Below are 144,179 nucleotides of genomic sequence, written 5' to 3'. Positions count from 1 at the left end.
ATATTCTTTTCCATTATGGTTTATTACAGGGTATTGAATACAGTTCCCTGTGCTGTACAGTAAGACCTTGTCTATCCATCCTATATATAGTAATTTGCATCTACTAATCCCAAAGTCCCAATCCATCCCTCTCCCCTGTCTTCCCCTTGACAACCACAAGTCTGTTTTCTATATTTGTGAGTCTGTTTTTGTTCTGTAGATAGGTTCATTTAGGTCTCATTTTATAAGCCACATATAAGAGATATCATATGGTATTTGTCATTCTCTGTCTGACTTACTTCACTTTGTATGATAATCTCTAGGTCCATCCATGTAGCTGAAAATGGCATTATTTCATTCTGTTTTATGGCTGAGTAATATTCCATTGCATATATGTACCACATCTTCTATATCCACTCATCTGTTGAGGGACATTCAGGTTGCTTCCATGTCTTGGCTATTGTAAATAGTGCTGCTGTGAATGCTGGGGTGCACGTATCTCTTTGAATTATAGTTTTGTCTGGATATGTGCCCAGGAGTGGGATTGCTGGATCATATGGTAGCTCTATTTTTAGTTTTTGAGGAACCTCCATACTGTTTTCCATAGCGGCTGCATCAATTTACATTCCCACCAGTAGTGTAGGAGGGTTTCCTTTTCTCCACACCCCTTCCAGCATTTATTTGTGGACATTTTAATGATGGGCATTCTGACCACTATGAGGTGATAACTCACTGTAGTTTTGGTTTGCATTCCCTAATAATTAGCGATGTGGAGCATCTTTTCATGTGCCTATTGGCCATCTGTATGTCTTCTTTGGAGAAATGTCTATTTAGACCTTCTGCCTATTTTTTGATTTTTTTTCCTTTTTTTGAGTTGTATGAGCTATTTGTATATTTTAGAATTAAGCCCTTGTTGGTCGCATCATTTGCAGGTATTTTCTCCCACACAGTTAGCACATGTTCTGGAAAAACTGGATACCCACATGCAGAAGAATAAAGCTGGACCCTTACCTCCCCCCACCCCATATACAAAATCAACACAAAATGGACCGAAGGCATAGATACAAGAACCAAAATTATAAAACTCGTAGAAGAAAACATGTGAGTAAATCTTCATGACCTTGGATTTGACACTGGTCATCCTCAGCACCCTCAAGGAGTGAATGCTGGATGGTTTTGAGCCCAGATGCACTCCCATTACTGCCCTCAAAGGCTGAAGCCTTCAGCATGCCTCCAGAAGGACACAGAGTATTTGCAAGTCTTTGAGAACCAAGAGAACAATCTTCACTTTTCTGAAAAGGGCATCTTATTATTTCACAGCATGACCATTTTCAATCTGGCTCTCAGGGGTGCCCTCCCACCTTCTTGGTTTCTCTGAGAGTGGCCATGGAGGTCTGGCTGTCCCCAATCCCCAGACTAGGTGACAAGGCCAGCGGGGTCAGCTCCTGGGGGTCCTTAGCTTCGTTGGAGACTAACCCAGACTCTCAGCCTGCGATTGAACGTGGATGCCCCTGCTTGTCCCCATCACCGATTCTCATCTCCTCCTCTATCTTTCTTCCTCTTGCTTTTCAGTCTCAGATTTACCTGATGGTCACCACTTACAGTTCCCGCAGAGCCCAGAGATTTCTCCTTGAAAGAAAGGTTCTGGAAAATCAGAGGGATAAATAAAGAATGCAGCTGATTCCCACCTTGTGCTGACGCCCAAGAGGGTGAGGAAAGTGAATGTTTTCTCATTAGAATTTTAAATCCTCCAAGTAATAGATCATTGTGGGGGGGCATCCAGTGTCTTCCTACTCATTCTAATGATGTCATTCCTGAATTTTAATGTGGTAAATAATTTGAATTGTAAATATGCTGAGGGGGATATCCATTTAAAAAATGTTAGAGGTAACACCAAGGGATTTACAACAAACAAGGACACAGAAGCCTGTGTCCAGACACTGGCTGAGAGATTCCTACCCTAAGTCGCAGTCCCCTGGAGGGTGGAGTGGCCATGACTCTCCTCCCACAGGTGAGCCTAAACAGGCACATCCCACGTGGGACCACTGCATCGCAGAATCTTAGAATGGCCAATGACAGGCAGCTGGCTAGAGATGCGGACAAGAGAAAATGGCCCAGCAGCCTGGGACAACCCCGGGGTGAGGCCTTAGGAAGGGCCAGTGTCACAGCCTCAGAGGTAACTTGAAGAGACAGTTCAGGCTGTTAAGGACATCATCAGAGATGTACTTAGGGACATATTTAGGGCCTTAGTTATGGACAGGATCAGGGCATTATTTAGTGACAGCTTAGACTATAAGGGACAGCGTCAGGGACTAAGTTAGGGACAGTGTCAGTGCTTCAGTTAGAAATAACGTGAGAGCCTTAGTTAGACACAGTTCAGGCTGTTACTTAGGGATATCTTCAGGGCCTTAGAGCCAGCATCATGGCCATAATTAGAACCAGTGTCAGGGTGTTAGTTAGGGCCAAAACTAGGGTGTTAGTTAGGGAAAGAGTCGGGTCATTAGTTACAGACAGTGTCAGGGTTTTAGGTAGGGACAGCAGCAAGTCCTTAGTTAAGAAGAGTGTCAGGGCCTCACTTAGGGGCAGTGTCAGGATATTAGTTAGGGAGAGTCAGGACGTTCAAATGTCAGATTCTGAGGTAGAGACAGCATCAGGGTCTTAGTTGGGGACAGTATCAGGGTGATACTGAGGAACACCTAAGGGTATTAGGGACATCTTCAGCGCCTCAATTAGGGATAGCATCAGGGTGTTAGTCAGGGAAAGAGTCAGGCCATTATTATAGACAGTGTCAGTGCCTCGGGTAGAGACATCATCATAGCCTTAGTTAGGAAGAGGGTCAGGGCCTTGGTTAGGGACCGGGTCAGGCCCACAGTGAGGGACATCTAAGCTATTAGGGACATCATCAAGGCCTTAGATTGAGCCAGCATCAGGGCTGTAGTGTCGACCAGTGTCAGGGCATTAATGAGGGACAAAATTAGGGTGTTTGTTAGGGAAAGAGGCAGGTCATTAGTTACAGACAGTTCTTGGGCGTCAGGCAGAATCGGCATCAAGACCTTAGTTAGGAAGAGCATCAGGGCCTCAGTTAGGTTCAGCATCAGGACGTTAGTTAGGGCCAGCAACAGGGCCTTAGTTAGGGACAGTGTTGTCAGGCCCTCAGAGATAACTTGAGGGACTTAGTAAGAAACAGTTTAGGCCATTAGTTAGGGACACTTCAGAGACTTTCTTAAGGATATATTCAGGGCCTTAGTAATAGAATCAGGGTATTTTGTGACCACTTAGGCACTAAGGGACAGCATCAAAGACTAAGTTAGGGAGGGTGTCAGCGTCTTGGGGATAGTGTTAGGTACTTTGTAAGTTATAGCTTAGGCCATTAGATAGGGACAGTGTCAGGGGCTTATTAAGGGCAGTGTCAGAGACTTAATGAGGAACATCTTCAGGGCCTTAGTTATGGACAGGATCAGGTCCATACTTGGGACCAGTGTCAGGCCGTTATTTAGGGTCAGTATCAGGGCCTTCTGTAGAGAAAGCTTCAAGGCCTTTAGTTAGGAAGAGGGTCAGTGCCTTAGAACAGGGTCAGAGACTTACTTAGGCACATATTCAGGGCCTTAGTAATGTACAGGATCAGGATCACAGTGAGGGACATCTAAGTCTATTAGGGACATCGTCAGGACCTTAGATAGGGTCAGCATCAGGACCGTAGTTAGGACCAGAGTCAAGGCATTATTTAGAGACAAAATTAGGATGTTAGTTAAGGAAAAAGTCAGTAAATTAGTTACAGACGGTGTCAGCTTCTCAGGTAGAGACTTCAAGGTCTTAGTGACAGCATCAGTGTCTCAGGTAGGAACTGCATTAGGCCATTACTTAAAGACAGTGTCAAGGCCTTAATTGGGGAGAGTGTCAGGGACTCAGCAAAAACTTGAGGACCTTAGTAAGAGACACTTCAGGCTGTTCATTAGGGACATCATCAGGGCATTAGTTATGTACAGGGTCAGGGTATTAGTGAAAGACAGCACAGGCAATTAGGCACACCGTCAGGGCCTTGGTTAGGGGCAGCATCAGGGAGTAGTTGGGGAAAGAGTGAGGCCGTTAGTTAAAGATAGACTCAGGGCCTTAGTTAGAGACAGTGTCAAGTTCTTTGTTAGGGACACGGCCATGGCCTCAGTTAAACATAACTTGAGGGTCTTAGTTAGAGATAGTGTCAGGGACTTAGTTATGGACATCTTCAGGGCCTCAGTTAGAGGTAATTTGAGGGCCTTAGTAAGAGACATTCTGGGTCATTAGTGACATAGTCAGGACCTTAATGCCATCTTCAGTACATCATTTATGGGCTGCATCAGGGCATTATTGAGGGACAGCTCATGGTATTAAGGACCATGTCAGGGCCTTAGTTAGGGACTGTGTCACGGCCTTCGGACTAAATTAAGGGCCTGAGGTAGGCACACCACAAGGTCTTCAGTAAGCATAAGATGCAGGACATTAGCTAGGGACAGGGATAGGGTGAAGTGTAGGGGTTGTGTCAGGAAATGACCTAGGGATAGTGTCAAGACCTTAGTTACATAGAGAATCAGGGCCTAATTTAGGACCTGTGTCAGGACTTCGGGTAGGGACAGCATCAGAGCCTGGCTTAGGGCGAGTGACGGGGCCTGAGTGAGGCCTAGCATCAGTCCGTTAGCTGGGGACACTGTCAGGGCATGACACAGGACCAGCATCAGTGCCTTTGTTGGATCAGCATTATGGTCTTCCTTAGAGACTTGATCAGGCCCTCTCTTAGGGACAGTGTCAGGGCTTTCTTAGGGACGTTTTCAGGACCTTGGTAAGAGATGGGTTAGTAAATTAGCTCAGGATAGTGTCAGGACTTTAGATATTGTCGGCATCAGGGCCTTAGATAGGGACAGTGTCAGGCCTTAGGACGAACATCCAGGCTTTAGTTAGGGACAGTGTCACGGTGTTGGGACTAAATTCAGGTCCTGACATAGGCACAGCATAAGGGCTTCAGTTAGCATAAGAGGCAGGACATTAGCTAGGGACAGGGTTAGGGTAAAGTCTAGGGATCGTGTCAGGAAATGTCCTAGGGATAGTGTCAAGACCTTAGTTACTGAGAACCTCAGGGCCTTATTTAGGACCAGCACAAGGGCCGGACTTAGGCGAGCAACAGGGCCTGAGTGAGGCCCAGCGTCAGGCCCCTAGCTGAAGACACTGTCAGAGCATGACGTAGGAGCAGCATCAGGGCCTTTGTTGGGTCAGCATTCGGGTCATAGTGAAAGACATGAGCAGGGCCTGAGTTCATCACAGAACTCAGTTAGGGAAAGCTTCAGGGTCTGAGTTAGGCAGAGCCTCGGGTCTTCACTTAAGGACAGTGACAGGGATAGTGTCAGGACTTTGGATAGAAATGTGTCAGGATATTAGCTCAGGATACTGTCCGGATTATAGTTATTGATTGCAGCAGGGCCCATGTTAGGGACAGATTCCGGGCCTTAGTGAGAGACAGTGTCAAGGCCTTAGTTAGGATTAGTCAGGGCCTTAGTTAGGGAGAGTATTAGGGTTTCATTTAGGATAAGATGCAGGACATTAGCCTGGGACAGAGTCAGGTTTCAGGCCAGGGATAGTGTCAGAAAATGACCTAGGGTTGGTGTCAAGACCTTAGTTACTTAGAGAATCAGGGCCTAATTTAGGACCTGTGTCAGGACTTCGGGTAGGGACAGCGTCAGAGCCTGACTTAGGGAGAACCTCAGGGCCTGAGTGAGGCCTAGCGTCAGCCCCCTAGCTGTAGACAGTGTCAAGGCATGACTTAGGAGCAGCCTCTGGGCCTTTGTTTGGTCAGCATTCAGGTCACATTGAAAGATGAGCAGGGTTTGAGTTTGTCACAGAATCAGGGCACTGTCAGGGCATGACGTAGGAGTAGCATCAGGGCTTTTGTTGGTTCAGCATTCGGGTCATAGTTAAAGACATGAGCAGGGCCTGAGTTAATCACAGAATCAAGTCCTCAGGGAAAGGTTCAGGGCCTGAGTTAGGCACAGCCTCAGGTCTTCACTTAAGGACAGCGACAGGGCTTTCTTTGGGACAGTGTCAGGGCCTTGGATAGAAATGTGTCAGGATATTAGCTCAGGATAGTGTCCGGATTATAGTTATTGATTGCAGCAGGGCCCACATTAGGGACAGATTCTGGGCCTTAGTGAGAGATAGTGTCAAGAGCTTAGTTACTGAGAGCATCACGGCCTTAGTTAGGACCAGCATCAGGGCCTAAATCAGGACCACTGCCAGGGCTTTATATGCAGGCAGCGTCAGAGCCTAAGGTACAGACAAAAGGCCTAAGTGAGGCCTATGTTTAGGGTCTGAGTTAGAGTCAGTGTCAGGGCATGACTTAGGGCCTCTGTGGGATCAACGTTAGGGTCTTAATTAAAGACATTATCAGGGCCTCTGTTAGGGAGAGCCTCAGGGTCTCATTTACAGACAGCATCAAGGTTTACTTTGGGTCAGTTTCAGGACCTTGGTAAGACCTGGGTCAGGATATTAACTCAGGATAGTATCAGGACTTTAGATATTGGCGGCAGCTGGGCCTTAGTTAGGACTAGCATTATAGCCTTTGTTAGGTACAGTGTCAGGGAGTGAGCTAGGAGTAGTGTCAGGGCCTGAATTAGGTGTAGTGTCAGGGCCTTTGTTAGGGACCGTGTCAGGGCCTGAGTTAGGCCAAGCCTCCAGGCCTCAGTTAGAGACAGGTTCACAGCCTCGGGACTAATTTCAGGGCCTTATTTAGGGACAACATCAGGGACTTAGTTAGTATAAGAGGAGCCATTCCTACAAGCACCCTGAAGGCCAATACAGGTGAATGCAGAAGTGAACCATGCACGCTGCCATGAAGGAATATTCCACAGCAGTTGAGTACATTTTGTTTAATGTTAGTAACAATTTAACAATTATTTTTTTTAAGAAAACTATATTCACAAGATGAAAGAATTTCATCCTAAAGAATCTCTTAGCTAAACTTGACATTAGCTAAAGAAAAGGTTAGGTTAAGTTCTAGGGCTAGTGTCAGGTAATGACCTAGGGTTGGTGTCAAAACCTTAGTTACTTAGAGAATCAGGGCCTAATTTAGGACCTGTTTCAGGGCTTCGGGTAGGGACAGCATCAGAGCCTGACTTAGAACATCAGGGCCCGAGAGCGACCTAGCGTCAGCCTCCTAGCTGGAGACACTCTCCGGGCATGACGTAGGAGCAGCATCAGGGCCTTTGTTGGATCAGCATTCGGGTCATAGTTAAAGACATGAGCAGGGCCTGAGTTAGTCACAGAATCAAGGCCTCAGTTAGGGAAAGTTTCAGGGCCTGAGTTAGGCACAGCCTCAGGCCTTCACTTAAGGACAGCAAGAGGGCTTTCTCTGGGACAGTGTCAGGACATTGGATAAAAATGTATCAGAATAGTAACTCAGGATAATGTTCGGATTTTAGTTATTGATTGCAGCAGAGTCCATGTTAGGGAGATTCCAGGCCTTAGTGAGAGATAGTGTGAAGGCCTTAGTTACTGAGTGCATCAGGGCCTTCTTTAGAACCAATGTCAGGGCTCCAGTTAGGGACAGCATCAGGGCCTGGTTTAGGGCAAGTGGCAGGGCCTGAGTGAGGCCTAGCATCAGTCCGTTAGCCGGGGAGACTGTCAGGGCATGACACAGGACCAGCATCAGGGCCTTTGTTGGATCAGCAGTATGGTCTTCGTTTAAGACAGGATCAGGCCCTCTCTTTTGACAGCAACAGGGCTTACTTAGGGACAGTTGCAGGAAGTTGGTAAGAGATGGTTCAGTAGATTAGCTCAGCATAGTGTTAGGACTTTAGATATTGACAGCATCAGGGCCTTAGTTTGGGAGAGGGTCAACCCCTGATGTTGGATGAACATCGAGGCTTTACTTCGGGACAGTGTCAGTGACTGAGTTAGGAGTAGTGTCAGGGCTTTAGTTAGAGACAGTGCCTGGGCCCCATTTAGCATGAGCATCTAGGCCTCCATTTGGGACAGTGTCATGGCCTTCGGACTAAATTATGGGCCTGCCTTAGGCACAGAATAAGGGCTTAAGTTAGCAAGAGTCAAGACCTTTGCTAGAGGAGGTTTAGGGTAAAGTCTAGGGGTCGTGTCAGAAATTTACCTAGGAATTATGGTGAGAGGGTTAGGGGTTAGGGTTAGAGATTTGGGGTTAGGGTTAGGTTTAGGGCACGGGTTAGCATTAGGGTATGACTATGGGTTAGTGTACGGGTTAGGGAACTCGTTACTGTTGGGATATGGATTTCGATTAGGGTATGATTTAGGGTTAGGGTTAATGGTTAGGGAACAGGTTAGGATTAGGGTATAGTTGAGGATATGGCTATGTGTTAGGGTTAGTGTACACAGTAGAGAACGGGTTACTGTTAGGGTATGGGTTAGGATTAGGGTACAGGTGAGGGTTAGGGCACAGGTTAGGATTAGGGTAAAGATTTGGATATGGCTATGGGTTAGGGTTAGTGTACGTTTTAGGGAATGGTTTACTGTTATGGTTATGGTTAGGGCACGGGTTATGATTAGGGTATGGCTACTGGTTAGGAATAGTGTATGGGTTAGGGAACGGGTTACTTTTAGGGTATGGTTTAGGCCTAGGGTTAGGGCATGGGTTAGGATTAGGGTATAGTTTAGGGTATGACTACGGGTTAGAGTTAGTGTACGTGTTAGGCTTAGGGTACAGGTTAGGGTTAGGTTTAGGGTATGCTTTAGGGTTAGGGTATTTATTAAACCTCTCCCACTCTCCCGATGTCACTTAGCAGGTAAAGTAATATTTCAGCTCCAGGAATGGAGAAGAATAAAGACTCTAGGATAAGACAAATAACACACACATTGTAAATAAATCTCATTAGGATTTTGTTTGTAACCGGTACATTAAAACACTAGTGCTTAGGAAATCTATTGGAGGCAGAAGCAGTAAAGGGTAGTTTTATGGGAATAACATCACAGATTTTCTGTAGAATACACAGATTTTGACTGGTTAGCAAGTCAAGGAGGCATGCTTTTGTTCTGAACATATAAACCCTCTTCTAAATTGATCTGTTATTAGAAGTTAGAAATTTTCTCTTGCTGTTGTATTGCTTTGTGTTTTCATGATTATTCTGCTTGCATCTCCCTTGTTAAACGTTTGATCTGGGGAAAGGTGCCATTACTGGAAAGAGTTTACAGAATTTTTCTCAAACAGAAGGAAATGGTTCTCACCGAAATATTAAGAAATAATCTCTATACTGGTGTACTAACAGAATTATGATTCAGGGATAATAATTCTATGAAATGTAATTAAACACAGAATATATATATTTTTTCTTTTAAATTTCCATTGTTACTTTTTTAAAACTACAATTAAAAAATTCAAGTCTTTGTAAAAAGTGAAATTTTAAAAGATTAAAGGAAAATATTTTACCACTTGCCGTCCTTTCCCACTCCCTGAAACGACTAGCATAATGTGTAGCATTCTCATTTTATCCAGGTGTTCCTTACATCTGTAAGGAATGTAAGAATTAGGGTATGGGGATTAATGGACCAGTACTAATACATATGAAATATATAATCACAAAATACCTAAGGAATACCAAGAGAGGTCTACTCAACACTGTAATAACCTACACGGAAAAGGATCCAAAGATGAATAGATCAATACATACATATAATGAACCAGATTCTGTACACATAGAACACACATTTTTATCAAATTTGCTCTTATAATAAATAACAATTAAATTTACAAAACAAAGAAGAAGTAAGGAGATATAAGCTCTCGGGGATTTGCCCTGGCACATTCCACTCTAATTTGCAGCCTACTAACACGATTTCCAGGAAGGCTCTGTTGCCCAAAAAACCAGAGTTGGAAATGGAGAAATGCTTCCGCCTTGTGGCCGTTTCCTGCAACAGCGGTTTTAAACGCACAGCTAATGGACAATTAACATTCACAAGGACTCAGGGCTGTAAAAGACACCTGCCCTCAAAAAATGTCCTGAGCTAGGGAATGGCCAAAAAAATTCAAAACAGGCAAATGTTTCAAGGAGATAGTATGAAGAGGTAAGTTTTACTCACTCTTTTTCAAAAAAAAGGAAAATGGATAAAAGCTCAACATCAGGAATTATTAGACTCATCTAATCTACAAAAAGGTTTCAACACACACAAGTCAACTACCATCAGCAAAAATTCTACAAAGAATAAATGCTGAAGGGCATTTAGAGAACTCTGTACCCTCTAGCTGCTGCTGGGGGGTAACCTGGTAGCAGCCAGAAGTGAGAACAGAATGGAGGTGCGCTTAAGGTAAACAGTGAACTACCATGTGATCGGGTAGTTTCACTGATGGGCCTATCATCTGAGTAGACCAAAATCAAAAAGACACAGGCTGGCCATCCTGCACTGCAGCAACATGTACTATAGGCAAGACTTGGAAGAAACCAAAATGTCAATCAACAGAACAATGCACCAAAAAGAAGTGGTCCATGTACACAATGGAATATTAGCCATGGAAGAGCATGGAACAGTGCAGTTGAAACCACTGTAGAAGGATCTAGAGATAATCACCCAACTTGAAGTACGAAAGAAACTGAAAGACAGATATCCTATGACATCACTTATAGTTGTAACCTAAAAATTGATACCCATGAAATCATTTCCAAGAGAAGGACACGCATAGATTTAGAAATCCAAATTATGTTTAACCAAATGGAAAGGTGTAAGGAATGTATGAATTAGGATATGGGGGTTAACAGACATGTACTGATACATATGAAATATATAATCACAAAATACCTAAAGAATACCAAGAGAGGTCGACTCAACACTCTGTAATAACCTACACGGGAAAGAATCCAAAGATGAATAGATCGATACATAGATATAATGAACCAGATTCTGTACACCTACACCACACAAAACATTTTTATCAAATTTGCTCTGATAATAAATAATAATTAACTTTAAAAAACAAACAAGAAGAAAGGAGGTATAAGCTCTTGGGGGTTTACCCTGGCACATTGCACTCTAATTTGCAGCCTACTAACACAATTTCCAGGAAGGCTCTGTTGCAGAAAAACCCAGTTGGAAATGGAGAAATGCTGCCGCCTTGTGGCCGTTTCCGGCAAGAGCGGCTTTAAACGCATAGCTATGCGTCACTTAACATTCACAAGGACTCGGGGCTCTAAAAGACATCTGCCCTCAAAAAATGTCCTGGCAAAAAAAATTCAAAGCAGGCAAATATTTCAAAGAGATATCATGAAGGGGTAAGTTTTACTCTTTTTCTTAAAAAATGAAAATGGATAAAAGCTCAACATCAGGAATTATTAGACTCATCTAACCTACAAAAGGGTTCACCTCACAAAAAGGATTCCACTCACACAAGTCAACTCACATCAGAAAAGTCTACAAACAATAAATGCTAAAGGAGTTTTAGAGAACTCTACCCTCTACCTGCTGGTGAGATGTAAAGTGGTAACAGCCAATAATTAGAACCGAAAGGAGTTGTGTTTAAAAGTGAAAACTGAGCCACCATTCCATCCAGTGGCACACTGCTGAGCCTCTCACCTGAGCAGACCAAAGTCGAGAAGACACAGGCTGCAACAGCGGCACTCCACAAATTTTCACAGTAGCCAAGACACCGAAGCTACCAAAATGTCCATCAACAGATGAATGGATAAGAAGAACTGTTCAATGTACACAGTGGAATATTAGCCATGGAAAACAATGAAACACTGCTCTTTGAGGCACCATAGATGAGCCTACAGATAGTTACAGAACATGAGGTAAGTCGGAAAGCAAAAGTCATATCGTATGACATCACTTATAGGCGTTATCTAACAATTGACACAAATAAACATATTTCCACATAGAAAGACACTCACAGACTTAGAAAACAAACTAAGCCTATCTAAAATGAAAGGTGGGGGGAATGGATAAATTAAGATTAGGGTTACCATATGTGTACAAATACATATTAAATACATATATCAAAAAGACCGACCATATAGCAAGGGAGGTCACAGGAACCCTCTGCAATAATTTACATGGGAAGAGGATCTGTATATGAATATATATATATATATATATATATATATATATATATATAAAACACACAAATGAACCAGATTGTGTACACCTAGGACAAACAATATTCTAATCATTACCCCGATTACAAAAAATTAAAACAACGAACAAGAAGTAACGTGACAATCTTCTGGGTTTTTTCCTGGCACATTCCATTCTAATTTACAACCTGGGAACACTACTTCCAGAGAGGCTCTGCTGCCCTAGTAACCAGATGTGGGAATGTAGCAATGCTGATGCCTTGTGGCCATTTCCCACAACAGCAGCTTTAAACTCAGTGCTAATGGTCACTAAATATTCACACACATTGCAGGCCTGTAAATGACACCTGCCCTCCAAAAAAAATCCTGGGGTTGAAAATCGACCAAAAAATTCAAAAGACAATTCAAGAAGACAATTTCAAGAGGTTTGTTGTACTCACAGTTTTTTCTGTTTTTGTTTAACAGAATAAAAAAAGCCCTGGAAAAATGCTGAACATTAGGAATTATTAAAGACATGCAAATACAAATTACAAAAACCTATCAGATCACACCACTCAGAATGGCCATCAGCAAAAATTCTGCAAACAATAAATGCTGAAGAGGTGGTGAAGAAATGCATACACTGGGTTCTAAGTGGGATGTGGTAAGAGCCACTAATGAAAACACAATGGAGTTGCCTGGAAAGAATAAACATTGAGCTACTGTTCAGTCAAGCATACCCACTGCTGGGCCTGTCACCTGAGAGGATAAGAATCAAAAAGACACAGGCTGGGGGCTTCCCTGGTGGCGCAGTGGTTGAGAGTCCGCCTGCCGATGCAGGGGACACGGGTTCGTGTCCTGATCTGGGAAGATCCCACATGCCGCGGAGCGGCTGGGCCCGTGAGCCATGGCCGCTGAGCCTGCGCGTCTGGAGCCTGCGCTCCGCAACGGGAGAGGCCACAACAGTGAGAGGCCCACGTACCACCAAAAAAAAAAAAAAAAGACACAGGCTGGCAATGCTGCACTCCAGCAATATTTACTATAGCCAACACTTGGAAGCAATGAAAATGTCCTTCAACAGAGGAATGTAGAAAGAAGAAGTGGTCCATGTACACAACGGAATACTACTCCAATGAAAAATATAAATTTAATTTTAAAAACAAATATAAGTAATGAGACACCAGCTTTGGGGGATTTATCCAGACACATTCCACTCTAATTTGTAACTGAGGAACACCACTGGCAGGAAGGTCTGTTTCACTAGTTACCAGAGTGCGGAATGCAGAAATGCTGCCACCCTCTGGACGTTACCTGCAACAGCAGCTTTACAACCTGTGCTAATGGTCACTTCATATGCACAAGTACTGCAGGTCCGTAAATGAAACCTGTCCTCCAAATGTCCTGAGGGAGGTAACGGCCAAAATATTTCAAAATGTGGCACATACTTCAAGAGAAGAATTTGAAGAGGTAAGCTGTACTCACAGTTTAAAGAACAAAAGGACATGCCTGAAAGCTCAATTTCAAGGGGTTATGAGATGCATGCAAATCCAACTAGAAAGATCACACCAGTCAGAAGAACCACCAGCCACAATACTACAAACAATAAATGCTGAAGCGGTTGTGGAGAAGTGCATACCCTCAACTTTAAGTGGGACTTAACCTGGTAAGAGCCACTCATGGGAACAGAATGGATGTGCCATTACACGGTAAACACTGAGCTACGGTATGATCCAGTAGGCCCACTCCTGGGCCTATAACCGAAGAAGACAGAATTGGAAAGACACAGGCAGGCAAATCTGCATTGCAGCAGTATTACAATAGCCAAGACATGGAAGCAACCAAAAATACCATCAACAGATGAGTGGACTAAGAAGAACTGGTACATGTACAGATGCGATATTAGCCAAGGAGAAAAATGGCACAATGCCATTTGCAGCACCATAGATGAGTCTAGAGGTAATCACACAATTTGTAGTAAGTCAGAAAGCAAAAGACACATATCCTATGATATCACTTATAGGTGTTACCTAAAAATTGATACCAGTGAAGATATTTCCACAGAGAAAGGCAATGAGAGATTCATTAAACAAACTTATGGTTCACCAATAGAAAGGTGCATGGATTGTATACATTAGGATATTGGGTTTAACAGAGTTATACAAATCACAGGTGAAATATATAATCAACAGAGACCTACAGAATAACAAGAGAAGACTACTCAACATTGTCATAAGCTACATGGGAAAAGGATCCAAAGAAGAGTAGATATATGTATATGTGTAAAAGAACCACATCTTGCACACCTAGAACAAGCAAAACATTGTAATCCAACTTGCTGTAATAAAAAATAAAAATTAAATTAAAAAACGAACAAGAAGTAGTGAGACATAAACTTAAGGGGCTTTTTTCTGGCACATCCCATTCTAATTTACAGCCTAGAACACGACTTCCATTGAGGCTCTGTTGCCCTAGTAACCAGATTTGGTAAAGGAGAACTGCTGCCTCCTTGTGGCCGTTTCTCAAAACAGCAGCTGTAAACCCAGCGCTAATGGTCACTTGATATTCAAAATAATGGCAGGCCTGTAAATGACACCTGCCCTCAAAACAAATCCTCGGGTCGTACATGGAGCAGAAAACTCAAAAGACGTGCACATTTCCAAATGACAATTTCAAGAGGCCTATTTTACGCACATTTTGTCTTCTCTTCCTTTTTGCTTTTATTTTTTTCTTTCAAAAAAGGGCATGGAAAAATGCTCAACATCAGGAATTAATAAAGCCATGCAAATCCAGTCTACGAAAACGTTCACCTCACAGCCGTCAGAATGATCATTAGCAAAAAAGTCTACAAAGAATCAGTGCTGAAGGGGTTTTAGAGAACTGCATACCCTCTAGCTGCTGCTGGGATGGAACCTGGCAAGAGCCAGTAGTGAGAACACAATGGAGGAGCGTTTAAAGGTACAAATTGAGCTACCATGTGATCTGGTCGGCCCACTGATGGGCCTATCTCCTGAGTAGACCAGAATCAAAAAGACACAGGCTGGCAATCCTGCACTGCAGCAACATGTACCATAGCCAAATATGAAAGAAACCAAAATGTCCATCAACAGAACAATGCACCAAGAAGAAGGGGTCCATGTGCACAATGGAATATTAGCCATGGAAAAGCATGGAACAGTGCCAATGGCACCACCATAGAAGGATCTAGAGATAATCACCCAACTGGAAGTACAAAAGATACGGAAAGACAGATATCCTATGATATCACTTATAGGTGTTACCTAAAAATTGATACCTATGAAATAATTTCCAAGAGAAGGACACGCATAGATTCAGAAAATCAAATTATGTTTAACCAAATGGAAATGTATAAGGAATGTATGAATTAGGATATGGGGGTTAACAGACATGTACTGACACATATGAAATATATAATCACAAAATACCTAAGGAATACCAAGAGAGGTCGACTCAACACTCTGTAATAACCTACACGGGAAAGGATCCTAAGATGAATAGCTTGATACATAGATATAAGGAATCAGATTCTGTACACCTAGAACACACACAACATTTTTATCAAATTTGCTCTGATAATAAATCACAATTAAATTTAAAAACAAACAAGAAGTCAGGAGATATAAAAGCTCTTGGGGGTTTGCCCTGGCACAACTCACTCTAATTTGCAGCCTACTAACACGATTTCCAGGAAGGCTCTGCTGCTCCAAAACCCAGAGTTGGAAATGGAGAAATGCTGCCGCCTTGTGGCCGTTTCCGGCAAGAGCGGCTTTAAACCCACAGCTAACGGTCACTTAACATTCACAAGGACTCAGGGCTGTAAAAGACACCTGCCCTCAAAAAATGTCCTGAGCTAGGGAATGACCAAAAAAAATTCAAAACAGGCAAATGTTTCAAGGAGATAGTATGAAGAGGTAAGTTTTATTCACTCTTTTTCAAAAAAAGGAGAATGGATAAAAGCTCAACATCAGGAATTATTAGACTCATCTAATCTACAAAAAGTTTCAACTCACACAAGTCAACTACCATCAGCAAAAAGTCTAAAAACAATAAATGCTGAAGGGGTTTTAGAGAACTCTGTTCCCTCTAGCTGCTGGTGAGATGTAAAGTTGTAACAGCCAATAATGAGAACAGAAAGGAGCTGCGTTTAAAAGTAAAAATTGAGCCACCATTCCATCCAGCGGGCCCACCGCTGAGCCTCTCACCTGAGAAGACCAGAGTCGAGAAGACACAGGCTGCAACAGCTGCACTGCACGAATTTTCACAACAGCCAAGACACGGAAGCAACCAAAATGTCCATCAACCGAGGAATGCACCAAGAAGAACTGGTCCTTCTACAAAATGGAATATTAGCCATGGAAGAGCATGAAACAGTGCTGTTTACACCACCATAGTAGGACCTAGATATAATCACACAACATAAAGTAAGAAAGAAACCGAAAGAAAGATATCCTATGATATCACTTATAGGTGTTAACTAAAAAATGATACCCATGGACTTATTTCCAAGAAAAGGCCACACCTGGATTACGAATCCAAAATTACATTTAACCAAATGGAAAGCTGTGAGGAATGGATAAATTAGGATATGGGGGTGACAGACCTATACTAATACGTATGAAATATATAATCACCGAAGACCTATGGAATACCATGAGAGGTCTATTCAACACTCTGTAATAATGAACATGGGACAGGATCCAAAGACGAATAGACAGATACATAGATATACTGAGCCAGATTCTGTACAACTAGAAGATACACAACATTTTTATCAAATGTATTCTGAGAACAAATAAAAACTAAATTTAAAAACAAAGAAGAAGTAAGGAGATATAAGCTGTTGGTGGTTTGCCTTGGCTCTTTCCACTCTAGTTTACAGCCTACTAACACGATTTCCAGGAAGGCTCTGTTGCCCAAGTACCCTGAGCTGTAAATGTAGGAATTTTGCTGGCTTGTGGCCGTTTCCCGCAAGAGCAGCTTTAAATCTCGGCTAATGGTCACTTAATATTCACAAGGACTCAGGGCTGTAAAGGACACCTGCCCTCAAAGAAATGTTCTGAGGTAGGGAGTGGTCAAAAAAACTCAAATGAGAGCTACTTTTTCAAGAAGATTGTATGACAGGTAAGTTTTACAGAATCTTTTAAAAAAGGCAAAATGGATAAAAGGTCAACATGAGGAATTATTAGACTCATGCAAATCTAATCTACAAAAACGTTTCAACACACACCAGTTGAATGACCATCAGCAAAAAGTCTACAAATAATAAATACTGAAGAGGTTTTAGAGAACTGTGTACCCTCTAGCTGCTGGTGAGCTGTAATGTGGTAGGAGCCAATAATGAGAACAGAAATGAACTGTGTTTCAATGTAAAAACTGAGGTACCATTCAATCCAGCAGGCCCACCACTGGGCCTTTCACCTGAGAAGACCTGAGTCGAGAAGACACAGGCTGGCAAAGGTGCACTGCAGCAATATTCACAAAAGTCAAGACATGGAAGCTACCAAAATGTCCATCAACAGATGAATGAACAATGAAGAAATGGTCCATGTACACAATGGAATATTAGCCATGGAAAACAATGAAACAGTGCTCTTTGCAGCACCATAGATGATTCAGGAGATAATCACAGAACATAAGGTTAGTCAGAAAGCAAAAGACAAATATCTTATGATATCACTTAAAGGTGTTATCTAACTACTGACACAAATCAACTTATTTCCACAGAGAAAGACACTCACAGACTTAGAAAACAAACTATGGTTATCTAAAAGTAAAGGTGGGAGAAATGGATAAGATTAGGGTTACCATACGTATACCAATACATATTAAATACATATATATAAAAGACAGACTGTATACCAAGGGAGGTCTACTGAACACTCTGTATTAATTTACATGGGAAGAGGATCTGTACATGAATAGATATATATAATGTACAAATGAACCAGATAGTGTACGAATAGTATTAGTACACAGTATAGAACGAATAGTATTCTAATCATTACCCTGATTATATTAATTAAATTAAAACAACGAAGAAGATGTACTGAGATATGAACTTATGGGAGTTTTCCTGGCACATTCCATTCTAATTGACAATCTAGGAACACGACTTCCAGGAAAGCTCTGCTACCCTAGTAATGAGATTTGGGAATAGAGAAACGCTGCTGCCGTGTGACCCTTTCCCACAATAGCAGCTTTCAACCCAGTGCTTATGGTCACTAAATATTAACAACAATTGTAAGCCTGTAAGTGACAGGCGCCCTCAAAAAAATCCTGGGGTCAAAAATCGACCAAACCATTAAAAAGAGGGCACGGTTTTAGAAGACAATTTCAAGGATATATTTTACTCGCAATTTTTTTTAAAAAACCAACAAAATGGCATGGAAAAATGCTCATCATTAGGAATTATTAAAGACATGCAAATCCAATCTACAAAACCGTATCAGCTCACACTGGTGAGAATGACCATCAGCAAAACTTCTGCAAAAAATAAATGCTGAAGAAGCTGTGGAGAAATGCGTACCCTCAGCTCTAAGTGGTACTAAACTGGTAAGAGCCACTAATGAATACTGAATGGACGTGCTTTTGAAAGGTACACAATGAGGTACCATAGGATCCAGCAGGCCCACTCCTGCGACTATGACCTAAGAAGACAGAATTAGAAAGACACAGGCAGGCAAAACTACACTGCAGCACTTGTACAACAGCCAAGACAGGGAAGCTACCAAAAAGTGCATCAACAGATGAATGGAAAAGAAGAACTGGTACATGTACAGGTGGAATATTAGGCGAGGAAAAAAATGCAACAATGCCGTTTGCAGCACCATAGATGAGTCGAGAGGTAATCACCACTTGAAGTAAGTCAGAAAGCAAAGGACACATATCCTATTATATCACTTATTGGTGTTACCTAAAAATGGATACCAATGAAGATTTTTCCACATAGAAAGGCAATCAAAGATTCAGTCAACAAACATATGGTTAACCAAATGCAAAGGTCTGAGGATTGGATAAATTAGGATATTGTGGTAAACAGAGATATACCAACACATGTGAAATATATACGCACCAAAGACCTACAGAATAACAAGAGAAGACTACTCAACATTGTTTCATAACCCACATGGGAAATGGATCCGAAGATGAATATATGTGTGTGTGTGTGTGTGTGTGTGTGTGTGTGTGTGTAAAAGAACCATATCTTGTACACCTAGAACAAAGAAAACATTGTAATCAAATTTGCTGTGATAACAAATAAAAATTAAATTAAGAAAACCAACAAGAACTAATGAGACATAAACATATGGGGGTTTTTCCTAGCACATTCCATTCTAATTTACAAGTTGGAACATTACACCCAGGAATGCCCTTTTGCCCTAGTAACCAGATGTGGGAATGTAGAAATTCCACAGTCTTGTGACCGTTTCCTGCAAAAGCAGCTTTAAGCACACTGCTAAGGGTTACTTAATAGTCACAAGAATTGCAGCACTGTAAATGACACCTGCCCTCAAAACAAACCCTGGGTTCGAATATCGATGAAAAAATTCAAAAGAGGGCAACCTTTCAAGAAGACAATTTCAAGAGGCATATTTAACTTACATTGTTCCTTTTCTTTCTTTTTTTTTGGTTTAACAATAAAGGCCATGGAAATAGCTCAATATCAGGAATTAATAAAGACATGCAAATCCAATCTATAAAAAAGTTTCACCTCACAACACTCAGAGTGATCATCTGCAAAACAGTCCATAACCAATACATGCTGAAGGGGTTTTAGAGAACTGTGGACCCTCTAGCTGCTGGTGGGATGTCAAATGGTAACAGCCCGTAGTGAGAACAGAAAGGAAGTGCATTTAAAGGTAAAAGTTGAGCTACCATATGATCTGGTAGGCCCACTACTGGCCCTATCCCCTGAGAAGACCAGAATCCAAAAGACACAGGATGACAATCCTACACTGCAGAACTATTTACCCTAGCCAAGACTTGCAACAACCAAAATGTGCATCAATGGATGAATCTGAAAAGAACAAGTTGTCCATGTACACAAAGGAGTATTACTCCGATAAAAAATATAAATTAAATATAAAAAACAGACAAGAGTAGGAGACATAAGCTTTGGGGGTGTATCCACACACAATCCACTCTAATGTACAACCAAGGAACACTCCTGACAGGGAGGTACTGTTTCCCTTGTAACCAGAGTGGGGAATGTAGAAATGCTGCCGCCCTGTGGCCGTTTGCCACAACAGCAGCTTTAAAACCTGTGCTAAGGTCACTTCATATTCACAAGGACTGAAGGGCTATAAATGACACCTGCCAACAAAATGTGCTGAGGGAGGTAATGGCCAAAAAAATTGAAAACATGGCACATACTCCAAGAAACCATTTGAATAGGTAAGCTGTACTCACTCTTAAAAAAACAAAAAAAAAGTACATGGCTATAAGCTCAATATAAGGAATTATGAGACATGCAAATCCAACCACAAAAAGTTATCAGCTTACAGTGGTCACAATAACCATTAGCAAAAAAAACCAAACAAACAATAAATGCTGAATATGTTTTGAAGAAATGCATACCCTTAACTTTAAGTGGCTCCCAAACTGGTAAGTGCCACTAATGAAAACACAATGGAGTTGCCTTTAAAAGGTAAACATTGAGATACCATATGATCCTACAGGCCCGGTCTTTGGCCTGTAACCTAGGAAGACAGAAATGGAAAGACACAGGCAGGCAAAACTGTACTGCAGCAGTATTACAATAGCCAAGACAAGGAAACAACCAAAAAGTCCATCAAGACACGAATGGATAGAGAAGAACTGGTACGTGTACAGATAGAATATTAGCCATGGGAAAAAAAATGAAACAATGCAGGTTGCGGAACCATAGATGACTCTGGAGGTAATCACAAAACCTGAAGTAAGTCAGAAAGCGAAAGACACATACCCTATGATATCATTTAAAGGTGTTACCTACAAATTAATACCAATGAAGATATTTCCACAGAGAAAGGCAGTCACAGATTTATTAAACAAACTGATGGTTAACCAACTAGAAAGTTGTGAAGATTGGATACATTAGGATATTGGGGTTAACAGAGATATACAAACACATGTGAAATATGTAATCACCAAAGACCTTTGGAAATCCAAGAGAAGACTACTCAACACTGTGTCATAACCTATATTGCTGATGGATCCAAAGGTGAATACATATATGTATAGGTGTAAAAGAAATACATCTTGCACACCTAGAACAAACAAAACATTATAATCAAATTTTCTGTGATAAAAATAAAAATTATATTAAAGAAATGAACAAGAAGAAATGAGGCATAAAATTATGGGGCTCGTTCCATTCTAACTTTAAATACATGCAAATCCAATGTATAAAAACGTTCACCTCACAACATTCAGAATGATGATCAGCAAAACAGTCCACAACCAATATATGCTGAAGGGGTTTTAGAGAACTGTGGACCCTCTAGCTGCTGGTGGGATGTCAACTGGTAACAGCCAGTAGTGAGAACAGAATGAACGTGCGTTTCAAGGTAAAAATTGAGCTACCATATGATCTGGTAGGCCCACGTCTGGGCCTATCACATGAGAAGACCAGAATCAAAAAGACACAGCATGGCAATCCTACACTGCAGTAATATTTACCTCAGCCAAGACTTAGAAGCAAGCAAAATGTCCATCAACAGAGGAATGCACCAAGAAGAACTGGTCCATCTACACAATGGAATATTAGCCATGGAAAAACATGAAATGGTGCTGTTTACACCACCATAGAAGGACCTAGATATAATCACACCACTTAAGTAAGAAAGAAACCGAAAGAAAGATATCCTGTGATATCACTTATAGGTGTTACCTAAAAAATGATACCCATGGACTTATTTCCAAGAAAAGGCCACTCCTGGATTATGAATCCAAAATTACATTTAACCAAATGGAAAGGTGTGAGGAATGGATAAATTAGGATATGGGGGTGACAGACCTATACTAATAGGTATGAAACATATAATCACCAAAGACCCATGGAATACCAAGAGAGGTCTATTCAACACTCTGTAATAACGTACATGGGAAAGGATCCAAAGATGAATAGATACATAGATATACTGAGCCAGATTCTGTACAACTAGAAGATACACAACATTTTTATCAAATTTGCTCTGATAAAAAATAAAAATTAAATTGAAAAATGAAGAAGTAAGAATATATAAGCTGTTGGGGGTTTGCCTTGGCACATTCCACTCTAATTTACAACCTACTAACACGATTTCCAGGAAGGCTCTGTTGCCCAAGTACCCTGAGTTGTAAATGTAGAAATTTTGCCGCCTTGTGGCCGTTTCCTGCAAGAGCGGCTTTAAACCATGGCTAGTGGTCACTTAATATTCACAAGGACTCAGGGCTGTAAAGGACACCTGCCCTCAAAAAAGTGTTCTGAGGTAGGGAATGGCCAAAAAAACTCAAATGAGAGCTTTTGCAAGAAGATCATATGAGAGGTAAGTTTTAAACACTCTTTAAAAAAAGGGGAAATGGCTAAAAGGTCAACATGAGGAATTATTAGACTCATGCAAATCTAATCTACAAAAAGGTTTCAACACACACCAGTCGAATGACCATCAGCAAAAAGTCTACAGACAATAAGTGCTGAAGAGGTTTTAGAGAACTGTGTACCCTCTAGCTGCTGGTGAGATGTAAAGTGGTACGAGCCAATAATGAGAACAGAAAGGAACTGCATTTCAAAGTAAAAACTGAGGTACCTTTCAATCCAGCAGGCCCACCGCTGGGCCTTTCACCTGAGAAGACTAGAGTCGAGAAGACACAGGCTGGCAAAGGTGCACTGCAGCAATATTTAAAAATGCCAAGACATGGAAGCAACCAAAATGTCCATCAACAGATGAATGGGCAATGAAGAAGTGGTCCATGTACACAGTGGAATATTAGCCATGGAAAACAATGAAACATTGCTCTTTCCAGCACCATAGATGATCCAAGAGATAATCACAGAACATAAGGTTAGTCGGGAAGCAAACGACAAATATCTTATGATATCACTTATAGGTGTTATCTAACAACTGACACAAATCAACTTATTTCCACAGAGAAACACACTCACAGACTTAGAAAACAAACTATGGTTATCTAAAAGGAAAGGTGGGAGAAATGCATAAATTAAGATTAGGGTTGCCATACATATATCAAAAAGACCGACCGTATACCAAGGGAGGTGTACTGAACACTCTGTATTAATTTACTTGGGAAGGGGATCTGCAAATGAATAGATATATATATTGTACAAATGAACCAGACTGTGTACACCTAGAACGAGTAGTATTCTAATCACTACCCTGATTAAAATAATTAAATTAAAACAACGGGGGGGAGCGAGAAGATGGCGGAAGAGTAAGACGCGGGGATCACTCTTCCTCCTCACAGATACATCAGAAATACATCTACACGTGGAACTTCTCCTATAGAACACCCACCGAACGCTGGCAGAAGACCTCAGACCTCAGGCAAGAAACCCCCCCACGTACCTTGTTAGGGCAAAAGGAAAAAAAAGAATAAACAGAGACAAAAGAATAGGGACGGGACCTGCACCAGTGGGAGGGAGCCGAGAGGGAGGAAAGGTTCCCGCACACTAGAAGCCCCTTCGCGGGCGGAGACTGCGGGTGGCGGAGTGGGGAGCTTCAGAGCCGCGGAGGAGACCACAGCCAACAGAGTGTGGAGGGCAAAGCGGAGAGATTCCCGCACGGAGGATCGGTGCCGATCAGCACTCACCAGCCCAAGAGGCTTGTCTGCTCATCCGCCGCGGCGGGCGGGGCTGGGAACTGAGCCTCGGGCGGATCCCAGGGAAAGGTCTGGAGTTGGCAGAGCGAAAACAGCCTGAAGGGGTTAGCGCACCACGGCGGGCCGGGAGGGAGTTCGGGAGAAGTCTGGAGCTGCCGAAGAGGCAAGAGACCTTTTCTTCCCTCTTTACCTCCTGCTGCGCGAGGAGAGGGATTTAAGCGCGCCGCTTAAAGGAGCTCCAGAAACGGGCGCGGAGCTGCCTAAGAGACAAGAGACTTTTTCTTGCCTCTTCGCTTCCTGGGGCGCGAGGAAAGGGAATTAAGGGCACCACATAAAGGAGCCCCAGAAACGGGCGCGAGCTGCGGCTGTCGGCGCGGACAACAGAGACGGGTGTGGGGCGCTACGGTTGCTGCTGCCGCCACCAAGAGGCCTGTGTGCGAGCGCAGGTCACTCTCCACACCGCCCCTCCCGGGAGCCTGTGCAGCCCGCCAGCGCCGGGGTCCCGGGATCCTGGGACAGCTTCCCCGGGAAAACGCGCGGCGTGCCTCGGGCCGGTGCAGCGTTACGCCGGCCTCTGCCGCCGCGGACTCGCCCCACATCCGTGCCCCCCCACCCACCGCCTGAGTGAGCCAGAGCCCCCAATCAACTGCTCCGTTAACGCTGCTCCTTTGACCCCGCCCTCTCTGAGCGAAGGGCAGACGCCCTCGGACGACCTGCGCACAGAGGCGGGGCCAGGTCCAGGGCTGAGCCCCAGGAGCTGTGCGAACAAAGAGAGGGGGTGGTCCCTCCCAGCAGCCTCAGAAACAGCAGGTTAAAGCTCCACAGTCAGTTTGAAGTGCCCTGCATCTGTGGAAAACCTGAATAGACAGCGAAATATCCCAGGTTGAGGAAGTGGACTTTGGGAGCAAGATATACTATTATTTTCCCCTTTTTTCTTTTTGTGAGTGTGTATGTGGGTGCTGCTGTGTGAGATTTTGTCTGTGTAGCTTTGTTTTCACCATTTGTCCTGGGGTTAGACCGACCTTTTTTTTTTTTTTTTTTTCTTTAATAGAAATTTTTCTTCTTAATAATTATTTTGTTATTTTAATAACTGTATTTTACCCTACGTTATTTTGTCTTCTCCCCTTTCTTTCTTCCTTTCTTCCCTCCTTTTCCTATTTCCCTCCTTCCTTCCTTCCTCCCTTCCTTCCTCCCTTCCTTCCTTTATTCCCTCCTTCCTTCCTCCCTTCCTTTCTTTATTCCCTCCTTCCTTCCTCCCTTCCTTTCTTCCTCCCTCCCTTCCTTCCTTTATTCCCTCCTTCCTTCCTCCCTTCCTTTCTTCCTCCCTCCCTTCCTTCCTTTATTCCCTCCTTCCTTCCTCCCTTCCTTTCTTCCTCCCTCCCTTCCTTTCTTCCTTCCTTCCCTCCCTTCCTCCTTTCTTCCTTCCTTTCTTGACTTTCTACTTTTTTCTCCCTTTTGTTTTGAGCCGTGTGGATTAAAGGCTCTTGGCACTCCAGCCAGGTGTCAAGGCTGTGTCTCTGAGGTGGGAGAACTAACCTCAGGACACTGGTCCACAAGAGACCTCTCAGCTCCACGTAATATCAAACGGCGAAAATCTCCCAGAGATCTCCATCTCAACACCAAGACCCAGATTCACTCAAGGACCAGCAACAAACAGTGCTGGACACCCTATCCCCAACAAAGAGCGAGACAGGTCTACAGCCCCATCCATTAGCAGAGAGGCGGCCTAGAATCACAGTAAGGCTACCGACATCCCCATACACGCCCCCAGACGTGGACCTACCCACCAGGGAGACGGGATCCAGCCTCATCCACCAGAACAGGGGAACTGGTCCCCCCAACCAGGAAACCTGCTCAACCCACTGAACCAACCTCAGCCACTGGGGACAGCCACCAAAAATAGATAGAAATTCGAACCTGCAGCCTGCAAAAGGGAGACCCCAAACATAGTAAGATAAGCAAAATGAGAAGACAGAAAAACACACAGCAGATGAAGGAACAAGATAAAAACACACCAGACCTAACAGATGAAGAGGTAATAGCCAATCTACCTGAAAGAGAATTTAGAATAATGATGGTGAAGATGATGCAAAATCTTGGAAATAGAATAGACAAATTGCAAGAATCAGTTAACAAGGACCTAGAAGAAATAAAGAGGAAGCAAGTAACGATGAGCAACACAATAAATGAAATGAAAAATACTCTAGACGGGATCAGTAGCAGAATAACTGAGGCAGAAGGACGGATAAGCGACCTGGAAGATAAAATAGTGGAAATAACTACTGCAGAGCAGAAGAAAGAAAAAAGAATGAAAAGAACTGAGGACAGTCTCAGAGATCTCTGGGACAACATTAAACGCACCAACATTCGAATCATAGGGGTCCCAGAAGAAGAAGAGAAAAAGAAAGGGACTGAGAAAATATTTGAAGAGATTATAGTTGAAAACTTCCCTAATATAGGAAAGGAAATAGTCAACCAAGTCCAGGAAGCACAGAGAGTCCCATACAGGATAAACCCAAGGATAAACACGCCGAGACACATAATAATCAAACTGTCAAAAATTAAATACAAAGAAAACATATTAAAAGCAGCAAGGGAAAAACAACAAATAACACACAAGGGAATCCCCATAAGGCTAACATCTGATCTTTCAGCAGAAACTCTGCAAGCCAGAAGGGAGTGGCAGGACATATTTAAAGTGATGAAGGAAAAAAACCTACAACCAAGACTACTCTACCCAGCAAGGATCTCATTCAGATTTGATGGAGAAATTAAAACCTTTACAGACAAGCAAAAGCTGAGAGAGTACAGCACCACCAAACCAGCTTTACAACAAATGCTAAAGGAACTTCTCTAAGCAAGAAACATAGGAGAAGGAAAAGACCTACAAGAACAACCTGAAACAATTAAGTAAATGGTAATAGGAACGCACATATCAATAATTACCTTAAATGTAAATGGATTAAATGCTCCCACCAAAAGACACAGACTGGCTGAATGGATACAAAAACAGGACCCATATATATGCTGTCTACAAGAGACCCACTTCAGACCTAGGGACACTTACAGGCTGAAAGTGAGGGGATGGAAAAAGATATTCCATGCAAATGGAAATCAGAAGAAAGCTGGAGTAGCAATTCTCATATCAGACAAAATAGACTTTAAAATAAAAACTATTACAAGAGACAAAGAAGGACACTATATAATGATCAAGGGATCGATCCATGAAGAAGATATAACAATTGTAAATATTTATGCACCCAACATAGGCGCACCTCAATACATAAGGCAAATACTAACAGCCATAAAAGGGGAAATCGACAGTAACACAATCATAGTAGGGGACTTTAACACCCCACTTTCACCAATGGACAGATCATCCAAAATGAAAATAAATAAAGAAACACAAGCTTTAAATGATACATTATACAAGATGGATTTACTTGATATTTATAGGACATTCCATCCAAAAACAACAGAATACACATTTTTCTCAAGTGCCCATGGAACATTCTCCAGGATAGATCATATCTTGGGTCACAAATCTAGCCTTGGCAAATTTAAGAAAATTGAAATCGTATCAAGTATCTTTTCTGACCACAACGCTATGAGACTAGATATCAATTACAGGAAAAGATCTGTAAAAAATACAAGCACATGGAGGCTAAACAATACACTACTTAATAACGAAATGATCACTGAAGAAATCAAAGAGGAAATCAAAAAGTACTTAGAAACAAATGACAATGGAGACACGACGACCCAAAACCTATGGGATACAGCAAAAGCAGTTCTAAGAGGGAAGTTTATAGCAATACAATCATACCTTAAGAAACAGGAAGCAACTCGAATAAACAACTTAACTTTGCACCTAAAGCAATTAGAGAAGGAAGAACAAAAAAACCCCAAATTTAGCAGAAGGAAAGAAATCATAAAGATCAGATCAGAAATAAATGAAAAAGAAATGAAGGAAACAATAGCAAAGATCAATAAAAGTAAAAGCTGGTTCTTTGAGAAGATAAATAAAATTGATAAACCATTAGCCAGACTCATCAAGAAAAAAAGGGAGAAGACTCAAATCAATAGAATTAGAAATGAAAAAGGAGATGTAACAACTGACTCTGCAGAAATACAAAAGATTATTAGAGATTACTACAAGCAACTCTATGGCAATAAAATGGACAACCTGGAAGAAATGGACAAATTCTTAGAAATGCACAACCTGCCAAGACTGAACCAGGAAGAAATAGAAAACATGAACAGACCAATCACAAGCACTGAAATTGAAACTGTGATTAAAAATCTTCCAACAAACAAAAGCCCAGGACCAGATGGCTTCACAGGCGAATTCTATCAAACATTTAGAGAAGAGCTAACACCTATCCTTCTCAAACTCTTCCAAAAGATAGCAGAGGTAGGAACACTCCCAAACTCATTCTACGAGGCCACCAACACCCTGATACCAAAACCAGACAAAGACGTCACAAAGAAAGAAAACTATAGGCCAATATCACTGATGAACATAGATGCAAAAATCCTCAACAAAATACTAGCAAACAGAATCCAACAGCACATTAAAAGGATCATACACCATGATCAAGTGGGGTTTATTCCAGGAATGCAAGGATTCTTCAATATACGCAAATCAATCAACGTGATACACCATATCAACAAACTGAAGGAGAAAAACCATATGATCATCTCAATAGATGCAGAGAAAGCTTTTGACAAAATTCAACACCCATTTATGATAAAAACCCTGCAGAAAGTAGGCATAGAGGGAACTTTCCTCAATATAATAAAGGCAATATATGACAAACCCACAGCCAGCATTGTTCTCAATGGTGAAAAACTGAAACCATTTCCACTAAGATCAGGAACAAGACAAGGTTGCCCACTCTCACCACTCTTATTCAACATAGTTTTGGAAGTTCTAGCCACAGCAATTAGAGAAAATAAAGAAATAAAAGGAATCCAAATAGGAAAAGAAGAAGTAAAGCTGTCACTGTTTGCAGATGACATGATACTATATATAGAGAATACTAAGGATGCTACCAGAAAACTACTAGAACTAATCAATGAATTTGGTAAAGTAGCAGGATACAAAGTTAATGCACAGAAATCTCTGGCATTCTTATACACTAATGATGAAAAATCTGAGAATGAAATTAAGAAAACACTCCCATTTACCATTGCAACAAAAAGAATAAAATATCTAGGAATAAACCTACCTAAGGAGACAAAAGACTTGTATGCAGAAAACTATAAGACACTGATGAAAGAAATTAAAGATGATACAAATAGGTGGAGAAATATACCATGTTCTTGGATTGGAAGAATCAACATAGTGAAAATGACTGTATTACCCAAAGCAATATACAGATTCAATGCAATCCCTATCAAATTGCCACTGGCATTTTTTACAGAACTAGAAAAAAGAATTTCACAATTTGTATGGAAACACAAAAGACCCCGAATAGCCAAAGCAATCTTGAGAACGAAAAATGGAGCTGGAGGAATCAGGCTCCCTGACTTCAGACTATACTACAAGGCCACAGTAATCAAGACAGTATGGTACTGGCACAAAAACAGAAATATAGATCAGTGGAACAGGATAGAAAGCCCAGAGATAAACCCACACACATATGGTCACCTTATCTTTGATAAAGGAGGCAAGAATATACATTGGAGAAAAGACAGCCTCTTCAATAAGTGGTGCTGGGAAAACTGGACAGCTACCTGTAGAAGTATGAAATTAGAACACTCCCTAACACCATACACAAAAATAAACTCAAAATGGGTTAAAGACCTAAATGTAAGGCCAGACACTATCAAACTCTTAGAGGAAAACATAGGCAGAACACTCTATGACATCAATCACAGCAAGATCCTTTTTGACCCATCTCCTAGAGAAATGGAAATAAAAACAAAAATAAACAAATGGGATCTAATGAAACTTAAAAGCTTTTGCACAGCAAAGGATACCATAAACAAGACCAAAAGACAACCCTCAGAATGGGAGAAAATATTTGCAAATGAAGCAACTGACAAAGGATTAATATCCAAAATTTATAAGCAACTCATGCAGCTCAATAACAAAAAAACAAACAGCCCAATCCAAAAATGGGCAGAAGAACTAAATAGACATTTCTCCAAAGAAGATATACAGATAGCCAACAAACACATGAAAGAATGCTCAACATCATTAATCATTAGAGAAATGCAAATCAAAACTACAATGAGATATCATCTCACACCGGCCAGATTGGCCATCATCAAAAACTCTAGAAACAATAAATGCTGGAGAGGGTGTGGAGAAAAGGGAACACTCTTGCACTGCTGGTGGGAATGTAAAATGATACAGCCACTATGGAGAACAGTATGGAGGTTCCTTAAAAAACTACAAATAGAACTACCATATGACCCAGCAATCCCACTACTGGGCATATACCCTGAGAAAACCATAATTCAAAAAGAGTCATGTACCAAAATGTTTATTGCAGCTCTATTTACGATAGCCAGGACATGGAAGCAACCTAAGTGTCCATCAACAGATGAATGGATAAGGAAGATGTGGCACATATATACAATGGAATATTACTCAGCCATAAAAAGAAATGAAACTGAGTTATTTGTAATGAGGTGGATAGACCTGGAATCTGTCATACAGAGTGAAGTAAGTCAGAAGGACAAAAACAAATACCGTATGCTAACACATATATATGGAATCTAAAAAAAAAATGTCATGAAGAGATTAGTGGTAGGAGGGAATAAAACACAGACCTACTAGAGCATGGACTTGAGGATATGGGGAGGGGGAAGGGTAAGCTGTGACGATGTGAGAGAGTGGCAGGGACATATACACACTACCAAATGTAAATTAGATAGCTAGTGGGAAGCTACAGCATAGCACAGGGAGTTCACCTCTGTACTTAGTGACCACCTAGAGGGGTGGGATGGGGAGGGTGGGAGGGAGGGTGACAAAAGAGGGAAGAGTTATGGGAACATATGTATATGTATAACTGATTCACTTTGTTGTAAAGGAGAAACTAACCCACTATTGTAAAACAGTTATACTCAAATAAAGATGTAAAAAAAATAAATAAATAAAAAAAAAAAAAAAAAAAAAGTAACAGAAATAGGAGTCAGGGCTTCCCTGGTGGCGCAGTGGTTGAGAGTCCGCCTGCCGATGCAGGGGACACGTGTTCGTGCCCCGGTCCGGGAAGATCCCACATGCCGCGGAGCGGCTGGGCTCGTGAGCCATGGCCGCTGGGCCTGAGCGTCCGGAGCCTGTGCTCCGCAACGGGAGAGGCCACGGCAGTGAGAGGCCTGCGTACCACACACGCACACACACACACACACACACACACAGAAAAAAAAGAAAAAGAAAAAAAAAAGAAAAAAAAAAAAAAAAAAAAAAAAAACAACGAAGAAGAGGTACTGAGATATAAACGTATGGGGGTTTTCCTGGCACAATCCATTCTAATTGGCAACCTAGGAACACGACTTCCAGGAAAGCTATGCTGCCCTAGTAACCAGATTTGGGAATGGAGAAACGCTGCACCCGTGTGGACATTTCCCACAACAGCAGCTTTCAACCCAGTGCTAATGGTCACTAAATATTAACAATTGCAAGCCTGTAAGTGACAGGCACCCTCAAAAAATATCCTGGGGTCAAAAATCGACCAAACAATTCAAAGAGGGCAAGGTTTTAAGAAGGCAATTTCAAAAGGTATATTTTTCTCGCACTTTTTTTAAACAACAACAAAACGGCGAGCAAGGATGCTCATCATTAGGAATTATTAATGACATGCAAATCCAATCTACGAAAACGTATCAGCTCACACCGGTGAGAATGACCATCAGCAAAACTTCTGCAAACAATAAATGCTAAAGAAGCTGTGGAGAAATGCCTACCCTCAGCTCTAAGTGGTACTAAACTGGTAAGAGCCACTAATGAATACTGAATGGACGTGCTTTTAAAAGGTACACATTGAGCTACCATGGGATTCAGCAGGCCCACTCCTGCGATTATGACCTAAGAAGACAGAATTAGAAAGACACAGGCAGGCAAAACTACACTGCAGCACTTGTACAACAGCCAAGACAGGGAAGCTACCAAAAAGTGCATCAACAGATGAATGGAAAAGAAGAACTGGTACATGTACAGGTGGAATATTAGGCGAGGAAAAAAATGCAACAATGCCGTTTGCAGCACCATAGATGAGTCGAGAGGTAATCACCACTTGAAGTAAGTCAGAAAGCAAAGGACACATATCCTATGATATCACTTATTGGTGTTACCTAAAAATGGATACCAATGAAGATTTTTCCACATAGAAAGGCAATCAAAGATTCAGTCAACAAACATATGGTTAACCAAATGCAAAGGTCTGAGGATTGGATAAATTAGGATATTGGGGTAAACAGAGATATACCAACACATGTGAAATATATACGCACCAAAGACCTACAGAATAACAAGAGAAGACTACTCAACATTGTTTCATAACCCACATGGGAAATGGATCCGAAGATGGATAGATATATGTATATATGTAAAAGAACCATATCTTGTACACCTAGAACAAGCAAAACATTGTAATCAAATTTGCTGTGATAACAAATAAAAATTAAATTAAGAAAACCAACAAGAACTAATGAGACATAAACATATGGGGGTTTTTCCTGGGACATTCCATTCTAATTTACAAGGTGGAACATTACACCCAGGAAGTCTCTTTTGCCCTAGTAACCAAATGTAGGAATGGAGAAATGCCACAGCCTTGTGGCTGTTTCCTGCAAAAGCAGCTTTTAACACACTGCTATGGGGCACTTAATAGTCACAAGAATTGTAGCACTGTAAATGACACCTGCCCTCAAAACAAACCCTGGGTTTGAATATCGATGAAAAAATTCAAAAGAGGGCAACCTTTCAAGAAGACAATTTCAAGAGGCATATTTAACTTACATTGTTCCTTTTCTTTCTTTCTTTTTTTTTTGGTTGAACAATAAAGGCCATGGAAAAAACTCAACATCAGGAATTAACAAAGACACGCAAATCCAATCTACGTAAACTTTTACCTGACAGGTCAGAATGATCATAAGCAAAAATCTGTAAACAATAAGTGCTTAAGGGGTTTTAGAGAACTGTGTACCCTCTAGCTGTTGGTGGGAGGTCAACTGGTAACAGCCAGTAGTGAGAACAGAAAGGAAGTGCGTTTAAAGGTAAAAATTGAGCTACCATATGATCTGATAGGCTCACTACTGGCCCTATAACCTGAGAAGACCAGAATCAAAAAGACACAGGCTGACAATTCTACACTGCAGCACTATTTACCCTACCCAAGACTTGGAACAACCAAAATGTCCATCAACAGATGAATCCACAAAAAAGAAGTGGTCCATGTACACAAAGGAATATTACTCCGATAAAAAAATATAAATTAAATACAAAAAACAACCATAAGTAAGGAGACATAAGCTTTGTGGTTGTATCCGGGCACAATCCACTCTAATTTACAGCCAAGGAACACTCCTGACAGGGAGGTACTGTGTCCCTAGTAACCAGAATGGGGAATGTAGAAATGCTGCCCCCCGGTGGCCGTTTGCCGCAACAGCAGCTTTAAAACCTGTGCTACACGTCACTTCATATTCACAAGGACTGAAGGGCTATAAATGACACTTGTCAAGAAAATGGGTTAAGGGAGGTAATGGTCAAAAAAATTCAAAATATGGCACATACTTCAAGAAGCCATTTGAATCGGTAAGCTATACTCACCCTGTTTTTAAAAAAAGGACATGGCTCAATATAACAAATTATTAGACTTATGCAAATCCAACCACAAGAAGTATCAGATCACAGTGGTCAGAATGACCATCAGCAAAAAAATACAAACAATAAATCCTGAAGGGGTTGTGGAGAAATGCATACCCTCAACTTTAAATGGCTCGTAAAGTGGTAAGTGCCACTAATGAAAACAGAATGGAGCTGTTTTTAAAAGGTAAACATTGAGATACCATATGATCCCACAGGCCCACTCCTTGGCCTATAACCTAAGAAGACAGAAATACAAAGACACAGGCAGGCAAAACTGCACTGCAGCAGTACTACAATAGCCAAAACATGGAAAAATCCAAAAAATCCGTCAAGAGATGAATGGACAGAGAAGAACTGGTACGGGTACACATGGAATATTAGCCATGGAAAAAAATGAAACAATGCAATTTGCGGAACCATAGATGAGTCTGGAGGTAATCACACAACGTGAAGTAAGTCAGAAGGTGAAAGACACATATCCTATGATATCAATTTTAGGTGTTATCTAAAAATTGATACCAATGAAGATAATTCCACAGAGAAAGGCTGTCACAGATTCATTAAACAAACTTATCGTTCACCAAATGGAAAGTTGTGAAGATTGGATATATTAGGATATTGGGGTTAAGAGAGATATACAAACACATGTGAAATATGTAATCACCAAAGACCTACAGAATTCCAAGAGAAGACTACTCAACACTGTGTCATAACCTACATGGCAAATGGATGCCAAAATGAATAGATATATGTACAGGTGTAAAACAAACACAGTTTACACACCTAGACAAACAAAACATAATCAAATTTGTTGTGATAAAAATAAAAATTAAAGAAATGAACAAGAAGTAATGAGGCATAAAATTATGGGGGTTCTTCCTGGCTCATTCCATTCTAACTTATAAGCTTGGAACACAGCTTCCAGGAAGGCTCTGTTGACCTAGTAACCAGATTTGAGAATGGAGAAATCCGGTAGCATTTTGGCCTTCTTGCAATAGCAGTTTTAAACCCAGTGCTAATGGTCAGTTAAAATTCCCCTCAGGTGGCGAAGAGAGAGGCACAGTGAGCAGGGGCTCCTGGCTGCTGGTTGGGATTGAGAAGTGGCAAGGGAAAGGTGATCGTGGACTGCCTGCCGGAGATCTCAGGCCATCGAATTTACTTCTCATTTCATGAAAGCAAGATCTTATATCTCGGCCGGCTACCACACCCTCCTTCTGCACTTTTGCTTTGTGGCTGGGCGATGGGGGGACTAGAGCTGCGGCCGCAGGGATCAGAAAGGAAGAGTTGCCGCAGACAGACTGAAAGCCGAGCCCACCTAACGCTACCGGCAGCGAGGGAGAGCTGGGTCACGTGCCGTGCAGGTCATCTTGGGCTTGTGAGACGCAGACCGGGAAAGAACTGTCAGCTCTGCTAGACTTTTCTAAAACCAGAATGTGGTTTTAGCCCCGAAGAGTGTTTTTGAGTCCGCCAAGTGCTGCCTTAATCCCTTTGACATCCCTTCCCCAAGAGTCCCCCTGAGGGACAAGGAACTGGGGACTCAGACCAAGACAAGAACTGCTGGGGACCAGAGAAGATGGCGGAAGAGTAAGACGCGGATATCACCTTCCTCCTCACAGATACATCAGAAATACACCTACACGTGGAACTGCTCCTATAGAACACCCACCAAACGCTGGCAGAAGACCTCAGACCTCCTAAAAGGGAAGAAACTCCCCACGTACCTGGGTAGGGCAAAAGAAAATGAATAAACAGAGACAAAGAATAGGGACGGGACCTGCGCCAGTGGGAGGGAGCCGTAAAGGAGGAAAGGTTCCCACACACTAGAAGCCCCTTCGCGGGCGGAGACTGCGGGTGGCGGAGGGGGAAGCTCCGGAGCCGCGGAGGAGAGCGCAGCAACAGGGTGCGGAGGGCAAAGCGGAGAGATTCCCGCAGAGGATTGGTGTTGACCGGCACTCACCAGCCCGAGAGGCTTGTCTGCTCACCTGCCGGGGCGGTCGGGGGACTGGGGCTGAGGCTCGGGCTTCAGTCGGAAGCTGGGAGAGAACTGGTGTTGGTGGCGTGAACACAGCGTGAAGGGTAGTGCGCCACTGCTGGCCGGGAGGGAGTCCGGTTGAAGTCTGGAGCTGCCGAAGAGGCAAGAGACCTTTTCTTCCCTCTTTGCTTCCTGGTGTGCGAGGAGAGGGGATTAAGCGCGCCTCTTAAAGGAGCTCCAGAGACGGGCGTGGAGCTGCTGAAGAAACAGGAGACTTTTTCTTGCCTCTTTGTTTCCTGGGGCATGAGCAGAGGGGATTAAGCGCACCGCGTAAAGGAACTCCAGAAACGGGCACGAGCTGTGGCTGTCGGCGTGGACACCAGAGACAGGTGTGGGACGCTCGGGTTGCTGCTGCCGCCACCAAGAGGCCTGTGTGTGAGCACAGGTCACTCTCCACACCTCCCACACCTCCCCTCCTGGGAGACTGTGCAGCCCGCCACTGGTGGGGTCCCGGGATCCAGGGACAGCTTCCCTGGGAGAACGCGTGGCACACCTCAGGCTGGTGCAGCGTCACGCTGGCCTCTGCTGCCGCAGGCTCGCCCCACATCCGTGCCCCTCCCTCCCTCCCTCGGCCTGAGTGAGCCAGAGCCCCCGAATCAGCTGCTCCTTTAACCCCATCCTGTCTGAGCAAAGAACAGACGCCTTCGGATGACCTACGCGCAGAGACGGGGCCAAGTCCAAAGCTGAACCCCAGGAGTTGTGCGAACAAAGAGGAGAGGGGGAGGTCTCTCCCAGCAGCCTCAGAAGCAGCGGATTAAAGCTCCACAATCAACTTGAAGTGCCTTGCATCTGTGGAAAACCTGAATAGACAGCGAAATATCCCAAGTTGAGGAGGTGGACTTTGGGAGCAAGATATATTACTATTTTCCCCCTTTTTTCTTTTTGTGAGTGGGTATGTGTGTGCTGCTGTGTGGATTTTGTCTGTATAGCCTTGCTTTCACCATTTGTCCTAGGGTTCTGACCGACCCGTATTTTTAAAAAATTTTTCTTCTTAATAATTATTTTTATTTTAATAACTATATTTTATCCTACTTCATTTTGTCTTCTTCCTTTCTTTCTTTCTTTCTTCCTTTATTTCTTCCCTCCTTCCTTCCTTTCTCCCTTCCTTCCTTCCTTTCTTCCTCCCTTCCTTCCTTCCTTTCTTGCTTTCTTCCTTCCTTCCTTTCTTCCTTCCTTCCTTCCTCCCTTCCTTCCTTTCTTCCTTCCTCCATTCCTTTCTTCCTCCCTTCCTCCCTCCCTTTCTTCCTCTCTTCCTTCCTTCCTTCTTTCCTTCATTTCTTCCTGCCTTTCTTCGTCCCTTCCTCCCTCCCTTCCTTCCTTCCTTCCTTTCTATTTTTTCTCCCTTTTATTTTGAGCTGTGTGGATTAAAGGCTCTTGGTGCTCCAATCAGGCATCAGAGCTGTGTCTCTGAGGTGGGAGAACCAACCTCAGGACACAGGTCCACAAGAGACATCCCAGCTCCATGCAACATCAAATGGCAAAAATCTCCCAAAGATCTCCATCTCAATTCCAAGACCTAGCTTCACTCAAGGACCAGCAACGTACAGTGCTGGACACCCTATGCCCAACAAATAGCAAGACAGGACTACAGCCCCAGCCATTAGCAGAGAGGCTGCCTAAAATCATAATAAGGCTACCAACATCCCCAAACACACCACCAGACGTGGACCTGCCCACCAGAAAGACAAGATCCAGCCTCATCCACCAGAACAGAGACACTAGTCCCCCCAACCAGGAAACCTACTCAGCCCACTGAACCAACCTTAGCCACTGGGGACAGTCACCAAAAACAACGGGAACTACGAACCTGCAGCCTGAAAAAAGGAGACCCCAAACACAGTAAGATAAGCAAAATGAGAAGACAAAAAAACACACAGCAGATGAAGGAGCAATATAAAAAAAACACCAGACCTAACAAATGAAGAGGAAATAGGAAGTCTACCTGAAAAAGAATTCAGAATAATGATAGTAAAGATGATCCAAAATCTTGGAAATAGAATAGACAAATTGCAAGAAACAGTTAACAAGGACCTAGAAGAAATAAAGAGGAAGCAAGCAATGATGAGCAACACAATAAATGAAATGAAAAATACTCTAGATGGGATCAATAGCAGAATAACTGAGGCAGAAGAATGGATAAGTGACCTGGAAGATAAAATAGTGGAAATAAGTATTTCCAGAGCAGAGCAGAATAAAGAAAAAAGAATGAAAAGAATTGAGGACAGTCTCAGAGACCTCTGGGACAACATTAAACACACCAACATTCGAATTATAGGGGTCCCAGAAGAAGAAGAGAAAAAGAAAGGGACTGAGAAAGTATTTGAAGAGATTATAGTTGAAAACTTCCCTAATATAGGAAAGGAAATAATCAATCAAATCCAGGAAGCACAGAGAGACCCATACAGGATAAATCCAAGGAGAAACATGCCAAGACACATAATAATCAAACTGTCAAAAATTAAATAGAAACAAAACATATTAAAAGCAGCAAGGGAAAAACAACAAATAACACACAAAGGAATCCCCATAAGGTTAACAGGTGATCTTTCATCAGAAACTCTACAAGCCAGAAGAGAGTGGCAGAACATATTTAAAGTGATGAAGGAAAGAAACCTACAACCAAGATTACTCTACCCAGCAAGGATCTCATTCAGATTTGATGGAGAAATAAAACCTTTACAGACAAGCAAAAGCTGAGAGAGTTCAGCACCACCAAACCAGCTTTACAACAAACGCTAAAGGAACTTCTCTAAGCAAGAAACACAAGAGAAGGAAAAGACCTACAAGAAAAAACTCAAAACAATTAAGTAAATGGTAATAGGAACATACATATCGATAATTACCTTAAATGTAAATGGATTAAATGCTCCTACCAAAAGACACAGACTGGCTGAATGGATACAGAAACAAGACCCATATATATGCTGTCTACAAGAGACACTTCAAACCTAGATACACATACAGACCGAAAGTGAGGGGATGGAAAAAGACATTCCATGCAAATGGAAATCAGAAGAAAGCTGGAGTAGCTATTCTCATATCAGACAAAATAGACTTTAAAATAAAAACTATTACAAGAGAAAAAGAAGGACACTACACAATGATCAAGGGATCGATCCATGAAGAAGATATAACAATTGTAAATATTTATGCCCCTAACAAAAGAGCAACTCAATACATAAGGCAAATACTAACAGCCATAAGAGGGGAAATCAACAGTAACACAGTCATAGTAGGGGACTTTAAAACCCCACTTTCACCAATGGACAGATCACCAAAATGAAAATAAATAAGGAAACACAAGCTTTAAATGATATATTACACAAGATGGACTTAATTGATATTTATAGGACATTCCATCCAAAAACAACAGAATACACATTTTTCTCAAGTGCTCATGGAACATTCTCCAGGATAGATCATATCTTGGGTCATAAATCTAGCCTTGGTAAATTTAAGAAAATTGAAATCATATCAAGTATCTTTTTCGACCACAACGTTATGAGACTAGATACCAATTACAGGAAAAGATCTGTAAAAAAATACAAACACATGGAGGCTAAACAATACACTACTTAATAACGAAGTGATCACTGAAGAAATCAAAGAGGAAATCAAAAAATACTTAGAAACAAATGACAATGGAGACACGACGACCCAAAACCTATGGGATACAGCAAAAGCAGTTCTAAGAGGGAAGTTTATAGCAATACAATCATACCTTAAGAAACAGGAAGCAACTCGAATAAACAACTTAACTTTGCACCTAAAGCAATTAGAGAAGGAAGAACAAAAAAACCCCAAATTTAGCAGAAGGAAAGAAATCATAAAGATCAGATCAGAAATAAATGAAAAAGAAATGAAGGAAACAATAGCAAAAATCAATAAAAGTAAAAGCTGGTTCTTTGAGAAGATAAATAAAATTGATAAACCATTAGCCAGACTCATCAAGAAAAAAAGGGAGAAGACTCAAATCAATAGAATTAGAAATGAAAAAGGAGATGTAACAACTGACTCTGCAGAAATACAAAAGATTATTAGAGATTACTACAAGCAACTCTATGGCAATAAAATGGACAACCTGGAAGAAATGGACAAATTCTTAGAAATGCACAACGTGCTGAGACGGAACCAGGAAGAAATAGAAAAAATGAACAGACCAATCACAGGCACTGAAATTGAAACTGTGATTCAAAATCTTCCAACAAACAAAAGCCCAGGACCAGATGGCTTCACAGGCGAATTCTATCAAACATTTAGAGAAGAGGTAACACCTATCCTTCTCAAACTCTTCCAAAAGATAGCAGAGGGAGGAACACTCCCAAACTCGTTCTATGAGGCCACCATAACGCTGATACCAAAACCAGGCAAAGACGTCACAAAGAAAGAAAACTACAGGCCAATATCAGTGATGAACATAGATGCAAAAATCCTCAACAAAATACTAGCAAACAGAATCCAACAGCACATTAAAAGGATCATACAGCATGATCAAGTGGGGTTTATTCCAGGAATGCAAGGATTCTTCAATATATGCAAATCAATCAACGTGATACACCATATCAACAAACTGAAGAAGAAAAACCATATGATCATCTCAATAGATGCAGAGAAAGCTTTTGACAAAATTCAACACCCATTTATGATAAAAACCCTGCAGAAAGTAGGCATAGAGGGAACTTTCCTCAACATAATAAAGGTCATATATGACAAACCCACAGCCAGCATCATTCTCAATGGTGAAAAACTGAAACCACTTCCACTAAGATCAGGAACAAGACAAGGTTGCCCACTCTCACCACTCTTATTCAACATAGTTTTGGAAGTTCTAGCCACAGCAATCAGAGAAGAAAAAGAAATACAAGGAATCCAAATAGGAAAAGAAGAAGTAAAGCTGTCACTGTTTGCAGATGACATGATACTATACATAGAGAATCCTAAGGATGCTACCAGAAAACTACTAGAGCTAATCAATGAATTTGGTAAAGTAGCAGGATACAAAATTAATGTACAGAAATCTCTGGCATTCTTATACACTAATGATGGAAAATCTGAGAGTGAAATTAAGAAAACACTCCCATTTACCACTGCAACAAAAAGAATAAAATATCTAGGAATAAACCTACCTAAGGAGACAAAAGACCTGTATGCAGATAATTATAAGACACTGATGAAACAAATTAAAGATGACACAAATAGGTGGAGAAATATACCATGTTCTTGGATTGGAATAATTAACATTGTGAAAATGACTCTACTACCCAAAGCAATCTACATATTCAATGCAATCCCTATCAAACTACCACTGGCATTTTTTACAGAACTAGAACAAAAAATTTCACAATTTGTAGGGAAACACAAAAGACCCCAAATAGCCAAAGCAATCTTGAGAACGAAAATTGGAGCTGGACAAATCAGGCTCCCTGACTTCAGACTATACTACAAAACTACAGTAATCAAGACAATAAGGTACTGGCACAAAAATAGAAATATAGATCAATGGAGCAGGATGGAAAGCCCAGAGATAAACCCACACACATATGGTCACCTTATCTTTGATAAAGGAGGGAAGGATATACAGTGGAGAAAAGACAGCCTCTTCAATAAGTGGTGCTGGGAAAACTGGACAGCTACCTGTAGAAGTATGAAATTAGAACACTCCCTAACACCATACACAAAAATAAACTCAAAATGGGTTAAAGACCTAAATGTAAGGCCAGACACTATCAAACTCTTAGAGGAAAACATAGTCAGAACACTCTATGACATAAATGACAGCAAGATCCTTTCTGACCCACCTCCTAGAGAAATGGAAATAAAAACAAAAATAAACAAATGGGACCTAATGAAACTTAAAAGCTTTTGCACAGCAAAGGATACCATAAACAAGACCAAAAGACAACCCTCAGAATGGGAGAAAATATTTGCAAATGAAGCAACTGACAAAGGATTAATATCCAAAATTTATAAGCAACTCATGCAGCTCAATAACAAAAAACCAAAAAACCCAATCCAAAAATGTGCAGAAGAACTAAATAGACATTTCTCCAAAGAAGATATCCAGATTGCCAACAACCACAGGAAAGAATGCTCTACATCATTAATCATTAGAGAAATGCAAACCAAAACTACAATGAGATATCATCTCACACTGGTCAGAATGGCCATCATAAAAAGTCTAGAAACAATAAATGCTGGAGAGGGCTGGAGAAAAGGGAACACTCTTGCACTGCTGGTGGGAATGTAAACTGATACAGCCACTATGGAGAACAGTATGGAGGTTCCTTAAAAAACTACAAATAGAGCTACCATACGACCCCGCAATCCCACTACTGGGCATATACCCTGAGAAAACCATAATTCAAAAAGAGTCATGTACCAAAATGTTCATTGCAGCTCTATTTACAATAGCCAGGACATGGAAGCAACCTAAGTGTCCATCAACAGATCAATGGATAAAGAAGATGTGGCACATATATACAATGGAATATTACTCAGCCATAAAAAGAAATGAAACTGAGTTATTTGTAATGAGGTGGATAGACCTGGAGACTGCCATACAGAGTGAAGTAAGCCAGAAGGAGAAAAACAAATACTGAATGCTAACACATATATATGTAATCTAAGAAAAAAAATATCATGAAGAGATTAGTGGTAGGACGGGAATAAAACAGACCTACTAGAGCATGGACCTGAGGATATGGGAAGGGAGAAGGGTAAGCTGTGACAAAGTGAGAGAGTGGCGTGGACATATATACACTACCAAATGTAAAATAGATAGCTAGAGGGAAGCAGCCGCATAGCACAGGGAGATCAGGTCTGTGCTTTGTGACCACCTAGAGGGGTGGGAAAGAGAGGGTGGGAGGGAGGGAGACACAAGAGGGAAGAGATATGGAAACATATGTATATGTATAACTGATTCACTTTGTTGTAAAGCAGAAACTAACACACCATTGTAAAACAGTTATACTCCAATAAAGATGTTAAAAAAATTTCACCTCATGTGCAGGCTTGTAAATGACACCTGCCCTCAAAAGAATTTCTGGGGTCGAAAAGCGACCAAAAAATTCAAAAGAGGGCAAAGTTTCAAGAAGAGAATTTCAAGAGGCATATTTTACACACATTTTCTCTTTTCTTTCTTTTTTTCTTTTTCTTTAACCTAAAAAAGGGCATGGAAAAATGCTCAACAACAGAAATTAATAAAGATATGCAATTCCGTTGTATAAAAATGTTTACCTCACAACATTCAGAATGATTATCAGCAAAACAGTCCACAAACAATACATGTTGAAGGGATTTTAGAGAACTGTGGACCCTCTAGCTGCTGGTGGGATGTCAACTGGTAACAGCCAGTAGTGAGAACAGAATGAACGTGCGTTTCAAGGTAAAAATTGAGCTACCATATGATCTGGTAGGCCCACGTCTGGGCCTATCAACTAAGAAGACAAGAATCAAAAAGACACAGAATGGCAATCCTACACTGCAGTAATATTTACCTCAGCCAAGCTTTGGAAGCAACGAAAATGTCCATCAAACGAGGAATGCACCAAGAAGAACTGGTCCATCTACACAGTGGAATATTAGCCATGGTAAAGCATGAAACGGTGCTGTTTACACCATCATAGAAGGACTAGATATAATCACACCACTTATAGTAAGAAAGAAACTGAAAGAAATATATCCTATGATATCACTTATAGGTGTTACCTAAAAAATGATACCCATGGACTTATTTCCAAGAAAAGGCCACTCCTGGATTATGAATCCAAAATTACATTTAACCAAATGGAAAGGTGTGAGGAATGGATAAATTAGGATATGGGGGTGACAGACCTATACTAATAGGTATGAAACATATAATCACCAAAGACCCATGGAATACCAAGAGAGGTCTATTCAACACTCTGTAATAACGTACATGGGAAAGGATCCAAAGATGAATAGATACATAGATATACTGAGCCAGATTCTGTACAACTAGAAGATACACAACATTTTTATCAAATTTGCTCTGATAAAAAATAAAAATTAAATTGAAAAATGAAGAAGTAAGAATATATAAGCTGTTGGGGGTTTGCCTTGGCACATTCCACTCTAATTTACAACCTACTAACACGATTTCCAGGAAGGCTCTGTTGCCCAAGTACCCTGAGTTGTAAATGTAGAAATATTGCCGCCTTGTGGCCGTTTCCTGCAAGAGCGGCTTTAAACCATGGCTAGTGGTCACTTAATATTCACAAGGACTCAGGGCTGTAAAGGACACCTGCCCTCAAAAAAGTGTTCTGAGGTAGGGAATGGCCAAAAAAACTCAAATGAGAGCTTTTGCAAGAAGATCATATGAGAGGTAAGTTTTAAACACTCTTTAAAAAAAGGGGAAATGGCTAAAAGGTCAACATGAGGAATTATTAGACTCATGCAAATCTAATCTACAAAAAGGTTTCAACACACACCAGTCGAATGACCATCAGCAAAAAGTCTACAGACAATAAGTGCTGAAGAGGTTTTAGAGAACTGTGTACCCTCTAGCTGCTGGTGAGATGTAAAGTGGTACGAGCCAATAATGAGAACAGAAAGGAACTGCGTTTCAAAGTAAAAACTGAGGTACCTTTCAATCCAGCAGGCCCACCGCTGGGCTTTTCACCTGAGAAGACCAGAGTCGAGAAGACACAGGCTGGCAAAGGTGCACTGCAGCAATATTTACAAAAGCCAAGACATGGAAGCAACCAAAATGTCTATCAACAGATGAATGGGCAATGAAGAAGTGGTCCATGTACACAGTGGAATATTAGCCATGGAAAACAATGAAACACTGCTCTTTCCAGCACCATAGATGATCCAAGAGATAATCACAGAACATAAGGTTAGTTGGGAAGCAAACAACAAATATCTTATGATATCACTTATGGGTGTTATCTAACAACTGACACAAATCAACTTATTTCCACAGAGAAACACACTCACAGACTTAGAAAACAAACTATGGTTATCTAAAAGGAAAGGTGGGAGAAATGCATAAATTAAGATTAGTGTTCCCGTACATATACCAATACATATTAAATACATATATCAAAAAGACCGACCTACACCAAGGGAGGTCTACTGAACACTCTATTAATTTACATGGGAAGAGGATCTGTACATGAATAGATATATATAATGTACAAATGAACCAGACTGTGTACACCTAGAATGAATACATTCTAATCACTCCCCTTATTAAAATAATTAAATTGAAACAATGAAGAAGAAGTACTGAGATATAAACTTATGGGGGTTTTCCTGGCACATTCCATTCTAATTGACAACATAGGAACATGACTTCCCGGAAAGGTATGCTGCCCTAGTAACCAGATTTGGGAATGGAGAAACGCTGCCGCCATGTGATCATTTCCCACAACAGCAGCTTTCAACCCATTGCTAATGGTCACTAAATACTGACAACAATTGCAAGCGTGTAAGTGACATGTGCCCTCAAAATAAATCCTGGGGTCAAAAATCAACCAAACAATTCAAAAGAGGGCAAGGTTTTAAGAAGACAGTTTGAAGAGGTATATTTTACTCGTACTTCTTTTTTCACAACAACAAAAAGGCATGGAAAAATGCTCATCATAAGGAATTACTAAAGACATGCAAATCGAATCTACAAACACGTATCAGCTGACACCAGTGAGAATGACCATCAGCAAAACTTTTGCAAACAGTAAATGCTGAGGGGGCTGTGGAGAAATGCATACCCTCAGCTCTAAGTGGGATTAAACTGATAAGAGCCACTAATGAATACTGAATGGACGTGCTTTTAAAAGGTACACATTGAGCTACCATGTGATCCAGCAGGCCCACTCCTGGGACTATGACCTAAGAAGACAGAATTAGAAAGACACAGGCAGGCAAAACTACACTGTAGCACTTTTAAAATAGCCAAGACAGGGAAGCTACCAAAAAGTGCATCAACAGATGAATGGAAAAGAACTGGTACATGTACAGGTGGAATATTAGCTGAGGAAAAAAAATACAACAATGCCGTTTGCAGCACCATAGATGAGTCGAGAGGTAATCACCACTTGAAGTAAGTCAGAAAACGAAGGACACATATCCTATGATATCACTTATTGGTGTTACCTAAAAATGGATACCAATGAAGATTTTTCCACAGAGAAAGGCAATCAAAGATTCACTCAACAAACATATGGTCAACTAAGTGCAAAGGTCTGAGGATTGGATAAATTAGGATATTGGGGTAAACAGAGATATACCAACACATGTGAAATATATAAGCACCAACAACCTCCGGAATACCAAGAGAAGACTACTCAACATTGTGTTATAACCCACAAGGGAAATGGATCCAAATACGAAATGATACATATATATTTGTAAAATAACCACATCTTGCACACCTAGAAGAAACAAAACATTGTAATCAAACTTTCTGTGATAACAAATAAAAATTAAATTAAGAAAGCCAACAAGAAGTAATGAGACGTAAACTTATGGGGGTTTTACCTGGCACATTCCATTCTAATATACAGGTTGGAACACTACACCCAGGAAGGCTCTTTTGTCCTAGTAAACAGATGTGGGAATGCATGTATTGAGACATAAACTTATGGGGTTTTGGGGGGTAAGCTGGGATGAAGTGAGAGAGTGGCAAGGACATATATACACTACCAAGTGTAAAACAGAGAGCTAGTGGGAAGCAGCCGCATAGCACAGGGAGATCAGCTCAGTGTTTTGTGACCACCTAGAAGGGGGGTGATAGAGACACAAGAGGGAGAAGATATGGGGATATATGTGTATGTACAGTGATTCACTGTGTTATACAGCACAAACTAACACACCATTCTAAAGCAATTATACTCCAATAAAGATGTTTTAAAAATATATAAAAACTGCCAACATACAACAGTCTAGGACCAGATTGCTTCACAGGCAAATTCTATCAAACTTTTAGAGAAGATCCACCAGACTGCAGACATCAGAAGCAAGCAGAACTACACTCTTGCAGCCTGTGGAACAAAAACCACATTCACAGAAAGGTAGACAAGATGAAAAGGCAAAGGGCTATATACCAGATGAAGGAACAAGATAAAACCCCAGAAAAACAACTAAATGAAGTGGAGATAGGCAACCTTCCAGAAAAAGAATTCAGAATAATGATAGTGAAGATGATCCAGGGCCTCGGGAAAAGAATGGAGGCAGAGATCGAGAAGATGTAAGAAATTTTTAACAAACACCTAGGAGAACTAAAGTACAAACAAACAGAGATGAACAATACAGTAACTGAAATGAAAACTGCACTAGAAGGAATCAATAGCAGAATAACTGAGGCAGAAGAACGGATAAGTGACCTGGAAGACAGAATGGTGGAATTCACTGCTGCAGAACAGAATATAGAAAAAGGAATGAAAAGAAATGAAGAAAGCCTAAGAGACCTCTGGGGCAACATTAAACACAACAACTTTCGCATTATAAGGGTCCCAGAGGAGAAGAGAGAGAGAAAGGACCCGAGAAAATATTTGAAGAGATTACAGTCGGAAACTTCCCTAACATGGAAAAGGAAATAGCCACCCAAGTCTAGGAAGCGCAGAGAGTCCCATACAGGATAAACCCAAGGAGAAACATGCCGAGACACACAGTAATCAAACTGGCAAAAACTGAAGACAAAGAAAAATTATTGAAAGCAGCAAGGGGAAAATGACAAATAACATACAAGGGAACTCCCATAAGGTTAACAGCTGATTTCTTAGCCCAAACTCTACAAGACAGAAGGCAGTGGCATGATACACTTAAAGTGTTGAAAAGGAAGAAACTACAACCAAGATTACTCTACCAGGCAAGGATCTGATTCAGATTCGATGGAGAAATCAAAAGCTTTCCAGACAAGCATAAACTGAGGATTCAGCACCACCAAACCAGCTCTACAACAAATGCTAAAGGAACTTCTCTAAGTGGGAAGCACAAGAGAAGAAAAGGACCTACAAAAACAAACCAAAACAATTAAGAAAATGTTCATAGGAACATACATATCCATAATTACCTTAAATGTGAATGGATTAAATGCTCCAACCAAAAGACACAGGCTTGCTGAATGGATACAAAAACAAGACCCATCTATATGCTCTCTACAAGAGACCCACTTCAGACCTAGGGACACATAAAGACTGAAAGTGAGGGGATGGAAAAAGATATTCCATGCAAATGTAAATCAAAAGAAAGCTGGATTATCAATACTCATATCAGATAAAATAGACTTTAAAATAAGAATGTTACCAGAGAAAAGGAAGGACACTAAATAATGATCTAGGGATCAATCCAAGAAGAAGATATAACAATTATAAATATATATGCACCCAACATAGGAGCACCTCAATACATAAGGCAACTGCTAACAGCTACAAAAGAGGAAATTGACAGTAACACAATAAGAGTGGGGGACTTTAGCAACTCACTTACACCAATGGACAGATCATCCAAAATTAAAATAAATAAGGAAACAGAAGCTTTAAATGACACAATAAACCACATAGATTTAATTGATATTTATAGGACATTCTATCCAGAAACAGCAGATTACACTTTCTCCTCAACTGCGCAAGGAACATTCTCCAGGATAGATCGCATCTTGGGTCACAAATCAAGCCACAGTAAATTTAAGAAAAAAGAAATCATATCAAGCATCTTTTCTGACCACAACGCTATGAGATTAGAAATGAAGTACAGGGGGAAAAAACGTAAAAAACACAAACACATGGAGGCTAAACACGAAGTTACTAAATAACCGAGAGATCACTGAAGAAATCAAAGGGGAAATCAAAAAATACCTAGAGACAAATGACAATGAAAACACGATGATCCCAAACCTATGGGATGCAGCAAAAGCAATTCTAAGAGGGAAGTTTATAGCTATACAAGCCTACTTCAAGAAACAAGAAACATTTCAAATAAAATATCTAACCTTACACCTAAAGGAACTAGAGAAAGAAGAACAAAAAAACCCAAAGTTAGCAGAAGGAAAGAAATCATATAGATCAGAGCAGAAATAAATGAAATAGAAACAAAGGAAACAATAGCAAGGATCAATATAACAAAAAGCTGGTTCTTTGAGAAGATAAACAAAATTGATAAACCATTAGCCAGACTCATCAAGAAAAAGAGGAAGAGGACTCAATTCAATAAAATTAGAAATGAAAAAGAAGTTACAAGAGACACCACAGAAATACAAAGCATCCTAAGAGACTACTATAAGCAACTCTATGCCAATAAAATGGAAAACCTGGAAGAAATGCACAAATTCTTAGAAAGGTATAACCTTCCAAGACTGAATGAGGAAGAAATAGAAAATATGAACAGACCAATCACAAGTAATGAAATTGCAACTGTGAATACAAATCTTCCAACAAACAAAAGTCCAGGACCAGATGGCTTCACAGGTGAATTCTATCAAACATTTAGAGAAGAGCTAACACCCATCCTGCTCAAACTCTTCCAAAAAAATGCAGAGGAAGGAACACTCCCAAACTCATTCTATGAGGCCACCATCACCCTGATACCAAAACCAGACAAAGATACTACAAAAAAAGAAAATTAAATTACAGACCAATATCACTGATGAATATAGATGCAAAAATCCTCAATCCAAAAACACATTAAAAGGATCATACACCATGATCAAGTGGGATTTATCCCAGGGATGCAAGGATTCTTCAATATACATAAATCAATCAGAGTGATAAGCCATATTGACAAATTAAAGAATAAAAACCATATGATCATCTCAATAGATGCAGAAAAAGCTTTTGACAAAATTCAACACCGATTTATGATAAAAAGTCTCCAGAAAGTGGGCATAGAGGGAAGCTACCTCAACATAATAAAGGCCATATACGACAAACCCACAGTAAACATCATTCTCAATGTTGAAAAACTGAAAGAATTTCCTCTAAGATCAGGAACATGACAAGGATGTCCACTCTCACCACTCTTATTCAACATAGTTTTGGAAGTCCTAGCCACAGCAATCAGAGAAGAAAAAGAAATAAAGGGAATACAAATTGGAAAAGAAATAAAACTGTCACTGTTTGCAGATGACATGATACTATATGTAGAGAATCCTAAAGATACCACCAGAAAACTATGAGAGCTAATCAATTTGGTAAAGTTGCAGGACACAAAATTAATGCACATCAATCTCTTGCATTCCTATACACTAATGATGAAAAATCTGAAAGAGAAATTAAGGAAACACTCCCATTTAGCACTGCAACCAAAAGAGTAAAATACATAGGAATAAACCTACCTAAGGAGACAAAAGACCTGTATGCAGAAAACTATAAGACACTGATGAAAGAAGTTAAAGATGATACCAACAGATGGATAGATATACCGTGTTCTTGTATTGGAAGAATCAATATTGTGAAAATGACTATACTACCCAAAGCAATCTACATATTCAATGCAATCCCTATCAAATTATCAATGGCATTTTTTACAGAACTAGAATAAAAAAATCTTAAAAGTTGTATGGAGACACAAAAGACCCCGAATAGCCAAAGCAGTCTTGAGGGAAAGAAACAGAGCTGGAGGAATCAGACTCCCTGACTTCAGACTATACTACAAAACTACAGTAATCAAGACAATAAGGTACTGGCACAAAAACGGAAACATAGATCAATGGAACAAGATAGAAAGCCCAGAGATAAACCTATGCACCTGTGATCAAGTAATCTGTGACAAAGGAGGCAAGGATATACAATGGAGAAAAGACAGTCTCTTCAATAAGCTGTGCTGGGAAAACTGGACAGCTACATGTAAAGAATCAAATTAGAACATTCCCTAACACCATACACAAAAATAAACTCAAAATGGATTTGAGACCTAAATGTAAGAGCGGACAGTATAAAACTCTTAGAGGAAAACATAGGAAGAACACTCTTTGACATAAATCACAGCAAGATCCTTTTTTACCCACCTCCTAGAGAAATGGAAATAAAAACAAAAATAAACAAATGGGACCTAATGAAACTTAAAAGCTTTTGCACAGCAAAGGAAGCCATAAACAAGATGAAAAGAGAAGCCTCAGAATGGGAGAAAATATTTGCAAATGAATCAACAGACAAAGGATTAATCTCTAAAATATATAAACAGATCATGCAGCTCAATATTAGAAAAACAAACAACACAATCCAAAAAAGGGCAGAAGACCTAAATAGACATTTCTCCAAAGAAGACATACAGATGGCCAAGAAGCACATGAAAAGCTGCTCAATATCACTAATTATTAGAGAAATGCAAGTCACAACTACAACGAGGTATCACCTCACACCAGTTAGAATGGGCATCATCAGAAAACGTACAAACAGCAAATGCTGGAGAGGGTATGGAGAAAAGGGAACCCTCTTGCACTGTTGGTGGGAATGTAAATTGATACAGCCACTATGGAGAACAGTATGGAGGTTCCTTAAAAAACTAAAAAGAGAATTACCATATGATCCAGCAATCCCACTACTTGGCATATACCCAGAGAAAACCATAATTCAAAAAGACACATGTACCCCAAAGTTCATTGCAGCACTATTTACAACAGCCAGGTCATGGAAGCAACCTGAACACCCATCGACAGATGAATGGATAAAGAAGGTGTGGTACATATATACAATGGAATATTACTCAGCCATGAAAAGGTACAAAATTGGGTCATTTGTAGAGACGTGGATGGATCTAGAGACTGTCATACAGAGTGAAGTAAGTCAGAAGGAGAAAAACAAATATTGTATATTAATGCATATATGTGGAACCTAGAAAAATGCTACAGATGAACTGGTTTGCAGGGCAGAAATTGAGACACAGATGTAGGGAACAAATGTATGGACACCAAGGGAGGAAAGCGGGGTGGGGGTGGGATGAATTGGGCAATTGGGATTGACATGTATACACTGATGTGTATAAAACTGATGACTAATAAGGACTTGCTGTATAAAAAATAAAATTAAAAAATTAAAAATAATTTAGAGAAGAGCTAACACCTGTCTGTCTGAAACTATTCCAAAAAATTGCAGAGGAAGGAACACTCCTAAACTCATTCTATGAGGCCACCAACACCCTGAAACAAAAACCAGACATAGATTCCTCAAAAAAAAGGAAATTACCAGCCAATATCACTGATGAACATAGATACTAAAACCCACAGCAAAATAGTAGGAAACTGAATCCAATAATACATTTAAAGGATCATACACCATGATTAAGTTGGATTTATCCTAGTCATGCAAGTATTTTTCAATATCTGCAAATCACTCAGCATGATTCACCACAACAACAAACTGAAGAATAAAAACCATGTGATCATCTCAATAGATGCAGAAAAAGCTTTTGACCAAATTCAACACCCATTTATGATAAAAACTCTCCTGAAAGTGGGCATAGAAGGAACCTACCTCATCATAATAAAGGTCATGTATGACAAACCCACAGCTCACATCATTCTCAAAAACTGAAAGCATTTCCTCTAAGATCAGGAACAAGATATAGATGTGCACTCTTTCCACTGTTATGCAACATATTTTTGGAAACCGTATCCTTGGCAATCAGATAACAAAAAGAGATAAAAGGAATCCAAATCTGAAAAGAAAAAGAAAAACTGTCACTGTTTGCAGATGACATGATACTATACAGAGAAAATCCTAAAGATGCTACCAGAAAACTGCTAGAGCTCATCAATGCATTCGGCAAAGTTGCAGGATACAAAATAAATACAGAGATCTGTTGCTTTTCTATACACTAACAATGAAAGATCAGGAAGAGAAATTAAAGAAACAATGCGATTTACCATTGCATCAAAAATAATAAAATACCTAGGAATAAACCTATCTAAGGAGGCAAAAACCTGTACTCCAAAAACTATAAGACACTGATGAAAGAAATAAAAGATGACACAAACAGATGGAAAGATATACTATGTTCTTGGACTGGAAGAATCAATATTGTCAAAATGACTACATCACCCAAGGCAATGTACAGATTCAATGCAATCCCTATCAAATTACCAATGACATTGTTCACAGAACTAGAACAAAAATTTTTAAATTTTGTATGGAAACACGAAAGACTGTGAAGAGCGAAAGCAATCATGAGAAAGAAAAACAGAGCTAGACGAATCAGGCTCCCTGACTTCCAACTATACTACAAAATTACAGTAATCAAGAGAGTATGGTACTGGCAGAAAAACAGAAATGTAGATCAATGGAACAGGATAGAAAGCCCAGAGATAAACCCATGCACATATGGTCACCTTATCTTTGATAAAGGAGGCAAGAATATACAATGGAGAAAAGACAGCCTCTTCAATAAGTGGTGCTGGGAAAACTGGACAGCTACATGTAAAAGAATGAAATTAGAGCACTCCTTAACACCATACACAAAAATAAACTCAAAATGGATTAAAGACCTAAATGTAAGACCAGATATTGTAAAAACTCTTAGAGTATTATAGGCTGAACACACTTCGATGTAAATCTCAGCAGTATCTTTTTTGATCTGTCTTCTAGAGTAGTGGAAATAAAAACAAAAATAAACAAAAGGGACCTAATTAAACTCAAAAGCTTTTGCAGAGGAAAAGAAACCATACACAAAATGAAAAGATAACCCACAAAATGAAAGAAAATATTTGCAAACAATGAGACCTAGATTAATTTCCAAAATTTCCACACAGCTCATGCAGCTCAGTATCAAAAAACAAACAATTGAAAAATGGGCAGAAGACCTAAATAAATATTTCTCCAAAGACATACAGGTGACCAAGAGGTACATGAAAAATGCTCAATATTGCTAATTATTAGAGAAATGCAGATCAAAACTACAATGAGATTCAACCTCACACTGGTCAGAATGGCCATCATCAAAAGGTCTACAAACAATAAATGCTGGAGAGGGTGTGGAGAAAAGGGAACCTTCTTACATTGTTGGTGGGAATGTAAACTGGTATAGCCACTATGGAGAACAGTATGTAAGTTCCTTAAGAAAATAAAAATAGAGCTACTCTATGATCCAGCAATCCTACTCCTGGGCATATATCTGGAGAAAAACATGGTTCGAAAGGATACATCCACCCCAATGTTCATTGCAGTGCTGTTTACAACAGCCAAGACACAGAAGCAACCTAAATGTCCATCGACAGATATATATATAAAGTTGTGGTACATATATACAATGGAATATTACTCAGGCATAAAAAATGAAATAATGCTATTTACAGTAACGTGGATGGAACTGGAGATTATCATACTAAGTTAAGTCAGTCAGACAGAGAAAGACAAATATCATATGATATCATTTATATGTATAATTTAAAAAATTATACAAATGAATCTATTTACAAAACAGAAACAGACTCAAAGACTTAGAGAATGAACTTATGTTTATCCGGGGGAATTGTTGGGGGGAGGGATAGACTGGGAGTTTGGGATTGACATGCACACACACTGATATATTTAAAATAGAAAATGAACAAGGACCTACTGTATAGCACAGGGAACTCTGTTCAATATGCTGTAATAACCTAAATGGGAAAATGATTTGAAAATGAATAGATACATGTATATGTGTAACTGAATCACTTTGCTGTACACCTGAAACTAACACTGTTAGTTTAACAAGACTGTTAATCAACTATGCTCCAATATAAAATAAAAATTTAAAACAAGAAATTGAAGGTACAAATAAATTCTATGTTCATGGATTAGAAGAATCAATATTGTTAAAATGTCTGCTCTACACAAAGCAACCTACTGATTCATTGCAATTCCTATAAAAATTCCAAGGACATTTTTTCACAGAAATAGAACAAATAATCCTAAAATTTATATAGAACCACTGAAGACCCCTAACAGCCAAAGCAATCCTGAGAAAGAGGAACAACACTGGAGGCATCACACTTGTCAAACTATATTACAGAGCTATAGTAATAAAAACAGTATGGTATTGGCATAAAAATGGACACATAGGTTAATGGAGAGATAAGTTAATAGGTTAACAGAATGGAGATCCCAGAAGTAAACCCAACCACATATGGTTAACTAATTTATGACAGAGGAGCCAAGAATAGGCAGTGGGAAAAAGGCAGTCTCTTCAATAAATGATTTCAGAAAAACTGGCCAGCAACATGCAAAAGAATGAAATTAGACTACTATCTTACACTATACACAAAAATCAACTCAAAATGGATTAAAGACTTGAATATAAGCCCTGAAATCATAAAACTCCTAGAAGAAAACATAGGTGGTAAGTTCCTTGATATAGGTCTTGCCAATGATTTTTTGGATTTGACACTAAAAGCAAAGGCAACAAAAGCAAAAACAAACAAGTGGGACTACATCAAACTGAAAAACTTCTATACAGCAAAAGAAACCATTAACAAAATGAAAAGGCAACCTACTGAATGGGAGAAAATATTTCAAATTGTACATCTGATAAGGGATTAATATCCAAAATAAATAAAGAGCAAACTCAATAGCAAAAAAAAAAAAAACTGATTAAAAATGGGCAGAAGATCTGAGTAGATATTTTTTCAAAGAAGACATACAGATGGCCAATAGGTACAGGAAAATATGTTGAACATCATTAATCATCAGGTAAATGCAAATTAAAACCATGATGAGATATCACCTCACACTTCTCAGAATGGCTATTTTCAAAAAGACAAGAGATAACAAGTGTTTGTGAGGATGTGGAGCAGGAACCCTCTTGCACTGTTGGTGGGAATGTAAAGTTGTGCAGCCACTATGGAAAACAGTATGAGGGTTCCTCAAAAAATTAAAAATAGAACTACCATATGATCCAGCAATTCTACTTCTGGGTGTTTAGCTGAGAAAATGAAAACACTAACTCAAAAAGATATATACACCCCTATATTCATTACAGCCTTATTTACAACAGCCAAGATATGGAAGCCACCTAAGTGTCTACTGTTAGATGAATGGATAAGGAAAATGTGATATACATACAATGGAATATTATTTAGCCATAAAAAGAATGAAAGCTTACCAATTTTGACAACATGGATGGACCTCACCGACATTATGCTAAGTGAAATAAGTCAGACAGAAATACAAGTACCATATGATCTCTTAAAAGCGGAAAATATAAATCCCAAGCTCATAGATACAGAGAACTGACTGGTGGTTGCCAGAGGAGGGGGTTGTTTGTGGTACGGGAACAGAAGAAGGTGTTGAAAAGATACAAACTTCCATTTATATAATAAGTCCTGAGGATGTAATGTACAACATGCTGAGTATAGGTAGTAATACTGTATTACATATTTGTAAGCTGCTAAGAGAGTAGATCTTACAACTTTTCATCACAAGGAAAAAAAAAGTTTTAACTATGTGAGGTGCTGGATGTTAACTAAACTTACTGTGATAATCATTTTGCATTATATATAAATATACATACATTTATCAAATCATTATGTTGTACACCTAGAACTAATGCTATATGTCAATTATATCTCAATAAAACTGAAGGGAAAAAACCAACCAGACAACTGATTGCCTGTTCCCCCAAAATGTGAAATAAAGACTTAAATGTGCAAAAGGTCAATGTCACCAGCAGACCTGTACAACAAGAAATGTGAAAGGAATGTAAAGGCAGTCAGTCTTTGAAGCCAAAAGAAAATGATACCAGATGGAGGTTTGGATCTATACAAAAGAGTGAAGAGCACCAGTAGCGGTAACTATATTGATAAATTATATAAAGACTTTTACCTCACTATTTATATCTCTTTAAAAGACAATTGAATATATACACTATTATGTATAAAATAGATAACAAATGAAAACCGACTGTATAGCGCAGAGAACTCTGCTCAATGCTATGTGGTGACCTAAATGGGAAGGAAATCCAAGGAACAGGGGATATACATATACGTGTGGCTGATTCACTGCTGTACAGCAGAAACTAACACAACACTGTAAAACAACTATACTCCAATAAAAAAAAGACGATTGCTTGAAGCAAAAATAATAAAAATATACTTCTGGTTTTATAACCTATATACTGGTGAGATACATGACGAAAATATCACAAAGACTAAGAGAGAAGAATGGAAGTATATTATCAAAAAGTTCTTACACTATGTGTAAAATTGTGTATTGCTTGAAGATACACTGTGATAAACAGTATAAAGTAAAATAACACAAAATAAGGTAACTAATAAGCGAAGGAAGTAAGGTGAAATTATAAAAAAGTTTTCATTAGTCCACAAGATAGAAGAAAGAGAGAAAAAAAGGACCAAAGGACAGATGAGACCATAGCAAGATGGTAGATTAAAAGCAACCATATCAACAATTACATCATACGTAAATGCTGTAAACCACAGATGAGCAAAAATTTTCTTAAAGGCCATATAGTACATATTTTACCTTTGCAAGTTATAAAGTCTCTGTTGTCACTACCTAACTCTGCTGTTGTAGCACAAAAGCAGCCACAGTCAATACATAAAGAAGTGGATGTGGCTGTGTTCCAATAAAACATTTACAAAAACAGGCAGCATAGCAGGCCATAGTTTACTAGTCTCTTGTTTACCTCAATTCAAAGGCAGAAATAGATTGGGGAAAAAAGCAAGACCTAAATATATGCTGCCTACAAAAAAATATTTTAATATGATACCCACCGATTAAAAGTAAAAGGATGGAAAAAGATATACCATGATAATATGAATCAAAAGAAAGCTGGAGGGCCTATGTTAATATGAGCCAGAGTACATCTAGAGAGCAAAAGGAGGGATAGGGTGCAAAGAGAGTCAGCAAGCAGAAAGATGGCTACATCTTCTGCCAAATGGATCAGGTTGCCAATACGTATTTCATTGCCAGACTCCTAGGAACGAGGCCAACTAAATAAGACAGAAAAGGACTTGTCGAACCTCCTTCATGCGGGTGTGCCTTTAGCCCTTGCTACTGTACTAGAAGGGTTGAAGGAGCTAGAAAAACTGGAGGAATCCTAAGCTACTTTCTGAGAGGCAGGAAAGAATAGTTACTAACAGTGTGGGCTCTTATGTCAGACTTTCTGAATTTCAATCTTAATTTTACCATTTACAAACCGAGTGAGAGTGAGTTTCTTAATCTCTTTTAATCTGGAAAATGGGAATAAGATTTGTACCTTATGGGCTTCCCATGAGAATTACATGAGCTAATACATGTGAAGCATTTAGTACAGCACCTGGCACATAGTCAGTACTTAATAAATGTGAACTATGATGATGACATTGATGTTGCCAACCACTGTGGTAGTCTTTTGGAGAAGATGAAGCATAGTACCCTGTTTGTGCAACAATCTTTAAGTTGACACAATGACCCCCATCCTCTAGGAGCAAAATGTTGTTAAATGTAAGTACCATTTGGAAAATAGATAACTAATAAGGGCCTACTATATAGCACAGAGAACTCTACTCAATACTCTGGAATGAACTGTATGGGAAAAGAATCTAAAAAAAGAGTGGATATATGTATATGTAAAACAATGTACCATTTGGGGTGGCATGACTTAACCCAGGTGAATACGGAAAAACTCAGTTTTCCACCTTTCCCCTCTACTCTCACACTCCTACAACACACAATACTTCTGACACCATATGTGTGGGAGTTTTCTCCCACTATGAAATTCTTGGATACTGGTTGGTGTCTTAAAATTCAACTCAATTCTGACATTATCTACCTGGAGATAGCATGAGAGCCCACAGGATAAAGGTTGAGTCCTACAAGGTTGCCCCTGCTTCAGATGCCAATTGCAAGTCCACGTTGTTACCTATGCTTCTGACTAACCGGCTATAGATCAGAAGTTCCAATGACTTCCTCCTTGGTTTTGATTAATTTGCTACAGCATCTCACAGAATTCAGAGAAACATTTTCCTTACTAGATCACCAGTTTATTATAAAATGATAAAACTCAGGAATAGCCAGTTGGAGGAGAAGCATAGGGCAAGGTATGGAAAAAGGACTTGGAGCTTTCATGCCCTCTCTGAGGGCACCATTCTCCCCAAATCTCCACATGTTCACCAACCCAGAAGTTCTCGAAACCCTGTCTTTTTGGTTTTCTTATGAAGACTTCATTATACAGACATGACAGATTAAATTATGCCTACATAATTAAATCATTGGTGATCGATTCAACCTCCAGCCCCTCTCCCCTCCCCAGGGGTTGGTGTGGGACTGAGAGTTCCAACCCTCTAATCATGGTTGGCTATAATGGCAACATGCCCCTACACTATGTTACCTGGGGGCTTTCCAAAAGTCACTTCATTAACAACAAAAAACACCTTTATGGCTCTCATCACAGGAAATTCTGAGGTCTAGGAGCTCTGTGCCAGAAAGGAGACAAAGACCAATATATATTTCTTATTATAAATCACAAGATCACACCAGGTTTCAGCAACTTGAAACCAGGTGTAGGTGAAATCCGGCCCACACCTTCTTTGTGCAGTCTGCAAGCTAAGAATGCTTTTTACATTTTTAAATAGTTAAAACCATTTTGTGACACATGAAAGTGATAACATTCAAATTTCAGTGTCCGTAAGTTGTATTGCAATCAGCCATGCTCACTCATTGGCGTATTGTCTGTGAGTGTTTTCAGCCACAACAGCAGAGTTCAGGAGTTGCAACAGTTCAGAGACCGCGTGCCCCACAAAGCCTAATATATTTATTATCAGACCTTTTACAGAAAAAACTTTGCCAACAAGCTTGATTTAATGCATCCTTGAACTTCCCCTTTGTTTCTAAATGACCACAAACACTCCACAAACTGCAACTTGGAAACTGCTGACCCAGATATCTCCATCCCAAATGGCAGAGTCCCAATCTTTCTCTGGCCATGTCCTCACCTGGGTATAGTGACTTTCTTCTGTTGGGAGTTTAATTTTCTTTGGAGCTTGGCAAAAAGCTTCTTTGGAGCTGATCTTCAAGTCCGGGGTCTGGTCCTCAGCTTTTTCTGCCCTTCTACTGCAGAAGACAAGAGCCTCTTTGTGAGCTGCTAAGGAGGTCCTGGGCTTTCCCACATAGCTTTCAGTTGGCAGTTAATTGATCTCAGCTTTTTATTATCTTTTTCCTTTTAGAGGGTCAATCAAGCTTAGCAATAGCCACCTGATTTCATTATCCTTTTAGTCCCTATTTCTCCATGATCTCAAACACCTGATATAAAACATAAGCTGATGTATTCCTTTCCACTGCTATACCATGCCAGCTTCCCACCAAAGAAGGTTCTAACGATTGGACCACCACATTGTTCTAGAGTGCTCAATCTACTGTCAGCCATGAGGTCCTTATTGCAAACAGGGTGGTGAAGCACTCAGCTCCAAAGCCCCATCAGTGGCTTCATTCTGGGACCACATATGGTTAGGGTTCCCAGATTTGGTAAATATAAATACAGGACTCTCAGTTAAGTAAGAATTTCAGAAAAACAAAATTTTTAGTGTAAGTATATCCCATGCCTTATCTGGGACATATTTATACTAAAAAAATTGTTGTTCTTTACCTGAAGTTAAAATTTAGCTGGGCATCCTGTATTTCACCTGGTAACTCTACAACAGATTGAGTTCCTCAGGAAGCAAACTCTGAGATGGAGTTTAGCTAGTAGGATGTCATTAAAGAGTGTCCTTGTTATCAATACCTTTGGAAGGATTGGAGGAGAAGGAAGCAAGAGGACAGAAGGAAAAGTCAGTCTGTGATGCAGGTCCAGTGACAGATTTGGCTGAGCCCTGGGGATCTCTAGCACTAGAAAGGCCCTTTAGAGTAGTTCCAAGTTGGGCTGAGTTGCCCAGGCCCTTATACTCACACTGATCTGTCATTGGATGAGGGAGTGCTTTCTGGGTGGAGGGGATCTCTGCAGACGAGGCAATTCCTGAAGGGGCTGACGGCTGAAGGCTATATGCCAACAGCACTCCCAGCACCAGGGGCAGAAAGTCTTTTCTGAAGTGGAATCCATGTAGTGAGTGCATCACAGTGTCTGCTATGCTTGGAGAGAGGATTAAAACATTGAGCAGAGAGAACAGATGATATTTAAGGACTTTTCCACTTGAGCATCTATGATTAAGTGAAATAATGTGTTCAGATTGCCTAGAAGAGACCATGGCCCATAGCTGGTAATCACCAGGCAGTAGTTGTGTTGATGTCTCTAAAACTTTGGACAGGAAGGGTTGACCAGTGGTGGGGCAGTTTTTAGAGTAACACGTGGCACTGCTTCAGCATGCTTATCTACCAATAGTCAGAAGGTGATGACTGCTGAGAAATTCTTTGGTGAGGAGTATTCTCTGCCTGACTAGGCTTGATTTGACATTTTCCTCTAGATAGAGCTTTTCAAAAAGGAATGCCTTTTGAAAAAATCTTCAAAGTTAATTATTTTCTCTTTCCTGTTACAGAGACCAGGTCCTTCCTTTGCAAGTGGCAGAGTGAGGTGGAAAACATGATCATAAAATCAGGAAACAGTGTCTCATGTTTACCTTGGCATTTAAGCTGTGATGTTAGGTGAATCTTCTCTGACCTCACCTTTTCTAGGCTTTTAAATGAGAGGGTTGGAGTGGGTATTCTGTGAAGGTTCTATCTAGTGTTGACCATTTGTAATCCCGTGATTGTGTAGGTGGCCTCTTGGCAAATGAGTTTGGGACACTGACCATGCCAGATTGCTAGACACAAGACTTTAGCAATTTTAAAATTAATTTTTTAGATTTTAGAAAGTAGTTTAACCACCACTTTTCAAGTAGTTTAGTTTTTGAGACGGATCATGGCAAATTGCTTGGAGGGAAAGGTAGGAAGACAAGTTAATTTCTTTATTATTTTAAATCTTAGAGTGAACAGCTATAAGATTGAATATGTTAACATCCCATGCAAGGTCTGAATGGTTCAATTAAAGGGGCAAGGCTATGTTCTTCATGAACTTTTATTTCTTTTTTGTTTTGTATTATTTTAAAGACAAAAGTCATCAGTAGTGCATGCCTGGGCCTCCCAGTAACAGAGACACTTCTAGAGAAGGTTATAAACAAGCTCTGCAGATCAAGGCAGCAGGTCCTTGAATTGTTTTTTCATTATTTGAGGGCATTTTTATTGTAAATTTGTTGTGTGACTAAGGGACCATTTTTTGGTGACATGAAGTGTTAACTACCTCGTCAAACAGACCAATAGATAGAAACTGTTGATGCTGTGCCCCTCACTCATCTCTGCAGCCCTTGAATAAGGCTGTAAGAATAACAGGGTCACTCTGGTTCCCTGTAGGGATGAACTATAAAAGTTGCATTTATAATTTATTAAGAATCATATAATTTTTAAAGCATTTCTCATTTCACATAGAAAAATCAAAGGAGGTAAGTAGTACTATTATCCACATTTTACATATGAAACAGAGGCTCTGAGGGATTGAGAGACTTGCCCAAATTCACACAAATCCAATTTTAAAAATTTCTTCTTTTTTATTTTTAGCCTAAAAAGTCATACCCTTTGTAGTTGCCTCACCTAAGCCAATAAGTTAGCAAATATTCATTGCATTTATGTCTGTAAGTATCTATCTAGTTTTAGTAACTAGTTGTACCTTTTTCATGTTTTTCTATAGAGAAAACACAGTCCATATCAATGATTTTTTTCAGTATTCAAAAGAGCTAGCAAACTGTGAGAGTTTGAACAGAGGAGCAACAAATATAATTCTACCACAATATTGGTTTTTGGTTGTTATTTTTTCTTTTAAATGTTACATGTAAATTAATAAGAGGTAAAGATAACACTACACTTGTTTCAACATGTGACTGTGTTCAGCAATGATTATTTTTATTGACTTATTAAAGTTAAATAATTTCCAACCAAAAAAGAGACATTCACTATGATTCATTTGTTGTTCAGAATAGCTCAGAATCTGTGGTTACAGATTGGATATTATGGCTTTTAATGCAGTGTGGTACACCAGGTCACAGCAGCTGCATGAAGACTGAAAAGCCTGATCACAAACTTCTCCTTCATATGGTTTGTGATCAGCCAGTCACAGCCAAAGTGTAGTCTGCGCAGCTAGAAAATGACACCTGGTTCTTCAAGCATTTTGGTGTCTCATTTGACTTTTTTATCTTGCAAACTTGGAAGGTAAGAGACTGTGAAGGTACCTAAGATCAGAATTCCTCATTTTAAAACTTTTCCCCCAGGACTCTTTCTTTGTCCTAACACCTGTGCTTAGTGATACATTGAGATCATAACCACCACATGGCTTCAATAGGACACTATCAGTTTGCAAGAAAATGCTTTGAAATAGGGTTCACCCCCATTTGAGGTTGGGAGGGGTGGTTTTATTTACTTTCTGGTGGGAAGCTATCTGCTTTAGATTAAAGAAGAATTCGAGAATTTTCTGGTTTGACTCTGACATCAGAAGTACAGACGTTGGAAAGTGCTTTAAAGTAACTTTGGTTATAAGTGACAATGTAAACTGCTAAAATGATATCTTGACTTAAAAACATTAGGTGGTACATTCTATTTTAGCAGTGAGCTCAAACCTTTCTCCCTCTCTCTTTTTTTAAAAAATCAAACACTGCAGGAAAGAATGAGTAAAATCTGAATTCTTTTCACTCTGTAAAGACAAACTTGTCACCCTTACTATGAAATTACTCATCTTTGTTTGTTGGTCAAACTCAGTTGTCCTTATATTACTCTGCCATAGCAAAAAAAAAAAAAAAAAAAAAAGAGAGAGAGAGAGAGAGAGAGAGAGAGAGAAATCCCAGTATAAACTTCGCTAGTAGTAGTATATGATTCCTTACCAAAAATTAAGGGTGCTAAGATAGCCCAAATATCAAGACTAGGGTTTCTAAAACTTATTTTCTAAAAGAAATATGTGCTAACTCAATAAGTAACCTCTTTTGTTTGCTACTGTGTATACAATTAGTATTGTATATATTTCTATTACAAATAGCACTATGAAATTATACACATATTCAGGTCCCCTATGTCCAGAAACAGCAATGCATATTTTTAAATAGTTTAAAAGAAGACTAGTATATATTAAACACATTGATCTTGAACATGAAACTCTATTTTACTTTGTTATGAGACATGAATCTGAAGAGTATTTTTTAAAAGCTGTGATGACATGACACAACCAATCTAATTAAAAAGTGGGGAAAAAGTTTCAAATACCCATTATTTTGAGAACACATCAACAATAAATTCCCTAATAGCTGCCTAGGTTTATTCAGGGTGTGGGGAGATTTAAATATTTAAATCTGTACATCTGCTCAGTTTTAAAATGCTTCTATTAATAACGTATAAAACCAGGACTCAGGGCCACTGAGAATCGATTTGGCTCCAGTGGAAAAGTTTCAGAAGCTCTCCCCCCAACACATTCATGTATTCAGTGAGGGCAAGTTGCTGAAAAATCTTTACATAAGTATTTCCCTAGGTCTCTTTCCTGGCTGCAGAACCACAGAAACTTTCCAGATTCCTTTCGACTCTCGGTGGCGCTGCCTGGACCTCAGTGCTGGGCTGAAGGATGTTTGAAGAACTGAATTGGCAGAAAATATGTGTATCCAAGGGCATTTAGGAGCAGGTTAAATTGGATTTTCTCCTTGCATCCGAAGGAACCAGATCACATTCTTTAAAACTATATTAGGGTGGGCTTCCCTGGTGGTGCAGTGGTTGAGAGTCCGCCTGCCGATGCAGGGGACACAGGTTCGTGCCCCGGTCCGGGAAGATCCCACATGCCGCGGAGCGGCTGGGCCCGTGAGCCATGGCGGCTGAGCCTGCGCGGCTCCGCAACGGGAGAGGCCATGGCAGTGAGAGGCCCGCGTACTGCAAAAAAAAAACCCCAAAAAACAAAAAAACAACTATATTAGGGTAAGAACCTATCTTACCCGTCCATTAACTAGTTTTTGGGAGGGCCACTTAATTTTATGCTGTTCTCACCCTTCTTCTTTACCAAAAACTCAAGCCATATAAATGACCACTTTTTCGTCTGGAACAAAACAAAATATAACAAACAGGCTCAGGTGAATAAGCCCTTTCAAGAATCAGGCTCACTTTATATTCTAGATCAGGGGTTGGCAAACTTTTGCTGTAAAGGGCCAGAGAGTAAATGTTTTAGGTTTTTTGGGCTGTTACTCAACTTTCTTGCAGTGATTCAACTTTGCCAGTGTAGAGGAAAAGTAGTCATATACTATAACACATAACCAAATGCCTGTGACTGTGTGGAATAAAACTTTGTTTACAAAAACAGACGATGGGCTGGCTTTGGCCCGAGGGTCACAGTTTGCTCATCCCTCTTCTAGATAATAACCATGAATGGTGCCTCTCTTCTGAAAACTGCAAAGTGCTTCCCAAGGTTCTCGCCAGAGTAATGCCCACTAGCACAGAATTTACTCTGATAGCAGATCCATATCTGTGGCAGAAGAGCCCTGCAAGACCTGAGGATTCAATGTTTATGACCCAACCTGTGTATCAGCATGATCAGAAATTGATAGGAACCTGGAAGGGCCTGTTTCTGTTTCATTAGGAAACACGAGCAGGTAGCTGTTCCTGGCTTTTGCTAATCTTGGAGTGGTAATCAGGAGCTGAGGATAATGGCCACTCTGGTGCTCTGGTGGCAGGTGCAGATGCAGAGAAAGGTAATAAATTAGGGGTAATAAGGTACCTCAGCAGACTTAAGGGGGCAGTGCAGCTTCCAAGGCACCAAGTCATCACTAAGGAATTTGTTGCTCAAGCAATCAGGCTGATCAACTCAGAGGTAAAATTGCTCAGCATGTGGCTAAAACCCAAAAAAACAAAACCAAATATGTAAAAGTTGTGAGAGCAGCAACAGCTAAGAATCACAGAATTCCCTACAACTTGAGGAAATCTTACCAACCATCTTAGCCAGCCCTTTCAAATTACCAGTGGGGAAAACAAAACCTAAAGAGGGAGAGGTAACTTGCCCAGCTAGTTCGTAAAGGAATCACCAAATATCAGCCATTTTTGAGTTCCAATCTGTTATTTTCTCCTACAGAATCTGAATTAAAAGGGGGTCACCAACCATATAAATACCCATGTCATGTGATTATGACAGCTAAGTACCTGACCACCCTTAAAGACAAGTTTTCTATTGGGATATACATGGTACCAGAGAACAGCTGAAATTTACTGAGGGGAATAGAATTCATCCCATCACTGGTTTAATGTAGCTGACAAAAACTGTACAGGATAAAGCATTAAATGGCCATCTTCCCACGAATATAAATTCTGGTCTCTCATATTGTATGATAACATGGCAAGAACAGATGGGGAAGTTCTTAAATCGAAGTTTGCATTGATCTGTTTCCCTCCTAACAAATCAAAGGCAAATGTTATCCTCATATCTTTGGTGTCCGTGACATAGAGGATCCCTTGGGCAATGAAGGCGTTGCCAGCCTTGGATTTGGGGTATGTGGTGTTGATGTGCTGCACCACAGAGAAGGTCCTCTCGTCCAGCTGTGCGACAAGGATGCTCGAGCCATCCACACTGGAAGCATAGATAATCCAAAGGCCCTTTTCATCTACAGCTAAATTGAAGTACGTCTTGGAATTTGCAAAGAGGTATTTTCGATCAAAATACAAGGCATTTTCAAGCTTCAGAGTTTGGGATGTCTCTTTGCCAAATTCAAATCTGAAATGTATAAAAAAGTAGATATGAGCCACCATTTTTGTGGACAAGGGTGGTTTCTTTAGGCTCCTCCATTAAACTGGGGTGGGGCCTGGGATTCTGCATTTCTAATAAGTTCCCAGGTTGTGCTCATTCTACTGTTCCATCTGCAGTGGTGTGAGCAGCAAGGATGTAGAGGATGGTGACTACATCTCAGTGTCCACCTACTAACCCTGTGACCCTGATAAAATTCCTTAACCTCCTGAAGCCTCAGGTGTTTGCTGACCTCCTGAAATGCCCTCTCAAAGTTGTAAGGGGCCTTAAAAGATAATCTAGTCCAGTCGTTTCATTTTACTAATGTGAAAAGGAGAAGTGACTGGCCCAGGAACGCAGGTAAGTATCAGAGTCAGAGTTTAAACTCAGGCTTTTGATTCCAAGCTTGGGGGTTCTTCCTCTACTCCATGCTGGAGTTTTAAGACAAAAATTTCACAGGAGGCTCAACAAAGGAAGTCACCAACTGAGAAGCGAAGCGGCAGTCATGGCCGTGACGTCATTTTTCTTGTCTGATAAGTGACTGGATCAATGAAGTGACGGCATGAAATCCCATACCCCTCAGCTCCCAGAGGCCGTCTGATTTGCCAGACTCCACGTCTAGATCATATCAAAAGTGGATTATGATTCAACTGCAGGAATGAAAATTCAGGAACTTTAGGCTAAAGGAAAAGAAAAAACACTAGAGGGCGCCATTGAGCAGCAGAAGAAGTGAAGGGTGTGAAGCTGCGGGTATGCACTGGAACATAGCGAGCTTGAAACCAATCGAGAAACCCTGAAGTGAGCTTGAAAAGAAACAAGAGTGAGGGCTTGAGAAGGCCCTGCTTGCCCATCTCAGCTCTCGGGGTTCTCCTTCCTCTGAATGCCCGGGATTCAGGACTACCATTGGGTTCCTGACTAGTACTGGCACCTACAACTGCATTCCTTGATGAGGCTTGCCTCTCCCAGCAAAAAAAAAAGGGTCTAATTCCAGTCTGCCTCTCCTTCTCCTCCCAGTCTGTGGCCTGGCACTGGAGCAGGGCCCCAGCATAGGTCTCCTAACCAGTGCCTCATGCAAACTTAGTGTCATTAGAAGACACTCTTTCTTAGGGTGGCCAGTCCTCCTTTGGGCTCATTTACCCCAGAGCTCCCCTCCTACCACCCCATGTAACAGCATCCCCGGGAGCCACAGGATTGAATGGCAACAAATGTAACAGAAAGGAGCATGTCTAGGGAAAGAAGGCTTCTGAACGGGAGGAGAGCCAGTTATCTTGTTCTGTTAGCGCAAGATGCTCTCCCGATGACGAGGTGGTGCAGAAGCCCAGTAGAGGGGGGTGAGAGGCACAGGAGGGGACGCTTTCAGCCACGGCTGACACGTGTGTCTAATGTGGCTGGTTTAACTGCACGATGTACTAGGAGACCTGCCCTGATCCTAGCCTAGCTCTGCAGCACCAACAAGGTTGTTGAAGCTGGATCTCACAGAGGGAGAGAGAGAAGGGATCCAGTCCTCCCTCAAGATCCTTGTCTCTTATTTGGAACGACGAGAAACATGGCTTTCATAGCACTGGAATGGTCATTTCAGAGGGGGGTACAGTGGAGGGCTGCAGAGGCTCTGGTCCGCCTTTGCATTTTTAATGAGGACATGGAGGTCATAGGAGGTGGAGTCTCTCCTCTGAGGCCATGAGTAAGTAGGCAGGAGAGTTGGAACGTGAGTTCACTGCTCTCTTGATTTGCCCAAGATGACCCGCTTCCGCCTCTAAAGCCCAAAACTCGATTTCTTCTGCAGCCATGCAGACAACTTTCAGCAATTCTTGTGTGAAGCCAGGAAGCTTGGGCTGCTGCCCTGGGCACCGACTACCTGTGTGGCCACCTCCCCTCCCCGTGGGAAAGCAGAGGGAGCAGGGGAGGTGGCCTGGCGAGGGCTCCGTCAGCATGACAGAGCAATCTGAAGGCGGGGACCCTGACTTTGCCTTGCAGTCTCTCATCCTCGGTGATCTCAGCCATGACATGAAATTCTTCATACCCAACATTTTTCAGAGCAAAACCGATTTCAGGGTATGATACCTTCCTGCTAGAGGGAGCTCTGGGTTCCGCTGCTTTCCTTTCCTAAAGGATGAGATAGCTGCTGCTGTTATCACCCCAGGCCTCCTTCTCTCTGGCCCTGACCTTACTCTTGGTGTCCAGACCAGCAATAAATGCAGATATGGGGCTCACTCATCGTGTCCTGTGGTTCATTTGGTCAGCAAACCCTCACTGACCTCTGGCTGTGTGTCACCCCTGGGGACATAAAGATGATGGAACCACAGTCCCTTCCCTTAAGTAGTTGAAGGATGGGCTGTGGGGCAGAGAGGAGGGTGCCAGGGGCCCCAGGGGACTCACCTCACTATGGTGTTGGAGCCTCCTTTGTGATAGTAGAGAGAGTTGTTGTGAACGGTGTGCCCACAGCCATGGAAATAGTACGGGAGGTGGATGAGCGTATAACTGCTGTTTAGCAGTGAGGGCTGGTCCTGGAATTCCTTCACCCTGAGGCCTGCAGGAGGGAAGCCAGCAAAAGGCAATCACAGCTTGGGAGTGAGTCAGGGGAGGAAGTTAAAAGGATGGAAGGTGAGAGTGAGATGTCCTGTAAGGGTCCCTGTCCACTTTCAAGAGTCTCAGGCTCTCAAACTCAAAGACCAATTCTCTTCTATGGATTCCCGAACCATCTTTTTTTAAGTTTTTTTTTTTTTAACATCTTTACTGGAGTATAATTGCTTTACACTGTTGTGTTGGTTTCTGCTGTATAACAAAGTGAATCAGCTATACATATACATATATCCCCATATCTCCTCCCTCTTGCGTCTCCCTCCCACCCTCCCTATCCCACCCCTCTAGGTGGTCACAAAGCATTAAGCTGATCTCCCTGTGCTGTGCGGCTTCCCACTAGCTATCTATTTTACATTTGGTAGTGTATATATGTCCACGCCACTCTCTCACTTCGTCCCAGCTTACCCTTCCCCCTCCCCGTGTCCTTAAGTTCATTCTCTACATCTGCGTCTTTATTCCTGTCCTGGCCCTAGGTTCTTCAGAACCCTTTTTTTTTTTAGATTCCATATATATGTGTTAGCATACGGTATTTGTTTTTCTCTTTCTGACTCACTTCACGCTGTATGACAGACTCTAGGTCCATCCACCTCACTACAAATAACTCAGTTTTGTTTCCTTTTCCGAACCATCTTTTCAACATAGTAACCACAGAGTTGGCTTTGATCCTCCCAGGAAAATGGCATCACCCTCTCCCCTACGATTTTATAAAATTTTCTACCAGGCTGACATAGGCCTGTATGGGGAAGAGCACCGTGCAGTCACCTTCTGCCTCTTGCACTCCACAGTGGCCATGCTGACTCATGACCTTGCTCTTTCCTTTTGAGCCACAGAATCCTTCTCAGCTGGTCATCCAGGCAGTTACTGCCAGCTGATGTGTGAGCCTTGATGAAATGAAGCAGCGTATCTCAGCTATTGCTCTGACTAGTAGGTATGGCCAGGCCTCTTCTGGCATGGGGCCACTGCTACTACCACTGGCAATTCCTGACCAGATTCCTTTGGGGAAGTGTAACTAGGGTCATGCTCAGATGCAGCAGACCTGCAAGATGACACTTCACCCTCTGCCCTGGGCTCTCTGCCCACAGATATCTGAGAAAAGTGGCCAAAAGTACTCTCCTTAAAGAAAGATAGACCATGCAGAAGAATTTGTCTCCAACATTTCTTCCACATTACGGTTTTTGGGGTTTATAAAGCCATCAGTCATAATGCTATTTGTTTCCTTCTGGACACTTTGCTGAAAATTGGAATAAGCTACACTGAGGGTGCCCTGGTCATGTCCCTGTGACCTGAACTGCAAGGCTTGTCACCAGTGTGCTGAACTGAGAAAAGTATTCTGCCTACTCATTTGGGCTTTCTAAAATAAAAAGCAAGTCTGTTACACCAATTAGCAGGGACTTCAGACACAGAAATAGGATAAGCCTGAAAGGAGGCAGTGGACGAAAGATACAATTACAACACAGATATGGATCGTCCGCCAAGTGAAAGCACCTGAAAAATGTTCAGTCACCCATATCCGTTCATCACTCTTGTTAGCAGACTCTCTTATCCAAGTCCCAAACGTCTCTTTAACTTTCAAAACTTGTGTTGGATTTCCAATGGACGTGATCATGGATTCTACCAAAAGAAAAGAAAGGAAAGTTACTCACCTACCAATTATGACTTTTAGCCACCTGATTTCTGAATTTTAAAACAGGATGCTTCGTTTCTGTACCTGCTTGCAGGGAATGGTGTTCACTGACTTTCTCATCAGCTTTTCCAACCAAGGTATCATCATTTGGTACAGCACACGTCTCACCTAAAACAACAACAACAACGATAAACAGAGCAAACTAGTTGGCACAGTGAGATATGTATAACTTTATAACTGGTTACACAGCCTCAATCCAGACTCTACTTCCATAAGCATCCTTTACAATAGGCTCACTGAGGTTTTTGCTTGCTTGCTTTTAAGCACCAAGTCATACACTTCCAAATTTTTTCCCCTCCCTGGGGAGTTTCCACAAGCGTTCCATGACCATAGTTGCTAAGATACTACAGTCAGGAAAATGTCACCTGAGTCAGCCATCCAAGCCCTGAGCAACCTTGGAGAAAGAGGGGCTTACTGACATGTTCCTGGCCCTTCTGGGCCAGTGGGAATCTATCACAGTCTGCATTTTTCTGGAGAGATTTTCACTTTCAGGGAAGCTGATGGGGATGAGGGAGCAGTCTCACGATGGGGTGACCCACTTCACTCTGTCTTCCTGAACTGCCAGGGAGTAGAATCACAGAGGAAGAAGGAGCCTAGAGGCAGCCCAGCACAGAAAGATTTGAGCGCCTTCCCACCTCATTTCCCACTTGTTTCTGCTTGAAGGCCTGTGGGACCCAGGTTCTTGAGGGGCACCTGATCCACAGTTGGTTTGAGGCTACAACTGAGCTCAAATTCATCCTCCTTGTCTTGTCATTGTTCCCCTTAGCAAACGGGCTTACTTCAGACATTTGGTGGAGAGGTGGCTCGGGGTGGCAGAAGCAGGACAGGAGGCAGGGAGGAATATGGTCAGTGTGAAGACGAGAGGGAGTGAACTGCCTGGGTGTAAGGACCCCCTACCTGGGGGCAGGTCGGGGCAAATCAGGCTTTCTAAGGAAGGCCAGGCCCACTTCCCTAGACAAATTCTGAGGATTTCCAATCACCCTGTGGTTGCCTGATAGAAAGGAGCACCTCCACTGTCACTAGGGGAACTCATAGAATAAACTAGAGAGGTTTCTTTATCAGCAAAATAAGCAGGCAGGACCCTCTGCGGTCTCTAGTCTTCCTTTAGCTGGATGAGCCTGTGTCTCTCTGGAGCCCTTTGTCACTCGAAGAGAGCAGTCTCGGGATCTGTTAGACTCCCCCCCACGCAATGCTGCCGTCCTGGGTTTCGTCTGGAGTTTCTGCTTAGGGGCTTGGGCTTCGCACAAGAGGGTGACAGAGAGACCCTCCCATTCTTAGTCTGAAGAAAAGGCCCTCATTAAGTCATGTAGCGCCCACCAGCTTCTAAGGCTGTGGGAGTGGGATAGGGGTTAAAGAAAGGGAGTTGGAGCAGGAGAGAGGGTCAAGTTCAGATGCTGGGTTCAACGAGGACTCATTTCCAGGAGGAAGAGTGGAAGATAACGGCCTCTCTTTTAAAGCAGTTTTCACAACCCTGGAGCCCATCCCCTGCAGACCAGCCTCTTGGTAGACAGGCGAGGTGGAGGACAGCACCTCTCCAGCATCCCTCTCACTGCTGACAGAGCCTCTGGCAAATCAGAATTCCCAAAGAGCAAGGTCAGACCTCCCCTCCACTCAGGGGAAGGTTCCCACTGAGCTCACAGTCCAAGGGAGGCTGAACAAAGGGTGATGCTAATGGTGAGGGGGGTGGCACTGACCCGGGGCGGGAGCAGCTCTGCGGTGATTTAACAGCCAGCTAACTGCTGGGCAGGATCGTAATCAGGCTCCATTTACTGGGGGTGGTAACATCTTTGAAAGCTCAGATTCACCCACTCTGATTGTGTGTGCTCCCCAAATGTCTTCCGGAAAGAACAGTGCACCAGACAGAATGAAAGACTGTTTAGGAAATTGGCAATGAAATCCATGGCAAGTGACAAAGAAACTCCAGTAAGGACCCTCCTCTCTGCTAGGAAGCAAGGCATCAAGTTGTACTTTCTCACGGCCTAAGTTAGGTGAATTAGTCCCTGGTCACCACTGTGGGGAGAAGTTCTAGCTCTACCCTAGAAGGATTTCCCATTAATATGGCCCTTGATTTCTCCTTAGCTTTCAACCCCATGGCCACCCCTGTAACAACTGGCCGAAGAACAAACCGTCCAGGCCTGCCAGAGATCAGGTGTCCCTTGGCCTTGACTGGCTTATTCTCAAAGTGTGGACTTCCGTCTCCGAAAGGAAGATGCTCTAAGCAGGGGCTTTACAGGCTCTAAGCAGGGGCTTTACATCTGGGTTTGAATCCTAGCTCTGTCACTTACTAACTGAGTGACTGTGGACAGGCTATGTAGTTCCTTGGGGTTTCAGCTTTGTATCTGTAAACTGGTAAGAATACGACTCCTATATCATAGGACTGTCGTAGAATTAAATGAACTGAGCACTTAGCCCTGTGCCTGGAACATCAACATTAGTGGTGGTGATGGTAGTACTAGGGTGTTGTGGGAAGTTAGCCGATCTGAATCTCCCCATCATCTCCATCTCCCCAGCATCAGTCAAGCCCTTCATGCTCCAGGGATGGCGGATCTGGCAGGGAGGAGCAAAGAATCTGGTGATAAGTGAAGGGAGATGGATGAGGCCAGGGGGTGGGAGGCCCAGTTCTAAACCTGCCACCAGTCCTCTCCCCAGGCAGACTTCTCAGGCCTCCCAGGAACATGCTGCAAGGGGGGACCACTCGCTTTGGGCAAAATTTCCCTCTGTTTAAAACAAATCTGGTCACAAAGCCTGGGTGAAGCCTGAGAGTTTGGGATCATTAACTGAAGAGGTGGTTCCCTGGGGCAGGGGTGGGTGACCTGGGCACTGGCCGTTGAACATGTTTGGCTGCCGAAGGCCTTTGGATCTTCTGCTTCCGGGGGGCCCTGGGGGACCCGGAGGGCCCGGGGGCCCAGCTGGGCCGGGGGGGCCTTGGTCACCTTTGGCACCTGGAGAAAGAGAGAGAGAAGCAGGCATGGGGGTTGATTAAAGAGCCATAGGCAGAGATGGGCTTTACACAAGGGAGAAGGGGACCCAGCATCTCCAGGAATGCTTGCCGAGTCCCCTTCCCAGACACAGCTGTCCTCCAGCACTTGTGCACACAGAGTCGAGGGAGCACCCACAGCAGGTGATGAGTTCCAATTACGTGCCAGGAACTGTGCTAGGAATTTAAAAAATCTCCTCCCCTTTGTCCTTCTCAGCTACTCTGTGAGATAGTATCAGCGGTTCCGGTTCCTCAGTAACCCGAGTCTCAGGGAGGTTCAGTGCTTTGCCCCAGGTCACAACTGGAATAGAGCTGGGACTCACACTTCAGGGTGTCTTGCTCCTAAGCTCATCGTTTTTTCGTTGGCTGATGTTGGGAAAGCTCAACCCTGACTACTTATTAGAATCACCCAAGGAGCTCAAACACAATTCTAATGCCTGGGCCCCATCCCAGATCAATTAGATCAAAATGGTGGGGAAGCTGGTCATCTGTATTTTTAAAAACTTCCTAACATGCTTTCAGGTATGAGAAACATGCCTCTATGTGGTAGAAGAAATCAGGGGCTCCTGTCCTGCTTTGTGACCTTGGGTAGGCAGCTTAACCCTCCGAGACTGGTTCTTCATTTCCAGATTGTCTCATACTCCCTGACTTGTGAGAATCCACTGAAGTCATTGGGGTGAGTGTTCAGACAGTTGGATTCTCTACACAGCAGCAGGTGGAATCACTACACACTTCCAGCTTCAGGTGGCCAGTGTGGGTACAGCCCTTTGCAGGGGCCATTGGTTATGGAACTTTCATAAAGATGCCACTAGGCTGGGATATTCAATCCTTTTGTTCTACCCTCCTTTCCTGGGCTGACTGGTGATCTAAGATCTCTTCAGCTGCCTCTTCCCAGCCCCACCAAAGAAGCACTTTCAGTCACTTTAGAGTGGGCAAGCAGGGGTCACAGAGGCTAACGGTGGGTCTAACCCCACTGTGGAAGGGGCAGAGATCTGTAGGCAGGGCAAACACAATCCACCCCTCCTATTCCTTCTCTGCTCTCTGGCCAGAGGACACACTCAGCTCTGGCTTGTTCTCTAGAACCGGGGTACACTCAGAGATGTTGCTTTCCTGAATGGTTTGTGGTCACCCTCGCTTGTTTGGTAGTATAGGGGAGTGTGGTATTCTGGATGTGTAGATTTCCCATATAACTGAGTATAACGTGACCTTATATTTTCAAAGTATATTCACATATATATGATCTTGTCAAAACACTTATTAAATTTTACGTATTTTGCATGGTAACTTCCCTGTTTGTTAAACAAAGCATGCTAAACCTAATTTGATCTTTCCTTGGTGCTTTGGTCTTAGCACAGTACCTGGCAAATAGCAGGTGCTCAATAAATTTTGAATGGCTGGATGGGCAACTGATTCAGGGTCATTGTTCTGAACATCTATCATCCTAGCTTCTTGGGGACAGATATTATGTCTTAACTCATTTTCACATTCCTATTTCCAGCTACTAGCAAAATCCCTAATTCATAAATGGTGTTCTCTGATATTAAAAAATGCTATTGAACACATTAATAGGATAGTTATGTTTTTATGGTATAGATGGTCTCCAAAGTAGTGTGCTTTTAAAATTCTTCTGCCTCTTTCTGTGCCATGACCATCAGCTGTCGCCTACTCTTTCCACCATTGAGGCTTGCTGTGCCTCCACCTCCTCTCCCATAGACAGCAATTATCTGTTTTTAACCTGGGCTGGAAACCAGGTAAAGAAGATCAGCAACGATGTCTGCCCCAATTCTATGTCAAAAGTCTTAGGATAAGGGCCTGAGGATGGCTCCAGCTCAACTCTGAAGCTGTGCTTTCTGTCTATTGTCCTCTGAGGTATCTGAAATTGCTCGCTTACTTGTCTTGTTCTGGACTGTGCTGGATTTAATAGCTATTTGGAAAAAGGAAGTTTCCTTCATCCGAAATCCATCCAGCCATGACATTTAGACCTGCATTATCTCAACTACTCATGCTTAGATATCAGATTTGGTCTCACCAACATTGGGTTTACATGCATGGCTCTCTCCTTGTTGAAAGCACAGAACTCTAAAACATGCTGCGAAACAGATGGGCACATAAGGTAGCTAAGGAGAGAAGACCCGGAGCAGCCTTGGTACTAGAAGCCAGGCCAATTTCTGGGCCCATTCACCCCGGGAGAGAGCCTGAGCGCCAGCCCCTTACCTGAAGGAAGCACATCATTAGACACGTCCCCTTTGTCTCCCTTGTCACCCTTCTGCCCTGCTGGGCCCTCGTTTCCAGTCAAGCCCAGCTCACCAGGGTCTCCCTTTTCCCCAGGAGCTCCTGTGGCTCCAGGTGGCCCTGAGAAAAAATGATTTATTAGCCTGTTGTGCAGGAAATTCCGGCACACTAACTACTTTGTAATATTGTACCTTGTATTTTTAAGGTGAAGTAACTTCAGAAACCAAATACATAATACTTCATAACCATTTTAGTACAGCAGCATGTTCTCAATTCATGAAAGAATAGTATCTCCAGGTGGTTCTGTTGAATTCTTTTTAGAGACATTTGGCTGGGCCAAAAGGTTGGAGAGGAGTGAACCCCTAGAAGGACAGTCACAGCAAGAGCAGAAAGAAGGTAAAGCCTAATTGGAAGTCTGCCCTCCCCCACCCCACACCCTCCTCATCCCAGCAGGAAGGACTGAGAACTCAGATGGGTTTGTTTGGCACCATAAGGGTGCATGCTGTCCTCTGCATTATCTGGTATATTCCTCACAACATTGGAGTGGTAGGCTGGTCAGTTATCCTTACTCTCATTTTATAGAAGTTGGAACTAAGGCCTCAGGGGTTACAATTGATGCTAAGTGAGAAGCAAAAACCTTGATTCCAACTCCAGTGCCTTTTTCTGTCACATTCCAACGTAAAATGCTTTTAATCAAAGTAGCAAAACAGGTAAAGCTGCTTTAGGACAAGCATTACAAGGGATGGTGATAGTGTGAACAAAATGGAGGGAATCTCTGTCTCTGCTGACAGGGAGGCATCACTATAGGAACTACAGTCCTACCACCCACAGCTAGGAATAGTCAAGATCTATGCAGTGACTCATCTCAGCATTGTACTACAGCAGCATAGTATTCTGATGCCTGGGAGAAAGGAAGCAAGCAACATGCATAATATGATTGCCTCGGCTCATAGTAGTTTCCACATAGCAGCTCAGGGAAGGGGAACCTAAACAAAGCCCAGCAATTTCACTGAGGTGAGGAGACAAAAAGTAGAGTTTGGGGAGATAAAGGTGGCTGGGATTCATGAGACAGAATATGAGAGAGGGGGTAATCATGTAGAAAGAGCTCTGGAGAACTTCAGAGGTGTTTCCTCAAGTCTTTGTCAGAGTAATAGTCTGTGCAGGGTGAAAGTCTACAAGTCAGGGAAAAGAATGAACAGAAAGCCACTCACTACACAAGTCTCAGAACTTGCACAGGGAAAGGTTCTCATTCCCACCAGTCAAAGCAGAGAGATCGCAGAGAATGGTGCGCTGTTAGGTCAAGTCCTTGGCAAGTCTTGTCTTAGTAGTGAGGCTAAATTAGCCCAAGAGTCAAGGCTGCTGTGGATCTATCATAACAAAGCTTAAAAACAAGCTTCAAAAGGATTAAACTGAGCAGAAAGTAGTTTAACTGGCCAGACAAATGTCTCTAAACTGTAGTTTAAACTACTGAAAGTAGTTTAATCATTTAGTCAATGTAATGTAGCATATTAATAATTTAAGCAAGAAAAAAATTATATGACCATATTGGTGGAGGCAGAAAAGACATTTGATAAAATTCAACACCCATTCTTAATAAAAATTCTCATCAAATGAGGAATAGAAAGGGACTTCCCTGGTGGTGCAGTGGTTAAGAATCCACCTGCCAATGCAGGGGACACAGGTTCGAGCCCTGGTCTGGGAAGATCCCACATGCCGCGGAGCAACTAAGCTTGTGCGCCACAACTACTGAGCCTGCTCTCTAGAGCCTGCAAGCCACAACTACTGAGCCCACGCACCACAACAACTGAGCCCGCGTGCTGCAACTACTGAATCCCGTGTGCCTAGAGCCTGTGCTCCGCAACAAGAGAAGCCGCTTCAATGAGAAGCCCGCACACCACAATGAAGAGTAGCCCCCACTCGCCACAACTAGAGAAAGCCCGTGTGCAGCAATGAAGACCCAAAGCAGCCAAAAATAAATGAATAAATAAATAAAAATTTATGAAAAAAAAGGAATAGAAGGAAACTTCCTCAATCTGAAAAAGGGCATTTATGAAAAAACCTACAGCTAACATCATCCCTAATGATGAAAGACTAAATGATTTCCCCCTAAGATCAGGAAAAAGACAATGGTATCTATTCTCATCACTTTTATTTCACACTGTACTGGAGGTTCTAGCCAGTGCAATAAAGCAAAGAAAAAGAAATAAAGGCAAATAGATTAGAAAGGATGAATTAAAATTGTCTTTATATGCAGACAACATGATTATTTATGTAGAAAATCTATAAAAAAGTTGCTAGAACTCATGAGCACCTAGGCACACTGAGAAGGAAAGTGATTACTTACTATTGTGCAAAGGTATTGCCAGATATGGATCAGTTAATACGATACCCTATTGCAGGGATCATTTTGCTCATTTTGACAAGAACCTCCTGGAGATACTGCTCAATAGAGATATTTTTCAAAGTGGCAGAGATTTCAGGGAATAGGGAAGAGCCAGAGGCATGTTTTAGTGTAAAACTTCAGTTTCTCTCAACCTCTTTAACCAAGAGGGCTTAGCATTCATTGTTTTTTCTAATTACCTTGCCAGTCCCAAGCCCCTTCTTATAAGTTCTGGCTGAGTGACTGCCCATTCGCTCCTCTCCTGTGCCCCATCAACTTGGCCAATCCCCATTCTCCAATTGTTATTCTGTGCCATTGCAATTGCCCTCCCCCCAGATTTAAGATCAATTCTGAATCCTACCCCCAACTTCCTACCAGCCCCATAGGATTCCTATACAGCTGTCCCAAGAGAATCATAGAATTCCGGATCGGAAGGCATCTTAGGGGTCACTTAAATTAACCTCCCATCCAACCCTGAAAGCCCCTCTCTACCACCCGATTGGCTCCTTTCAAGCCCTTGCAGCAATGGGGAGGTTATTATATCACATCACACCACAGATCGCGCTGGAATACTCTGCACTGCCGTCGGAGGCCATTATTCCTTAAAACATACATCTGGAGCTCTTAGCAGCTTTCCTTTATGCCGAGGGAATGATAAGGTCTTCCAGATTCAAGGCACCCTACACAGACCATCCCAAGGAAGTCAGCAGTATATGAAAGAAACTTAAGGTGTTGATCACTGTTAAAAAATGTGGTGAACAAAGAAACATTCGCTAGACTTTAGCCAACTACGAAGAAAAACAACTCAGTGGAAACCATGCAATTCAGCTATAGATGGGGGTCAGAAGCCCCCGGTTCCCTGCTTCTGCCAGGGGTGATCTTGGGTGTCATCTTGCACTGATGGAGTTGCTGGGGACACAGTGGAAGAGGAGGTGAAGAAGAGCAGGGACCTCTCTTAATCAGGGACCTCTGCATGAGCACACATTCTTTTGTCAGTATTTTAAATAGGCAATTTAGCACATTATCTGAAGGACACAAAAGAGAACGTTGCCATAGTGTCCAGCCAGCACAATGCACGGAGTATAACTGATACCTTCTAAAGGTGTCACATGACCTACATTCAGCAATGCTCAGGGAAATGGTATCTTCTAGTTACTTAAGGGGTTTCTTTTTCTCAGGCATTTATTCTAGTCACAAAGAGCCTCTCTGCATCATTGTTTGATTTCCCCTTCTTTTCTTTTATTCCTTCCTCTTATGCATTTTCCCCCTTTCTCAAAAAGGCAAGGTGTGAAATAGAAAAACATTCATACTGTAATGCAGCTGTTCTAATGCAGCCTGCACAGGGGCAAGTGTTTAAAGCTCAGGATATTAGTGACCTTTGCTTATGGATGTATTCTGACTCTTAGCTGTGTGTGCATGATAATTTTTAAGCTTTCATTAAGAAAGGGTAGGGGGTGTTTTGTCTACGTACCGTCTTTGCTGCCTTCACAAAGTTTTCCCTTGTCTTGGCCACGCACTGGCCATGGTGTGTCAGAAGTATACCACCACCTCATCAGAGGACTTGAATGTGGCACTTTCTACCTTCCCCTGACTCAGCTGTGCACAGGGACACTGCTAAACATTGTGTGGCCTGGACCCTGGCATTGTTGTCCCGTGATTCTTGGCAGGCTTTGAGTCAGAACATTCTGCCAGGAAAGAAAGGCCAGATTCCTCTTGCTTCACTCAGGCGCTGAATGTGGCTTTCTGCTATTTTCCTTCCCCAGTGGTGCCCACTCAAAACAAGCTGTTTTCCCAGCTTTAGAGTTTGGGGTTGTGCGACCAGCTGGGGTCAACGGCATCATCTTCACTGCAAGGGGTGAGGGAGGACATCTTATTTTCAGCAGGACCATCTGTCACCGACTGAGGCAGAGGAAAGGGAGCCGAGGGTGTGGGGCAAAACCCAGACCCAAGACTGGGATGAGTAAGGAGGAGGGCGTTTATTTCTGTTTTGGTGGAGATTCGGTTCTTAGAGAAGACACTGAGGCATTAACTCTTCTTTTTTTTTTTGTTCTGCGGTATGTGGGCCTATCACTGCTGTGGCCTCTCCCGCTGCGGAGCACAGGCTCTGGACGCTCAGGCTCAGCGGCCATGGCTCACGGGCCCAGCCGCTCCGCGGCCTGTGGGATCTTCCCGGACCGGGGCATGAACCCGTGTCCCCTGCATCGGCAGGCGGACTCTCAACCACTGCGTCACCAGGGAAGCCCGAGGCATTAACTCTTGAGTGAGAAAGTGAGAGGCAGATGGAGAGAAAGAAAATGCTTGGTTTTGAGGCATAGCACACGTCAAACTTCGAAAAAGATGCTAGTTGCAAAATTGACAACATGTAAGTCCAACTCTTCTCTCTAAATCTAAGTTGGTGTTTCCAAATAAATACAGGCATTTCCACTCAGATTTCCTTCCTCAACCTTGGAAACAACAACAACAGTAATATCTAACACTAACATAGCACTTGCTATGTGTCAGGCCCTATTCTAAGCACTTTATATATATATTAATTAATTTAATCTTCCTTACAACACTATGAGGCTGATACTATGACTGTTCTCATTTTACAGATAAGGAAACGGAGTGATTAAGTAACTTGCCCAAGTGCACACAGCTAGTAAGCGGAAGATCCGGGACCCAAACCAAGACTTCAAGCTCTGGCTTTGGCCTACTGCACCCTTGTTCTTAGCATCCCTAAGGTCAGACATTGAGGGTTATCTTCGTATTTCAATATCCTGGAAACAACTGTTGGTCTAAAGCTCTAAACTCTGGTTTCGTCAGGTTAGTCTTCTTCTCAAGAGCCCACAGTGGCTCCCGGCGGCCTCCTGCAGACATGGAGCTGAAGGCCCTGACCCCACCCCGGGCTCACCTGGGTCCCCTCTTATACGCAGGGGCAGCTTCCTTAGAAGTTCCTCCGAGCGTGGGCTTTCTGTCCCCTCCCCCCGCAATGCCCTCCCCATCTCCCCTCGTTTGTCTCCAAGATGTTGATCACACTTATCTCTCTTGTCCTTTACACTGTCTCTACTGTACAGTCCGACCTCTACACTGGATCCTATTTGTTCATTATCTGCACAGGAAAGTTCAGATTTTTCTTCCGGCAGTATTCTCTGCTGTGTAGTATAAAGCATCTTCATATCAGAATAACCAGTTATTGAATTCACCCTGTATATACACTATACCTTCTCTTTCAACAGGACTGTAAGCTCTTATGGACAGAAATTATGTTCTATTCTTCTCATTCATGCATTCCTTCATTTTTCACTCATTAATTATTTACTGAGCCTCAGCTGGGGTTGACTGAGAGCTATGCCAAATAATAGTCTCTCCTTCATAGGCAAACACTAGAGCAGGCTGTTTAAAAACCGGAAGCCATGCTAGAGTTGTTGGAAGACAACCTCTTTAGCGTACAGAGGAGACCAAGGCCCGATGAGGGACTGAGCCACCCAAGGCCTCAGAGCCAGTCGGGGTTCGAGGCAGGTGCTCCCGGAACTCCTTTCCTGGCTCCCCTCTGCCAGGAGTGCAGGGACCATTCTGTCTGCTTGACAGGTTAGCACTCATTGAACTGTGTGTTCCTGCACACGTCCTGCGGGCCTCTCTGAAGGGCTGGTGCTCTCCCACCCTCCCGGGAAGACTCAGGGTCAGACTCAGCATCATCTTTCGACAATTAACAACACTAGCTCCCGAGGCCCAGCCTTCCTTCCCTCGACTCCTGCTCTGGGGCACCTCCAGTAACGCCACTCTCACAGCTTGGGCCCAACCCCCTCGAGCCTAGACGTTTAGTGCAGTCGTGTTTAAGAGCAGGGGTCCAGGAGTCAGAGAGGTCTGGGTTCAAGTCCCACTTCCTCCACTTATTAGCTTTTGGACATTGGACAAGTTATGTCCATTAGTTCAACCATGACTTGATTGCCCTCTTTTGCTGGCTGTTCCAGGCTCTGGAGGTTGAATCTAAGCGAGAGTGACATGGCCTGGTTCTCATGGACTTCACGTTCTCCCTAGGGAGTCAGACCATTAGCATATCAACAGGCAACACTGGGAGAGAATTTCAGGGAGGGATATGTTATTGGAAAAGAGCAGGGAACGTGACTGAGTTGGTGAGGCAGGGGCCAGACACAGAGGTCAGGGACGATCTTGAAGAGGAGGTGACTTATAAGCTGAGATCTGCTCTGTGGGAAGGACCGGCCTCAAGAAGGGCAGGGCCACAGCAGTGCAAAGGCCCTGGGACAAGGGTGGGCCTCACCTGTTTGGAAAACAGAAAGATAAGGTTTCTTCAGCTTGGAAAAATATGGCTGGTAAAAATACCCATCTCCTTGGGGTTGCTGTGAAGACTAAATGAGGTGAGTGTAGAGAGGACTTGGTAGCGCGCCTGACAGTAAATTTCAGCTGTTTACTATTGTTCAGAGGATCACTGCTAGAGGGCACGGTCCAGCCTAACCCAGTCCTATCTCTGTGGAACACAGTCTCTTTTTCCTGATTTTGGTAATAGCACTTGTTGTTCCCTCTTTCTGGAATGCACGCCCACTCCTCCCCTCTCCCACCCCTTGCCTGGCAAACCACTAACGATCCTGGAACTCTCAGCTGAAATGACGGCCCTTCCTTCTCCACAGCCATGACCCTGGCCCAGCAGGTCACATCCTACATGAGACCCTGTGGCTGACAGAGAGACCCAGACCACTAACCTGAAGGCTCTGGAAGGGCCTGGCCCCCGCCTCCCATCTCACCTTGCTGCACGCCCCCTCCCCCAGCTGCCCCAGCAGGGCCTTGGCAGGTGTGTGCCCTCCACCTGGGCCACCCTCTGCCTCGCCCTCATCCCTCAGGTCTGACCTCAGACGTTACCTCCCGACCCGCCCTCTCTGCACTGTAGCTTATAACACCCTGTTCTTTCCTTCAAATGTGCACCTCACATTGTGATTACAGTGTATTTGTGTTGACTATTTATGTCTGCCTCCCCACCAAAGATAGAAAGTTCCACAATAGGGGCTACGTCTATTTTGTTTCCCTACTAGTACTTGGAACCCTCTCAATCAGTATTTGCTGACGAATGTTCCCATCCTCTCCTGGGGTTTTTCCTGCTGCTCAGTCTGTCCTTGGCTTCCTCTGCTGGCTCCTCTGCTTCTACTTGGTCACTAGATGCTGTTACTTCTCAGGGCTTGACCCAGGTTCTCCTCTGCTGGTAGCTCCCTCCCTAAGGGACTGCACCCTGGCCCACAAGCCCATTGACTTGGGTGACGCCCTAATGTATACCTCTAGCCCCGGGGTCTTCTCCAACTGCAGACCTGCATCTTCAAGGCCCCCTGATACCTCCTCCTGGATGTTTCAAGGCATTTCAAACTCAGCACATCCCATGCTGAGCCATGACTGTCTCCCTGGACCTGAGTCGGTCTGGGGCCCCTCACCTCAGGGAAGAGCAGTCAGGCAGGATGAAAATCTCACAGTCAGTCTTGGTGACCCCTTCCCCTTCCTTCTCATATCCACCTTCCCCAAAGTCCTGTTGATTTCACCCCCAAATATCACTCAGCTCATCAGCCTTTGCACACCCCACCTGCATCCCTTCCTCCCTCACGCTGAGTAGCTTCTGCCCTGTTTCCCTAACAGCAGCGCTTGTGCACTCGCTCCAGTGTGTCCCCCACCAGCAGCGGCGGGGGTATTACAGAAAGGCAGATCTGATCATGTCACTCTCCTACTTGAAACCCCTTCGTGGCTTCTGATGGCCCCCAGAATAAAGCCAATTCCCCTCAGTGGCCCTGCCAGCTCTGGTCCGTCCTCCCACTCCCTGCCATTTTGTTGATTGCTGGGTGGGATGGGAATCCATCCTGGGCTCAGGAAGGGAGCAGGAGAGGGAAAGCATAGCTGTGCGGCTTTGGCAGGGTGACGGGGACAGCACAGCCCTTGCTCTGGAGTCGGATGGTCCAGGCTAGAGTCTGTGCTGGCCGAGGGCTGAGCAATGCTTCCAACAACCTATTCACAGAGCTAGCCTTTTCAAAGCCTCCTCCTTTCCCTCCTGCAGGCTCCTTTGTGTGGCTGCCAGGGAGGTGTGCAGGGCAGGTGTCTGAGTACAAACCCCAGTTCTTAAAATGCTCAGGGCTAACCTGATTTGGTCTTGTTACCTCTCTGGTTTCAACTTGACCATGCTCACCTCTCATCCTTTCTGTCCAGCTACGCTGGCTTCCCTGCCACTCCTCAGCGTCTGCAGGCACACTGGACTTACAGGCTCCACTGGAACCCTCTCCCCCAGACAGTCCGCCACCTGCGCTCTCCTCTCTTCCAGGTGTCTGCTCAAAGATCCCTTCTCAGGGGGCCTCACCTGGCCTCCCAGCCTACAGTAACGCTCCACCCTACACACTTCCTATCGCCTCCCCTTGCTCTATTTTTCTCTTTAGCACTTAGCACTGCGTAACAGACAATATATTCTACTAATTTATCTTGTACATTGTCCATCTGCCCAGACTAGGATGTCACCCTCATGAGGGCAGAGACTTTGTCAGCTTTTTCATTTCTGGATCTCCAGCATCTAGAATAATACCTGCCACATAAATATGTTTTATAGAAATAAATAGACTTTATCTTTTCTGCCCTCACTGGGTTGTGGGCTGCATGCTAAGCATATCTCTTCAAAGCTAGAGATCTGTCTCAGACCTTTCTGGAGCTACCCCTTTCTCACCTGACCCATATCCAGTGCTGTATGGTGGTCCCTCCCCCTCACTGTTGGCTCTCATAATACTCATTACTGAATCCTCAGGACTGGATCACATTTCTGGGATCTTTCTGGGATAAACCAAGTGCCTGAACACTGGACGGTCATCATTAATTGATGCTGATATTCATTTATAATTATAGTTATTATCTGACATGTAAAGGTCCATTCTGCTCTGCAGTTCTGGCTGTAACTGCTGGACTTATGGGGATGGAGTTGACATGGGCTGCGTGGGCCCATTTTCACAGAGGCTGTCCCTGGGAACCCAGGTATGCAGGCTTTTGCCAAGTGGCAGAGCCCCTCAACAATGTTCTCCCTTTCCACTGGCTCTCACTCAAATTGTTTAAGAGCAGAAACGCTGGAAGGGGTTCCTGTGTTGTCTGGAAGAGTTGTTCTAGTGGTTCTTCTAGCCTGGGGCCTGTCCAGGGGAGTTGGGGCAGAGTGTAACCAAGAGATTGAAAATAGGTAAGAGGGTTGGTGGAGCCTCCACCCTCAGCTGTGGCTAAGAACCAGGCCTTCCTCGAAGCGTCCTGAGGAGTTTCTAACCCCTGCCCTCAAGCCTCCACTGTGCCATGTGCCAGCTCTCTTCAGGTGACTCTGCCTCGGCCTTCCCCGTGGACTTCCCAGGACTGGGGCTCAGAGCCCCTCAGAACTCGCCCTGCCCCAGCCTCCAGCCCCCAGACCCTGCCAGGCCTTACCTGAGCCCCTGCTGGTCACTGCTCCCTGACACATCTGACACCTTGGTGTTTTAAGGTCTTTGCTTGGGTGGGTGGCAATGCCACCACTCACAGCGGGGCAGAGGCGGTCTCTCAGAGATACCAGCCACATCTTCTTAATAGTCCTGTGATCCCTGGACAGGAGATCCTGACAGCTGGGACCAGACAACCTGAGCTTCAGCCTGGATGCTGCCTTTCTACTCAAATCATTCTAGTGATTCCTCCAGCCAGGAGAACCTAGGGGTCAATATCAGTCAACTGATTTTCAGTCAAACACAAAAATTTGCTGGGCAGGAGGAGGCAGTGAGAGGGCCGGGCAGGAATGACACTTGAAAGAACTTGGGGTACCAGCACAGACAGCCTTCACAGCCCGTGTAGTGCCCCCTCCCCAGGACTGCTCACTCCTGTCCCTTCCATTTGTCTGTCTGCATCAGAGCAAGCAGAGGAGTGGACATCAGCTCTCAGGTATACTGCTTCCCTCGGGCAGAATGGATATAAATCTTATCAGGGTTGGACCAAAGAGAAGGCCCTTGCCGCCCCAGAACACAGCAGCTTCCAGGCAAGCATTAACCAGCCTTGCATTCAGAGATGCAGCACTTTCCCCCCACTGTACCAGCTTTGGTTCATCCAAAATGCAATAATGGAGACAAAAAACAAGGAAATGAATTAGAAGAATGACAAAATACCCATTTTTCCTCTTTTTCCATTTGCTCCTTTTTCGCCTTTTGGGCCCTGGGGACCAGGCTGTCCATCTGATCCGTTGTGTCCTGGTAACCCACCAATTCCTGGAGGTCCTGCATCAAAACACAGGAAATGGGAACATTTAAAAAAATCTTCACAGAAGTTAACACGATTTCCTTTAGCCAGTGAAACTGGCAGGCATTGACGCCTCTTACAGATCTTCTCCTGCTTCTTCCTTTCCTTCTCTACCTTCCCTGCCCCCGCCTGAAGCAGTGACAGATGGGGAATGGTGATAGCAAGTTCTCATGTGGGAGGGAATAGGAGAGCTGGTGATTGGGGCAGAGAGGAGGAGGGGGACACAGTGATAGTCAAGGTTGCCTTCAGACTCTTCTTCCTTCCCTGCCTCAGTCCCTTCCGAGTGATCCTGGGGGGGCAGCCACCCATATCCTTCCCATGAACTTGGAAAATCCATGGGCTCTTACCTGCTGGGCCAGGTGGTCCTACAACAGAAAAAAAAATTTAGATGATAAACCACAGATGGAAGCAAGTGAAGTCAACACCACAACCCAAAAAACAAAGAGCACCTTCCCCCTCTTAAAACGTACTAATCATCTATGGGCCCTAAGGAACCGCCCCAAGCCTTTTATTTAGAACTCAGTATATTTGCCCAAAGATTCTTAAAAACAATTCAACAAAGACGCATTTGCCAATCAAAACCACTTTTGCTTAAGTTCCAGTAGACTAAGAATAATTTCTAAGTGGCTTCACTATAGACTCATAAATCAGTCATCTCTCAAGCAATCAACTTAATTAAATGAGGTCTGGTGACAATGTGGGTGGGCACTAGTGCAGCCCTGGCACAGGTAGATGTCAGGAAGTGCTGCTTTTGCATGGCTGAGATCCAGCTGTCCCAGGAGCAGCACCAAATATGCTCATCCAGCCAGCCTGTCTCCTCTAGGCCACCAAGGGGAATTGAGAGCAGAAGCTGGTTTTCTTGGTCTCTATTTTGTTGCATAAAATAGCCTGAGAAAACTCGAGGGCCCAGATCAGGTAACAGATACCTTTCTTAGTGTGTAATTACCCAAGGATCTAAGGGGTTCACGTGAATAATTTACACATAATCTAACACAATAATTTTGCTTCCACAAGTAGTGTCAATTATTCCATTTAAGCACTGGGACAAGCCAGTGAGGTCATAACATGAACAGTTGAGGGTCTTTTGTTTCTCCGGACCACATATAACAATCACCAATATTGGAGTGGGTAGGTCTCTCTAAAGATCCAAGCCTGTGACTCTTCAGAAAACCACCATTTATACTGATGAACCTAGTGGCAGGGCAGGAATAAAGATGCAGATATAGAGACTGGACTTGAGGACACAGTGGGGGAAGGGTAAGTTGGGATGAAGTGAGAGAGTAGCATTGACATATATATACTACCAAGTGTAAAATGGATGGCTAGTAGAAAGCCGCTGCATAGCACAGGGAGATCAGCTCGATGCTTTGTGACAACCTAGAGGGGTGGGATAGGGAGGGTGGGAGGGAAACGCAAGAGGGAGGGGTTATGGGGGTATATGTATACATATAGCTGATTCACTTTGTTGTACAGCAGAAACTAACACACACAACATTGAATAGCAGTTATACTCCAATAAAGAGATATATATATACACATATATCTATATATATCTATAAAAGAAAACCACCATTTACTAAGCACTTCTGTGTGCACCAAAATCTTCCCATAAGTAGAAATCTTGATTCCTGTGTCTGCTGTGTTTACGACCTATCTGAGGAAGGTGAATACTTTGAAACCACAATGAGATGAGGGAGCTACAGAGAAGCAAACCCCTACAGAGGTGCTGCGGAAGTCTGGGCACATGGCAGTCGGAGAAGGCTCTCAGAGAGAGTGAGCCTTGAGTTGTGGCTCTGAAGACACAGTGGCCTTAGATGGCTGCAGGGGTGAGGGCTTGGCATCCCATGCAGGAGACCAGCTGGAGAAAAGGTACAGGGGTGGGAGATTGCGTGATTCAGGGTGAGAGAAAGGAGAAGAATGGCTCAGCTGAAGTGTGTAGAGATGAGGCTGAAGTGTATACTTGGCAGAGGGATGTGGGGCAGCAGCACTTGAAGACCAAGTAGAGGGGTGTAGACGGTATGTGCAAGGCTGTGCGGAGCTATAGTAGATTCTTAAGCAGGGGGGGATGACACTGAAATCAGCGTGTGTTTGATATCCTCTCTGTAGATGGATACGGAATAGAACTAGGGAGTGAGATGAGAGAGAGAAAGAGACAGGGAAGGAAGGGGGTGGGGCAGGGAGAAAATATCCAGAGGATCTTTGTAGTTAAAGTTTGGGACAAGGTTGTGGATAAATGCGGTTGGTGACTGTAGAGTTGTAGAGGAAGCTAGACATTCGAGAGGTATTTCAGCAGAAGAATGGGCAGGACATGTCCATGTCTGATTGCGTAGGAGACAGCTGAGGAGGCCTCTCAGATGACTGAGCCTGGATACTGATGAGCCTATTTTGACACACATGAAAATTTTTGGAAGAATAAGTGTTTGAAGGTATGCTTTCAATACATACAGTCCTATATTGGGCAAAAATGATTTGCTGAAAACGGCACGGCATTTTCTAGGGTCAGTGTAGCCTGTAGTCAGTGTGGTCAGTTTACCGCCAGATGGCGCACACATGCCCTGGTGAGGAAGTGATATGGCCCTTTGAGAGCTGTCAGAAGAAATCAATCAATCGTCAGTCCCGACTGCAGATGGAGCCAAATGCAAATGTGCAGATTGGTAGAAAAAGGTAAACAAGCAAGAATCAACTGTATATAGTAGGTTTCAAGAGTTCTCAGGGAGGGATAAATTGGGAGATTGGGACTGACATATACACACTACTATATATAAAATAGATAACTAATAAGAACCTGCTGTAGAGCACAGGGAACTTTACTCAATACTCTGTAATGATCTATATGGGAATAGAATCTAAAAAAGAATGGATATATGTATATGCATAACTGATTTACTTTGCTGTACAGCAGAAACTAACACAACATTGTAAATCAACTCTACTCCAATAAAAATTAATTTAAAAAAAAAAAAAGGATAGTCCAATAACCATTTCCATGCAGTGAAGTATTGGAAAGAGGTCCTGGCTGGAGCTGTATACTTAGGACACATTAGTTATGGCCAAGGGTATCACTATGATGAAGTGTTTAGATTAGGGTTTCTTGACACTGACCTGAGATCCTTGATACCCTATGGCTACAGTTTTTACACATTTGAGGACACAAAATCAACTAGAATGCTTGTAAAAATGCAGATACCTAGGCTCCATCTGGAGAGTTTGATTTGGTTTGGATTTACAGTAAGGCCCAGGAACTGGCATTTTTACCAAGCACCACAGGTGTATGGGATGCAGATGGTCCTGGGTCCCCTCGACCTGATGTGAAAATTTTCTGGGGAAAGAGTCAGTCACTCTCCTTAAAGGGGTTCCTGACCCTAGAAATATTGGGAGCTACTAGCCTTGAGGTAGGAGTGAAATGTCTGAGCCAAATTTGGGGATGTAGAGAGGGGGACACACCCCATCTGGAGGGAGGCAGGTGATAGAAGAAGCACCAGGAAAGAGAGAGTGATCTGAAGACAGAGGAGGGAAGCCAGCAGGTCTCATGCCTTGAAGCTAGAGAATTTCAGAAGAGAAAGGATGACAAACCATTCCAAAGAGCTCAGGAGCAGAGTGAGTGCTACACGGAGGATGACTGTCCCAATATCCCGGGATGTCAATTGAGCTGCTCACGGCCCCTTACACCCAGAAGAAGCCCCAAGTATGAGTCATTATAATAATGTCAAATGTCAAATGTGTGCCTACTAGCTATTTAGCAAACCATCTTTCAGGATGTTTTTTTAGCTCCTGACCCCTTCTCCTCTTCTGGAATAACAGACCCTCTAGGAACACGTGTGGGCAGCCACGTTCATGTTAACACTGTATGTAGGGCTGTTTCCTGGGCCTTCCAGCAGTGCAGCTACACAGGACTCCATGCTAAGAAGGGAGCTCCCTGCTTGGGCTTAAATGCTCTGCCGTTGCCGTTTGGACATTCTTAACCATTTTTAATTTGAATTTGTGCTTTATAAGTGAAATCTGATGGGACAGTGGAGCATGGCCCAGGGGCTTTGAGTCTTGGTTTGTATGTGGCCCTGCCTCCTATCTCCTCCCTGCCTCCCCAGGACAGATTTTCCCCTGCCTGCTCCTGTGCCCCTTGATGTGTCCTCCCCACTCCCTGCCCCATCAGTGACTGCTGCCACCTGCCACCCCAGTGGGGGCCCAGTCTTGAGTGCAGGGGAGGCTAGGGTTGGGTGTGTGCCCTGCGTGCTTTTGTCCCAGGGAGCCCCTGTGGCTGTAAGGGTCTGTACTCATGCGGTGAGTAGGCCATGCCTCAAGGAGTACAACATTAAGTAGCAAATAAAAAGCCCCACCATGGCAGGTCAAGAGAAGTTGTGGAAGAAAGGAAAAAGCCTTTTTCCTGCTTCATGAACAAGGGACCCTGCATTTTCATTTTGCACTGGGCCCTGCAAATGGCTCTGATTACCCCACCCAACACTCCTAGCTGGAGTTGATTAGAATTGGGTAGATGCGTGATAGGAGCTGAACCACTTAGATTTTTTTCTCCTTGCAATCTAAAGTTGACCCACAATGCCCCTACTTATGTAAAATAGAGGTCTGTGGATGGCCATGCACAGTGAAAACTGTCAGTCTGCAGAGAGAAGAAAATGAAGGAGAGAGAAGCAGAGATGAGGGGCTGGGTGTCTGCTACAGAGTCAGAAAGGCTGAGAGAGGAGCTGTGTGGGTTCCCAGTGGCTTTCCAGTTCCTGGCCCCAGCTCCCTGGGTCAGGCTGCTTCCCTTGCCCTCCTGGTCTCTCTGTGAGATACCCTTCTGTCTCATGAGGCAAGCTTTGTTTTCACCAGACTGGGTTTCATTGTCATCTTCCTGGACCCACAGACAGATTGCGTTTCCCTGCCTTCCTTCCATGGTGGGGGTGGGGAAGTGAGATACCTCCAGGCCTGACCTTTTAAAGCACCCAGTGGGTGCCATCCTTTGTTCCCCTCTCTTCCCTTGGGAGTGACCTTGGTGCCTGGTGTTCAGATGATGGAGCTACAAGACGGCAGCACTTGGATTTCTGAGTCCCCAGAACTGCCTAGGAGAGTCACCCAAATTTCGCTGGACTTTGTGGAGTGGGAAATAAGGCTTTGCTGTGTTAAGCCACTGAGATTTTAAGGTTTAATTGTTACCAGAGCATGGCCAAACCTAGCTTGACAAATACATCCCTCTATCTTTTTAATAATTTATAACCTCTCACCTGCTTTTCCTCAGATAAGCTCTAACGGTTCCTTCTACAAGCAAACAGTAGAATCTTAATCGAGACAGGATATATAGGCACCAGAGTTATGGGAAGTGAATAATAAAGAAGTGTAAGTCTCACTTCCTGTCTTCAAGGGCAGGCGCTGGACAGTGGCTAACGTTACAGGCTTCTGGAAAACCTGACTCCATGGATCCTTCCACCACAGCCATTCCAAGTCACAGGAGAAGATGCTTATCTCTAATTTCCTTTTAGTAGACTCCCTTTTCACCCTGGGATGGTGTCAGAACTGATGTTGCCTGACCCAAGTGACCTGCTTTGACCTGCTTAGCACAGCAATGACCACAGAGGAAGTGGCTACACATTTCCCAAAGCCTTGCTGGTAGAAGAAAAAAAGAAGCCAAAAAATCCAAATAGATTTATCATTGCAACAAAAAGAATAAAATACATAGGAATAAACCTACCTAAGGGGACAAAAGACCTATATGCAGAAGACTATAAGACACTGATGAAAGAAATTAAAGATGATACAAACAGATAGAGAGATATACCATGTTCTTGGATTGAAGAATCAACATTGTGAAAATGACTATACTACCCAAAGCAATCTACAGATTCAATGCAATCCCTATCAAACTACCAACAGCATTTTTCACAGAACTAGAACAAAAAATTTCACAGTTTGTATGGAAACACAAAAGACTCCGAATAGCCAAAGCAATCTTGAGAAAGAAAAACTGAGCTGGAGGAATCAGGTTCCCTGACTTCAAACTATAGGACAAAGCTACAGTAATCAAAACAGTAGATCAATGGAACAGGATAGAAAGCCCAGAGATAAATCCATGCACATATGGTCACCTTATCTTTGATAAAGGAGGCAAGGATAAACAATGGAGAAAATACAGCCTCTTCAATAAGTGGCACTGGGAAAACTGGACAGCTACATGTAAAAGAATGAAATTAGAACACTCCCTAACACCATACACAAAAATAAATTCAAAATGGATTAAAGACCTAAATGTAAGCCCACACACTATCAAACTCTTAGAGGAAAACATAGGCAGAACACTCTATGACATAAATCACAGCAAGGTCCTTCTTGACCCACCTCCTAGAGAAATGGAAATTAAAAAAAATAAATAAACAAATGAGACCTAATGAAACTTAAAAGCTTTTGCACAGTGAAGGAAAACATAAACAAGATGAAAAGACAACCCTAGAAAGGAAGAAAATATTTGCAAATGAAGCAACTGACAAAGGATTAACTTCCAAAATATACAAGCAGCTCATGCAACTCAATATCAAGAAAACAAACAACCCAATCCAAAAATGGGTGGAAGACCTAAATAGACATTTCTCCAAAGATATACAGATTGCCAACAAACACGTGAAAGGATGCTCAACATCACTAATAATTAAAGGAATGCAAATCAAAACCACAATGAGATGTCACCTCACACCAGTCAGAATGGCCATCACCAAAAATCTATGAACAATAAATGCTGGAGAGGGTGTGGAGAAAAGGGAACCCTCTTACACTGTTGGTGGGAATGTAAATTGATACAGCCACTCTGGAGAGCAGTATGGAGGTTCCTTAAAAAACTAAAAATAGAACTACCATATGACCCAGCAATACCCTGAGAAAACCAGAATTCAAAGAGTCATGTACCACAATGTTCATTGCAACACTATTTACAGTATTCAGGACATGGAAGCAACCTAAGTGTACATCGACAGATGAATGGATAAAAAAGATGTGGCATATATCTACAATGGAATATTACTCAGCCACAAAAAGAAACGAAATTGAGTTATTTGTAGTGAGGTAGAAGGACCTAGAGTCTGTCATACAGAGTGAAGTAAGTCAGAAAGAGAAAAACAAATACCATATGCTAACACACATATCTGGAATCTAAATAAAAAAAGGTTATGAAGAACCTAGGGGGAGGACAGTAATAAAGATGCAGACGTAGAGAATGGACTTGAGGACACGGGGATGGGGAAGGGTAAGCTGGGATGAAGTGAGAGAGTAGCATTGACATATATACACTACCAAATGTAAAACAGCTAGCTAGTGGGAAGCAGCTGCATAGCACAGGGAGATCAGCTCGGTGCTTTGTGACCACCCAAGAGGGTGAGATAGGGAGGGTGGGAGGGAGATGCAGAGGGAGGGGATATGGGGATGTATGTATACGTATAGCTGATTTGTTATACAGCAGGAACTAACAAAACATTGTAAAGCAATTATACTCCAATAAGGATGTTTTTTTTAAAAAAGTTAAATTATTAAAAAAAGAGAGAGAGAGAGACATGTACCACAGTGTTCACTGCAGCACTATTTACAATAACCAGGACATGGAAGCAACCTAAGTGTCCATCGACAGATGAATGGATAAAGAAGATGTGGTATATATATACAATGGAATATTACTCAGCCATAAAAAGGAGTGAAATTGAGTTATTTGCAGTGAGGTGGATGGACCTAGAGTCTGTCATATAGAGTGAAGTAAGTCAGAAGGAGAAAAACAAATACCGTATGCTAACACATATATATGGAATCTAAAAAAAGATGGTTCTGACGAACCTAGGGGCAGGACAGAAATAAAGATGTAGACGTAGAGAATGGACTTGAGGACATGAGGAGGGGGAAGGGCAAGCTGGGATGAAGTGAGAAAGTAACATTGACATATATACACTACCAACTGTAAAATAGACAGCTAGTGGAAAGCAGCTGCAAAGCATAGGGAGATCAGCTCGATGCTTTGTGACCACCTAGCGGGGTGGGATAGGGAGGGTGGGAGGGAGACACAACAGGGAGAGTATATGGGGACATATGTATACGTATAGCTGATTCACTGTGTTATACAGCAGAAACTAACGCAACACTGTAAAGCAATTATACTCCAATAATGATGTTTAAAAAAAAAAAAAAAGAAAGTAAGGCCTGGTTCTGCTGCCATAGGAAGAGCTAGTGAAAGATGCAACTTCATAAACCTGATATTTCCAGGCCTGGAACACCTCCGAGATCTGTAGTCTTTACTCTTTCCTACTCCTGCTCCCAGCAAGGACTCCCTAGGGCTCAGGATTCATGCCAGCCACAGCTTCAGAACCAGAGAGGAGCTCTGGCCAGAGTGGGGGCGGTCCCCTCTTTCCCTTGGGAGGCAGGCATGCTTGGCTTTCCTTAAGGGATGGCCTGACAGGGTTCAAGCTCAAATCCACATTTGGAGCCCGAATCCAACACTAAAACTTGCTAGTTTGCTCAGTGAGGCCAGTTGAGTGAAAACATCATCAGCTACGCTAGCTGTCCTGAGAATGGCCTATCCATTTGTTTACCAAAGGTTGAACTGTTTGCATCTTTGAGGCCTCAGTTCCCACCCTCTGTGTGCTGGTCCATCCTCTGCAACCATGCCTGCTGCCAGCTATTCTGCCAGTCCCAGGGCACCTGACGTGGGAAAGTATGTATCTTTCTTCACATGCCTCCATTAAACTGAAGCTTTGGTCCAATCTCATTTATTTGGTGCATTTCAACTTTGGATTACGACCATGGCAACCTTAAAAATGAGTACAGTAGGGATGGCAAATAAGTTGTTTGTTTGTTTTTTTGTTTTTAATTTTATGTTTTTTGGCTGCGTTGGGTCTTAGTTGCGGCACGCGGGATCTTTGTTGAGGTACACGGGCTCTTTGTTGCGGTGCATGGGCTTCTCTCTAGTTGTGGTGTGTGGGTTTTCTCTTCTTTAGCTGTGGTGCGCAGACTCCAGGGCACGTGGGCTCTGTAGTCATGGCGGGTGGGTTCCAGAGTGCGTGGGCTCTGTAGTTTGCAGCACGCGGGCTCTCTAGTTGAGGCGTGTGAGCTCAGTAGTTGTGGCCCGTGGGCTTAGTTGCCCTGTGGCATGTGGGATTTTAGTTCCCTGACCAGGAATCGAACCCACGTCCCCTGCATTGGAAGGCAGATTCTTTACCAGTGGACCACGAGGGAAGTCCCAGCAAATAGGTTTTATTTCAAGTGCCAATTCTAATCAATTAGTACAACTTTCTGCAACACCAGAAAAGAATGACCTGAGACCTGAGGCCATGCTCGGCAGCAACTGTGATCCACTATTGATGTCTGCCTGGAAATAGGATAAGAAGTGTTATCACTGGGTTGGAGTCTCCTGCCTGCAAGGAGAATGGGCACTGTGGATTTCAAGCAACTCTGTTGCAACAAACAGTTCAGCAATATTATGGTTTAGAGATTTTCCAACAAGCCGCTATGTGGAGGCCACTGGAGGTGAAGAATTACCCAAGACCTGCCTTCTTCAACATACCTGCTCTTCCAGAAGATATGCTTCTGAGGTCCCAAGGAAATCTGGGCTCAGGGGTAAGATGCATCCAGAAAACCACATGTCATTTGACAAACTCTGTACTAGCAAAAACCCCAGACTACTCTAGCTAGTGAACTGCCCTCACTATTCACCTGAGATGTCACCAGCTGTACAAAACTACACGGCATCTGTCTTTGTCCCCAGAGCAACCACAGCTGAGTCCTGGGAAAGGGACAGGAATGGGGTTTCATGGTCACAGCTGGACTAGCCTCAAGTCACATGCACCTGCTTTTTAAAAGATGAATCTAGTGTGGAGCTAGATCTTGTTCTCAGGCTCCAAGCCCAGGGTCTGCCCTGGCAATCCTTCCTAAAGGCATTTTCTGGGAGCTCTGGACCAAGGCTCTCTGGCCCTATCCCCAAAGTTCCCCAGTTCAGTCCTGGGTCCTGTCACCTCCCCGCCCCCAATCCAGGCAGCTTGGCCTATCCCTAGGTACCTCCTTGTCTTGCAACTTGCAGTTTTCACACCTAAGTTTTAATTGAAGGGCTTTCTGTGTAAATGGAGGTCCAATTACAAGCTATCATGAAAAATGAAGGGGCTGGCATTTGAAAAGCATTTTTAGGTGCCAAAGAATAACCTCCTCAACCCATTTCCAGAATAGATGCAATCCCGCCAGTCTCTCCTAAGTGGTCTCAATAGCTCCAGCCCACGTTCACTGAATAGCTTGGCTCTCATTCTATCACTATAAAAATCAGAAAGAAAGAGGCTTTTCCTGTGCCTCTCAACAGGGCTTTTGTGCCTGTAATTCCATCCATTTGAGGATTTCTCTAGCACTCATTACTGTCACACACGGGAATGCTGAAAAGGGACTCCCGGAGATGGAAGAAAGGTGCTTAAGCCTTCACAAGGGTTTCAGAGTAAAGGATCAAGCTGTTCTGGAGATATTTAATTTTCTTTGAGGGCTGAAATGTGACTTGAGTAACTCAATTAGCATTTTCTAAGAAGCCACAGCATTATGGCTTTTCTCTCTGAGGCTAAACTAAGCGATCAAGAGTCTAACTTGGACACAGGGTTCCTCAGAGAAGCATCTTTCTTACCAGCCCACCACTCCCATTAATCACTTACTTAAATCACAGATTTAGTCATTCAACAGACTAAACCAGAGCTCCTAACACACGGCAGGTAACGAGAGGTACTGGGGAGAATATTGCAGAAGAGGTTTCTTACAACTCCACACACACTGTGCACTGTAAAGTGACCAGGACCTCCCCAGAGCCTGGGGCCATAGACTGAGGAGATCCAACACAAACTTCAGATGGCTTCAAAGTCTTGTGGTTATCTTTAAAGTCCATGAGAACTGTGCATTTACTCCGTAAAAGGATTTTTTCTTTCTTTTTTTGAAGTAGAGTTGACCTACAATATTATATTAGTTTCAGGTACACTACATAGTGATTCAACATTTATATACATTATAAATTGATGACCATAAGTCTAGTAATTTGTCACAGTACAAAGTTACTGCAATAATATTGACTATATTCCCTATGCTGGACACTACATCCCCATGACTCATTTATTTTACAACTGGAAGTTTGTACCCCTTAATCTCCCTCACTTATTTCACTTACCCCCAACACCCCTTTCCTCCCTGTTTGTTCTCTATATCTGTGAGTCTGTTTCTGTTTTATGTTTGTTCATTTGTTTTGTTTTCTAGTTTCCACATATAAGTGAAATAATACAATATTTGTCTTGCTCTGTCAGATTTATTTCACTTAGCATATTACCCTCTAGGTCCATCCATTTTGCTGCAAATGGCAAAATTTCATTCTTTTTAATGGCTGAGTAATATTCCATTGTATATATATACCACATCTTCTTTAACCATTCATCTATCAATGGGCACTTAGGTTGCTTTCATATTTTGGATATTGTAAATAAGGCTGCAATGAACATAGGGGTGCATATATCTTTTCTAATTAGTTTTTTGTTTTCTTCAGATAAATACTCAGATGCAGAATTGCTGGATCATATGGTAGTTCTATTTTTAATCTTTGAGGAACTTCCATACTGTTTTCCATAGTGGCTGCACCAATTTATAATCTCACCAACAGGGCATAAGAGTCCCCTTTTCCCCACCTCCTTGACACTTGTTTTTAGTTGTCTTTTCGATACCAGTCATTGTAACAGGAGTGAGGTGATATCTCATTGTGGTTTTGAATTGCATTTCCTTGATGATTAGTGAAGTTGAGCATCTTTTCACGTGTCCATTGGTCCTCTGTATGTCTTCCTCAGAAAAATGTCTATTCATGTCCTCTACCCATTTGTTAATTGAATTGTTTGTTTTTTTGATATTGAGTTGTTTGAGTTTTTTATATATTTTGGATATTAACCCCTTAACAGATACATCAGTTGCAAATATCTTCTCCCATTTGTTTGGTTGCCTTTTCGTTCTGTTGATGGTTTCCTTTGCTGTGCAAAAGATTTTTATGTTGTCCCATTTGTTTATTTTTGCTTTTGTTGCCCTTGCCTGAGGAGACAGAGCCAAAAAAATATTGCTAAGACTGATGTCAAAGAGTGTACTACCTGTTTTCTTCTTACATTTAAGTCATTAATCCATATTGGGTTTATTTTTGCATATGGTATAAGAAAGTGGTCCTTTTTCATTCTTTTGTATGTGGCTGTCCATTTTCCCCAACACCGTTTTATTGAAGAGACTGTCTTTTCTCCACTGTCTGTTATTGGCTTCCTTATCATAAATTAATTGACCATATAAGCATGGGTTTATTTCTAGACTCTCTATTCTGTTCCATTGATCTATGTGGCTGTTTCTGTGCCACAACCATAGTTTTGATCACTATATCATGGTAATAGTGTTTGAAATCAGGAAGTTCCAAGTTCTTTGTTCTTCTTCCTTAAGATTGCTTTGGCTATTTGGGGTTTTTGTGGTTTTACACAAATTTTCGGATTATTTGTTTCAGTTCTGTGAAAAATAACATTGGCATTTTGATAGGGATTTTGTTGACTCTGTAGATTGCCTTGGGTAGTATAGTCATTTTAATTTTAACAATATTAATTCTTCCAGTCAGTGAATACAATATATCTTTCCATCTGTTTGTGCCATCTTCAGTTTCTTTCATCAGTGTTTTGTAGTTTTCTGAGAACAGGTCTTTTATCTCCTTAGTTAGAGGTTCATATATAACAACTTATGTTATAGTAGTCTATTTTAAGTTGAAGGTAACTGAAGTTTGAGCACATTTTAAAAGCACTACATTTTTACTTCCCCTCCCTTCATTTTATGTCTTTGGCATCATATGTTACATCTTTCTGTGTATCTCTTAACAAATTATTTTAGATATATTTTACAACTTTTGCCTTTTAACCTTAATATTCGCTTTCTAGGTAGTTGATCCACTACCTTTACTATATGTTTGCCTTTACCACTGAAATTTTTTTCTTTCATAACTTTCTTATTTCTAATTATGGCCTTTTCTTTTCCATTTAAAGAAGCCCTTTTAACATTTCTTGTAAGGCCTCTTTAGTGGTAATGAATTCCTTTACAAGCTTTTGCTTGTCCGGGAAACTCTTTATGTCTCCTTTAATTCTGAATGATAACCTTGTTGGATAAAGTATTTTTGGTTGTAAATTTTTTCCTTTCAGTACTTTCAGTATATCATGGCACTTCCTTCTGGCTATAAAGTTTCTGCTGAAAAATCAGCTGATAGTCTTATGGGGGTTTCCTTGTACATAACTAGTTTTTTATTGCTGCTTATAAGATTCTTTAACTTTTGACATTTTAATTATAATGTGTCTTGGTGTGGGCCTCTTTGGGTTCATCTTTTTGGGGATTCCCTCTGCTTCTTGGACTTGGATGTCTGTTTCCTTTGCCAAGTTAGGGAAGTTTTCAGATATTATTTCTTCAAGTAGGTTTTCTGTCCCTTTCTCTCTCTCTCTTCTTCTTCTTCTGGGACCCCTGTAATTCAAATGTTAGTATGCTTCACCCAGAGGTCCCTTAAATTATCTCATTGTTTAAAATTCTTTTTTCTTTTCACTGTTTTGATTAGGTGATTTTCACTATTCTGTCTTCCAGATTGCTGATCTGTTCAGCATCCTCTAACCTGCTATGGATTCATTCTAGTGTATTTTTCATTTCAATTATTGTATCCTTCAGTTCTGATTGGTTCTTCTTTATATTTTCTTCCTCTTTGTTGAAATTCTCACTGAGTTCATCAATTGTTCTCTAGAGTCAGTGGGCATCTTTATGACTATTACTTTGAACTCTTTATCTTATAAATTGCTTATCTCTGTTTAATTTAGTTCCTTTTCTGATGTTTTGTCTTGTTTTTTTCATTTGGAAGGTATTCCTTTGTCTCTTTATTTTGCCTAACTCTCTGTGTTTGTTTCTATGTATTAGGGATGTTGGCTACATCTCCTAGTGTTGGAAGAGTGGCCTTATTTGAAAGGTGTCCTGTGGGGCTCAGTGGTGCAATCCCCCCGGGTCACCAGAGCACTGCTGTGGGCATGCTGATGTATGGGGCTGGCCTTCAGTGCAACTGACTTCGAGGCCAGTCTGGGATTATTGTGGGTGCCCTGTGGTGCAGGGCTGGCCCCCTGGAGTAGGAGCCACTTTGGAATGGTGCCGGTGCCCGCCAAGGCTGCCCAGCGGTCAGGGCAGGGCAGAAAGTGTTTTGGAGGGACCAGCTGGAGTGGGTCCTCAGGGGAAAGTCAGGGTGGGGCACACAGTGTTAGGTTGATGGACAGTGACAGAAATGGTGCCTGCCATTGGTTCCATCCCCAGAACAAGCTCCTCCAGATCCCTGCCCATCCAGCACATGCCTTAAAATTCATCAATGAGTCTCCTTCTCATGTGAGCCAAGCACTCTTCAAGCTGCTGCCTCTGTGCTGGGAGTCAGAGTGAGTGAATGTGTGTGCAAGACCCTCAGGAGCGTCTCAATCTCCCACAGCCCTTCCACTCTCCTAAACGTAAACCTTACTGGTTTGCAAAGCCAGGCATTATGGGGGCTTGTCTTCCTAGTACAGATCCCCCAGGCTAGGGAGCCTGATGTGGGGCTTGTAGCCCTTGCTCCTCAGGGGGAATCTCTGTGGCTGTGAATCCCTCCTGTGTGTGGGTTGCTGCACTGAGGGTGTGGGTTGGACTAGACTGTGTCACTGCCACTCCTGCCTGTCTCACTGCGTCCTTTGCTTTCTGTTCTTAGTTTAGAAAATCTGTTCTGCTAGTCTTCAGGTGGTTCTCAGAGATAGTTGTTCTATAAGTAATTGTAGTTTCGGTGTGTCCATGGGAGGGAGTGAGCTCAGGGTCTTCCCACTCTGCCCTCTGGATGTGGACCTCTCCATAATACACGTTTAATGCAAAAATAATTTCCCTCTGTTTCCTCAAAATGCTACACCCCCCCCACCCCCCACTCAGAGGCAGGAAATGCAGTGTCTGAAATCAGGCACCATAGGCCCATCCTTGGGCCTGGTTAGTGCCTGGCTGGGACAGAGGGTGATGAACTGGGTGACTGAGGAATTAGTTAAGAAAATACTTTTTATTTTATTTTATTTTTTTGTGCTAGGAGGGCCTCTCACTGTTGTGGCCTCTCCCGTTGCGGAGCACAGGCTCGGACGCGCAGGCTCAGCGGCCATAGCTCATGGGCCCAACCGCTCCGTGGCATGTGGGATCTTCCCGGACCGGGGCATGAACCCGTGTCCCCTGCATTGGCAGGTGGACTCTCAACCACTGCGCCACCAGGGAAGCCCGAAAATACTTTTTATGAAGAGTGCTTCGTGTGGTGCCTACTATGTGCTGGGTGGGACTGGAGGTTGGTCATAGTCTGTCCCCCTCCACTCAATGAATCAAGGACAAGTAGAAAGGAGAGAGGGAATTAACCTCAAGGCACATCAAGCCTTAGGAGCTGGAATGGCTGGTGGATGGGGCAGGGGAAGAGGAGAGTGGTCTTTTTTCTTGTTTTCTTTTGTCTGCTCAAGATCTTAATTCCTTGACCAGAGATTGAACCCGTACCCCCTGCAGTGGAAGCACAGTCTTAACCACTGGACTGCCAGGGAAGTCCCAGGGGAATGGTTGACTCATTGAGTGGAGAGGGACAGAGTATGACCAACCTCCAGTCCCACCCAGCACATAGTAGACACCACACAAAGCACTCTTCATAAAAAGTATTTTCTTAACTAATTAGGGGTTTGCATCTAGAGCTTCCCATTCAAGCTATATGTATGATATAGGGAAATAATTACTTCTGGTAAGAGCTCTCTACTATTTAGCAAGGTCTTTTTCCTTTCTTTTCCCATTTAACAAACTAATGGAAATAAGGAAAACATCAATGGTCTCAGTTCAGGGTACCACACATTTCTAATTACCCAAGACCTAGTTATTTTCCATGGCTGTATTTCTATGGCAATACCAAAAATATTATTATTTTTCAAAATTATATTACTATTGATTTTCAGCCCATTGAAAACATCTGGTATACAAGTAAACCAACATATATTTTTATAACCTAAGGAGTTCCTAGGTGTTCATTCTGCCCCAGCCCTTTGGCCAGCATATGTGTTTCCCGCGTTAAGCTGCTCTTGGTCAGTGCTCGGCCAGCCTACCTGTCAGGCAGATACCCCTGGTGCTGTTGCACAGGTCCACCATCACTCGGATCTGCAGGAAGAGAGGACCATTAATAGCGGTACAGTAGGCAGTGGACCCTGAACTTGCCCTTTATTCAGACAAGCAGAAAGCAATTATAAAAATTTACAAAATAACTTCAGGAGAATATGTAGAAGTCCAAGGAAACGTTAATCTAAAACTGAAAAGAAACTCTTAAAAGATCTAAAGATTTTTTTATATCTGCAGCTCATCTATCAACATTGTCAACAGAATCTCCTTGATATCTACCAAACTCTGAGAAGGCCGAGGATGGGGAAGGAATCACCAAATCTACATCCAGACTGGCTCCCCCAATGTCTGAAGGGCTCAATCTGTGGGTCTGAATAAAGAGGGCTGGTGAGCTTAGCAAACACTTAGCTTAGCAAACACTTTATCTGAGCAAGTACGGGTGAGGTACTTAACTCCTTGACACTTTGGTTTCCTCTGAAATTGTAGATTATGTGAGTAGCTGTTTTGAGGGTTAGGCAGCTCCATGTCTGGCATGTGGAAACTGCCCTTAGAGGAGTGATTCTCATGCCATGTGGACACTGCCTACTTGCCATTGGATGTCCACCTGGAATACACGGTCACTGCATTGTGGTACCATCCTGACATCTGGTTTCCACACATCACTTTACACTCCTCCCCACAACCATTTTCCACGCTGCTGCTAATGAGCTTCACAAAACCCAAATCTGATCAGGTCAGCCCTGCTTCAAATATTTTTGTGACTCCTTGCTGCTCTAAAGATACAGCAAAATTCCTCCTTCTTTGGCCTCAGCTCACATCATTCCCCCCTCTCTTTCTGTTCTCTAGTTCCACTCTGCCTCAGTTTGCTCATCTGTAAAATGGGGCTATTTGTAGTACTTACATCTTAGGATTGTTGTGACGCTTAAGTGAAGCTCTTAGAACAGTGCCTGGCAGGTAGGAAGCACACACAAAAATGTTTTCTGTTTTGTGGAGGGAGCAGAGAGTGCAGATAGAGGCATGAATCCTGAAGTCAAACTGCTTGTGTTCTAATCATGGCTTTGCCATTCACAAGCAGTGTGACCTTGGGAAAGTTACTTAACCTCTCTGTGCTGCAGTGTCCTTGTCTGTACATGGAGTTAACAGTACCTACCTTACTTAAAGCATGGTTATGTGGATGAATGAGTGAATACATGCAATACTCTTACAACAGGGCCCGGCATATGATAAACAAACTCTATTTATGCTACTGTTTTGATGGTTCCTTGGATATGCCTGGAATGACTTAGTTAATTTATCAATTTACCATCCAAGAATTTCAAATTTATACATAGAACAATTTTTAGACCCAAATAATGTGGCATTTCAAAACTGTGGGAAGAAAGATTATTAGTTGGGAAATGGAGTTGAGACAGCTGGATAGAAATGTGGGGAAAAATAAAAAAGATGGATCCCTATTTCACTCCTTACACTAAACAAGTTAAGTGAGCCCCATTAATCAGAAAATTATAAGTTAAAAACAAACTAGTGAAAATACTGAAGGAAACCTTGGGAAAAAAATTTATAATGGTATTAGAGTAGGAAAGACTTTTCTAAGAAAGAAACAACCCTCATGCTCTATATAGGAAAAATGTGATAAATTCAACTGTCTAATAATTAAAAATTTCTGCAAGAGGTAAAATACTACAAACAATAACAAAGGAGAAACACAAACTTAGAAAAATAATTGCAAAGGGCTTGTATATTAAGAGCTGTTACAAAGCAATAAGTAAAGGGAAAAAAAACAAAAACAAAGGAAAATGGGCATTGGACCCAGGCAGAAAGTTCAAAGAAAAAAAATAGTGCCTTATCTTCACTTACAGTTGAAGAAAAACATCAAATTATGAAATACTATTTTTACTTCTTAGGTTTGCTAATAAAAAGAATAACAGCACTTCTCACAAGGGTGTCAGGAAAGTAGCACTCTCATATTGTGTTGATGGAAATGTAAAGGGATACTGCCTCTTTGGAGGGCATTTTGACAATATCTACTAAAATTTAAATGGATCTACATTTTGACTCATCAATTACACTTTGAGATTTATTCTACATATACACTCATATATGCATGAGAAGATGTAAGTACAAAGATGGTTGTTGCAAAAATGTGGGCAAAAGCAAAAACTAGAAACAACCTAAATAATTATCAGTGAGGTCTGGTTAGAGAAATTGTAGCATATTCACATAAGGAAATATGGTGAAAAAGAGTAAATTTAAATCCATAAAGCTGATATTGAAAGATCTCCAAGATAAATGAAAAAGTACAAGGTACAGAGCAGTATGTATAGTATCCTTTCATTTATATAAAAGAGTAGTACATACGAAAATGCTACTTTATGCTTCTCTCTTGCTGCTTTCCAGATTCTCTCTTTGTCTTTGACTTTCTAGACTATTTCTGGAGAGAAACCTAAGAAGGAGAACTGAAACCTAAAAACGCTTCCTCAAGTAAGGAGCAGTAGAGAGCCAGGGTCAGAGGGAGCTATACTAAGTATGATTCGCCCTTCTGTTTTATTCAAAATTTTCGCTGATTTCTCTCTCAATTAAACTCTTTGTAAAAAGAACATGTTTTGATTTGAAGGGAAAATTTGTTTTGTCTTCTACCTAGGTTTATTTTGTTTACTAGGAGATCCAGAGGGAAACTTGTACGGTATTTACTTTTTGTAAAGTGTGTCAGCAGGTGCTTATTGACTGCTTTAGAAATTTATTGTGAAATATATCATACACATCACAAAAATATGAAAGGTGTGCCAACAGTTTAAAGATGAATAATAAAACAAACATGTATACACCACCTTCCGCTAAGCAAGGCTTTAGAGCATCCCAGGTGCTGCTCCCAAAACACACCCTTCCCTACCAGCCACAACCACTCCCTGAGCTGAAGTATACTGGGCTGTGAAACTCTCCCTTTTGTACAGATAGCAACAGAGAGGCTTAGCGAGGTGAGGTCATTTATTCAAGGTCACACAGCTTGCTCTTGGAAAAGCCAGGCTCAGCTCCAGGTTTCCTGATTCCAGGTTTACTGCACTTTCTATTATGGCTCTGATGAGTATCTCAACGTAACCAGAAGAAATTTCGATTCACTGTGTTTAGTCATGCTCATAAATTAATGCAATCAGCTGCACTACAAAATTTATCTTCTTAAAAAAAATGTATATAATTGTCCATTGAGAGGACCATTAGAGGCTTCACAATGCTTCATTTGTTGCCTGGGGGATCACAGCAGAAGGAGTAGTTAGAAACAACAGAAGCATCAATAGGGAAAATTAACCTTTCTCTCTTTTATGCTCATCACTGGTCTGCAGTTGGCACAGCTTCTATAAAAAATGATGAAGAAGGAGTTTTCATTTCCTAATCTTTTGGCTTCATTTATATGCTAAAAGTTAATTTAGATATTTACCAGTAAATTGTGTTTATCTTCACTCGGGAATATTCTTTTAACAAACATGGTCTATATAAGATTGTATCAAGGTAAAACATGGTATGAAAAGGTATGGCCATAAGAAAACCAGAAACTTTTTTTTTCCTGATAATAATGATTAAGAGTTTGGATGAAAATAAGAAAATTCAAAATTGAAAGTCACAAAATCTAGCTTGTCAAATTAAGGAGTCATATTTGGTATACAAGGCTTCCTAGATCTTGATTTAGGATTTGAGAACAGTGAAGCTGCAAGAGGCCTTAGAGCTCATTGTCCTGGGGGTGTCAGGCAGGACCCATCCAGGACATGGCCCTGCCCCTTCTCCAGGCCATCTTCCCCTGCTCTCCCCCATTGCTCTGCTCCAATCACACTGGCCATCATCACTGGTCTTTGCCATGCCTTATAAGGCATGGGGACTTGTTTTCATCTTTGACGACATATGGCAGCAATGGGAGAAATGACAGCCAAAATGGCTGTCTATTAGTGGCCTGACCAGACCTTCCAGTTTTCTCTCTGGATACAGAACTGGTCTCACTGGATTAGTAGAACTCATGGGATCTTAGGAAATTCATGGGCAAGGAAGGGGCCCCTGAAGAAAAGTAATGGACTTCTTGCTAATCTGGCATCAGATGGCTTGAGCTGGCTCTAAATCAAACTAAAAATAGATGGGACTAATTTGGCAGCCTCTATGAGAAAGAAAATGCTATGAACTGGGAATCTCACTTGCAGGAAGCTTATACAAGGATATCTGGGCAAGAATGCTTATTGCAACATTGTGATGGCAAACGCATGCAAAAAATCTAAATGTTCATCAGTAAGGCACTTGTTAAACATATGAGAAAGAATGAAGTAGATCTATATGTACTAATCTGGAAAGATGGCCTTGGCATACTGTTAAGTGATAAAAGCAAGGTGCAGCCCAAGCTGTATAACACAATACAACTTTTAGGTTGAAAAAGAATATTTACATATGTCTGGATAAGCGCAGAGAAAAGTTGGAAGGCTCATGAACCAAACCATTAACAGATTTTTTTTCTCCTGGAGACTGAGACTAGGAGATAAAAGGGGGATTTTCATTTCTTGTTTATATTGTTTTAAAAGATATGTTGGGATTATGGGTGAATTTTATTTTACTATGCTTTTAATAATTCAGAGAGAGAGAAGAGAGCATGCAAGTATTATATGAACGCAAAAGATGGGTCTAATGATCCAGCTTTCCCTGGGAATCCAAATATCATTCCTTTACAATAACCCCCATCACTTGGAATAATTTGGACAGATCTCTGTTGCTTCTAGACAAATGAACATAGAATGAACTAGAGCAGCTGTCTAGTGACTTTCAAATTGTTCATTAGTCGTAAGATTTTTCTTTTTCCCACATAAATTGCTAACCCTCCAAATAAAAAAACAAATGGAATGAAGCTACTCTGGGTTAACTTATCTGTAAAATGAGAGGGTTGGACTAGATAGATGATTTCAAATTCTGCTCCCAGGAGGAATCAGGGGAGGAAGTGGGGAGGGACACCTGGAGACCTAGAGTCAGGGGAGGAGGGATAAGAAAGCTGAGGTCCAAAGAAAGCAAGTGAAGTAGCTGGCTCAGCCTCCCCTAGCTGGTTCCAGAATAGAGTCCTGTCCCCCCACCCCTCCTTCTACCTTTTCAGACCATTTAGCCTTTGCAAAAGGAATTGTCTGAAATTCAACAGGGAATGCAAATTTTTGCTTTAGTTTACTTTGAATGTGAACAAGATATTAGATTTTTACCAGCTGATTATGCATCAACTTCAAGAAATCTCCTCTGTGCAAAAGAGAATGGTTTAATCAAAAGTGTTTCTCATCAGAATGAATAGAGTTAAATGCCGTGTGTGGTCACTGCTCATCAGAACACAAAACCTCAGGTGGTTGGCTGGCCTCCCTCTTGAACTCCCTTCCTCTCACCTTTTACTCTCAGGACTGATTCACGAAAAAGTAAGGGAGCAAACCTGCCTGTCATCACCAGTTTACGTATTGCTAAAATAATGTGTCCTGTCATGGCTTCTCTGAAGTTCCCCAAGTACAGGTTCTGGTTTGCTGGGGGAAACAATGTTTAAATTCCAAGTCACCTTTCAGATCTGGCCTATTTTGTAACATAAATTCCATTTTCTTAGACAACTTGAATACCATTTATAGTGCTCCTTAATTATGCAAATTGCTGTTATTTTGTGTATGCAAATGATCCTTTAGAAAACATTGAGCTATGAATGCATTGGCCCAGCTGCTGGAGGGTTAGACCACAGGTATTGGCGGACTCCCTCATGGGGTCTGAAGCTGCAGTGACCTACCCTGGACTCATCCCTCTGAAAGGCAGGAATTCACACTGGGACCAAGACATGGTGATGACAACCTGCAAACCCCAATGGGAAGGTGGGGTTTGTTATGTACGGGGTGAAATACTGAGGCACGACCTTCTTCTTGCAGCCCCACAGGATGATCAGCCAAAGGTCTCGGCATTTGTAGCAAGTGAACAAACCCTGGTCATCCCACACTAATGGCCTGGGGCCGAGTGCACTTGTCAGTTGAAACTGGTATCCTCGGAGCCCAGCTAAATCCTGACAAGTCTTCCCCAAAGACTTCCATTCCCACTAACTGCCCCCTTTACAGCCCAGCAGCATCACCACGTGGCTGCTTGTTGGCGCGCTCTGTCATGTTTTTCGGGCTCCTCAACCAGATAGGCTCCTACTGGTAGGGACTGTACAACGTACTCTTCCTGTACACCGCATTCACTCATCTGGTCCCTGTGCCAGCATTAGAATGGCATTGAGCACATAGTAGATATTCAATACATACTTCATTATTGACTACTCAATCAATTGGGAGGGGAATGTGCTCTTCAACCAGAGATATTATTCCTTTTTTGACCAGCAGTATATGGGAACCGAACATCTAGCATGTGGTTACCTGTTTCTCTTTGTGCCCGTTTGCTTAAGATAACCTTTTTGGCAAACACTCCACTAATCCCTAGAAAATAGGAGTTTGGAGATGCTAGGGTTATTCTATAGGGTCCCTGATACATGGTTAACAGAAAATAACAGAAACACTTCATTGCTGTCTTAAGTAGAAATACCTGGTTAGGGCTGAGTTGGCCAGGTAGAGACTGGGGTGCTGAATGAAAAGGAGTCTCAAACATCAAAGAAAATGCAATGCCATAAGGAAAACACGGTATTCCCTAGCTCTTTGTGATTTGCTAAGTAGATCAGAATGGAGGTGCAGACCAGCCTGCCCTCCAAGGAGCAGGGGTCTCAGACTACTTGTCCCTAAGGCATTTATTTTCCTGAGTAGCTTACAAGGGCTGAACTGAATTGCTAGTGATGGTGCTGCCTCCCATCACCCTCTTTCTCACCCTGCCTCAGTAATTGCCTGGATTCTCTAATAAAATGCTGAACAAATATTTAACATGTATTGGTTTAGAGTCTACCCACAGCCTTGGCCAGCCCTCTTGCACACAAAGCCTGGGGAGTCACAGAAGTTGAAGCAGCTCAGGCTGGGCTCAGGCCTCCTCAGCAATCCCAATTGGAAGGGGCAGTTCCAGCAAATGCCCTCACCCAATGTCCCCAGCAAAATTACTTTCAGCTCGGATCAGGGCTCGGGGGAATAGCCCTGTGACATTTATTAACCCTGGGGACACCTAAAGATGCATGACAGAAGTCCCTGAAGGAGCAATTCCCAGGTATGCTTGGAGGCCTTCTTTAGGTCTGACCTGATGGAGGAGATGAGTGACTTGTTTCTTGTTGACTGAGCAGCTCCCCAGCCCCATGACAAAACAGGACTCATAGCAATACTTACCACAGGGAGTGGCTGTGAGGAGTAAATGAAGGAGTCCCTATAAAAACAACTTTTGGGTGTTCTTACTAGTGTTACATAAACATGACTGTGTCATGATTTGAATGTAAATCAGCTGATTCTGCTTTTTAAAAAATCATCAATTCATACTATTTTAATCAAAGCCTGATTACTAGTTTCGAAATGTAAAACTGAGTAGGATTTATAGAAATAGCCAGATATAAATTGATAAGTGCCCTAACCCACTAAATATAAGCCTCGATTGGTATTATAACTCTCTTCCTAATCACTCCCTTCTCCCACCAGGAGCCCCTCAGGTGCCAGCAAGCCCCAGTTCTCAGCCTTGTCCTGTCCGCAGTTCAAGCAGCTGCCTCTCAGGAATGGCCTGTCCTTTTGTATTTCCTCCTGTCGCCTGGTTAGTTGGGAGCTGCTGACAGCCTGGACTCCTCACGCTAACATGCTGACCTGGCTCCAGAACCAGGAGTGATGGGCCACTCTCAGAGGAGGCTCAGAATGCCTTCTCCCACTGTCTCCTGTGCTCACACCTTTCTTCCTCCAGGTCGGAGACAGACTCAAACATGGAGACAACATGATGTTTTATCTATGCATCTCATCCTGAAACAGTTCTCCACCAGTCATAAAAAAAAAAGAAAAAGTAGTAGCTAAAAATCAAAGTTACTAAGCTCAAATCCAACTTTAAGAAGTTGTTTTGTATTGAATTGCCTATTTTCAAGCCCAGCAATTTTACAATTTATTCTGGCCAGTTGTTTCTTAAAGGGGAAAAGCTCTTTCTATCTCTGTGTATTTTTTTTTTTTTTTTTTTTTTGCGGTACGCGGGCCTCTCACCGCCGCGGCCTCTCCCGCCGCGGAGCACAGGCTCCGGACGCACAGGCCCAGCGGCCACGGCCCACGGGCCCAGCCGCTCCGCGGCACGTGGGATCCTCCCGGACCAGGGCACGAACCCGCGTCCCCCGCATCGGCAGGCGGACCCCCAACCACTGCGCCACCAGGGAAGCCCATCTCTGTGTATTTTAAACACATGCAAATGTAATGGAATAGCTTTCAAGTGAAATTATATGTAACTATGAGAAAATATTGGTAACTATTTGATCTTGAGACTTGAAGTAGGAAAGAACATTTTAAGCATAAAAGCAAAAGAAGAACCCATAAATGAAGGACTTTATAGATTTGACTACATAAAAATGGAAAATTTTAAATACTCCCCACCAAAAATACCCCCAGCAAACAGAATTAAAAGATAACACCCAGGGCTGAACGATGTGGTGTAAAGAACATGAGTTTTGGGAGTCAGATACAGCTAAGTCTGATCTGAGTGCCAATTCCTTCACTCACTGGCTCTATGTCCTTGAACAGGATGCTCTCTAAGCCTCAGTGACCTGGCTGTAAAATGGGAATAATCATAATAATGATAATAATAGCAACTACCTCATAAGGTTGTTACTAGGATAAGGACTTTTTTGACCCACATACCTAAAGCTCTTAGCATAGTACCTGGCAAGTTTTAGGTTCTCAATAAATGTTATAATCATTACTAAGGGAAAAATATTGCAACATGTGTAATACACAAAAAGCAAATAGCTTTTCTATATAAAAGGTATTTGTAGATTAGTAAAAAAAATTTTTTTAAAACAAATTAAAAAATGAGTTAAAACATGAAAAAATCTCACACAATGATTTCAAATCACCAATAAACATATGAAAAACAAATTCATCCTCACTGTAATCAAACACCTGCAGCCCCCTCCCTGATGTTAGGGATTCAACCTGTCCCAGGGTTGAGTCCCGCTTATTTATTTATTTACTTAGTGTCCTACAATTCAACTCAATTCTTCCTTTTAAAAAATTGTTTCAGGTGTACAGTATTATAGTTCAACATCTGTATACAGTAGAGTAGACTACCATAAATCTAGTTACCATCCATCAACATACAGTTGACTACTTTCACCCAACCCTCCAACCTCCTTCCCCTCTGGTAATCACCAATCTCTTCTCTGTGTCTATGAGTTTGTTTTATTTTGTTTCTTGGGTTTTTTGTTTGAGATTTCACACTTGAGTGAAATCATATGGTATTTGTCTTTCTCCATCTAATTTCACTTAGCATAATACTCTCAAGGTCCATCTATGTTGTCACAAATGGCATGACTTCATTATGTTTTATGGCTGAATAGTATTCCATTCCATCTTCTTTATCCATTCATTCATCAATGGGCACTTAGGTTGTTTCCATATCTTGGCTATTGTAAATAATGCTGCAATGAACAAAGGGGTGCATATATCTTTTGAAATTAGTGTTTTTGTGTTCTTCGGGTAAATACCCAGAAGTGGAATAGCTGGGTCATATGGTAGTTATATTTTTAATTTTTTGAGGTATCTCCATACTAATTTCCATAGTGGCTACACCAATTTATAGTCCCACCAATAGTGCATAAGGGTTCCCTTTTCTCCACATCCTCCCCAATATTTGTTATTCCCTGTATTTTCAATAATAGCCATTCTAACAGGTGTGAGGTGATATCTCATTGTGGTTTTGATTTGTATTTCCCTGATAACTAGTGATGTTGAACATTTTTTTCATGTGCCTGTTGGCCATATCTATATCTTCTTTGGAAAAATGTCTATTCAGATCCTGTGTCCATTTCTTGAATCAGGTTTTTTGTTGTTGTTGATGTAGGAGTTTTAAAATATATTTTGGATAATAACCCCTTATCGGATATATGATTTGCAAATAACTTCTACCATTCAGTAGATTGTTCTTCGTTTGGTTGATGGTTCCCTTTGCTGTGCAGAAGCTTTTTAGTTTGATTTGGTCCCATTTGTTTATTTTTGCTTTTGTTTCCCTTGCCTTTAGAGTAAGATCCACAAAAACATAGCTAAGACTGATGTCAATCAGGTTACTGCCTATGTTTTCTTCTAGTAATGGTTATGGTTTCAGGTCTTTCTTTCAAGTCTTTAATCTATTTTGAGTTAATTTTTGTGTATGGTATAAGATAGTACTCTAGTTTCTTTCTTCCTTTCTTCCTTCTTTTTTTTGGGTATATGGCTGTCCAGTTTTCACAACAATATTTACTGAAGAGACTGTCTTTCTCCATTGTATGTTCTCTACTGCTCCTCTGTCATATATTAATTGTCCATATATGTGTAGGTTAATTTCTTAGATCTTAATTCTGTTCCACTGATCTATGTGTCTGTTTCTGTGCCAGTATCAGTATATTATATTATATTATAGTATAGTATAGTATAGTATAGTATAGTATAGTATAGTATAGAATAGTACAGTATAGCATAGTATAGTATAGTATAGTTTGAAATCAGGGAATGTGATACTTCCCCAGCTTTGTTCTTCTTTATCAAGATTATTTTGGCTATTCAGGGTCTTTTGTAGTTCTGTACAAATTTTAGAATTATTTAAGTTCTGTGAAATTTGCCATTGACATTTTGATAGTGATTGCATTGAATCTTTAGATTGCTTTGGGTAGTTTGGACACTTTAACAATATTAATTATTGCAATCCATGAGCACAGAATATCTTCCCACTTATTTATGTCTCCTTCAATTTCTTTCATTAATGTCTTGTAGTTTTCACCATACAGGTCTTTTACCTCCTTGGTTAATTTTTTTTAATATAAATTTATTTATCTTATTTATATTTATTTTTGGCCGTGTTGGGTCTTTGTTGCTGCGTGCAGGCTTTCTCTAGTTACGGCGAGCGGGGGCTACTCTTCGTTGTGGTGCATGGGCTTCTCATTGTGGTTGCTTCTCTTGTTGAGGAGCACGGGCTCTAAGTGCATAGGCTTCAGTAGTTGTGGCTCATGGACTTAGTTGCTCCACGGCATGTGGGATCTTCCCGGACCAGGGCTTGAACCCGTGTCCCCTGCATTGGCAGGCAGATTCTAAACCACTGTGCCACCAGGGAAGCCCCTCCTTGGTTAATTTTATTCCTAAGTATTTTATTCTTTTTGATTTGGGTTTGCATTGCTAATGGGTTTGTTTTCTTAATTTTTCTTTCTGATAGTTTGTTCTTAGTGTATAGATATGTCACAGATTTTTTTTTTTTTTTTTGGCCACACCAAGCAGCTCTGAGGGATCTTAGTTCCCTGACCAGGGATCGAACCTGGGCCTCCTGCAGTGGAAGCGCAGAATCCTAACCACTGGACTGCCAGGGAATTCCCGCCACAAATTTTTATATATTGATTTTGTATCCTGCTACTGTTCTGAATTCATTTATTAGTTCCAACAATTTTTTGATAGAGTCTAGGATTTTCTATGTATATTATGTCATCTGAAAATAGTGACAGTTTTTACTTCTTCCTTTCCTATTTGTATACCTTTTATTAATTTTTCTTGCCAAATTGCTGTGGCTAGAACTTCCAATACTATGTTGAGCAACAGTGGTTAGAGTGGGCATCCTTGTCTTGTTTCTGATCTTAGAGGAAAAGTTTTCAGCTTTTTGTTGTTGAGTGTGATGTTAGTTGTGGGTCTGTCATATATGGCCTTTATTATGCTGAGGTATGTTCCTTCTATACCTACTTTGTTGGAGTTTTTATCATTAATGGATGTTGAATTTTGACAAATGCTTTTTCTGCATCTACTGTATTAAAATACATCTAGTCTAAAATGTGAAGTGGATAGCTGGTGGGAGGCAGCTGCATGGCACAGGGAGATCAGCTCGGTGCTTTGTGACCACCTAGAGGGGTGGGATAGGGAGGGTGGAAGGGAGACACAAGAGGGAGGAGATATGGGGATGTATGTGTGCGTGTGGCTGATTCACTTTGTTGTACAGCATAAACTAGCACAACATTGTGAAGCAATCATACTCCAATAAAGATGTTAAAAAATAAAATAGGGCTTCCCTGGTGGCGCAGTGGTTGAGAGTCCACCTGCCGATGGAGGGCACACGGGTTCGTGCCCCGGTCTGGGAGGATCCCACATGCCGCAGAGCGGCTGGGCCTGTGAGCCATGGCCGCTGGGCCTGCGCATCCGGAGCCTGTGCTCCGCAACGGGAGAGGCCCCAACAGTGAGGCCCGCATACCACAAAAGAAAAATAAATAAATAAATAAAATAAAATAAAATAAAATACATCTGGTCTAATGTGTCATTTAAGTCTGCTGTTTCCTTATTGATTTTCTATCTGTATGGTTTATCCATTGATGTAAATGGGGTGTTATAGTTCCCTACTATTATTATATTGCTTTTAATTTCTCCCTTTAAGTCCATTACTATTTGCTTTATATATCTTGGTGCTCCTCTGTTGGGTGCATATACATTTATAAATGTTACATCTTCTTACTGGATTGATCCCTTTATCATTATCTAATGCCCTTCTTTGTCTTTTATTACAGTCTTTGTTTACAGCCTATTTTGTCTGATATGAGTATATCTACTCCAGCTTTCTTTTCTTTTCCATTTACATAGAATATTTTTTCCATCCTTCACCTGTGGTCTGTGTGTGTACTTACTTCTTCTTCTTTTTTTTTTTTTTGCAAAAAACTTACCTCTTATTATTTTTTTGTTGTACTTTTTTAAAACTTTTAATTTTATACTGGAGTGTAGCTGATTAACAATGTTGTGATAGTTTCAGATGCACAGCAAGGCAACTCAGCCATACATATACATGTATCCATTCTCCCCGAGACTCCCCTCCCATCCAGGCTGCAACATAACATTAAGCAGAGTTCCCTGTGCTATACAGTAGGTCCTTGTTGATGATCCTTTTTAAATATAGTAGTGTGTGTGTGTACTTACTTCTGAAGTGAGTCTCTTGTAGGCAGTATATAGATGAGTCTTGTTTGTTTGTTTTTTTCAATCCATTCAGCTACTTTGTCTTTTGATTGGAAAATTTATTCCATCTACATTTTAAGTAATTATTGATAGGTATGTACTTATTGCCATTTTGTTAATTGTTTTCTGGCTGTTTTGTGGTTCCTATTTGTTCCTTTCTTCTTCTCTTTCTCTCTATCCTTGTGTTTTGGTGGTTTTCTTTAGTGGTATGTTTCAATTCATTTCTCATTTTCTTTTGGGTATTTACTATAAGTTTTTTCCCTGTGGTTACCTTGAGGTTCACATATAACATCCTATGTAAATAGCAGTCTGTTTCAAGTTGGTAGCAACTTAAATGTGAACACATTCCAAACCTTTATATTTTTACACCCCTCTATACTTGTGATGAGACATTTAAAATCTTTTACTTTTATGTATCCCTTAACTAATTATTTTAATTGTAGTTAATTTTACTACTTTTGTTTTTTTAACATTCCTGGTTGCTTTATAGGTGATTATCCACCAGCTTTATATAATATTTACTTTTTCCAGTGAAATCTTTTACTTTCATACATTTTCATATAATTAATTAGTGCCATTTTTCAGCTTAAAGAAGTCCCTTTAATATTTCTTATAGAGCCAGTTTAGTGGTGGTGAATGTCCATAGCTTTTGCTTAACTGGGAAACTCAATTTTTCCTTCAATTCTGAATGATCGCCTTGCTTGGTAAAGAATTCTTGATTGGAAGCTTTTTCCTTTCAACACTTTGAATATATTATGCCACTCCCTTCTGGCCCATAAGGTTTCTGCTGAAAAATCTGCTGATAGTCATATGGGGTTTTTCTTGTATGTAACAAGTTATTTTTCCCTTGTTGATTTTAAGATTCACTTTATCCTTAACTTTTACCACTTTAATCATAATGTATCTTAGTGTGTGTCTCTTTGGGTTCATCTTATTTGGAACTCTCTAGGGTCCCTGGTCTTGAATGTCTGTTTCCTTCCCCAGATTAGGAAAGTTTTCAGCCACAATTTCTTCAAGTAATTATTCTGGCCTTTTCTCTCTCTCTTCTCCTTTTGGAACCCCTAGAATGCAAATGTCATTCCACTTGATGTTGTCCCAAAGTTCCCTTAGGGTATTCTTCATTTTTTTAAATTATTTTTTTCATTTTGCTGCTCTGTTTGGGTGAGTTCCATTGCTTTGTCTTCCAGTTCACTGATTTCTTCTTCTACCTCAACCAATCTGCTGTTGAACCCCTCTAGTGGATTTTTTTCAATTCATTTACAACTTCTGTTTGGTATTTTCTTATATATTCTATCTTTCTGTGAAATTCTCACTGCATTTTTCCATTCTTCTCCTGAGTTCGGTGAGCATCTTTATGATCATTATTATGAACACTTTATCAGGTATATTGCTTATCTCCATTTCACTTAGTTCCTATTTTGAGGTTTTGCCTTGTTCTTTTAATTGGAACATATTCCTCTGTCTCCTCATTTTGCCTAATTTTCTGTGTTTGTTTCTATGTATTAGGTAAATCAGCTACCTTTCCCAGTCTTAAAGAAGTGGCCTTATGTAGGAGATGTCCTGTGAGGCTCAGAAGTGCAATCCCACCTGACCACCAGTGCCAATAATCAGGGGTGTCCCCTATGTGGGCTGCATGTGCCCTCCTGTTGTGTCCAGGTTGTAGCTACTCCTGCGGTACATTGGTGCGTGGAGCTGGCCCCATGAATGGTTGTGAAGCCTGGTTGTGGTGGCTGTTGTATGCTGGTGGGTGGGGCTAGCCCTTGAAATGGCTGTGTGGCCTGCCACGGTGGCATCCATGCACTGGTGGATGAGTTATTGCACAGCTAGCTGTAAGGCCTGGCCAAGGCACAGGGGTAGGCAGGGCTCTTGGTGGGGCATGCCCATTGATGTTAAGAGGTTATATAGAGATTTCCACAATGGTGCCCTCCAGTGCCAGTATTAGCAAGGCAGCCTGAGATCACAAAAATGGCTCTCATCAGTGTCTCAGTCCCAGGGTAGTGTCCCAACTGGTTCCTGCCTCTTTGGCAGATACTTCAAGATTAGTAAGTGGGTCCCCCTCACCTATGGTCCAGGCACTTTCAATCTGGTGTTTTTGCACTGATTTTCAGGTTGAGTGAGTCTGTGCATGAGCTTTTTAAGCGGTGGTTTTCTGTTCCCTGGAGTTCCATAATTTTCCTGGACATATTATTTCCTGTTGGTTTTCAAAGCCAGGTGATTTGGGTGCCTCATGTGGAGCTCAAATCCCTTGCTCCTCAGAAAAAAAACTCTGCCTTTGTGATCCTTTCCGATTGTGGATTTCCATGGCTAGGGTGTGGTTTTTTCCCTGGTATGACCATATTTCTGTTTCTCTTGTTCGCCTTGATGTTGTCCTTTTACCTTTTGTTCTGGAGACTCTGTTCATCCAGTTTTCATGTCCTTTTCAGAGGGAATTATTCTGTATGTAGTTGTAGATTTGTTGTGTCTGTGGGTGGAAGTGAGTTCAGGATCTTACTATGCTGCCATCTTGAACCCTCTGCTGGGCCCTCCTCTTTTAAACTTCAAATTACCAAGCCTCTAATATCTTCTCCCACCCGATCTGGCCAATGATTCTCCAATCACCTAGAGTGTAATCTACATACAGATTTCCAGGCTCATCCTCTACTGATTCTGACTCAGCAGATCCAGAATGTAGCCAAGACATCAGCATTTTTAAACAGATGCTCCCAGGTCTTTTTGATGAAGATGACCCCCACCCGCACTTTGAGAAGTTCTACCCTGTACCATCAAAAACAAGGGCTTGTTCCTGTGTCTTTCAGTTCCTGCAGTCTCTCTCTCTCTCTTTTTTCCTCTCACAGAAAACTCCCTATGAACTCAGACCTTGAGAACAGAGTCCTGACTAACGAGGTGGGGCTCTTTTTGTTCTTCTCCTGATGATTCTTCAGCAATTAAAAAAAAAAAAAAAAAAAAAAACCAGAAAGGATCACAGGGTATCTTCTCCATAAGTCACCATGCTTTGTTAACTTATTAACATGCAAAACACTTTTAAAATTAGAGTTTTTATATCTTTCTGTATTTTCCAAGTTACTATAATGGAAACATTAACAATCAGAAAAAAAGTTGCAAAACTCCTAGTCATTCTCACACTTCGTATATCATCCTAGCTGTAGCTCTGATGTCACTTTCCCAAAAGTCTTTCTTCCCCATCTCAGGTTGGAGATGTTCTTATCTCCCCTACAGTATCCCTCACTTCTCCCATCAGGGCACTCCTGTCATTGCCTGGTTACTTGTTTGTTCCCCACTAATTGTAAGCATTTCGGGGAGGGGAAGTATATATCTTGTTTACTTTTATAACCTCAACACATAATCAATAGCTTTCCACATAGTAAGCTATGAATGAATGAATTCTTCATTCCTCAGCAGGAAAGAGAACATTCAAGAAGCTAAAGGCAAGACTGAACATGTTAAATAGAAATTTTAAAAAATATTTAAAAACACCCAATTCAAACTTATAGAAATGAAAGTTAGAACGTCTGAGGTAAAAAGTACACTGAGTGGGACTAAGAGCAGAAGAAAAATTAATGAATTTGAAGACATAACAATAGAAACTAGACAAAATGGAACACATGGAGAAAAAAGACTTAAAAAGCAAACAGGTCATCAGTGAGCTGTGGAAAAACTTAAAGTAGCCCAATACATGTGTAATTAGAGTCCCTGGCTGGCAGGGTGGGCAGAAAAATATTTGAAGAAATAATGGCAGAAAATTTCCCAATATTAATGAGAAGTATAAACCCACATTTCCAATAAGCTCAGCAAAACACAAGCAAAAGAAACATGAAGAAAATGATACTAAGGCATATAATAATAAAACTGCTTAAAACATTCAGTAAAAGGTAAATCTTAGGAGCAGCCAGAGGAAGAAAAGACACAACCCACAGAGAAGAACAAAGATAAGAATAGCAGGCTTCTCATTGCAAACAGGCAAGTGAGAAGATACTGGGGTGACATCTTTCAAGTACTAAAAGGGAAACATTCTCAATTCTACACTCAAAATAATTTTCAAGAATGAAGGCCAGGACTTCAGACATTTTTTACATCTCCCTCTATCATGCTCCACCTAAAATGAACCACCTGCCGTTCAAGGGCCTTTTCCCTTTCTGAAGCCCTGCCCATCTCCCAAGTTTCAGCTCAAATGTCACCTTCTTCTTGAAACCTTTCTTGATTGCCCATTGAATTTTACTCTTACTTCTCTTAGGGTCTTACTATCCTTTGCTCTGTCATATGTGCTTGAGGATTTTCCCCTCCCACTAGCCGATGAGTTCCCTGAGGGCTCCTTTCTTGTTTTTCCTCTCACCACAGTGTGCACCCACACTGCCCAGAACAGGCGCTTAGCATCTGTTATACTGACTTACATATTACCTAATCCCTGAAAGATTTCTTTTAAACTTCTTTCCAAGGTATTTCTGACGACTTAGAAGTACCTATTTATTCATTAACAAATACTTGATAAGTTGGGCCCTATGTTTATAAAGGTAAGACAATCTCTGGGTATGAAAAGCTTGCAATATAGTTAATTAATTTAGTTGTTTATACAAGAGCTTTAAGTAAAATAATCTGGGTTTAATAAGAAGTAGATAGACACTTGGTTAGAGCCTCCCTGTGTCCAGGTCATGAGTATTATCATGCTCAGCATCTCCACTATTTCCTGGGTATACCTCCAACTGGAATTCCTTCCCTCCCAGACTCTGGCATTCAGCTGCCTCTTCAATATCTTCACTTGAACATCTAACAGAAATCTCAATGTCAACATACCCCCAAACTGAACTCCTTATAGTCCCCTCAAAATTGCTCCATCTGCAATTCTTCTATCTCATTAATGGCTATTCTATCTTTCCACTGCTTGGCCACTAACCCTGAAGTCACTCAACTCCTTTTTTCCCCTCCTCATATTCAAGCTGTCAGCAAATTCCATCAGCTGGACATCAGACATATCTAGACACCGTCCATTTATCATTCTACTGCTACCACCCTGGCCTCAGCCACTGTCTTTTTTCACTGCAGTAGCTACATAAATGGCCTCCCTGCTACCACTGCCCACCAACCCCACACAGAGAGTCTAGTCCCATCATAGTGATCCTTTGAAAAGGCAGGTCAGATCATATCACTCCTCTGCCTAAAATCCTCCAAAGACTCCCCATAAAGGCCAATGTCTTCAAAACAGCCTGCAAGGCCCTACTTGAACTGGTCCTCTTGTCCTTCCTTCCCCCAGTTATCCTCTCCCAGTCTTCTTGCTGTTCCTTGTGCTCTGGGGACACTCTCCTATCTCAGGGTCTTTGCACTTGCTGTTCCCTCTGCCTGCACAGCCCTCCCCTAGATTTCCACATGGCTCACTCCTTCACCTCCTTCAAGTTTTTGCTCAAATGTCACCTTCTTAGTGAGGCCTTCCCCACCCAGAAGACTTCCAATTGCATCCTCCCCTTCCTGCTCCCTAATCCTCAACGCTGCTTTATTGTTCTTCACAGCACTCATCACTTTCCAATATTGTAGATAATTTACTTATTTACTTTGGTTCTTGTCTGCTCCTCCCCACTTCCCCCACTGAACATAAACCCCAACAGGATGGGAATTTGCATGATTTTTTCATACTGTTTCTTGTGCACCCACAGTTGTGCCTGTGATATAGTAGGTGCTCAGTAACTACATGCCGAAACTAACACACACCTCCAAAACTCTTAGTATGAAAAGAAACTAGGTTCAGAAACTGGCAGATACCTTAGTCTATATTTGCCCTTGCTGAGTTGTGGATGCATTTTATGAGGGAAGAGGTATTCATCAAATACCTCATTAGAGGTCTAGTGAAGAGTGGAGATATATTTAAAGAGACAAGGTGACCAAAGATGACAAATTAGAGACCAAAACTGTACACAAAGTTTTAGTTGTGTGATACAGACAATAAGTGCAGAAGAGGTTAGGAGTGGAAGAGATGAGTGTTTTGAAGTGAGCTAAGAATCACTTGTCTCCCCCAGGCCTCTAATGGAGTTTTCTGAAGCAGGAGTACCGCTGGAATAATCTCTCACTAACTGTTAATAACAATATTTTGTGCTCACATTGTTCCCTTCAACAAGCATCTTCAGTTAATTTTTGATTTTTATCTAAGCATTCTTATTTTCACCTTATAGTCAGAAAAGTATATATAACCATAGTTAAGTAACTTGTCCAATGTTGGGGGAATGGACAAAGAATTAATCCATTATCCCAAACTCTGCCCTTTGGCATTCTTTGTACATAGCAAAAACATTTGTGAAGATGTTTTCTCAACCTACTCCCTGCTCAGCCCCCTCCTCCCTCCGCTCAGAGAAGAGCTACAAGTGGTTAGCCCAGAAAATATTTAGAGGAGGTCCTTGGGTTGAGATGCTCACCCACAAAATAATTGTTGATGACGTTAGCATCAGAACACTGGCTGGATGCAACTGTTGGTTTGACAAACATGCTGTTCCTGTGGGGTTCAAAAAGATTTGGTCTATGAAAGGATAAATGCATGAGTTCACCTTGAACATGAATAAAATATTTGCAAATTATCCTTAGCATAATTAACGTCCCTAAATTCAATACCTAGCATATATATATATATATATGTATATATTTTTTGAACTCATGAACCATAAAAATGACTATCTGGGAAATGACATTCTTTCCAGAAGTCTGTGTGTTTCCCTTATGGCACCCGAGATGCCAGACCTTGGAGTTATTCTAGAACCTCCCCTTTCTCTGGCAAGTTCTATTGATTCAATCTCCATTGTTTTAATTACAAGGCTTCAAAAGTCCCCGAAGCACAAAAAGGAAGGATTTGAGAAATAATAAATATCAGTAACAACAAGCTAACATATATTGAGTTCTAGGCACCATGCTAAGGACTTCACATGGATTATTGAATTGAATCCTTATGACAACACCTAAGGTAGATACTACTGTCATTGCCTTCTTAAGAATGAGGAAACTGAGATTCAGAGAGGTTGAGTGATCTGTTAAAGGTCACACAGCTAAGAGGGGAGCTAGGAGTAAACACATAATATGATTCCAGCACTCATTATAAAGGCTTTCAGGTCTGTCTTTTACACTTTAGACTTGTAAAGACCTCTCTCATAGAGAAGACAGAATTCTTCTTGGAAGAAATGGGTTCTCCTTTCCTTGAATACTCTTTTACTCTTCAGTTTTCCTTCCCTCTTTTCTCCTCTCTTTTCATCTCATATTCAGTCTCAAAACAAAGTTAGCATCCTCACTTCTAAACTAACCCACTTTAGGATCCTCAATTCTGTCCATGATGCCACCATCTTTGGATGGATCTGGACCAGGTGGCTCCTTTCTCTTTCTTACATCCAATTAGTTCCCAACTTCAATGCATTCTTATTTCTTGGTATTTCTAGGATCTATATCTTCTCCGGACGCACAGGCCTAGCGGCCATGGCTCACGGGCTTAGTTGCTCCGCGGCACGTGGGATCTTCCCGGACCAGGGCACGAACCCGTGTCTCCTGCATTGGCAGGCGGATTCTCAACCACTGCGCCACCAGGGAAGCCCTCTTCTCCATTTCTGATGCCATCACCTTAGCCAGACAGAACCATCTCCTGCCTGGACTAATGCAATAATTTCCTAACTTTCTTCCTGTCTCTTGTCTCTCCCCTGTGCAGAGTCCTTCCTGCATCGTACAGCCAGACCAGTCCTATAAAACCACATTCTTCATGATTGCTCCTTGAAAAATTCTCCCAATTGCCCACCAGATTCATTCTCAACTTTTCAAAAGTAGAAATTCAAGGCTCTCTCTCATGTAGCCATCTTAATTCCTCTCCCACAGCCCAAACTCCCCAGTGCAGGAAAGCTTCTTGCTCTTCCAAGCCTTGTACCACGTTCATTCCTGTCCCTAGACCTTGGCTCAAGTTATTACCTGCACTTGGAATGATTTTCCCTCCTTGCCTGCTCAAATCTCACCAACCCTTCATTGCCCCTTTCAAGTTCTGTCTCCTCCATGAAACCTGCTTTCATCACTTTAGTGAGGATTGATTTTCTCTCTTTGTCACTGCCCTGATGCTTACTGTAAAGGATTTTTCTCTAAAGGTCTTCCTGTTCAGTGGGATTGATTCCAAGTTTCTCAAATGCTGCCTAAAGGGAGAGGGCCTTTTCTACCTTTGAGTGAAAGGATTCCAGACCCCAATCACACTAAGTTACTGAAAAACTGGGGAATTATTTTGCAGCTGCCAGCTCATCATTTTAGCTTGGGTACAGTTATCCACAACGCATTTCCAAGTCCTTCTCAGCTTTTACATACAGCCTATGCAGGATCTCCAAAGTTCCCAGCGCTTTGATAAGCACAAGAAACTTTCTGAGTGGCAAGATGAAGGGGTTATTCTATCTATGGCATTCAGAACAAATTGCATTTTAAGTGATCTTTAGCTGGCCTTGTTGTTTTAACTCTACCTTTCAGTAAAGAAAATTGTGTCACAACTTTAGTCAGACTAGAAGTAAATTATATCTACTTAAAATATAGAGCTATTAAAACCCAAAGAGCTACATTTAAAAAAAGCAACTGATGGGCTGAAAAATGCTCCCTTTGTAGAAGAATTACAACCTAAAATCATCAGCTTGTTTTACACAACATGACCTTTAGTCTGTAGATAAAATGCATGTAAATGAAGCTTGAATGTCAACTAGATTTGGCCAAGGATTTTTTCTGGTGGGGGGGGAGGGAAGGAGAGTTTGAATAATGTAGACTTTTTAAAAAAATGTCTTTTTTTCCAGATAAATATGTTTTATCAGATATAAAGACTATTTTGATAGTTCTCACATAGGTACCTATATCCTAGAGAACATGAGACCCCTAAGAAGTAAATTGTTCTCCTTTCTTAGAAGTTTTTTGCTCTACCTTCCACTCACATTTTGTCAATTTTCCAAATGAAAGCACCCAAAATTTTTTTCAGGACTGCCACCAACAGGAATCAGCAGGAGTTAACAACAGCTACACCAATCAGAAATGGGGTGAATGTGACTCTCTTCTAGTGGGTGTCAAACCTCGTCATCAGTGGCCATGAAGAAGGGGTGAGGCCCCAGGAAAGCCTGAACTGTTGAAGAAGCCTTGTTCCCATATCAAGGCTAATTCTGTTTTGTTTTCAATGACAAGATGATTTAGGTTGGTGTGATGCCACCCTAGGCTTCAAAAGGCCAAATATGATCCCAAAGCAGCAGCTGATAAAAAAAAAAAAGCACATATGATCAGACAACTTGGCATTCTGAAGAAAGTGGAGATGAAGAGTAAAGCCAGAAACAAGATACTGAGGGCTTTGGACAAGGAGGGCTGCATGATAAAGTCATAGTGATTAATCTCAGTAACAGCAACAATGAACACTTACTGGAAATCTGACTATACCAGGCACCGTCCTTTACCTACATTATTTCCCTTAAACCTCCTAACAGTCCTATGAGGTGCATACTATTATCTCAATCTTACAGAGGAGGAAACTGAGGGTTGGGGAAATTAAAAGACTTGCCCAATGTCGCCCAGCTACCAAGCTGCGGGCCCGGGATGAGAATCTGTCTGACTCGTGGGTCAGACGACTGCCACAACATACCTCAGGGAAGCATCAGGGAGAGAGAATTTGGCTGCAAACCTGACTGTGAAGAAGGAATCCCAGGTGTCTCAAGTTAAGGGCAGGAACACAATGGCTGAAGGTGACAGTAGCGCCACGTGGAGGTGAGCTTGGATCAGCCAAAGATGGATCCTGAGACTCGGGCTTTATGGAGGATGAACAGCCCCTTGGCATTGGCAGACCCGTGGATCTGAGCAGTTGTTCTGCAACTCACCCAGAAAGGGCTCTCTGACCAAGGGTCTCTCAGCCTATCATCTAGTGGGCAGTGGTACAAAATGACAGGCAGGTCTGAGGGATTCTGCTGTCTCCCCAGAGTGGAGTGGCTTTCTTTTCCAGGGGGGGACCATGACTTTGAGTTCATTTTATCCTTGGCACAGTGGCAGTGAAGGTTGAAGGAAAGGCAGGGAAACAGCAGAAAAAGATGAGAGTGGACAATTTATCAGGCCCCAAGAGGTCCATCCTGCTCAGACTGTAAAGGCTCAGCAGGCTTGACCCTGCTGCCCTCACCTCTGCTGCTTTGGCTAGAAAGAAGCTAGGAACTTTTGAATAGCCACAGGACCTGAGAGCAGGTCCAAATGGTTTAATGCCTCTCCTGTGGTCAACACAACTTCCCTGTCCCTATGGGTCCAGATGCTCAGTCTTGACCCATTTGTTTCTCACATAAGTCCTTAGAGAATCATGACAACTGTACATCTACACTGAATGCTTTATTTGCATGTGTGAAAAATATGTGTCAATGAAGAAAGTGTCTGAAGGATGTAGCTAAGGGGCCAACTCTCTCCTGTCTTCCTCACATACCATCATGACCTGATACATGAGTGAAGTTTATGGGTGTGTTGTTCACAGTACCAATACCAGGCACAGTCTTAGCAGAGATGTAGCTTCAAATTCTCTCTTACCCTTGATACCTGGAAATGGCTTCTAACATGCAAATTAACCCCACAGTGTCAGGTGTGACATCCCAAGTGCCCACGTGCACATGCTGCTATGAGGAAGGCCACGGAAACCCACCTCCCAGTCTCTCTGTGTGGGTTATTACTTTGGCTGCCCAGTCTTTTTTTGTTCTGCTCTATAAGGCCTCTGAGCTCTCATCAGGGTCCACTTCATGTGACAGGACCTAATGGGGTATATGTTTCTCCCCTTCAACTGAAGAGAATAGATGGGGCATGAAACAAGACCTAGATATGGGGTTAAATGGGTGGCTAAAAGCTGTCCTAACTTTGACTGCTCTTGACTTGGGAAGTCAGCTTAGGGGGAGCAAAGGCTTGAGGGCTAGCTCAGCCCCACAGCCTCCCTCTAGAGTGAAACCACAGTCTCAGGGCAGCTCTGTCCTGGGCTCTGTTTCCTTGTGGGAGGTCTTAAACTCCAGGGCTAACCCTATGCTAGAAGAACCCTGATTTTACTAAATTAGCTCCCGAAAGGAACCATCCCTAGCACCCCTATGTTCCCATGGACCACTGTCTAAATGAGAGGTCGGCAAAGTTTTCTGCAAAGGACAAGACAGAAAATATATTAGGCTTCGTGGGCCATATGGTCTCTGGTGCAACTACTCAGTTCTCCAGTTGTCATGTGTCAAGCAGCCACAGACAATACATAAACAAGTGGGCATGGATGTATTCCAATAAAACTTTATTTATGGTTACTGAAACTTGAATTTCATATAATGCTCATGTATCATGAAATATTATTCCTCTTTTGATTTTTTTCCTATCCATTTATAAATTTAAAAATCATTCTTAAGTCATGGGCTGCACAAAAACAAGTAGCAGGCTTGATTTGACCTTAGGCCATAGTTTGTTAACCCCTGGTGTAAATCCTCAGCTTTTACACCCTGGAAGTGACCCAGTTCAAGGAGTGGGAAAGGCAGGGGTTACCTTCCTTTCCTTCAAGGAAATATAGCATCCATACAAGCAGAAGCTGTAACTACAGGTAACGTGATTTTTGTCCCCTATAAACAAGATAATGTATAGATCCATATAAGGGTACCTCATAACAGTCATCATGAAAAGTTCTGTTTGCTATAATGCATTACTGCTTAACATAGCTGGAATCTCCTCCTTGAGAATGACCTTCAGAACACATGTTTTTGAAAAGCCATAGTGACAGGAAAGCTCCATCCTCTGAAGGTGGAGTTAATGTTTAGAGACAGCCAGAAACAAAACAAAATGAAACAAACCAAACCAAACTGAATGCAAAAAACCATCTCCATTTAACCACCAATAATGATAACAATGCCATAGATACCACTATCCTTTCAGAACCAGGCTGGGAAATCAGTGGTGGGGGTGGAGGTTGTGCTGGAACTAAATAAAGCCATTTTTGTTCAAAACTACTCATTATTATGAGATGAGCCTGCTGCAAACTAAGCTTGGAAGTCCTAACATGGCCCCTAACAATGTGAGTGTTGTTTGGCCAACACACTGCCAGTCAATTCAAAAACATTTTGAGGGAATTTTTGTCAATACTTCAAAGCCAAGATATTTCACATAAAAAGTCAGATTTTTTACTTTTCTTGACAAAATCAAAAGATCAGGAACACTGGGCTCTCGTTCTCGTACAGCAACCACCAGCAAAAACCTCCCCTATAGACACAGCACATGAACCTTGGGCTGGAGCGGTCCCTACCACGCCCTATGGCCCCCAGCCCAGGGGCAGCTGCCATGTAACCTTGTGCTTATGGCCTTTTCTCTCACGATAAGAGTAACATAATCACATGGTTCAAAAGTCAAAATGATGCACAAAGCTATGCAGTGAAAGGCTCATTCCCAACCTCATCCCCACCCTCCCTAAGTAAATACTTTTGTTAATTTCATTTATTTTTTTCCCCCCTTCTTCCTTACACTTTTGTCACTTAAAATATATCCTGGGGATTGTTCCCATAGCAGAACTTAGAGAATTTACTTATTCTTGTTTTACAGCTACCTCGTATCCCAGTGGATGTATATAGGTCAGTTTATTTAACTAGTCCTGTAGTGGACACAGGTTAATAGTCTTTTGTTTTTACAAATATTCTGCAATGAATAACTATGTGCATACGTCATTTCAGAGGTGATAAAGTCTGTTGTGCAGGATAAATTCCCACAAGCAAGATTACTGGGTCAGAGGGTAAGTGTGTTTGTAATCCAAAGGTATTGCCAAATTGGCTTCCATATGGGTTGTAGCATTTTGCACTCCAAACAGCAATGCAAGAGCATGTCTGTTTCCCTTCAGTTTCCCCAACAGAATATGTCGACAAACTTTTGCAGTTGTCATTCTGACAGGTAAAAATTATATTTCAGAGCAGCTGTAATTTGCATTTTTGAATCAAGAGTTCTTTTCCTGTGTTTTTAAGAGAAATTTGTATTTCTTTTCCTGAGAACTATCTGTTCCATACTCCTACTGGATTCCTATTTCTGTTGCAGATTTCCCTATTAAATTCTTATCTGTTTAAATCAACTTCTAGAACTGCTATATATATTCAGAAGAGTAGCCCTGTACCTATGATATGAGCTGCAAATATTTCTTTCCAGTTTGTCATTTATCTTTTGCCTCTGTTTATGGTGTATGCGTTTGTTTTTATTGTTGTTTGTGATGCAGTTTTGTTGTTGTGTGTGCTTTTTAAATGTGGTTAAATTTACTTATTTATTGTTTGCTTCAGGCTTTTGAGTTATAGTTTGAAAGAAAGGTATTCCCCATTCCAAAATTAAAAATGAATTTACTCATATTTTCTTCTAGCAATTTTAGAGTTTCATTTTTTAAATGTAAATCTTTGATCTATTTAAAGCTTGTTAAAGTGCACATTGTGAGAAGTAAAACTTTCCTGGGTGCTCGACCCAAGATTTCAGGGAGTATGATAAAGCTACCAGAACATCAATAAGAGTGAGACCTGAAGAATGGGGAGAGAGAGCAGCTGATGAGAGGAAGAGTGAGAAGAGGGGTGGCGAGGGAGTGGAGACTAGACAGAAGCAGCATCTTCTGCAGGAGTTCCTGGCAGATGGGTTCCATTACTGGTCAAGCTCAGTGGTACCCAGGGCCCCTTTTATTACTTTTCTCCAAAGTACCCACTTACTTTTAAAGATTTAATGTGTTTGGCTGTACCAAATTAACTGTATTTAAGTAATAATTAGTTATGTTGCCCTTTTAACAAAGTCATTTACAGCTGCCAATCAGTTTCCGGGCAGACTGTGCTAACCAGAATGACCACGCTGAGTTGATGTACTTTCAGCCAAAAGCACAGAACTTAGAAGTGTCAGCTGGCTTAAGAAGGCTCATCTTGGATAAATGAGCCATTTTGGAAGACTTTTTGAAATGCTGAAATTAGTCTGCATACAGCTTACTTCTTTGTTCCTAGATCTCTAAGGACATGGGACTTCTGATTTCACCCTCATTCAAGACCTACTGGTGCTATATAAAAGGGCGAGGGAAAGTGTAGACTTCAACCTTAAGAAGTGGGCATATTGACCTCCATGCTGTACACTAAATAGTTCTCTTAGTAGCTTTTCTACTCAAGGTGCCCTAAGAAAGTTCTTAAAAATTGTTTCCTCATGTGGATAATTCTCTGTTCTGAGAAAAACAGAGATTAAAAATGAGAAAAATCTGCAAAGGTGAATGGTGAGAGTGTTGCTAAAATAAAGTATGTAAAAGGCTTCTCACCAGTTAAGTTGGTTCCTCTGCCCAAAGTAGAGGCCTCAGGGGAGAAGTGATGAGCGTGAGATGCTTAACACGGCTGACCATCATCGGGAAGGCCTGCCAAGGTCCTTTGCGTTGGTGAGTGGGCACCCACCCCTAACAATTAATTCAGAATCTCTGGGAGGTGGGGCTTAGGCATCAGTCATGTTTAAACTCCCCATATGATTTCAATGTGCAACCACTGCTCTGGAACGGTGTTATTCAAAGTGTTGGTCTCAGACCAGCAGCACTGATGTCAGCAGGAGCTTGCTACAAATTCAGAAGCTCAGGCCCCAACTTAGACCTTCTGAATCAGAATATGTATTTAAATAAGATCCCCCAAATATTCACATGCACATTAAAGTTAGAGAAGCCATGGTCTAGAGGAGCTTTTCGCAAAGTGTGGCACCTGGACAAACTGTATCAAACTCATCAAGGGGTTGGGAAGGTGGGAGAATGGGGATCAGGGGACTTCTTAAGGAAGCCGATTCTGGAGATTATAATTCTACAAGTCTGAGGGTGGGGCCCTGAAATCTGCATTTTTAATATGTTCCCAGGTGATCCCTAAGCCTACTGTTTGAGAGCTACTCCCAAGAGGAATATGATGGTGGCTTTCTCCTGGCCTGCACAGAAAGTCCCTCAGTGACTCCAAAAGGTCAAAACACACCCATTGTAAGTGGGGGATGAGTTGGGGATAATCTACAAGTGCTTCTCAGCCTGACAAATGTAATGTTTCTGTTGACTTGCAACAGAGCAGGTGGTGGTAGTTAAATCAGCTTTCATACTGACACAGAAATGAGTCTGCGTTCTTTTGGGTTAGTGACTGAACAGGATGCAATTTGGATACATAAGCCTCTACCTTAAAAGCAGGATTAAAAATATAAAATGTTGATGTTCAGATGCATCCTTCTCAGACGATTTCAAAAACCCCTCAAAATGCGTGGTGGAGAGCCAAGAAAGAGTGAATTCCCTTAAGGAGATTTCTTCCTTTTACAGAGTTCTTTTTTTTGAAATTTTTGCTTGGGCCCAGATTTCTAAATGATAACGTGGGTAAAAACTGAATCCAGGAATGGAAAATGTGACCTTTCTCAAAAGATGTGTTTGAAGTGTGTAGTACTTCCATGTAGTTTTATTTTAATTTATTTTTTATATAAAATACTCCTTGATTGATTTTTGGCTGCGTTGGGTCCCTGCCGCTGACCGCGGGTCCTCTCCAGCCCCGGCGAGCCGGGGCCACTCTCAGCCCCCTCATTGCGGTGGCCCCTCCCGCCGCAGAGCATGGGCTCCAGGCGCACGGGCCTCAGTAGCTGTGGCTCACGCGGGGGCTCCTGAGCACAGGCTCAGCAGCCGTGGCGCAGGGGCCCAGCCGCTCTGCCGCATGTGGGATCCTCCCGGACCAAGGCTTGAACTCTTCCCCCCACTTCCTCTTCCCCTCCGCCCCCACCCCCGCATTGGCAGGCGGACTCCCAACCACTGGGCCACCAGGGAAGTCCTCCATGTAGTTTTAAAAGCACTTCAGCTCATGTAAGATATTTAAAAGCTTCTGTAACAGGTTTAAGTGGATTTATCTTCAAATAACTAGGATTCCAAAATATGGCTTACACTTGACTTGAGGTGATAGAACTGAAATTTTTGTAATTTTAAAGTGAAATAAGACCATAGCGGTTGTAACGGATAATGAACTGAAACGGGGAACTGCAATGTGATCTAAATGTAATTGTTAGATAATTACTGAGTTAAAATCAGCAAAAGCAAAGAAAGTTAACACTGGAAAAAAGATTTTTGAGGCTTTGCTTTAAAGACTTTTTTAACAGCAGTGTTTCCTAAACCTTTTGGGGGGAGTGCAATGGAGCCCCCTTGAAAATCTAACGAAAAGCTATGGACTCTCCCTAGATGCACGCGCCTACGAGAGCACACACTGACATTTTCTGAAGTTCCATAGACTTCTTAGAGCCCATATGATGAACCTCAGCTTTGACATTGCGTTTTAAGAAAATTGCTCTATGTTGATTTCCACTATTTGTAACCACTTTAGACAAAAGTTTAAGTTTCTCCGTAGAAAGGTCCTGGGGGTTGGTAAAATTAGGGCTGATTGTTTTCACTTAAACAGAGACTATTAGGTCGGCAGTCTTGTGCTGCTGAGCCAAGGCCAGGTGAAACGCCAGACCACTAGATCATGCCATGGAAATAATCCCTTTATTGAAGAAGGCTGCGCTCTCAGAAATGCTACCTCCTCCGTGCTCTCAGGGGGCCCCTACGAATTGCACAGGCACAGCCCGGGGCTGCTGTGGCTCCTTGCACACCAGAAGGTGAAAACTTGTCCAAAGTTAGGAAGTAGCCTCTTTTTTTTTTTTTTTTTTTTTTTAGGAAGTAGCCTCTTAAAAACACTGCCTACTCCCCTCATTTATCTGCAGACTGAACGACGTCAGAGGTGGAAGACTTACCCCTTCACCCCCTCCCCCATTTGACAGATGAAGAAACTGACCCCAGAGGGCTAAGGTGCTTGCCAAGGTGACTTCCCCAGAGGGCTCACACTCAGGACCTCTCCCCACGGCACCTTGCCATCTGGCCAGGGGAGGAGAGGGCGTCTAGGGCTCTCTCCCCACACTGTACGCCGCCCACCCCGGCGGGGGCGTCAAGGGGAGCTGAGCCCCCGCCTACCGGCACCATGGAGTAGGTCATCATCAACAGCATGTCGTGGCTCTCGGCGCGGATGTGCTGCGCCGGTTCCCCGCCGTGGCTGCGCTTGTTGCGCGCGGCGCTCACAGGGTCTGGCGGTGGCGCGGGCGCCCGGCGAGGTGCGTGACTCAGCTCCGCCAGGAAGGCGCGCAGGGCGCTGTCCTCGCGCTGCTCCCGGCCACGCTGAGCCTCCAGCGCCCGCAGCGCCGCGCTCAGCCCGCGCCACTGGCACAGCGCGAACACCGTGCCGGCAGCATTGAGCGCCGAGAGTAGGGCCACGGCGGCCAGGGCGCCGCGCAGCCCCCAGCCCGCGCCCCCGCGGCCTCGCTGCGCGCCTCCGGCCATGCTCTACGCGCCTTGGGCCGGGTCGGACGAGGCTCTGCCGCCTTTCAACCCCGCAGCCTTTATACGCTGTGGGCAAGCTGTGGGCTGGTGGCAGCGCCGTGAGTCACGCCGCCCTTTGGCCCGGCTGGCGGGGAGGGTTGGGGACAGTAGTGGTGGCGCCCGAGCAGCCCGGAGGGACAGGCAGGCGGAGAGGGGGAGAGGAGCAAGTGGAGACAGTCCGCGGAGGGGGGCAGGGCTCACGCTCCTGGTGCCCGGCCAAGCAAACCAGCAAACCCGTCTCTCCTTCCTTTTCCCCCGCTGCCCTGCGCGTGGGCATTGCCGTGGCCCAGACGGGCAGGACAAGGGTCAGACTGAGGGGGAGAGCAGGAATTCTTATGGCCTGAGAAGTCGCTGGATTCCACCCCCTCCTCCCCCAACACTGCCCTCTCTGGAGAAAAGGATCAGCGTGCCCAGATGCCAAGGCATGTGCCCACTGTCCCTGGGAGGTCTGCTGCTGGGCTGGGTCCCAGGCTGCCTATCATTCCTCCCCAGGGTCATAAGGCCTCATGTGGCCACTGAAGACCCCACTCTATCTTTCCTAGGAAGGGAATGGCTAGAGACAGGGAAACAGCTGGCATTGGAGGGTTAAAAAAGCCACCCATCAGAACCAGAAAAGCCCAGCCCTGCATGACAAGCAGGAATCATCTGTGAAGGGAGATTTTCCAGGATGTGACAGGCCAAGAACTCTCCCATGAGATCCATATCTGGGAGGTAGCAAGGTGATGAGAAAAAAAACTCCAGAGTGGAAATCAGGAGAACTGGTTCTAACCCTATCCTGCTGCTACCCAGCTGGGGGCCTTGAAGCATGTCCCAAGACCACTCTGGACTGATTCTGAGGTGCTTTCTGGCTGAAGGGTTGGGACTCTGGGTCCCTGCTGGACCTTACCTTAGTCTGTCTTACTTGAGGGGGCAGTTGCCTCATACCTCCTGGCTACCCCTTCACAGCCCCCACCACTTCCTGTTAGCTCATTTGCTTGCTGTGCCTCAAGGGCCACTGTCTCCCCCTCCCCAATGCAGAGTCACTTCTCAGTCTCCTCCAAGGACCTCATCATCCCTATTTTTCTCAGCTTCCTCTAGAATGGCTCTGCCTCCCTGAGGCCCCAGGGCCTGCAGGAGGCCCTGGTGGTGTGGGAAGCCACAACTAGAAGACAAGAGTGCGGTTTCCACAGCCCATTATCTCAGAGAAGGAGGTGGCTCCCTGCCACTGAGCCAGCTGGAGCTTCAAGGTTCCGTGTCAAGGTCTGTATTCCCGAGTTTTAATTGGGACATTGACCAACTTGCATATTCTTAAAAGAACATCCAGGATGAGGAATCAGGAAAGCATGAAGGCCCAAGTGGTTCATGAAGGACCTCAACTATGGGGACATGATGTCTGGGAGGGGATAGGGGTCATACAGACAATGTTGTCCAGTTCCTCCCAACTCCAACATATTATGACCTGTTGGAAGAATTGCCATGTGCCCTCATCTCTTTTCACCTAGGCATAGGGTGCCAACTGTCAGGCTTAGGACCAATGGGGAGAAGCCATGGAGAGACAGAGTTGGAGGTCAGCCCCAGTAAGATTTTCATTATGTCACAAAATACTTACTGAGTGCCTACTGTGTGTTGGGCACAGTAATGGGTGTTGGAGGTACAGAAATGAACAAGACAAGCAGCTTTTGCAGTGTAAGCAGCTGGAGTCCCATGGAGCCTCCCGAGCTTCTCTTTATCCTAACATTCATACAGTTTCTGTTGCCAGACCATCTGTCACCAATGCCCACCATTAACAACAGAGTATACAGCTCCTGAGGTTAGGGGTCACATCCTGTTTAACCCTGTCTCCCCCCAACACCCAGCACAGTCCCTGGCTTAAAATGGCCATTCAATAATTACCTGTTAAATGAGCAAATGAACAAACGAATGAAGGGCTGTATGGTGAGGGCAAGGCTATGTTACATGATGTGTGTGTAGTGGTGGTAGGGCTTAAGAATGAAACCCTGCTTATGCCACAGAACAGGCCCCACCTTCCTTGGAAGGCTGCCTGTCTAATGGTCAGGAGAGTGAAAGTAGCCTGACACACACATCCCCACCCCTTCTGGTTCAGAGCCCACAGGCAGTAGAAGATGTTCAATGGACTTTAGTGTGGTTGGCTATGGGCTGTCTGAACCTGCTGATATCCATATACTGTGCCTGTGCTGTTGACCAACTTCTTAGTTCTTCCAGATCTTAGTTCTTTAGTTGGGTTATAGTATGCTTAAGGAAGGGACCTCTCTTCACTGTGCCCATCACAGCATGGACTTGTGCAAAGTAGTGATATATGATTAATTGATTGTCAATGCTTTTCTAGGAACAGAACTTTGAGTGGGTGGTAAACTTGGCCTTTTGTCTGAATACAGTGACTTTGAGGTTGGTTATGTGGGGTGCTTCAATCTGTGGCTTCCTAAGCTTCCTGAGACTTTTTGAGAGGCTGATATGTCTATGTAGGCTGCACTGTCTAGTATTCTCTGGATGAGCTGGTACATTCTACTTATTATTAAAAAATAAAGTTAGCTATTAATCTGGCCTGTTTTGTTGATATAGGGGGTTCAAGATACAGCAAGGACATGGGGAGATATCTGAGTTTCCTTTTCTGGAGACCAAAGAAGCCAAGAACATCATGTGCTATCTTTACACTGAGAAGTAGTTTTTCCATTAAAAGGCAGATGCTTCATTTCCAAAGGTTAAATAGAATGGTCCTTAGAAAATGATTCCAGCTGGTTAACTTTAGGGCCCTGGAGAATAAAATCCAATTCAAGAATATACTCCAACTTTAATTCCATGGCATTTTCTCCTGATTGTGAAGTGAATAATTTTCATTTACTTTAAGGCCTGGCACTTGGGTATTTTGGTCCAAAGGTTGGCAGCTATGTTGTGACTTCTGATGGTGCTTTGCTGCCTCCCCAGCCCCACCCTTCCTCTTTGCCACTGGTTAGGGAGAAAGTCTCTCTAATAATTGCCAGCATGTATGTCTATCTTCTGCCCAACCACCTCTGGTTTTAACTCCCCATTTCTACATTTTAACCACAAGAAACTTCAAGCCACCCAACCAAAGTTAGAAATTCTCTCATTTTCCTTGTTTGTTCACTCATTCATTCATTCAACCATTCATTTATCCACTTATTCAACAAATCGAGTGCTTACTATCTGTCAGGAACTGTGCCAGGAGCTAGGAATAAGATAGAGAGCAAACCCAGACACCATTCCTGCCTTCCTGAAGCCTACAGTCTAAGAGAGGAGACAGATTAACCAAGTACTCACAGATGCGGGGGTATAATTAAAGAGATGATGAGATGGATGCCCTGAAAAGAAGGAGTGTGATTCTGAAAGATTATATCACCGAGGTATCTGTCCTAGACATGGAGTGTGGTGCCAGGGAAGGCTTCCCAGAGGAACTGATGGTGCTTGAGTTGGAAACTAAAGGTGAGTCGTCATTAACTAGGTGACAGTTTGGGTGGGAGAGTTGCAGGCAGAGGAGAGAGCATGTGTGAGGCCCTATAGCAGGAGGTACCATGGCTTATTTGAAGAACCATTAAGAAGGCCAATGTGGCTGCAGCATGGAGAGCACTGGAAGCAAGGAGAGGAGGGAGTGAAATGAGGCTAGAGACAGAGTTAGGGGCCAGTCTCTGTGGGTGGGACTTTGTAGGGCTGGGGTCTTTATTGTAAGAGGAGTGGGAAGCCAGTGAGGGGTTTTAAGTATATGTGTGTGTGGGGGGGTTGGTTTGGTGGATGACAGAGGACAGCGTTTCGTTTTCAAAGATTACCTTTTCTTGCAGGATTTGCAGTGGCTCCTGTCACTACAGAAACTATGTATGATCTCTGACCTGCACCAGGCTAAATCTCAGCCTTTAAACCCACTTTTCCAAATGAAATAAGGAAACATTGAGTTCTAGAAAGTGCCACTTTCTCTTTCACTGCACATTTAAAGGTAGTTGAAAAATAGAACTGCAACTAACATTTAGATGATTTGGCTAATCTTGATACTAGCTGGGGTTTTTATATAATACCCAGCAGATATTTGCATTTTCTGAGAAGTCAGCCTTTGGTGCTTCAGGCTGAGACCACCAAATCAGGTTATGCCTAGGGTTGGGAATAAGGCTAGATGATATTGCTTCCCTTATGAGATTTTGATCTAAGTTGATCAGGTAACAGATTTCCACCTATCATAGTTATAGTTTCTTAGGCCTTTGAGCAGCCCAGTTATTGTTGGACATGGAGCTGTCCAAGGTTGTACAGTAGTGCTATTTCAAACTTCCCCTCTACCCTTTCTGTGCTTTGTTTCCTTTGTTTGCAGTAAACATACCCCCCCACCCCATCCTGCCCTTTTAGCACATGGTAGCCAATTGTCACAGATTGGGTTCCCTGGAGCAGATACTGAGATGGAATTGGGGGTGCAAGATATATATTAGGGATCAGCACCTATGAAGGAAAGAAAGAGGAAGCAGGATTGAGCAGAAGGAGAAGTCCAACTCAGTGCAGTCCTGCCAAGCCTTGGCCAGCCCACTGGGAAGCTCTGGATTGAGTATTGCCCATCAGTGTCCTGTGTCAGGCCAGAATGACTGGGCTTCCTCCCTCTTCTCTCTGGGTCACGGGGCAGATGGGGGCTGCCCTGGGGATGGTGTGGCCTTGGGCCAGGCAGCTCTTGAAGCTGAGGCACACCTTGACCTCACTCCCTGCAGCAAGTCCTTCCTTGAAGGAGGACATGGGCACATCTCCATGTCCACATTTCCACCTGATTAGTGACAGACAGGTCCCCAAATTCCAACATTAGTAGACTCTTAATTGTAACCTTGTCAGACTGTTGAGACAAGTCTTCTTTTTCATCTGGAGTTATGGCCTTTCAGTAAATTTTAAAAAGTGATTGTTTTCAGAGGCTGAAGTGAAAATATGAAGAGGAGCTCCAAGACTGGCTTTGAAATGGCTAAATCCGTGGAAGTAAGATAATACTGCAAAGCCCCACTTAAGAAACTTGAACCGCTGTTTTTGCAAGGACAAAACAAAGCTTTATATGTGTAGAGCAGTTCAGTTTTCAAAGTACTTTCTCATGTCATTTGAACCCCATAATAAGCCTGTGAAGTGAGCTGGGTAAGTCTTACAACCATTTCACAGATGGAAAAGCAAGGCTCAGGTGGGATAAGTGCCTTGCTCAAGATCATCCTGTTGTAACCTCACCAGCATTTATCCATGCCCTCTTCACTGAAAGTGGGAACCTTCTTGACACAAATTTTGGCCAGTCAGGAATGCTCAGGATCATGGGCAGAAAGTAGGGAAAAATAGGGCAGGGAAAGGATTCAATTTGATGAAATGGAAAAGGGCTTAGAGTGGCACTTGGCTCCAAGGCTCATAAACAAAGGCGGTGTAAGCACTGAATGCTAGAATGTGTGAGCTTCACAAGGGAGAGGAAACCAGTTCCCAGTCTAACATTTTATGGAGGGTTCACAGAGAGCAATGATATCAGAATATGATTTCTTGGAGACTAGGTAGTGGAACCATCATCTCTGCATCTCAGAGATGAATAGTGTACCTGAAAGAAAGGTGAACTAGGAGTCTGAGAGCCCAGGACCTTTTCTTCCTGGGATCAGAAGCCAGAGTGACAAGCAAGATTATATATGCCTCATCTCTCCAGAGGCTAAGTGAGAGGGACCAAAAGGGATTCCTGCCAATATCAAGACTGGAGAAGATGGCACTACATCTACAGAGCCAAGGGACTGAAGCCAGGCATTGGAGGACTGCCCCCAGCCAGGGGGAGTACAGATCAGACTACAGACCCTGACTGTGGGGCTACCCTGGTGGCGCAGTGGTTGCGAGTCTGCCTGCCAATGCAGGGGACGCGGGTTCGTGCCCCGGTCCGGGAGGATCCCACATGCCGCAGAGCGGCTGGGCCCGTGAGCCATGGACGCTGAGCCTACACGTCTGGAGCCTGTGCTCCGCAATGGGAGAGGCCACAACAGTGAGAGGCCTGCGTACCACACAAAAAACAAAAAAATAAAACAAAAAAAAACAGACCCTGACTGCGATTACTTCTTTTTCTTTTTTTTTTTAAGAGATGTGCATAGCTGTGATACTGGGCTTTATCTCTCCTACCCTTCTCTCTTTCTCTCATTCTTTTTTTCATGATCTTACAAAACAATTAGGAATGAATTATCCTTGTGTGTCATTTTACCTTCTTTCTTTTAAAAACGTCATCGGGCTTCCCTGGTGGCGCAGTGGTTGAGAGTCCACCTGCCGACGCAGGGAACACGGGTTCGTGCCCCGGTCTGGGAAGATCCCACATGTCGCAGAGCGGCTGGGCCCGTGAGCCATGGTGGCTGAGCCTGTGCGTCCGGAGCCTGTGCTCTGCAACAGGAGAGGCCACAGCAGTGAGAGGCCCACGTACCACACACACACACACACACACACACACACACACACACACACACACACACACACAAATAAAATAATAAAATAAAAACATGTTACCATGGTAAAAACACTTAACATGAGCTCTACCTGCTTTACAAAGTTTTACGTATATGATACAGTATTGCTGACTATAGGTACAATGCTGTACAGCAGATCTCTAGGATATATTCATCTTGCTTAACTAAAATATTACATCCTTTGATTAGTAACTCTCCATTTCATCTTTCCCTGCTCACCCCCAGTCTCTGGCAACCACCATTCCACTCTTTGATTCTATGAACTTGACTATTTTAGATACCTCACATAAATGAAATCATGTAGTATTTGTCTTTCATGATGACTTTTTTCATAATGCCTTTTTAGCATAATGTCCTCAAAGCTCATCCATGTTGTCTTATATTGCAGAATTTCTTTATTTTTTAAAGGCTGTATAATGTTCCATTGTATGTATATACCACATTTTCTTTATCCATTCATCTGTTGATGGACATTTAGGTTGTTTCCACATCTTGGCTATTGTGAATAATGCTACAATGAACACAGAAGTGCAGAAATCTCGAGATCCTGATTTCAATTATTTTGGGTGAATACTCAAGAGTGGGATTTCTGGATCATGTGATAGTCCTATCTTTAACTTTCTGAGGAAACTTCATACTGTACCATAGCAGCTGTACCATTTTACAATCCTACCAACAGTGTACAAAGGTTTCAGTTTCTCTACATTCTCACCAACACTGTTGACTTTTGGTTTTTTGATGATAGCCAGTGTGAAATGATATCTCATTATGGTTTAGATTTGCGTTTTCATGATGATTAGTGATGCTGAGCAGTTTTTCATGTACCTGTTGGCCATTTGTTTGTATTATTTGGACAAATGTCTATTTAAGTGGTTAGCCCATTTCCTTAATTGGTTTATTAGTTTTTGTGCTATGGAGTTATAGGAGTTCCTTATATAGTTTGGAGATTAACCTCTTATCAGACATATGGTTTGCAAATATTTTTTCCCTTTCCATATGTTGCCTTTTTACTCTGTTGATTGTTTCTTTTGCTGTGCAGAAGCTTTTTAGTTGGATGTAGTCTTACTTGTCTATTTTGCTTCTGCTGCCTGTGCTTTTTGTGTTAGATCCATGAAATCATTACCAATACCAATGTCATGAAGAATTTCCACTCTGTTTTCTTCTAGAAGTTACAGAGTTTCAGGTCTTACATTTAAGTCTTTAATCCATTTTGAGTTGGTTTTTGTGTATGATATAAGGGTCCAATTTCATTCTTTTTTATATTTATATCCAGTTTTCTCAACACCATTTGTTGAAGAGACTATCATTTTCCCTTTGTGTATTTCTTAGCACACTTGTCAAAGATCAATTGATTGTACATGAATGAATTTATTTCCGGGTTCTCTATCCTGGTTCGTTGTCTATACTTCTGTCTTCATGCCAGTACCATACTGTTTTGACTACTATAGTTTTGTAATATATGTTGAAATCAGGAAGTGTGATGCCTCCAGCTTTGTTCTTCTTTCTCAAGATTGATTTGACTATTCATGGTCTTTTGTGGGTCCATATGAATTTTAGAATTGTTTATCCTATTTCTGTAAAAAACTGCCATTGGGATTTTGATAGGGATTGAATCTGTAGATAACTTTGGGTACTATGGACATTTAAACAATATTAAGTCTTCTAATCCATGATCACAAACTATCTTTCCATTTGTGTATATATTTTTTGATTTCATTCACCAGTTTTGTAGTTTTCAATATGTAAGTCTTTTACTTCCTTAAATTTATTCATAAGTATTTTATTATTTTGTGCTATTGTAAAGGGACTGTTCTCTTAATTTCCTTTTCAGATAGTTTGTTGTTCATGTATAGAAACACAATTGATTTTTGTATCTTGCAACTTTACTGAATTTGTTTATTCTAACAGTTTCTAATGGAGTCTTTAGGGTTTTCTATTTATAAAATTGTGTTTTCTGCAAACATGGACAACTTTATTTCTTTCCTTCCAGTTTGGGTGTCTTGTGTTTCTTTTCTTACCTATTTGCTCTGGTAGGACTTCCAGTACTATGTTGACTAAAAGTGGTGAATGTAGGCATTCTTACCTTGTTTCTGATCTTAAAGGAAAAGCTTTAGTTCTTCACTATTGAGTATGATGTTAGCTGTGGCCTTCTCATATATGACTTTTATTATATGGAGGTACTTTTATGCTGTTCTTAGTTTGTTGAGGGGTTATTATCAAGAAAGAATGTTGAATCTGTCAAATATTCTGTATCTATTGCAACAATCAGAGATTTTTTTTCCTTTATTCTGTTAATGTGGTGGCTCACATTAATTAATTTCCATCTGTTGAAAGATTTTAGCAACCCAGAGATAAATTCCATTTGGTTATGGTGTATGATTCTTATAATGTACTGTTGGATTCAATTTGCTAGTATTTTGTTGAGGATTTTTACATCTATATTTATCATGGATGTTAACCTGCAGGGTTTTGGGGTTTTTTTTGCAGTGTATTTATCTGCCTTTGGTATCAGGGTAATGTTGGCCTCATAAAATGAGTGTGGAAATGCTCCCTCCTTTTAAATCTTTTGGAAGACTTTGAGAAGGATTGGCATTAATACTACTTTAAATGTTCGGTAGAATTCACCAGTGAAGCCATCTGGTCCTAGGCTTTACTTTTGGGGGAGGTTTTTGATTACTCATTCAATCACTATACGAATTACAGGTCTATTCCTATTTTCTATGTCTTCATGATTCAGTCTTGATTTTTGTCTTCATGATTCAGTCTCATGAAACATACATGAGTGTATGTTTCTAGAAACTTACCAATTTCTTCTAGGTCATCCAACTTGTTGGTGTATGATTATTCATAGTAGTCTCTTTTGATCCTTTTATTTCTGTGGCATGGGTGGTAATGTCTCTTCTTTCATTACTGATTTTATTTATTTGAGTCTTCTCTCTTTTGTTCTTAGTCTAGCTTAGGGTTTATCATTTTCGTTTATCTTTTCAAAGAACCAGTTCTTAGTTTTGTTGTTTTTTTTCCTGTTGATTTTCTATACTCTGTTTATTTCTGCTCTAATCTTTATATCCATTCTTTGACTAACTTTGGCCTTAGTTTGTTCTTTGTTTTTCTTGAGGTGTAAAGTTAGGTTTTTATTTGATATCTTCCTTCATTTATAGTGTAGGCGTTTATCTCAATAAAATTTCCTCTTAGTATTTTTTTTGCTACATCCCGTATGTTTTGGTATGTTGTATTTTGTTTTTGTTTGTCTTGAAGTAGTTTTCTAATTTTCTTTATGATCTCTTCTTTGAGCTAATTGTTGTTTAAGAGTGTGTTGTTTAATTTCCAGACATTTGTGAAGTTTCCAGTTTTCCTTCTGGTATTGATTTCTAGTTTAATTCCATTGTGGTCAGAAAAGATAATAATCTTAAATTTGTTAAGACCTGTTTTGTGACCTAACATGTGATCTACCCTGGACAAAGTTCAATGCGTACTTGAGAAGAATGTGTGTTCTGCTGTTGGGCAGATGTTCTGTGTATATCTGTTAGGGTCATTTGTCTATAGTGTTGTTCAAGTCCCATGTTTTCTTATCAATCTTCTGTCTGAGTGTTCTATTTATTATTGAAAGTGAGGTATAGAAATATTCTCCCATTTTTCTATTGCTGTCTATTTTCCTCTTTAGCTCTGTTGATGTTTACTTATATGTTGAAGTGCTCTGATGTTGGGTGTGTATATATGTATATATATTGTTATATCTTCCTGGTAGATTGACACTTTTATCTTATATACTTATTTGTCTCTTGCAACAATTTTTGCCTTAAAGTTTATTTTGTCTGATATAAGCTTAGCCACTTTTACTCTCTTTTGGTTACCATTTGTATGGAATATCTTTTTCAATCTTCATTTTCAGCTACGTATGCCCTTAATGTAAACTGAGTTTCTTGTAGACATCATGTAGTTGGGTCTTCTTTTCTTATCCATCTAGTCACTCTTTGTCTTTTGATTGAGGAGTTTAATCTATTTACATTTAAAGTAATTATTTATAGGGAAGGATTTCCTATGACCATTATGTTAATTGTTTTCTGTTAATCTTGTAATTCTTTTGCCTGTCTTTTTCCTCTCTTGCTGTCTTACTTTGTATTTTGTTGAATTTTATTTTTATTTTTGTATTGATAGGCCTTGATTCCTTTTTCTTTTGTGTAACTTTAGGTATTTTTGTGTCTATGGTTACTCTGAGGTTTATATAAAATATCTCATAGTTATAACAATCTATTTTAAGCTGATAATTTAAATTCAAAAACGTACAAAAACTCCACGCTTTAATTTCTCCTGACCCTCCTTATGTTACTGTTGTCACAATTTACATGTATTCATGTTGTATCTCTTTTAACATATTTTTTAGTTATAGCTATTTTTAGTACTTTTGTTTTTTAACTTATATACTAGAATTAAAAATGATGTACCCACCACCATTACAGTAATACAGAACTCTGCATTTGTGTATATATTTACCTTTACCAAGATTTTCATGCTTTCTTATACTATTGTGTTGTTTTTAGTACCCTTTTATTTCAATTTGAAGAACTCTCCTTTAGCATCTTTTATTAGGAGGTCTAGTGGTGATGAACTCCCTCAGCTTTTGTTTGTCTGGAAATTATTTATTTATTTTTTAATTTTTTTGCTGCACCATATGGCATGCAGGAACTTAGTTCCCCGACCAGGGATCAAACCCATGCCCCCTGCAGTGGAAGCGTGGAGTCTTAACCACTGGACTGCCAGGGAAGTCCCTTATCTTCATTTTTGAAGGACAGTTTTGCCAGGTGTAGTATTTTTGGTGG

The 144,179-nt window shown here is 42.1% G+C and overlaps 1 protein-coding gene across 6 annotated transcripts; it reads right to left on the bottom strand.

Annotated features, from left to right (window-relative positions):
• Window positions 1–59,302: 59,302 nt before the first annotated feature.
• On the bottom strand, window positions 59,303–133,203 carry GLDN (gliomedin). Of its 6 annotated transcripts, none has more exons than XM_067029253.1 (10): window positions 132,527–133,203; window positions 102,529–102,580; window positions 86,752–86,769; window positions 86,275–86,382; window positions 75,760–75,897; window positions 73,382–73,510; window positions 70,593–70,676; window positions 70,370–70,495; window positions 68,681–68,831; window positions 59,303–59,661 (listed from the first exon to the last, which is right to left on the bottom strand). In XM_067029253.1, the coding sequence occupies exons 1-10, from the start codon at window positions 132,887–132,889 to the stop codon at window positions 59,439–59,441; spliced, it is 1,392 nt and encodes a 463-aa protein (XP_066885354.1). In that variant the 5' UTR covers window positions 132,890–133,203; the 3' UTR covers window positions 59,303–59,438. The 6 variants fall into 6 exon arrangements, with proteins under 6 accessions (XP_066885354.1, XP_058912988.1, XP_066885351.1 ...); XM_059057005.2 differs by lacking the exon at window positions 59,303–59,661 and adding an exon at window positions 64,664–66,295 and having other exon boundaries at window positions 132,527–133,200; XM_067029250.1 differs by lacking the exons at window positions 59,303–59,661; window positions 70,370–70,495 and adding an exon at window positions 64,664–66,295.
• Between the last annotated feature and the right edge of the window lie 10,976 nt (window positions 133,204–144,179).

The sequence above is a fragment of the Kogia breviceps genome, chromosome 3, assembly GCF_026419965.1.
Source record: "Kogia breviceps isolate mKogBre1 chromosome 3, mKogBre1 haplotype 1, whole genome shotgun sequence".
Lineage (NCBI taxonomy): Eukaryota > Metazoa > Chordata > Mammalia > Artiodactyla > Physeteridae > Kogia > Kogia breviceps.
Note: the sequence above shows the minus strand (reverse complement) of the source record. Positions and strands in the feature narration are given on the sequence as shown.

Coding starts and splice junctions, on each gene's coding strand:
- GLDN (XM_059057005.2), bottom strand. CDS start 132,889: ATGGCCGGAGGCGCGCAGCGAGGCCGCGGGGGCGCGGGCTGGGGGCTG. Junction 75,898..86,274: donor TGGAAAAAGAGGAAAAATGG/GTATTTTGTCAT, acceptor ATTTTTTCTCAG/GGCCACCTGGAGCCACAGGA. Junction 66,296..68,680: donor GGCTCCAACACCATAGTGAG/GTGAGTCCCCTG, acceptor TATACATTTCAG/ATTTGAATTTGGCAAAGAGA.